Raw genomic sequence first — 121,896 nt, forward strand, 5'->3', positions numbered from 1 at the left:
ACTGTTTTCACACAAACTGGCCTTTGGTGGCCAGAAGCTGAAATTTCTTTGAAGTGCATTTATAGCAAACATTCATTCAGGAAACATTAGATTCAAGAGTGATGAGGGACGTGTGAGGTTAATGCAGCAAGTGAAGTGCAGGCTCTTGTCACACACTCACATTATATCCAGTGGAGAGTGTGTAGAGTGTGTTTACCATTATGCACAATACATTTAAGTAGCCGGCTGGATCATCAGTGAAAGAGTGCATTTAAACCTATAAGTGCTACAAAGAAACTTGCTCATTTCCTGGTACATGACTGTGAATTGTTACAGCAGGAAAAATACTAATAAAAGTGTGACGTATATGAGAATTACAGTGGCAGAGAGGACTGAAAATTACAAGTTTCAATGTGTGATGTTTTAAATTGCTGATATTTCTTAAAGGATTTTATAATTATTTATAATTAATAATAATAATAATATACAGTATTATGATATAATAATAATAATATTTTACATTTTTTCTTTTTAATATGCTTCAGTTTTGTTTTTAAAGTTGTTTATTTTAGGCATTTTATTCTTTTATTTGCAGTAAGGATGGTTGAGTCGTACCAGTGATCACTGCTTTGGACTTTGCCAACATGGGATATGCGCTAATCACTTGACCACTGAGTGCCTCCATGTCTTATCCTTTAAAAAAATTTCACAGATATAATTCTTTTCTGGTAGTTTTCTCATTGTTTTGTTACATTTTCCAGATGTTTTGCATGCATGCAGATGATTCATATTTGATTTTACACATTTCATGGAAAAGTGTTTCTCTACAGATATTTATTTTACTGATGTTTTCCTAATATTTTTCATTTTTTTCCTATGAAAAGTTAAAGTTTATTATCTTAATATATTCACAAGACATATTCACGTTTCCCATGACCAGTATTCTTAGCAACGGAGCAGGTGGAGGTGGGCGGGGCCAGAGCGGACATGATGACTGAGCAGCTCTCAAATGTTTAGCTGCACAGAGGAAAAAACAGCTGACTGAACCTGAGGAACATTATCGTTGTTCAGCTTCATGGAAAAACAGAAAATGTAGAGAAACATCTGATGAACACAGAATAGAGTTTTGTACACTCGCTGTGCTGAGATGGTTATAAAAACATCATATTAAACCTCTTTTAAACAGAAAGGTCGGCTGGTGAAATGTCAGTGTGATGGAGTGAGATGTTTCCTGATACCAAATCCATCTCAGACATGAAAGTATTGACTTACTGTAACCAAATATATCAATATCTGACCTTTAAGCTACTTCACTGATGTAGAAATATGTCATTTAGAGTATTTAAGGTCTGAAGTGACGGCAGTGACATTTTGATTTTAATACTATTTTCACTGACCTTTGCCCTTTTTATTTTATATTTGACATGGAGAGACCAGGAGAGACCCTCCAGCTCTATGTGGTCCATGGCCTTCTGCTCTCAGGCTGTTTCCACAGAGGGAATCAGACTCGTGCATCGTTTCAAACTGTTCTCATCTGTACAGCTGAGGAGCTCTGATCACAGCTGGACTGAGTCTGCAGCAGTAACAGCAGTTTCTCCTTTCAGGTTGATTCGTTTGATGTAAGATGAGGCGTAACTGAGTGTCGGAGAAGAAAAAGGAAACAAAAAAAGTCTGCTGAGAGGAGGATCAGTCTACAAACACACACCTCTGACCTCTGGTTTAAACATGAATAAAGTAAATAAGACAGAACTGAAAACATGGAGCTGCAGGGTGCATCAAAGGAAAAGTCATGAGAGAAGCACGAGTGTGTGGAGGATACATCCTGGCATCCATCCAGTAGTTTTCATGGTGTTTATCCAAAAAGTCAAAAGGTGTGAACGTGTCAGAGCAGAAGGAGAAACCTGCAGGTGAAGAGGTGCATGCTGCCTCTAGTTTGTAAGGTTCATTTGCATCAGTGAGGTCAGTGACCCACAGTGTCCTGCATTAGAGGGAGAGACACTCAGCTTCCTCTTCTGGATTGTTTGTTAGATCTCATGCAGACCAAGAGATGGTTTGAACTGCAGAGTCGTATTGTTGTGACCAGAGTTATTATGGTTAACAAAAACTAAAACTATGCGATAAAAAATAGTTAAGTCAACTAAAATAAGAATAAAAATGCAAAATGAACTCATAACAATACAATTGTTGCATTTTGGGGAACTTTGTGCTCACATGGTAACAGTCTGAAATGGTCCAAAGTTGTAAAATTTAAAAAAAAAATTAAAAATACACTGCACAAACCAACTTTACTTGGAAGGAGGAGGTTGCGTGGAAAAACAAAAAACGGTCTCAACCGGCCTGAAAATTAAAACCTGGCCCCGTATGACCAAACGAACCGATCTTTGGGGTGAAACGCTCCCTGTTTTGGAACAACTGCTCCAAACGAGCCAGGTCTGAATACATCCTAAAACTAAACTGAACTTTGACTTTCAAATTTGACTTCTTGCTGGACTCTCTTCCACTCTGGAGTTGCCCACGGTGAGAGGCGGCGAGCTGCTGTGGGCTTGCTCATACTGTAGCTCCCCAGCTCAGTCGCCATGTGGGCGGCTGTGGCTCAGGCGGTAGAGCGGGTCGTTCACTAACCGGAAGGTCAGCGGTTCGATTCCCGGCTCCCCCTGTCTGCATGTCGAAGTGTCCTTGGGCAAGACACTGAACCCACACCTGCCCTGTGTGAATGTGTGTGAATGATTATCTTCCAAAGCCTGTCTGCGAGCAGTGCTGTATGAATGTGTGTGAAAGGGTGAATGCGACCATTACAGTGTAAAGCGCTTTGAGTGGTCCGAGTGACTAGAAAAGCGCTATATAAGTGCAAGTCCATTTACCATTTACCATGTGTTGGAGTTCTCCCCGCTGAACGAGAGGGTCGCTTCCCTGCACCTTCGGGTCGGGGACAGGTCTCTCAGCGTTGTCTCAGCCTACGGGCCGAACGGCTGTGCAGTTCAGTGGCTGTACGCACTGTGCGTACAATTTTTTTCATATAGGTGGAAAAAAAGCAATTTTGTTTATTTTGAGGGGGTGTGATAAAGATGCTTCTTGTTTGTAACAGGCTAAACGTGCTGAGTTCATTGATTGTTAAACCAATCACTGAAGCCTAACGTATTTTATGTCATGTCATCTGTCACTTTTTGATTTCTGGCGCCTATTTACACTACTGCTATGTGATGGGTAGCTCCAAACACCCTTGTCTGCACCGCGATTATGGACCACTCATAGGCGCCGATTCTGTGGGTGCTCCGGTGCTCGAGCACGCCACCAGATGCGTATTTCTCCGTGCCGGTCGTGTGTGTGTGTAGCCTGTGTGAATGTGTGTGTTAATCTCTCACGCGCTCTGTTAAGATGAATAAACACAAATAGCTGCAGAGCGCGAGCCTGGCACAGAGGTGCGTGCTCTGGCGCATCTGTCACAATCGGTTACGGCGCCGAAAGGAAACTGGCTCCGCTTTGCGGCTATTTCGCGTCCGACGTCTATGTTAAGCACACGTTTTTATTGATATTGTAGCGTCCGACCCGGCGTAACTACAATAACATAACACAAACTTATCTGACAGCTCTCACTTCTTCCTCTTCTCCTCCTCACTCACTCACTCACCTACACACACACACACACACTCACCCACCCCGGCTCCTCAGTTTCTCATCCAACCATATGCTACCTGCCCGTACACATTCACAGTCAGTCAGAAATCACAGAACTTAAACACCATAACAAGAGCATTACTGCGGGGTCCCAACAATATTTTCATTTGTGCAGTTGGCTGATGAGTCCCATTGCTACGTGGCATGATATGCGCACCAGTGTTTCAGTGGTGTAACCCCCCCCCCCCCCATTTGTTGCATTTGCCGTTTCTGTGCGTACTTTGAACTTGAATCCTGGCGGCGCCACTGGTGCAATTAAACGGAAAGACCCAGGACACGCTAGAGGGACTATGTCACTCGGTCGGCCCGCGAACGCCTTGGGATCCTCCTGGAAGAGCTGGAGGAAGAGTCTGGGAAGTCTGGGTGTCTCTGCTCCGACTGCTGCCCCCGAGACCCGGATAAGAGGAAGGAAATGGATGGATGGATGTTCACTAACTGAACATTAGAGAGGATCATCACAAGAACCAGTACCAGAACCAGAACCAGAACCTGAACCTGAACCTGAACCTGAACCTGAACCTGAACCAGAACCTGAACCTGAACCTGAACCTGAACCAGGACCAGGACCAGAACCAGAACCAGAACCAGGACCAGGACCAGGACCAGGACCAGAACCAGAACCTGAACCTGAACCAGGACCAGGACCTGAACCTGAACCAGGACCAGAACCAGAACCTGAACCAGGACCAGAACCAGAACCTGAACCTGAACCAGGATCAGAACCTGAACCTGAACCAGGACCAGGACCAGAACCAGAACCGAGCTGATCTGTCCAACCCGTCTGCAGGGACACAGGTGCCGCCATCGGGTCTGTCCTTTCACCGATGCTTTTTAATATGATCTTGTGTTGGGGTCGGTTATGACCCGAGTCTTAAATCAGCTGTAAAACACACTAAAAACAATTATTATCATCCTATTTGTTTCTCGTCTCTTGGTTACGTTGTTATAGGCTTCCTTATCCATGAACAGTGTTGGGGCTCGTTACTCAAAAAAGTAATATATTACATATTACTCTCAAAAATAGTAATGCCTTACATTACTTTATTACTCCCTAGATAAAGTAACTAGTTATATTATATTACTTGTTACATTTTTTTCCTACCTACATCTGTCCTTGCGCATGCCGGCTGCCTGACCAATCGGTGATGGTAAATGATACCTCGTGCCAAACCCCAACCAATCACTGACCCATTCACGCCCCCCCCCCCCTCCTTCTGTTCTGTGTGATGCCTGAAGTTGCTACTAGCAATGTAACGCAAGTAACGAGCTTGGAAAACTGTAATATGATTACTATTTTCAGAGGAGTAATACCTTACACTACTCATTACTGATAAAAGTAATCTGATTACAGTAATGTGTTACTTTGTAGCGCGTTACACCCAACACTGTCCATGAAATGTTGGTTTTGCACTTATTGTAATGGCTACTTATGATTTCAGTTTTAATTCTCATTATTGCCGAAACCGACCCTAACAACACACATGTCGTAATTTTAACCAGAGCATTTTAGAATTTTTTGAAAAAAATGTTTTGTTTTATTTTGTTTGTCAGTTTCCTGACATAGCCAAAAAGCCTTGATGCAATAAACAAATGTATGGGGTACTTTTATGCATTAAAAACCTAAAAACTAATGGAAATTTTAAAACTATAATGACTTTGGTTGTGACTCTTCGGCCACTGAGCAACCTGTGTTTATGTCATTTTGTGCAGATTTATGATTTCTGTGTCCGTCTTTGCTTCCTGAGGAAAAACACCATTTCTAATAATTTGCGGTCGTGTGTGTGTGTGTGTGTCCGTCCGTGTGTCCAGCAGATGTTTAGTGGAGGCATCACGGCGCTGACACAGATAACGACTGTCTGGAGCTGTTAGAGCTTTGATTGTGGCTGCAGGGGCCAATGTCTCTTTCTCTCTTTCATGCCTTTCTCTCTTTTCATCCATTTATGTTTTGTTCTTTTTCTTCGCTGTAATCTTCTTCTCTGTTTGTATTCAGTCTTTACAGCTTCTGCTTTTTTTGGTCTACATCTAATTTTGGATACTTTCATAACTTTAACTGGCATCGCTGCTGCTGCTGCTGCCAAAGCTTTCACAATACAACACACGTTACTGCCGTAGCAAAGAAAAGAATAAGAACAACCAGGGTCGAGCTGTTTCTGTTTTATCTTTGTTGACATGAGTTCCTGCTTTAAATGACTTTCAGAGCTGCAGGGCATGGCAGCAAGTAAAATGTAATATAAAAAAGATTAATTGCAAGAATTTAGAGACATGTGTATGTTATCATGATATTTGGCAAAACAGAGCACTTTTTAATTCTTTTTAAAGAATTTAAGAACATTATTTAAGAACTTCCTACGAAGATATGGTTTTGACTCTCAGAGATTGGAGGCACTTAAAGGGATAGTTTAACCTTTTGGCAAATTGGCCCATTGCCATAATCCCTATAGTCATTGCAGTAGGTTCGTTACCTTTAATTGTCGGTGCAAGCTATTTTTAGAACGGCGAAGCAGAGCCGCGAGCTGCTCAGAGCTACTCCACGGAGGCTAATGGGATTTCTTTGTTTCCCTCATCAAACTCACAAAACGCTCTGGTGGACAAGTTGTGACCTGCACATTCACCACGCTATGAAATAATAACGGAACGTTATGAGACAAAGTTGTTTCAGAGGTAAATACATGCAAAACCGCTGATGCGCGTTGCCTTCAGGGGCAGTTTTTCAGCAAGCAGTCTCTGCATTTACCTCTAAAACAATTCTGTCTCGTAACGTTCTTTGGAGTTGTTGGATCGTGTATTTGATAACTTTGATGAGGTAAACCAATAAATCCCATGAGCCTCCGTATCTTAGCTCTGAGCAGCTCACCGCTCTGCTCCGCTGTTCTAAAAATAGCTTGCACCGACAATTAAAGGTAATGAACCTACTGCTATGACTATAGGGTTTATGGCAATGGGCCAATTTGCCAAAATGTTGAACTATCCCTTTAAGCAAAAGCAGTTCTCAGGTGAGCAGTAGAAGGAGGAGGAGGTCAAACACAAGGAAAACTAACTGCACTGAAACTTGAAGAAGAACCTAAACATAGAGAACAAGACTCAGATGCATCACATCAGGATGAAGTAACAGTCACACTGGTGGGAAAAACAAGGGGAATGTAAACGGTGTCTTTGGTCAGGGGTCACAGTGACGGCCCTTATTAGACCACGTATCTGGTGTATGACGGATTTTTAATCTGCATCACTAGCTGTGCTCCGGTCGCCTGGCAACCTGATTCTTTATATTTAGATTTATTTATAGGCCTAGGTATATTTATTTAGGAGAGTGAGAAAATGACAATGAAGTCAGCAGCAAGTAACTCTGGAAACATGCAACTTTGTTTTGTGGCTTAGCTGCACCTGTAGCTGTCAGTGTTGTTTACTTTCACTACTAATGTGCAATGTATCATGGGATGTGTTCAACCATGATTCTTGAGAAAAAAATAAAGCAGCTTCTTCAGGACACTTCAGGCTCAGAGTTAATGGCTCCATCCTGACGTCCTACCAGCTCGTTTTTGACTTGTTGCAGAGAACAGAGAAAACAGAGAAGAAGATGTTGTTGGTGCTTTTTATCTGAAGTGTGACACTGATTACTGTTATTACTGTGTTGAATAGAAATATTGATTTCTCTCTGTTGATAAGATTGATGATAAGAACAGTGAGGATAACTTACAGGCTTTTCCTGGAGCTTTTATCACATAAAGGTGAAGATTAATGCAACATAAAATCATGATAATATAAAGAAATTTAAACTGGAATAATTCTACACAAAACCTATTTTAATACCTAAAACACTAAAAACAACCAACAAATCAAGCACATTATTGTATATCATTTTATTCTATATATTATTCATCAGCATCAATTGGTATAATTGTTATTATACTATTTATTATATTAAATGAAAAGATGAGGACTCTTCTCAGGACGACTCCTGCTGTCTGTTGCCCTGCGCTCTGTTTCCAGCTGCTCGGTAACTCGGTCAGTAATGAGCAGATTAAATCTGAGAAGTCATGAGTGGTAAAAAAACTTTCATTCTCCGCCACGAAAGAATGTTTTTGTGTGGAAAACAAGTGCAGCCTCATGACGACTGATGGATATCAAGCAGCAACTTTTCCCCAAAAATGGACACAGCTGGAGTTCTGTATCAATAACATGACGTGACATTATCATCTGGTTAAGTCAAGGTTTTTTTTTTGTTCGTTTTTTTTACATTTCAGAGACATTACTGTGAGAAAACCATCACGCTGGGGTGAAATCATGCTCAGAGCTGAGAGTCAGCCACATGAAGCTGGTTCCTGCTGCTACAGTCTGACAGATACAAGCCTGTTTGATGTCCAGCAGAGTGCAGACCGCACAGGCCGTGGTCGCTCCCTCATTTACAGGCTCATTAACTTTCTAATTGCTCTGAGTGGAGGTTGCTCAAAAATACAATGACAATGTCAAACTATTAAGATAAGATATAAGAAGAACAAATAGAGAACTGGTTCGCTTGCAGTTTTAATATAATACACTCAAAACTAGACCCAGGTTCTCTCACACTGTTTAATACTAATTCAGAACATTTATAGGAAGAAGTAAGGTGTTTAGAGATTTGCTCTACCATACCTTTATATATTATTATATGTATGTGCGCTACTGGATACTTGAATTTCCTTTGGGACCAATAAAGTATCTCTAAGTCTAAGTCTCTACGGGAGCTTTAAGTGAAGGTGGTTTAGTTATTACAAAGGAGTATACGGCCAGCCCCCCCCACCCCCCCCCCCACCCTCGCCCAAAAAAGGCAAAAAAAAAAATTGAAAAATCCGGCACATGAAAAAAAAAGCCACGCAAAAAAAAGGGGGGCAGGCATAAAAATAAATGGCCATGGCTGCCTCTACAGATGTCTTGATTAAGCTGTACAGTACTTCAGAATCGGCCTCAGTAATAAATAAGGATATTCTCTCTCTTTTGGATCATAAACATGGTGTGGTCATAAGGACGTTGAAGAGACTGTGTCAGAAACTTGGTTTGTTCAGGAGGAGAAACCACGCAAACTTGGAGGAGGTGGCCGCATTCGTACAAGATCAAATAGCTGGAACTGGACAGATGCTGGGATATCGATGGTTGCACCTGCGTGCAATCCACACACACACTCCTTGTATCACACAAGATACAATAAGGCAATTAATCAAGTTGATTTACAGTTGCACCACTTAACAAAATCACCAATACTCTCAAGACGTTCACACTCCGGCTGCTCTCATTGAGCCGGCAGTCGCTGTACTAAATTGGTTGTGGTTGGTTGTTGGGTTTTTTTGCCTGACTTTTTAATTTTTTTTAACCTGGCTTTTTTCTCTCTTTTTTTTGCCTGACTTTTTTTTTCTTTTCCTGGCTTTTTTTTCTTTCTTGTGCCGTTTTTTTTTTTTTTTTCGGATTTTTTTTTTTACCTGGCTTTTTTCTCTCTTGTTTTGCCTGACGTTTTTTTCTTTTCTTTTTTTTTTTTTTGCGAGATTCCTTTTTTTTCGGATTTTTTTGGGGGGGGGTTTGCCTGGCCTTTTAAAAAAAAATTTGGCTGGCTTTAATACTCGTAAGTTATCGAGCCAAGAAGCCTTCAGGTGGCGTCTAAAAGTCACATCATGATCTTGACCTCTTCTCTCATGAGTCATAATTTCTCCTGACAGATTGAGTCTAATGTGGACGTGAGCGGCAGCTGCAGCAGCTGGTTCAGCCTCTTCACTTCTCTCTGATATTTCTGTTTGTGTCATGTCTGAGCTGTTTCTTTTTTAAAAATCTATACCTGCAACAGGTCGATAGTCTCCCGTCATGTAAGAGCTTCAGCACAATGAGAGTCTGTCAATAGGCTTTTATTTTTCCTCTTTTTACATTTACACGTATGAACAGGAAGTGAGGTGGTGATGCACTGAGCTCCTGCAAAACACATATTTATATGTCACATATGAGCTCTTGTAGGAACTGAGTCAGTCAAATGCAACAACCACATTCATTGCTCCTCTGCTGTGATTTTCTGCAGAACCTTGTCATCGTCTGTTTGTGGTTTTCTAAAACCAGAACAAATCACTGATGACAGATAACTTCCCGACAGTGTCGTGATTAAAGTTTGATTGGGCGTTAAAACTACTTTTTTTTAAAAACAAAGGAGACAACCGATGATGTCATTCATCCTCGTTTTCTCAGTAAATATCCAACTACACTGGAAAAACCACAGCGATGCTAAAATTCTCACTTCCCCCCCCCAAGGTTAGTAAATATCCTCCAGTGTGTTCACTTTCACTTTCATTAATAATTTCAGTGTTTTATTGTGGTAAATCTTTAATCGTAGATAATCTTTGTTTGCGTTCTGTGTGTGATTTCAGTCTGTGCAGCTACATGTGTGTACAGTATGTTTTCACCAGGCCAGTTAACTGTCAGTGTGAGTCTGTGCCTGCCAATTTAACAAGAGGGAATCATCATTTTAAAGAAAGGACTCAATAATTTGATTCATATTTTCTCTCTCAGTGAAAGAAAAAAGCGACAGAGAGGTGGAGGGATTCTGTCAGAAGATCAGTCAGAGATCAGGACGGAGGAAAAAGAAAAGCAAAATGGACTGAAACACACACAGAAACACAAACTTTCCTCCATGTTACCTGTCTCTTTGTCTCTCTCTCTCTCTCTTTGTGTCTGTCTTGCTCTCTCGACCACAGGAGTGGAAACAAAGTTTGGTCTGTGAGAATTGCTCACTTGATTCCCAAATTAATTTCCAAAAGGTCATTGAGTTTTCCATTGTTCCACCTGAGCGAACTGAACACAGCCTGCTGCGTGAGGCAGAGGTAATTAGCTACATGGGACACACACACACACACACACACACACACACACACACACACACACACACACACATACACCTTGGAAAGTCAGTCAGGGTGTAATTACAACACTATCTTCATTACAGATCAATAAGATGCTCTCCATTTATTACCTGCAGCAGATGCTTCATCCTGAGCTGATCTGTCATACATCACAGTTAAAGGTGCTCTCTGTTTTCAAGTAAGGACTCAAAGGCTCCTGTTCTATCTATCTATCTATCTATCTATCTATCTATCTATCTATCTATCTATCTATCTATCTATCTATCTATCTATCTATCTATCTATCTATCTATCTATCTATCTATCTATCTATCTATCTATCTATCTATCTATCTATCTATCCATCTCTCTCTAACGGAGCTCATTGTAATAATAAGTTTGTAGCCTACAGACTGTTCTTTACACTATACATGTATTCTTATTCAAAAAATGGTTTCTATTAGAGATGCACATGATTAACCGTTAACCAGTAAGACCGAACTTTGACCAATTAATACTATTGGTTATTTTTTTCATAGTTTTTCTCAGTTGCTTTGGTGCTTTTCTCAGATCAGAATGATCTTCTGGCATAAAGTGTGTACTGGAGCTGGAAGCCAGGGAACCACTGCACACATTCACATACCTTGATGAGGTGGGTTTCAATCTGGCCAAAGGTAGAAGGCGTGGAAGAAATCGCATTGGACAGAGACCAACCACTGATGTCCACATCTGCTGACTTTTTTAGACACTCTTTACAGGGACACCACCCCTGAGAATGAGAGGGGTGGAGGCCAAGTGAACAAGTATAATGTTGTGTGGAATAATGTCTGTTTTCGCCACTCAGATCTGGTCAGACAGTGGTTTGCAGCACATGACAGGATGCTGGTCGAATATCTCCCTCCCTACTCCCCATTCCTTAATCCAATAGAGGAGTTTTTCTCTGCCTGGACGTGGAAGGTTTATGACCGGCGTCCAAATGGCCCTGCTAGGAGCCGTGGATACAGCATGTGACAACATCACAGCAGAGTCATGCAGAGGGTGGATTCGCCACTCCAGGAGATACTTTCCTCGCTGCATTACAAGGGATGATATCCGTTGTGATGTAGATGAAAATATGTGGCCAGACAGACAGGAACATCTGGATGTGCCAGGATGATTTACCTATATGTTCAGTTACAATATACAGTATACTGTTATGCTGTTCACATTTGTGCACAGCTTTACCAAAAGGGTGTTTCTTATGTTTGTTCTAAATAAGTGACTGTAGTGTATTTTCTTTTGCACAATGTTGTAGAATTGCAAAGAGCATGGTAAAAATGTGAAACATACGTATTCAGTGTCTTGTACTCAGTTACGCCCCTAATTACAGCAATGTGTCACTTCACTGTAGTTTTCAAATGTAGGCTAGTGTATAGTGCTGTCTTGAGCATTTTCAGGTAGTGTCACCAAGTTCTGACCTTTTTTTTTTTGCATTGGAAAACACTTAGAGAATAAACTGTCATTATGAAAACATGACAAAGCCATTTGACTCTTGTTCATAAATGATGGTGTCAAGACTTCTCATTCTGATGACACTGACAGTTTCATTGACATGAATACTTGCTTTATATCCATTTTGAGCAAGTGACATGCTTTTGCAGGAGGTTATCCACTATGTTTTGCAGTTTTGAGAAATGTTGTGCAAATGTTAATAGTGATGTGAGAAAAGCACCAAAGCGACTGAGAAAAACTGTAATTAGCTCTCGTCAAATCATGGGGGCGTGTCGACACGTGTAGACTTCAACGTGGGCCTTCAGTCATATTTTGCAGCAAAAAATTACACGGGAGTAGCCTACTTACGCACCTACGGTAAGTTATGCAGCGCAGTCTCGTGAAGGAAGGTCAGATAACAAACTTACATGTTTGTCTGCATGTGCGTCACCTGTAAGGACGGTGCTGCTAAAAAGGAAAAATAAAGAAAAGGATGGCGCTGCGCTCTCCAGTTGCCTCACAGTCACCTGCAACTCACCTGTGGTTGAGCCGAGCTGTCAGAGAAGCTCTGCTGTTCCTCTCTCTTCACCCTGGTGTTTGGCCGCACTTAAAGAGTTCAAAATGTGAAGATCTACCCTCCATCTGAGCAGCTGAGCCAGAGCTCAGTGGATGTGGCTGCACAGCAGCTGTGGCAGTGTGTCGCCATGGCCGATAGAGGATCGGGTTGCTGATCAGCACAGAGCATTTTAATCACATCAGTTAGGCCTAATCGGTAAATGAGCGTTGGTTATTATCACTTCAAAAAAAATATTCAGAATGTGCATCCCTAGTTTCTATTCTATTTTTCAGTTGTTTTTCTATTTGTTCTGTGTGTTTATGCAAACTGCTGTAAAACTAATTTCCCATCCTGGAATCAGTTAAGTATATCTTATCTTTTACTATCACTACGTAGCTTATGTAGCATTAATAGTATACTTGATCATTACAAACTGGATCCTGTAATGACGCACTGACTCGGTATCGGAAAAGTGACGAGGTGGTCCCACAGGGCTGGATGTAGCTGGTTAGCATGCTAACGACACACCAGAAGTAAAGCAGCAAGGGTTGGTGTCCACATGCAGCTGCAGACAGATGTTGGTGAGTAAAGGAATTAACACTGATGTTTAATTTACAAGATTCAGTCACTGTCTCTTTCTGATCTCTCCAACATTATTCCGTGTTTCTTTTCCCACAGTGCTGTAAACAACAGTTAACTTCACATTTCTTATTTATTGTGACTCTTTCGTGCTGCATTTAAATGTGTTGTTTGTCTGGTTTGATAAAAGTTTGCATCGCCATTTTAAATCTGTTCTCTTGGGCCCCATGGGTCCATTTGTGCATATCTACAATATGTGTGTGTGTGTGTGTGTCTGGAGCGGCTGGACGGCTGCTCACAAACATAATTAGCTCTTTAATCTGAGTCTCAGAGCAGAAACAGGGGGGATGTGAGGCGGCCGGGCGGCTCCCTGCTGCTGCTCGGTGCTGAGAGAAAACTGTCTCATGTTTCTCGTTAGTTGACTCAGAAGCTGTTTGGACGTTTAGTCGTGTAGTAAATTGAAGCTACGTGAGGGAATGTGTCCGGCAGCTGTGTCATGATTAAAAAGACAAACGCTTCTATCTCTGCTCTGTGTGTGTCTGCTTTTTTTTTAAATATTGGAGTCAGTTGTGAACGGCTGGTTATAAAAATGAAAATACACTATGTGAGGCTGAAATGGAGCAATCAGTGTGTGGAGATGACACCAGCTCATCAGGACACCAGCAAACACTGTTGTAAACACGAGCAAATGGAAAAATCTAATGCAGCGACGTCCGAACAAGTGTCAGCAGAAGAGAGATGGGTTTGTTTACACACGGAGCTTTCACTTGTTGTTAAAGCTTTTTATTTACTTTGCACTGTTGTATTTGAGTTCCTGGAGGGCAGGGCTCAGTCGGTGGAACAGGTTAATTTGGCTGCTGGTAATGATTCCTGGGTTGAAGCCAAGTTTATGTTAGGAAGGTGCAGCCCAAAGACAGTTTGAACTTCTAATTCAGACTCTGAACTTCATGCACAACTTTATTCTTCCCTTTAAATCATCCAGTGTTGATTCAGCATCGGTCAGTAGACGAGGACGCTCTCTGTTTTCTGTTTTCAACGGAGGGATTCATCATGTGTTACGTTCACTAACATCACATCGTTGTTGATTCACAGACAGTCCCACTTTTTTCTTTTTTTTCTTTTACATATGTCCATGATTGTAGCAGCAAATGATGTTGGAAATTAAACTTCTTTTTGTTTCTTCTATTGAGTTAATTGAATTAGGACAATTCACATTAATGAATGTATCAGCAGTAAGCATCAGTGTTAATATGCTGGAATTAGTACAATAGTTAATTACATCATAGTCCTATAAGGCAGGTACCATAAATAACAACTATACAGGACGCTTCATAAGGGACATCACACAGATTCACTGATGGTACCTATTAAATACAACCAACTGCCACCTCCTTCAGTCACTTGAAACATGACTGCAGCTTTCAGCCAGGAGAAGATGTCATCAGGTGGCGTCCAACTGTCATTGGGCGTTTCAACCCTCAACCACAACGCCCTCCAGTTGGCGGGTCGGCAGTGTACATTACAACACGTTAAATAAAAATTACATAGCCTACATTAATCAGATGGAATGTGTAATTCGAGGAAAACTTAAACGTAAGTCTAGCAGCAGGATATTGTTGTTACAAAGAGAAACATGATTTGGCTTCAATTCACTATTAAATTTACTGTTGCTGGTTGAAATGTGTTTATTTGCAGGTGTTATTTTTGTTTTTGCATCGTCTGTTGATGAAAATGTTTTCTTGATCTGCATCGTGTTGGTGCATTTGCATAGAACAAAATGTGTTGCACCTATGGCAAAAAACATTCTGCAAAAAACAACATTTTTCCCCGAATCTCAGCTGTTTTACTTAGTGTTGTGTTGGTTGTGACTGAAGCTGCGGATAGCGACCAGCAGCAGGAGTCGGGATACGTTTGGATGGTTTACTCTGGCACTTTAAACCTCAAACCACCACAATCACACAAAATGCCATGAAATTATTCAAACAAATGGCTGATGTTGTTTTACTCTGCCAGTGGAGCCAGCTGATCATTGACCAACACAATTTATTTTCCATGGCAGGAAGCAGTCGTCTGCATCCGTCAGAGAATACATTCACTCTCTCTCTTCTTCTTTCTTCCCACAATAGCAGCTCAAATCAAAGCTCAATAATGTGGTCATTTTGATTCACCCTCCCTCTCGTTTCTTTTTGAATCCCTCTGTTTTCTCTCCCTCCTCTTTGTCTCTTTGAGGAAAATCGAAGCACTTTCCTTTTCACTTCGCCGGCTCCTTTTCTCTCACTCCGACTTTTGTTTTCATTCCCATTGGAGGCAGAATTATTATGTGATTGAATCCCATTTATCCTGCAGCCTCATTATTTATGATCTCTGTTTGGGAGCAGTCATAGATTCCTGATTTAAAAACCTGGACTCATTTCATTTTCTCAAGAGTAAAAAGTTGTTTATTTGCTCTGAGCCTCATGCTGTCATTCTGCATCTTCAGTTTTAATCTGAGATGCAAAATTAAATAAAACCAGATTCTTCTCCTTCCTCTTCTGTGTCTTTCTGCAGCAGGTTATCTGTTAGACGATCTCCTCTGGAGGTCATGTTGCGTTCAGGTGCACAGGTGTTGGTGAGCATCTTGTTTCTAAAGCTCATATGAATGCTGATGAGCAGCAGAACAGGAGGACAATAATGTAAAGCATCAAATTTCACCACTTTTACTTTACTCTGTGGTTTTAAAGCTGCAGTGTGGAGCCTCTGTCTCCCCCCTGTGGTGCCGACAGGTGTTACACAAATAAAATCCTAAAAAAAATTCCACATTCAGTGACGATAACTCACTGTTTAAGAAGAGTAAATGGAAAGTTTTTAATTTACAGGCTCTTAATTATGTATTTAATGTGCAATTATTATATGTAGTGTAAATGACAAGTTGTAGTATAATTACGATCAGTCATCAGTCTTTCCATAGTCTGACCTTTCAATAAGAACAGGATCAGAGTGTGTGTGTGACATGCATGTGCACATGCAAGTGTTTAGTGAAACACGTGTCGCTTACGTCACGGCTGCGTCACGTGATGCATCCCGCCTGCTATTCACACATGTTGCATGAATGTCAGGGCAAAACTACAGTAAAAGACCTGTTGATGTTATACTGTATTTACATCATAGCAGCTTGATACTTGATACATTGTTTCTCTGTCTTGGCTGAATCTGTAAATAACATACATTGAAAAATATTCTTTTTTCACCAACATAGCAGCTGCAGGTGGAGACAGAAACAATTTAGTCACGATTTTCTGCAAGAATTAAATCAGAAATGAATTAGTAATGAGGAGAAATCCACTCCAGTGACCTGTGAACTCTTCGTAGAGAGACAGAGCTGCAGCAGCTGCACACACGTTTCTCTGCAGCAGCTTAGCCATACATGTAGGGGGTATAAAAAAGCACCAAATGTGTGATGTATCGATAAAAATTGATATTTAGATTCATTTTTATAGTTATGCCATAAGTACTGTAGTTTATCTTTTATTGCAGCATCATCAGCTGCCAAGACTCTGTCAGTTTCATGTGTTTTATTCGGCTGCACAGTTTTTTCGTTCCACAGTATTTTGACTCTTTGACTTAATCACTTCTTCACCTGTGCCTCCTCTCCCTCTCTGCTCTGCTGCCACCTACACCTTCTTGGATCTGATGAAATATAAGAAATAACTTTGAAATAAAAACTAAAACTTCACCTCATTTTATCAGGATAATGCCACCTAACTGTAGCTACAGTTTTACAAGTTTTACAGTTCAGCTGGTAATAAAACTTTCACTAAATTCCCTCTGACTCCTGAGTGGTGCAGACGTACTGTACTGTGTTTTATGATGCATAATGTATATAATACATTTAGTCAGCTCTGTGTAAACTCATTTCACTTCAGTTTGAATGTAACATTTATAGTTAAAGTCACTTCACTCGGGCTCGAAGTAAAAAAAAAAAAAAAAAAAAACCTGTGAGGACCCAAGAGGGTGCGTTCACAGTCGCTCATGCTATTCGGCAATTATGCAGCTGAGAAGAGAGAGAAAAAAAAGTTTGGTGACTCAACTGACAAAATTAGATTCAACTCGAAGGCTTCTTGACTCCACTCGAGTCTGATTAAATGAATGTCTTTAAAAGGAACAAACACTGAGAAAAAGCACTAAAAACCAATTAAACAGTGAGACGGAGCAGAGTTAGCTCAGCTCGCCTCGGCTCGGCTCGGGCACTGGCCTGACCTTTACATTTAAAAAGTCAGATTGAAAGTTCACAGAGAGGACGGCCGGTGTCTCCTGTGCAGACTTCACTTATTTTCTTCTAATTTTCCTCACCAACATTTTTCTTTACCTTTTTCCTCCGTGTAATTTGGCCCAAACCCCCCGACCACGGCGTTTTTCAAAGCTTCTACTGTTTCACCCATTAAACCCCCCCGACATTTCATCTTCCCCGCTCTGCCCACTTAGACAAATATTTTTGTACTTAGGAGCCGTCATTTTCTCTGCAGCACAGAGGGAAGGTAGCAGAGTTTGACAAAGGCCAGAATTTCCCATCTGATTGGGAGCCAGCGAGCGGAGGCTTCTCCTCTCTCCTCTCTCCTCTCTCCGTCTCTCAGCAGCAGCAGGATTCGCTTTCATTGATCTTCCAAAAGATTTTCAGTAAAGTATTTTCTGGGGCTGGATGTTCTTTACAAACACCATCTGTGCTGAGTAGGTGGTGAAACACAGGGAGATGAATCGATGCATTCATGATTCTCCACCATTCCTCCACCATGATCGGGGACGTACGATGACTCAGACGACTGTTGCTACGACGCCGCTCACACTTCCCTGACTTTATAAAGCTCCTGCATCCTCTTCTTATTGTTTTTTTAATTATTTTTTATCCACATTTAACCTTATTCACTTGTAATTTAACTTTATTTTAATGTGCTGAAAGCCAGAGGAATAAAAACCTTCAAACATGTTTTGATTTCTTCCTTTTTAGATTTCTGTGGCTCATTCTTCAAAATAAGTTTATGATTAACTTTCCTGTCTACTCTAAGTTTATGTTTCTACGTTTGCTTGTCTGTTTACTGCTCTGGGCTTTTTACTGTACTTTTGTATTTGTTCTTCATGATTACTGAGGTGAGATTCCCTCACCCTCATGCTGATGAATACTCCAGAGTAGTTTTTTATTCCTCAAAGTGCATCTGGAGACCCGGGAGGCTGGTTCGTAGTCCAACGAAATCCTTATGAGATTAATAGCGCCCAATACAAAAACGTCCATAAAACTACACAAGAAACATTTAATTTTCCTCCAGACTGCTTGTCCGTTCCAATCCAAGTGTCCTGAAGAGTTTACCCGACAACATCATTTTGCCCCAGGCAATACAGGACTGTTTAGGCTGTAAAAATGTCCTAAATTACCTTGTTTTGAGTACACTCTGAACTATATCCCTTCAGGACACTTGGATTGCAGTAGACGAGCAGTGTGGAGGAATATTACATGTTTTTTGTGTAGTTTTGTGGACGTTTTTGTGTCGGGCGCTATTACTCTCATATAAAGTTTTCGCTACGAAAGCTACGAACCGGCCTCCCGGGTCTCCAGATGCACTTTGAGGAATAAAAAACTACTCCGCAGTATTCATCAGCATGAGGGTGAGTCAATAATGAATTTCATTTTTTGGTGAACTATTCCTTTACAGTAATCTGTCTCTTTCTCATTGCAGCAATAAAGGAATAAAAATCCCGTCCCACAAAAGATTCACAGTTGTGTCAAGGTGTTACAAGATGTTGTCTCTTCACAGCAGTGGGACAGACGTTTGTACGTGGACATAAAAACAAGTTTTAAATTTCCAAACTGCTGTGGACGGAGTGGGAAATCATTTACTGAATGGCGGGAACAAAATTCACCTCCAGAGCTTCAGAAGATAAATGTCATGCCACTTTCTTTCTGTCGGAGAGCATGTGGTTGTTCTCGCCTCCTCACCACTGCTCTCCAAAACCTCCAGGACGTGGAAAACCTTCAAGAACCCAACGGACACCGTTCATTAAAATTAAAGTACAAAGTGATGAAAGATGGAGAACAGGCTGGACAAAGTGGTCTGACCACGACAGCAAACACGTTTTGACGGAAACGTTCCCCTCAAAACATATTTTCGCTGGCAGTTCAGATGTGAAGAATTTAAATTATTAAGACATATGGTTGGTATCCGTCATGTAAACGGAGAAGAGGAACAAACATTAAAATGAAAAATAATTAGTCCAACACAACCTCATCTATCTATTCAACCTGCTGTCACGCTCACCGCTCTGATACGGTAACTCTGCCTCTGTGTAGTGTAATGTAGGCAGAAAGATAAACATTTCCCGACAGCATGTTCCTTTTTCTTTTCTTTTTTCTGCTCTGTTAAAACGTTTTAACATATTTTCTCCACTCACACATCATTTATACATCTGGACCGAGCTTTGTGCTTCACACAGAACCAGGTTGCCTCAGAGGAAACAGGACAATAACACAAGTACACAGACGTAAAACAGGGATGTGGAGCATTTTCTTTTCGAGAGATTTTTATCGGAAATGTCCTAATTCATAAAGCCTAAAACGTCAGAGGAGACATAATTTAGACAGAATTTATTCTGCATAAAAAAAACTGTTGAATAAATGCTCTTTCTCTTCCAGCTGTGTGTGCATCCACAGGTGCAGAGCAGGTGGAGTCCAGTGCAGAAGTGTAACACAATCCAGCTGTGAATCACAACCAGTGTTTTCATACAGCTTCACCAGCTGTATGACTAAATGTGACAATGGTGCATCGAAGCTCATTGCATAGTCCCCCATTATTATTATCTGCCTCAAACCTGGGAGGTCAGAAGTCACAATGAGACAGAAGAGGTTTGTTCAAGGCCATAGATGATTTCCTCTGCTTCCTCCCTACATCTTTCACTGAGAAAAAGTTTATTCTTGGTTTCCTGTCACCTGACACACAACCTAATGAGTTTTAAATCCCTTTTAAAAACTAAAAAAAGTAATTTTTAACCCCGTAGGAACCAATTTAATATTTTATTTCATTTACTTTTATTCTGAAATTCTTTTGGTTCTAATACTAATGAGATACAGGATTTTACTTTTGCTTTTGTTTGTCACTGTTTTCTCTTCTGTTTTAATCTGCACAAGCACAATGTTCAATGTCAATAAAGGTGCTATATAAATAAAGTTGATTCATTTTGTATTATTATTATTATTATTATTATTATTAATATAACCTGTTCACCTTGCCTGTGACTGGTCGTCTAACCGACTGCTTGCGTTGCTCTGTTATGATAATGTCAACAGCATGCATGAGTGACATTTGGCACAAGACACTATGAATAGCTCTCGCCTGCAGGACCCATAATGCATTAGTGGTTTGCATTGTGGCAGAGCGGTGAGGGTGGAGGTCTGTGTGTGTGTGTGTGTGTGTGTGTCCCTATACGATGTTTACATTGTGTGGTGACAATGAATCAGCGAGCGCTCGGGGACCTGTGATTGGGATCTGCGACCCGGCCTTATGTTGCTCTTTATTTTGTCCCTGAGGCTCCGTGGTTCCTGTACGTTCACCTCCTCCGTCCTGTTTCCCTTTGAAGAGATGAAACTGCAGTGACACAGTGAATTAATTCAGCTCCTGCTGTTTCTTCACAGAGAGAAAGTCAAAGACTTTGATGTTGCATAAGCGTCATATTATCAGTAGCGGCCGCTTGAGAGGCTGCTGTTTGAATGTATTTGTCTCTTTAACAGGAGCAAGAGAGAAAAGTGTGGTACACTCCTTATTTTGCTTTTTATTAGCAGAAATCAAATATTGCTTTCATAAATATGTATTTACCGAAGTCTAATCGCATACAGCTTTATCTTAGCTTACAGTAGAATGAGATGTCTACAAATACATAGGTGGCGGTGCACACAACCGAAGCTGCCATGTTGCATCGCCATCTTACAAACTTAGTTCGCCTTTCGTGTTTTACCTTTAAATCCCTGTGTGTCGTCGGGGGCAGGGAAGGAGAAGCAAGCAAAGACGACAGTGTTGGTAGGCCCTGGTTCATTCTACAGTGATACATAGCATGGGCGTCGCAGACGCGGGGCACTTCCCGTATCTGTGCCCTCTGTCCCCCGCACTTTTTACAGCCATTACAACCACTCAATTCATTCATTATTGAGTACTTTTTACTTCTATGTAAGTAGCTGATATTGTTCTAAAGAAACTACTAAACCCACTCCTTCTTAATTTATGTACAGAACTTGTGCTCACTATTGTTTTGTACATATTTTTTAATCTAGATTCTTTATTCAATAGAAAGAGCAGGGTGAGGGAAGAGAAAGTGGGCCAGAGGCCAGCAGCCGGGATGGACATGGAGGGTCTTCACAGGTAGGTGAGGAGAAATTATAACTAAAGAAACTAAAAAAACTGGCTGAGGGAAAATACAGATAGCATAAAAAGGATTTTGAGGTCAAATTCTACCACAATTTCACTACTACAGTGGTTATGTGGTTCTTTAGCTGCGAAGGAGAGGTGCAATTAAATGTGAGAGGATGATAAATCACTCAATAGACCTCTGAACAATTTGTCCCCCTCACTTCTAAAATGATGGCTACGCCCCTGATACATATAATTTTTCAGCTTGTACGCACATTTGTTTTCACTTGGTGCCAGAGCATCATCTTTCCAGGACAAATGGCCGGAAAAAGACGTGCGTGACGTTATGTTTACATGACTCCAAATTGTAAAAATGAGTCTCTAAAGTATCGATAAACTTTAACAACAGAGACACACGTACACACAGACTGCTCCAGTTTGACTGTAGCCACTAACAGAGCTAATAGAGCTAACAGCGCTAATGGAGCTAACAGGCACTCGCAGACGTACACATGTCTATGTTCACCAATACCGCCATTTCCACAGACATTTTTTGGTCTTCAGAGGCCACCGTCACTTTGTCTTCCCCTTTTACACACTGGACCTCTAAGAATTAAATAAAAATATGCAAACTCACCTGTGAGACTTTAAAAAATAAACTCTCTTTATTATAGTTGAGTTTAAAGAAAACATCTGGCCGTTCAGCAGCTGTTTGCTTCGCTCTTTTCACATCAACTTGTCACTGAGTTTGTTCACACCTGATGTTAACATCTGTCTCAGCTGATCTGATCACAGCTGTTCAGCTCTGAGTGACCACCTGGTCATGATGCATTCAGGAAACATCGGAGATCTGATCACTCACATGTGTCCACATTCTCTAAGCACTGTGAATGCAGATCAGTCCTGGGGTCACACTGAAGGACCACCCACTCTGCTGACATTTCTGTGTCATAATGAATAAAAAATATTTTACTAATTCAAATGGACAAAACTTTATCTAATTCAAAATACTGACCTCATATTCTTTCTCTCTCTGTTGATTGGTTAAAAACAAGAACACACACCTGTTGATGAAGTGGGGAGTGAGATGTGATTACAAGTGATCAGAGGAGACACATTTTAACTCAGGTGTGAACAGACACACTCAGAGCTGATCACTGTGATTGATCACTGAAGACACCGCTTAACTCTATTTCTGTGTGTGTTCATGTTGTGATACTGAGCAGGCGACGACAACCTCCAACCTGAGCTGGAGACATGACAGTGTGTGTGTATATATTAATTTTCACATGGTACAGAACTGCAGCGTCCTGTCTTCCATTCTGAGCTCGTCTGTCTCTTCCTGTCTCTGCTGATCTGATCTGAAAAGAGCAGAGTGAGTGTGAGTCTTCAACATGATGTTACAGCTGAACGTCAGTGTTGGGTACATGTTCTCCACACAGAAACCAGGCTTCCTGTCTGCTCTTACAACTGAAGTGGTCTTCATTTACGTAATCTGAGCAGGACGCCATGTCTTTGTCCTCCTCATCCACTTCTTCTCTCTTTCTGAGTTTCTAACTCTATGTCTTGAGTTTCTCTAACATTTCACACTGATAGTGAATACAACAGAGGGACAATGTTTTTATTTTGTTTTTGCTGCACCAGAATCAGAGACATGTTGTCTTTGAAATGTCCATCTGTCCATTTGGACACAATATAGCTATCAGTAAAGCTTTGACGGAGCATCTTAAAATCTGGCACAAACATTCATTCAAGGTCTAGATGACTCAAATCTAATCTGATCTAACATCTGGAGATGTTTCTTCTAAAGGTCAAAGGTCAAGGCCACTGTGACCACACATAACATGATTCTTCCCTTGTGAACACAACATCTTGACAACGTCCCTTGAAACTACTAAACCCACTCCTTCTTAATTTATGTACAGAACTTGTGCTCACTATTGTTTTGCACATATTTTTTAATATAGATTCTTTATCAATAGAAAGAGCAGGGTGAGGGAAGAGAAAGTGGGCCAGAGGCCAGCAGCCGGGATGGACATGGAGGGTCTTCACAGGTAGGTGAGGAGAAATTATAACTAAAGAAACTAAAAAAAACTGGCTGAGGGAAAATACAGATAGCATAAAAAGGATTTTGAGGTCAAATTCTAGATGACTCAAATCTAATCTGATCTAACATCTGGAGATGTTTCTTCAAATTTTACAAGAAATATTCCCATTGATTCCACAAATTGTTTAGATTTCAGTGGCTAAAGGTCAAAGGTCAAGGCCACTGTGACCACACATAACATGATTCTTCCCTTGTGAACACAACATCTCGACAAGTCCCTTGAACTGAATAAATCTCAGTAGTCGAGGGTCTTTGTTTTTATTGTTTTTTCTTTGATTAACACAGCAATTATGACAAATTTCCTAACAGATGGTTCATATCTTCTGTGACTCTGAATCAACAGAGATGTAACCTTTAACTAGTCTGAGAGTTGGATCATGAAACAGCCACGAGGAGGAGGAGGAGGAGGAGGAGGTTCTTGTTATCTCTTCATTTGCTCCTGTTAGCCCGGGGATTAGATGAGTTGCTGGAGGCGGGTTGAGTCTGCAGACCCAAGGGGGAGAGGCATCAACTCTCTGGGAGCAAGAAAAACCCTCCACTCTGCTCAGGAAAGAAAATATTTACTGTACTTCTATAAAAAAGAGGAATGTAAGAAGGAATCTAAGAAGACAAATCTAAAGAGTTTCACGGCTGAAGTGGGTCAGAAAGTGATGACGACCCACAGAACAGAGGAATATTTCCTTTAACTTCAACTAATGAGGCTGCAACAGTTTTATTCCAATCATCAAATTGTTACGTCAATCTTTTATCATTTTCAGGACTTTCATTAATTGCTTGTTCCACAAACATGTTAAAGAAGCAGAGTTTGTTATGTAACTTGTTTCTCAGTTGGGGTTTTTCTGCAGCAAATGACTTGAACCAGCGTTTTATGAATCCAATTAGAAATTTCAAGGTTTTTATCTTAGAAACTGAAACTGAATCTCAAAACTAAAACCTGCAACTTAGCATGAGAAAATAACAAAAATTGGTGATCTTCCAATGCATCCGTTTACACATCAAACAACATGGAGTAACATCATTATCAGTATTTCTAAGTTGTGTTTTCAGCCTCCTGTTGGATCTAAGGCAGAACCTCCCTTGTCTTTTAGCTCTGGTTTGGTCTCCACCAACTCCTTAGACAACAATCTGTCTTTGTAGCTGCCAGATGTTCCACTTCCTTAGAGCTGCTAGCGATGGTGCGATTGAACAGATATTAAAGCCGAGAGCGTAAATCTGTGGGTTTATTTCCTTTGATTTGATTTGATTTGATTCATCCTCATTAGAGCCACTTTAACTAATTTAAAGACTTCGAGTTCACAGCTTTTTTCAAGGCTATCACTAAATTGTCTTTAATTAAATTTTACTTGAATTGCATCATTGAAATGAAAGTTCTTTTTGATTTAATGAACAAAGGAAAACCCGAAGACAGAAAAAGTTGTTAAGCCGCATGGGAGAAGTGTGAAGGATGAGGAAGAGTTATGGTGCTGTATGGAAAGAGAAGAAGAGACTTGGTGAATATAAAGAGCAGAAAAATTAGATGAAATTAATTTCAGAGTTGAACCTTCTGCAAAAGATAAGAGCAAAACATTCATTATTTTAACTCTGCTGTGAAAAATGAGCCGTCTTCTCCCTGACTGTAAGAAGGAGCTGAAGATCCTCTGATGAAATATATTGTTTTAATGTTTCCATGCATTGTTCTTGAGAGGAACCTGCAGACACTCGGTGCAGGAGCTGGTTTTTATTTCATTACAAACATCCCATTGTTGAAGTGACATGATGAATATTTGCAGCCTCTGTTTCCTGTGATAATTCATGCAGTAAATTAGTCTGAAAAAGAGGCGGAAACAATACAAAATCAGAAAGAGGGGCCAAAGTTGACTTTAAACTTTAATTAAAGTGATTAATTAAATCTGAAGAAAAAAAATTGCACAGAGAAGCAGATTTGAGTAGAAACACCTGGTGAGAAACACCAGGGAGAAGAGAAAATGAGTTTGGATAAAAAGTTTAGGAGACATTAAACACAAGAACCAGAAGAGGAGTCAGTTCAACATGTTATTAATCTGTTTCACAGGTGCAGAGATCAATATTTCTATTGATTAATTTGACCTGTCTGATGGAGAACTTGACCTGTTGGCCGATGCAGAGACAACAGAGATCACACATCACTGTCATCTGTTAAATGTCTGTTTGAGCCCTGCCCTCAAGATTAGGATTGACCTTTGAACCATCTCTGGCTCAGACTGAATAACACACACACACACACACACACACACACACACACACACACACACACACACACACACACAGAAGTCTCACACCTCCTAAATGTCAACCCTCTCAGGCTGAGAGGATGCCTGGATGTTTGGACGTTCCTGTCTTTACCCCCGCAGGATTATTGAAGTTTGACGAGTCTGACAGGTCTGATGACACCAACACACAAACACACACAAATGCACACACACAGAGCTGCACAAAGTGATACGAGAACAAAGAGCTGTGGAAAGGGAGAGCGAGAGACGAGAGGCAGACTGGCAGGTGCTGCATACACTGAGAGGAGATATGAAAGAAGACAGAGGTAATAAAATGTAAAGACAAGAGACTGACAAAACTCACACAGTGATATATAGAGATACAAGTTTATAACTTATAGAGAAAACATCTATATTTTGATTTTTACATTGTATAGAACAATATATGTTGGCAATATATTTCTTTAGATATTCAATTTATACAGCAAGTTTATTAAAACAGGATAAATAAATAAAAAACATAGCCTAAGTTTCTGACTAATTTTGACCTATGTCTTCATTGATCAACATATATTGACATCCTTTGAGATACTGTAGATATATATTTACATACATGTCTATGATGTAAGCAACATATACATGTTTGTATCGACAAGATATTTGTCAATATATGACAAACATATACACACTCACATGCTTTAATTTTTATGATACACACATCATACGTAGAATTTCTAATTAGTGTGAGTTTGAGTTTGAAGTCAATGGGAGATGTGATTTGTCTTCAGCCTTTAGCAGCAATGCTAACATTAGCTTTGTGACAGTAACACATTCACATTCAACTTTTTTTTTTTTTTTACTCAAACCTCCTCTGTGAAAATCCACAGTAAATGTTCTTGTGGAGAACAGCAGGTGTTGTTGTTGCACCTGAAGGCATCATCAGTCTCCACAGGCAGAATAACTCACAGGTTGGTATTTAAACACACTCTCTCCTCTGATGTCACAGAATTAAAGGTGACACTCTGGGACCAATTTTTATTCGTCTCTGAGCAGTCAAGTCGACACACGATGAACTTCAGAGCACCTGTTACTGTAATTACTGCTCTGCCTTTTCAGGAGAAGTGAACATCATACCGTTCGTTGCCGGGCTCTTTGTGACCATGGCAACAACATCATGACCCTGGGATTGAAGTGCATGGGGTCGTCTGAAGTTATTTAAGATAAAAGCTTCTGATTTCTTATTCTGCAGCTGCTGCAGTGTCTTCAACATGGAGCTTGTGTCTTTTCCGTGGAGAAACATCCTTCAGACAGCAGTAGGCTAATGTGCTGCGAGAACAGACCTGAGGTCAGATTTAAGTCGTGGTGACAGAAAACATCTGTTGTGTTGTTGAGCAGAACTGAATCTCTGCCAGGTTCAGAAACACTGTTCACGGAGCAGCGGACTGTGATGGACAGCAGCGGCAGGTTGAATCCGATGTTGCTGTGTTGATGTTGTTGGGGTATTTGACGCTGCAGCAGCACAGGAGCTGCTCACCAACTCTTCCCTCCTCTCTTCTCATACATCTGCATGGATTTATTCAATTTTCTGGGTCAGACCTGCTGCAGCCTCCGCCTCATTACATCTCCTGCTCTTAATGAACCGAGTCTCGGATCACGTTACGTCAGCGAGTTCCAGTAACTTCTATCATCACCGCGTAACGTAAACGTCCAGCTCCGCGTTTGATCTTACTGGAGGAGGGGGGGAATCAGCCATCAGGGTCAAAGTGTAGAGCCTGCACCACACACACACATAGATACACACACACACACACACACACACACACAGGTTTGTGAACATGCCACCGTTGAAGTTTTTAGTCACAGTTCACTTCCAGCTTCCAGACGTTCGTTCTTTTCTTTCCTCTTACTGGAAGTCACAGGAGCGGCTCTGTTTAAACTCTCTATTGATTTAGTGCAACTCTCAAATATTTTAATAGAGAGCTCAGGTGTAGCAGGTGAGCTGAACTGAACTGAAGTGAACTGAGCCTCAGACTGTTTGTTTGTCTCCTGATTTTATCTCTGACTGGAAGTGTCGCACAATCTGTCCCATCATTCAGAGAACACGTAGATGTGACCTGTAAACTGTCACATACTGTACCCATCTAATAGTACAGAAATGTGTAACCTGGGTGAAGCACTTCAGTTGGAAAGAGCAAACAACTCCTTAACTCCTGTTTAAATAATAGTAACATTTATTTCACACTTCAAAAAATAGATCAAGTACGCCACACAGTAGTTGTGTTTTTAAATAAGAAAAACAGGAGACTGAACTAGGATTTAACAAGTAACCAAATTCAGACGACACAATACTCAAATACACACAACAAAAACTCCTGTAAACAGGCACTGGTTACTTGTACTAATTTAAAAGGAGAAATAAGTTACTAATAGAAGCACAAGCACAAACAAACAACCTTTGAGGCAAGACAAAAGGGTCTGTTTAAAATTAACGTACTATAGAATATCATTTGTGTACGCAGTTAAAGGGATAGTTCACCCAAAATTGAAATTTCACTCATTATCTGCTCACTCATGTCGACTAAGGGCTGGGAGAAGTTTCAGAGTTATCCGTGGCTTCTCTGAGTTACAGGGGGTCTCGGCGTAGCAGTGCATGTCCATATAACGATTGCAAATGGATACCAACTGTCTTCGTAACAAAAAGACACTCCAAAAAACATCCAAATACCTCCATGCTGCTCGTATGTAATGTCCGTCTTGTATTGAAGCCCCAAAATGCGAAATTGTCCCGAAAAAAATTTAAGCAGAAGTAAGCGATCCGATCGTTTTGGCTAACTTCTTGTCAGCGATGGAGTTAGCAGTCCCCGCCATCGTCCCTACGTCACCACATTCACGCGCATCCCTTGGCTGCACACACAGAGAGGACCGCCCCTTCATGCCGTTCTCTCTCCTCATTGGATAAAGGTTGTAGGATACAAGGAAAGTTTTCTCCTCGGCTACAGCAGAGCAGAGTGACTGACAGACCCGTGTTTCAGACCAAACATATAATTGCCGTCGGAAGATATATTAACACAAACATTCCGCTTACTTCTGCTTTAAATAAGTCTATATTTCAAGCTTGTTTGTAGCAGAAGCTCATCTTCCCAGTTCGTCCAAATTTGACGAACCGGGAAGAGGAGCTTCGAGAAGCTTCCGCTAGAAAACAAGATAATAGATAATGAGTGAAATTTCAATTTTGGGTGAACTATCCCTTTAAAAGAGTCCCGGCGCAACGCCAGAAATAACAATAACAACCTACATCTCTGTGCCACAGTCAGTGTAGCAACCCATTTTGTTTTCAGGTGGTGGACACAGGATCTCGCTGCAGCCTCTCTTTCTTCAGGATTCGAGGACGATCTGATTGGATTTTGGTGGCTCAAGGTCAAAAGAGTCAAGATCACAGTGACCTGAAATATCTGTGTTGGTAAAAAAGCTTTTATCAAAAGGATGAAATGAATTGATTTGAGTGGTCAAAGGTCACAGGTCTTTGTTTATTTACATGTCTTTTCTTAAGCTGCAGTGTATTGAGCTCTCAGGGCCACCGTAGATTTGTGTTCATGCACACACACGCACACACACAACTTTAAATGCTGATCGTGAATCAGTTTTCTTCTATTTCATCAGATGAAATATTCTCATTGGACATTTTCTACATTTTTGGAGCTAGTAGAGATCAAATGAGCTGAAGACGTGAGGTTGAGGTTGGACAGGGAGACCTGAAACCGAGAACCTGGTGGATCAGAGGCTGAGGCGGCGTCGCCTCTGAATGGAAATAAAAGAAGGAGGGAACAGCTTGAGTCCATCAGTGAGAACTTCTTGTTCAGCACATGTACCATAGTATATATAAATGTGCAGAGACTCTATAAACCCTTTGGGAGTGTGTGCAGAGAGAGTCATCATGCAACCATCTGTGCATATCAGGATGTGTGCATTATTACCCATAATTCAGTGGACTGTTTGATAACCCTGTGGTGTGTGGACTGAAACAGTTTGAGACAAACCTGCAGCTTTCTGAAGATATGAACAGGAAAACAGTTTCTTCTCAGGGTTTATCTGTTTTAGAACTCGATCTTTAACTTGATTTGTTGTATTATTGAGTAACACAATCTAAACAGTTTGATTACATGTTTCATTTATTTACATGATTTATCTAATTAATCCATGTAATTAATGTATTTTTGTTAATCTTTCTTTGTTTTTTCATGGAACAATATATGTATTTCTACTGCTAACAGAGCCAATGTGTAGTTCTGTGCATGTCCATATGCACTCAATTTTATTTTTTATTTTAATGTTTATTTAACGGGGATAATACATACAACATTGCCACAAAAAATGGGAAAATGTGATGCATATAAGACGTCTAGCTTAAGCTAATTTGCAGTCTTTGTCCCCGGTCAGGCTTTAGAATAGAATAAAATATACTGAATACAATAAATGCAATGATACAAATACAGTGGATAATACGGTGAATAGGTACCATGAATAAATAAACACAGTTGCAGTTGTAAATTTCAATGTGTTTATACTTTTACAGCCATTTATGTTGGAAAACACAAAAGAGCATTAAAATCAATCTCATGTAACATCTTCACCAAAGCTCCAGAGTCTATACACACAACTGTGGTCTAATTTTACTGAATGACTCTTTTCCTAATGTTAGTATTAGACGATAAATGTGCATCATTATGTCGAATTCACCAAACCACTGAAAAAATTACACTCACCAATCAAATGAATTGTCTTTTATTGGTTCTCCTGTTCCCTTTAGTCACATAATGAGACTAAATGAACAAAAAAAAAAAAAAACAGTGAACAGGAAACTTCACTTGACTTTTCCACAGTGTGTTGAGTCAGAGCTGCAGCAGCTAATCTGAAACGATGAAGCTCATTGTTTTGTGCACACACCTCTGTATTTACATCTTTTTATAGGTCTGTGACCGAAGTGAGGAGTAAAATGCAGAAGCCCTTTTTTATTATTATTTTGGGGCAATTTCTCTTATACTGAGGCGACAGGAGAAGTGAGAGGAATACAGATGATCTGCTTCACACTGAAGTTTCACCATCAGTCTTTACATAAAGTTTTGAAAGTCGTGCACCTGAATTTAAACATGAAAAAGTTCCACTGTCACCAAAGTTAAACGAGTGGACTCTCCTCTGTGGATTTAGTCTGGTTTCTGTCGCTGCTCTGAATCTGAGTCGCAACAGCATCAGCAGAGAGTCTGCAGAGTTTTAAAAAGTGATTTTAAAACACATCAGAGACAAAGATGAAGGATTACCGACTGATCTGATGGTTTTTATGTCCTATAATTGAAAAAAAGGTTTTGGAAGGAGCGAAACTCTGACTTCATGTTTTATGATTTACGTCCATATTTAAGGATAAAAGCTCAAGAAAAGGATCAATAGTGACTGATTAGTTATTCTGCAGACTAAACGATTATCTATTTTTCAACAGCAACTTCATTTCATGATAAATAAATCAAAGAAAATGGTGATAAATAACAAAAAAATTAAAGAAAATAAGAATACACATGATTTGCATTGGTCACGTGTCTCCATACATTTACATGTGATGATGCAATAACAAAGATCCATAGTGACGCCTGCAGCTGTGTAACTCAATACACTCTGACAGTGTCTGTAATGTATGTGATGGATGGATGTTCAACAGGTTTGTTAGTGCAGGTTTCACATATGGAGGTTTTATTTATGAGTGTGTGTTTGTGAATATTTATGTGTGTGTGTGTCTGTTTATGGTGCAGCTGCATCAATACCACTCAGAATGATCCAGCTTCAGCGACTCTGTCTCTTCATGAAACCGTATTGTCTTTATTAGTTTTTCTGTCTGAATCCATTCATTTCCTCTGATCGTCTCTTTAATTAGTTTCTCGTCTTTTTCAATTTTAAAGTGATTGCGTTACAGGTGAACTCGTCTGTGTCCCTGATTTCCAATATATTGTTTAACCAGTGAAGTGTTTGTTATAATGACTTGGTCTAATCTACAGTGATGTTATTTTTAGCTGTGACACGTACGCACACGTGGTTTCCCATCAACCCCTGCTCTGCCTCGCTAACATGAGCTGACGGTTGTTTTGAGTGAGGGGGAGGCCGATACGCTGACCTGACGATGTCACTTCCTGTGTTGCTGACGAGGTCACCTCCCCTCTGGGCTGCGATGCCTCACGTCGCGGCGCCGGCGTCCAGGCAGAGACGACAGGACAAGAACACAGTGTGAACACGTCAGGACGAAGGTGTGATTCCTTCATCATCACAGGAAACTGTAGAAACATTTGAGCTTGTTGTTGTTGTTGTTGAATTAGTTAAATTTTATGTTTCTTGTCCATTTTGGTTTCACTTTGTGTTTTATTTTGGTTTTTCTTTCCTGTCGTGTCGTCAGACTGTGTGGGAAAGGAGGTGAAAAACGACGACCAGGAGTGCTAGCAGGCAGCAGCTATTTATTAGCGTGCAGCAGTGGTGTAGTGGTCGTTGGACACGAGGGTGTGGCTTCCCCCCAGTTTTTTTTTTTTTTTTTAAGAGGAACTAAGCAGGATTTTCCTGTTGCTATGTTACATTTTTACCAGTGTTGGGTAGTAACGCGTTATTAGTAACGCCGTTACGTAACGCCGTTACTTTTTTCAATAACGTAACGCGTTGTTTTTTAAAAATCAGTAACTCCGTTCCCGTTACCAAACGCTGCGTTACTCCGTTCCTTTCCGTTCTTTTTGTGAGGTTTTACAGCGGCACACAAAATTCCTATAACATTTCAGCGATCAATAACGTTTCATTGAATTGAAAGAAAGACAGAGCACAGACCTTTTACAGTCTATGGCAGAGACACTAAGCACTAGTTGGTGGCCGCCCTCTAGCGTCCCACACGTAATCAAACACGCTACATGAAGAGGACTGGGCAGGTCAGAGCGATTCTCTGGGCACGGCATGACGGCGAGCTAAGGTAACTTTGCTAACGCAGCATCCAAGACCGAAGCCGTGTCTCAGTTCAGGCTGCAGCCCCTGAACTGGGGCACAGCTCGAGTCACAGCGAGCACACACAAGCAGCCACTCCACCCAAGCAGCAGCGGTATTTGAGTCCGACAGACGGACTCAAATTATGACACCTGAAACGGTAAACACAGCTGATCGCTCTGGGTAAACACAGCTGATCGATCGATAAAAAATTACCGCTGGAGTGAATTTACTTCCGTCACTGAAAACAGTCTTAAACGTAACTCGAGATTTTTTTGCAGTTGGGTCAAGCTGTTGCTGACATCATGCAGCATGATGATGATGGTAAAATTGTACAGATAAAAACACGTGTTTCTTCATCAGCATCAGTAGGCTACAGAACTGAAATGACGGCTAGAGGGGAATTCAATCAACCTTTATTTAATGGGAGCATTGGAAAAAAAAAACCTTTTAAAGTAACGAAAAAGTTACTTTCTCAGTAACGCATTACTTTTTGGTTTAAGTAACTGAGTTACTAACTGAGTTACTTTTTTATGAAGTAACTAGTAACTGTAACTAGTTACTATTTTTAAGTAACTAGCACAACACTGATTTTTACCTTAATTAAAAAGCTCTGGAGTAACCGGCATTCTTTTGTTTATGACTACACAAATATACACGTCGTCGGAACACCGTATATGCTATCCACCACTCCATGTATTGATTTTTCGCCGGTTTCGTTGTAAACAAATTCACATGGCCAGGCGGAGGGGTAGCAAAACAACAGAAAAGCGACCGGACGGGTCACCCAGAGTAACGGGGAAATTTCCACTGGATGCAGATTCGTTTCAATTCTGTTTCTGTTTCATGCATCGTGTGTTATGATTAGGTAAAGGTGGTCTGGTCTCAAAGTTGTATTTTAACACTTTGGCTTGGACTTTCAACACTTTGGAGTGAATGATTGTGACAATGGCATTAGGCTAGATAACAATTAAACATTATAGTTCAATGACACTAAACTCTCGTGTGGCATTGGATTGTATTTCAATGACGTCACATATTTCAATGATGTCACAGATTTGATATTTCAGTGGCGTCCACCCAGTAAAAAAATCCCCACTAGCCTACACCACTGGCGTGCAGGCAGGTGGACATGAACATAAAAACACCCCTCACTGACCTGAGGAGGAAACCCCGTAGCACTCTTCTAGCGCCCTCTAAGGGACATAAGCTGTGTCCCAATTCAGGGGCTGCATCCTTCGGAGGGTGGATTTGAAGGCCGATTACGTCACAGCGCTGCGCGAAGGCTGTCCCAATTCGTCTAAATTCGAAGGGTCCTCCAAATGCAGCCTCCAAATGCGTCCTCCTTTCCCCTGCATTCGGAGGATGCACCGCTAGTATCCTTCGTGGCCTTCGTATCCCAAGATGCTTTGCTGCACCGTTGTTGTTATTAGCAACCTAGCCGTTAGCTATCGAACGTAGCAGCTCCGTGCTGTAGCCACGGTAACCCGGCTCTGCGGCCGGCTCGGAGGCGTGGCTGCCCGCTGAGCTGAGCTCTGCTCTGCTCTGGCTGCACAGGTGAGGAGCGGAGGCAAAGCATCTGTGACAACTTTTAATAAGAAAGCTATGAAAACACATTACTTGTGCTCTTTATTCTCTACTCACCTAACAGCCTTAACAGCCTGAAGCTTAGCCCCCTGGCTGCTGTTCAATGGTTTGTTTATTAGTATATTAATGATAACTGCCCTTGTATTGATTCTACTTCTTTAAAAAAAAAAAAAAAAAAAAAAAAGTGAGGGGCGGAGGAGCAGTAAAGCCGTTGCAAGCGCCATTTTTAAATGTTTAACGTTCGGCCGTTGTTTACGTTAGGCCGTTGTTTACGTTCGGATCAGGAAAGGCTCTGAAGGCTAGACCGTCCCATTTACCGATCGTTGATGCAGCCGACGGAGGAGCCTCCGAAGCCGTTGCCTCCGAAGACTGCGTAGGCTGGGTCCTCCGAAGGCTGCAGCCCCTGAATTGGGACACAGCTATAGTGTGCAACATCTGGAACAGTAGGGCGCTGTCTAACGCGACACAACTTTTAACCTAAGTTTAACATTTGCTGTGCAGAGTTTTCTCTTAAACACCACATTTCCTTTCCTCTTGGTCCAGATTTCTAATTCCTGCTGTGATGTGTTTCACCTGTGTCACATTGTCTCTGCAGGTCGCAGGTTATTCGGCCTTCTTTACTCAAACGAGCTGAATTTTGAAGATGCACTTTTTGTAAAACTGCTTCTCAGGTGAATATTTTCTGAATCTCTGTTTACAGTGTTTGTATGTAAACAGGAAGACTGAGGTTTAGATTGTTACACTGTGCACCAGTTTCTCCTCTGCTTAACTTACTGCACTCAGGCGTCTTGTTTTATTTAATCTGATCTTATTCCTTTATTATCGTTTTAGCCTATTTTTGATTGTGTCTTTCTGTGATACTGTACGGGCTCGTGGAACCGACAGTTTTTTTCAATTTACACAAGAAACAACAGTAAAGAAAACTTGAATTTCGAGTTTTGAATCAAATACACTGTTGACCATTAAGTTGTTTTTTTTTTTTAAAACCTCTTCTCACAAAATGATTGTGACAATGTGATTCATTATTGATAGATAATGTGTATATCTTCTTAAAACTTTATTGATCAATCTCTTTCAAACACATCACTGTGAAAATTAAACCACAATTAAATCTATAATAGGAATAAAAGGCAAAATTGGACATTTCAACTTGGTGGTGATGATTGCAACGTTCAAACCATCACGTTGTGTGTTGCTATCAGCTGGTTTTAGCGGTTTTAGCTAACAGAAGAGCTGCTTCTCCCACTTGTTCCCAACTTAGTAACTCATTTTGGATGTGACGTCATTTCCAGGGGCTGAACTCTGACATCCGAGGTAAACATCAGACATCAGACATCCGACTCTGCAGGAGGCACAGGTAGAGAAGAACGCTGCAATTTACAGACGTCAACAAACTTGACGTGCAAACAGTTGCTACAAGTTTCTCCTCTAGCTCCACACAGCGAAACCCCCCCCCACTCGACTGGCTCCTGACTGCGAAAAACACTCCACATCAGTCTCCTAGTGGTAAATCATAAGTGGGACAAGTGGCTTTTTTTTTCTATCAACGCAGACTCCCACTTGAGCTTGATAATTGCAACAGGGCATTAAACTCAGACAGCAAACACCGATGTCTGCTGCCTGCTGCAATAAAGAGATCAGGTTTATTTATAGTAATGACATTCACCCTGACTATAAAAAGTCTGAAGTGTCTGCCGTTGATTTTTAAAGCACTTTGGCACATAAATATTTTAGAACAATTGTTATTCCACGTTTTTTTTTTGGTTTGTTTTTTTTTCCTGCAGCTCCACTTCTCATGAGTGTGTTCAGACAGAGGGAGCCGAGCGCAGACCCACCTCCGACCTTTGAGGAGACAAAAATTTCAGTCAACATCCAGAGCTGCAGTCTGAGGTGGTTTTGAAGACCCCGGCGGCCGCGATACTTTATTCAATTGCTCTGCTCCAGTTCTTCTCATTATGCAGCACATTTCCTCTGCCCATGCTGCACCTCTCGGCCAAAAACACCAGGCAGAGAAAGACCAGGGGAAGATTGATTTTCAGCTCAGATCAGGTTCCACCTGCACAGGGACGGAGGGAGGGGGTTCGGGTTCTGGACAGTCGATGAGCTGCTTGTGAGGTTTTCTGGCGAGCGGCTGGTGTTTTTTCAGCAGAGTGAGCAGGGAGGTTTCTCTGCTGGTAATTTCATACTTAGCGGGTACAGGCAAAAATATGAGGAAGTGCTTCACATTGAATGGAGAGTGGAATATAACAGACAGAGAGCTTCTTCTGCTGGATGAGTGTGGAGAGGATGTGAGAGCGTGTGTGGAGTCAGAGAGAGAGGAGAGGAGAAGGGGAGGACATGAATCCTGTGTCCTGTGCCGTAGGTGGGAAACTGTGAAATGTTTCCACAAAGTGCTTCATCCATCCATCCATCTCCTCTCCGGCTGTTGATCTAGGAACAGGTCGTCAGCGCAGTGGTCGCAGACTGAGCCGACATCGTTCTCCCCATGTGTCTCCATCATCGAGGTCTTTATGGGTCCAGGTCAGATGAGGGTAAATCCCTCCATCGTGTCCAGGTCTCAAGGAAAACATCCACATGGAGGCATCGGACCATCTCCACTGCCTCCTTTCAGATGTCAGGTCAGGAACAACCAACCTCCTCCCACCTCCTCTCTGTCCTCTTTGACTCCAGAGCATCGGTGCAGGATCCACCAGACTGTCCACAACTCATCCAAACTATCAACTCCCATACAGCACCGGTTCCTTCTCATTCAATGCTCTTTCTTTATTTTTATTACTTTCTACATTGTAGATTCAAACACACATATGGAATTATATATTAAAGGGACTTTTTTAGTACAGTTAAACGAGACAGCAAATGGGGAGGCAGAGAGAGGGGGATGCAGGATTTGAACCAGGGCCGACTGCAGCGAGGACTGTAGCCTGTGTGGCGGTGGTGCAGAGACGAGAGCTGGGGCACCGGGTCGGAGGCTCTGATCTTACAGGGTTGGTTTTCAGCCAAGAGACGCTAGGTGGAAGACAGAGAGCCTCCATTCTCCCTGGAACAAGTTACAAGTCATTGATTTAACCAGCACTAGGACTCTGGAGCTGGTTAATTGAGGTAAAAATGTAGCATAGTTAAAGTGAAAATCCTGCATAGTTCCTCTTTAAACACAAAAGTGTTGATTAAAACAAAAGTGTTCACCTGACCTCAACCAAACTGAGATGGTTAATGAGCTCAGCTCTTCTGGGAACTCCTTCAACACTGTTGGAAAACCATTCCAGATGACGACCCTTTTAATGAAGCTCATGACAGAATCAAAGTGTGCAGAAAGCTCGTCAAATCAAAGCAAAAGGTGGCTACTTAAAAGAAAATCTAATAGATAAAACTCATTCTGCTTTGTTACCACTTTATATGTGTTCCTTCATAGTTTTAATGTCTTAGGTTTGAATTGAATAAGAAGGTGTGTCCAAACTTTTGATTGGGAGTGTAAATGCTGCTTCAACCACAGATTTGCACAAAAATGTATTAGCACAACAGCGCTGACGCCTCATTGGTGATTGATTCGACCATTTGATACCCTGGACCTGGAGCTTTTCTGGGTGGAGTTGTTGCATGTTCTCCCTGTGTCCTGGTCTCTCCAGCTTCAGTCCAAACACATGCACATTATGTTAACTGTCCTGTCGGTGTGAATGTGAGTGTTCGCCAATGTACTGTATGTATGAAGCTGCTCTTTTTAAAAGCTGATGTCTTTCCAGCACATACAACAGGTCTTGTTTTGTTTTAAACTGTGTATTGCTCTGCTGCAAACATTGTGTAAAGAAGCAGCTGCACATCTTCTCCTGTACAATGGGTTGAGTAAATCAGAAACTAAATTTCCTTCATGTCTTTTTTTTTTTTTTTTTTTTTTTAAAGTATATTTTTTTCGGCTTTTTGCCTTTATTTTTGATAGTGATGACAGTAGAGATAGACAGGAAATGGGGAGGCAGAGAGAGGGGGAATGACACGCAGGAAAGGTCTGCCCGACGCGGGATTCGAACCGGGGACGCCTGCGGCGAGGACTGTAGCCTCTACATGGGGCGGCCGCTCTACCCACTGCGCCACGCACCGCCCCTCCTTCATGTCTTTTTGACCGTGGATGTAACAGAGATATTTACTCTCAGCTGCACAGAATTAAAGCAACTATTATTTTCATCACATCAGTGTTTCGTATCAAATCGCAATGTGGACACAACGTGACTGCACCTCCACTGAATCACCTCCTCTCCTCTCACACAGCTTTATATTGGGTTTCAGCTCAGTGTTTAACTGTCCGGCCTTCAACTTTATTGTTCTGGTTCGTCGTCGACACTCTCATAAAAACCCTCTGTCGTCTACCTGCTCAGCAGCAAACAGCAGAACAGGCTCGGTCGCAGAGAAGCAGCTGAACGTTGTGGAGCAGGTAGTAGATATTTCCCTCAGGAGGCGGTGGAGACCAAACAAAGAGATAAAAGAGGAGGAGCACTGAAACATCAGGCATTACAGGGTTCAGTTTCTTCAGTTTTTTTTCTTTATTGCCTGCTATCTCATGATGCACCGAGAGGAAATCCACTCTGACAATAAGAGGACTAAACCTCACTCCAGAACATTTCCTTCACTCTCGGACATGAATCTGAGACTCACAACATCTCATTCTGAAGCTGATTCTGACATTTTCCTGCAGAGAAACACGTCGTCTGTGGTGAAAAGCTAAAAAGCAGGAATTAAGGCAGTAAAGCATGTTTTACCTCTCAGCCTCTACCTGTGATCTCCCCCCTTTTTTGAAAAGCTTCATGTTCTGACAGCTCTGACAATTTCCTTTTCACTTCCCTTCTCAACATTTCATTTCAGCCAAAGGAAGTAAAGGAGCATTCGGTGCATTCTTCAGCATCAGACTGCGGCTTAAAGCTTTAAGAGAGAGAAAATCAGTGTCAGTGACAGATTGTAGATTAACAGTTTGATGGAGGTGTTGGGCAATTTAACACAGACGGGGAAAAATAATTGTTGTGCAAATGAGCCCTGTTTACCCAGCTGGCTTCAATAGTGAAAGTGGATGAACTGAAGGCGCTAATTTGTCTAAATAATTGAAAACATTTGTGAGTGAAACTGTTGTTTTCCTGCTCGGCTGCAAGTCAAAGTTTAAAAGTGTTGTTTTTTTCTTCATGCTTGATGCTGCTGTGATGTCGCCAGATGTGCTGCTCTGCAGGGAGACGTGCACTTTCATCAGGACTTCACGAAGCAGGGTCCATGTTTGGTGCACAGATCCATGAGGAGTGACTCAGTGACCAGACAGATGTGGAGTTACTGGACCACTCAGTTACACTCCACCCAAACACACTGCTGCTATAAAGCTGCCGCTCTTCACCGCTCACCTCAACTGATGCTAAACTTTAGCATTGAATCACAACATCAGGGTCTAAATAAGAAGCTTTAACTGCAACCAGATGGAGGCAGGTCAAGTAAGAAACTGTGTTTTTTCCTCCATGTGCATCGGTTCACTGATGATAAGGAAGAAGAAGTTCATGTAGGACATTTGATTTCAGGTGGAAACACAATGAGCAGCACAAAGCAAGATAATGAATCAAATATTAAGCTTTAGACACAAACTGAAAAACACATAATGGATGTAAAAGAGTATACAAATAAAGACTACTTAAAATAATCGGCATGAAATGTAAGGCAATTAAGAACATAAACCATTTTAAACCAATAAAAAGGATAAAATGGTAAATTAAATCCAATAAACCAAACCACTGGAGAGCACAGCACAGCTGCGGAGGAAGGAAAAGGCTGTTTCGTGATGATCTGGGGGAAAAACTAAACCACTCATCCATCCCTCCTATGTGTGGATCAAAAGTCGTCTCCATTTGTTTCCACCCAAACATTATGTTTCCTGATCAAACCTTTAACAATGTGGCTTCATATTGTTGAACTACTGATTCACTTCTCGACAGTAGCTTCAAACAGTTTAGGGAGAAATGTTGTTCTGCTGAATGAGGCTCAAACACACACACACACACACACACACACACACACACACACACACACACACACACACACATCCATCCCTTTTTCTTTTTTACAATATTCATTCATCAACACTGCTGCACAAACACCACCAACTGAATTTCATCTGAGTCAAAAGCATTTCTGAGATTTATGTCTTATTTATTATTTATTTATTCATTGGATGCTGCGTTCCACCAGTTAAAAAGGAAAACCTTCAAAATAAAAGAGTAAATTCATAAATAACAGTATGGCTGTAGATCTGAAAGTCCATCCTGCCAACGAGGACTCTAATTTAGATTTGAGAAGTTGTTTGTTTTACATCTGAAAAACAATTAAAATCAAGAAATAAATCAAAGCCAGATAGAATCAGAAAAAAACAAACAATGAACAATTCAAAAACACTCAGATGAGTCTTTTATTTTGGTGACACTGCAGTGGTGATTACCTTGCCTGTCAATCTCCATTCACACGGCTGAAAGCGACAGCGTGTACTGCGACAAGTGATGACAGGTGATTATCTCCAACAGCAGCAGCTCAGACCTGACACACATCAGTGCAGCTGTTTCCAGATGTGCTGCGACGGCCCCAGGGTGAAAACTGTGACAGTGTGAGAATGAGCTCAGCTTCACAGACACAGACACAGACCACCATGACACTGTCTGTGATATCACACTGTCTGTTACCAGGTTTCATGTCATCACAGTTTGGTTTCTTTACTAGCAGGTGATGAGAAGAGTTTCCTTTTTGCTAATTGAGCAGAGTTTGATATTAGTGTTCACTACAGGCTGAATTCAAAACAAGACACATCTGACCAACCTTGTAAAGTCTGGAGAAGTTTCCTTACCTGATAGATAGAAAGAAAGAAAAACACAAATTTTATTTAGGTTTGTCTTGTCCTCATAAATTTGCAACTTTACACCTTGTAATTCTGAATTTTAAACTCAGAAATGTACCCTCAGCTGATTTCTAGACCTGTTTTAACAATCATATAATATATTCACAACTTTCACAAAATACTCCATATCTTATAATTATTTCAACACCACACGGCCTCAGTGCTCTCCAGGGAAGCTGGGCTGGGGCTGGTGCGAGGCCCACACACCCAAGGCAATGCTGTATAACTGTATAAATATACCTAATATTGATGTACCTGTCTATCTACCATGAAGCAAAAACGCTGGATTGAATATTATTTAACATTTCTCGCAACTTTTTTCTAAATTCTTGTCTAAATCCTCAGTGAAGAGTTTGAACAAACTATTGGCCATTTAACTGTCAGTGGAGAAACATGCTGCTGTTTAAAGACAGATATTGATTAGACATTTAACTTTAACAACTGAATGAGCAGTAATCACACTCAGCCATGAACCTCTCATTAAGACCTATGATTTAAAGATGGACTGCAGATGAGTGACAGGAAGAGAAAATGGTCCTGACAGTGACGACGGTCGTTTTCAGTCAACCAAACGATGTGACAGATCACAGATGTCATTCAGTGGAGTCTTTTAAAAAAAAACCTCCTTCGCTGTTGAGTCAAAACAAGCCTTGATTTTTCTATTATTCTCCACAATGACAATCAATTGTGTTAATTTCTCCTCATTATCAGGATAATTACAGAGTTAACTCAACACGTGTGTCCATCACAGCAGCAGCAGCAGCAGCAGCAGCAGATGAAGCATCGATGCCTCTGGTGAATGAATGTGAAGCTCTGATAGAGATGGTGTCAGATTTTCCAGCTCTGAATATCTCAGTGATTTTAAATAATAATAATCAGAGCTATCAATTGATGGAAATATTTAATCGAATTGAATTTTTATTTTCTGAAATTGTACTTCAAATATGTTATTTTTGTACTATATTTTTATATTATTGATATTTTTTCAAGTATGTAACGATACAATATATATTTATCTACAATTTCTACATTATACAAGAAGGGTTGTTCAGATTCATTGTCCAGAAGCATCAAAGACCTCACATCATAAAAAATATAATCCAATAATAAAGTGATAGCTAACTGTTAGCAGAGATGTTTAGCTTGAGACTGCAGCTTATTCATTTCTATGAGTAAAAGGTCAATATGACAGAACATGTGTTAAAGAAATGTGGTGTTAAAATGAATGTGCATGTAGCTGTTTTACTGTAAAATCACAGAATGTGCATTAAAAATGAATGAATGAATTACTCTGGTCCGTGATGAATGTTTTTACTTGACTTGACTTACGCTTACTGCAGATGTGTCAGATGTCACCAGTCACCAAAACACATCTGTCAGTTTCATTGCTGCAGCTCAGTTGTAATAACAGAGTAAAAGTTTCAGATCGCTGCAGCATCGCTATACAAATGGGTCCAATGGGGGAAATAAAGAAGAGCAGTTTCCTCCTCCTCCTTTGGTGGTGTCCCTCAGGGCTCCATCCTGGTGCCACTTGCACTCAGCATTTACACGCTCCTCAGGTGGAAACATGATGACGAATAGAATGATGAAGACGTATAGTATCGCCTGTCTGGTGGTCTAACGGCTCAATTCCCACTAATGGCACTATGCTGCTACTGCAAAATAACAAATCATAGTTTTAAATGATGAGACCTGCACATTGGGCGTGGCTTCAAACTGAGTGACACTGCAGAGGAGGAGGAGGTTTTGGTTAGAGATGGTGACGAGGATGTTTAGCTGCCGTTGCTTTAAGATCAATAGGCACAAAAAGCTTTGTAAGAAAGATTTGTCCTTGGTGGATTAATCAAAGGAGAGGATCCTCATATTTCCCATGAGGCACTGCTGCATACGTAAGTAAACAGAACAACAACAGGTCATGCCAGTTGTCTGGATTTCTTTGCTGCCTGTCATGTGAAAACATCATGAGGAGCTGAGGCTTCACGCTGATCACTTGTTTCACAAAATAAACCCTGTTACACAACTCCTCCTCCTCCTCCCTGCTGAGGTTTGTCCTACTCAGAAGAGGAGGAGAGGGGAGGAGGGTGTCTGCACAGGAGGAGCCCTCTCAAATTTGAATATGTAATGGATAACAGAGCTGGAAACAGGTCAACTGTCTGACTCCACATAGTCGGAGGTAAATATTTTGACAGGCAATGTTTATAATTTGGAAGAGGAGGAGGAGGAGGAGGAGGAGGAGGAGGAGGAGGAGGAGGAGGAAGACCTGTTGTCTTATTGGAGCTTCTTATTTTCGGATGCAGACAGAGAAATGAAAATTAAAAATATAGGTACTTTATTTAATTATTCCTGTTGCTTTAAGGATTAAAACATCAGTAGGGTTTAATATTTTGGAGAAACACGCATGTGGAAGAATTTGATCGTCCTCTGACTTTGGCTCCTTCTAGACAATACAGAGACAGAAATGAGGGGAGACAGAGGTTGTTCATCACAGGCGGTGACGGCTCTGTGAGACAGTGAACTGACATTTACTCTTCAACGCTGCAGGAGAAAGAACAAGAAAGTAAAGTAAAGAAAAGACAAGAAGTGACATGAACATAAAACAAGTCCATAAAACTTCATCTTTGCAGGTTTCACTGTCGTAAAATGTTTGACCCGACTGATTGATGCCATCACTTACAGCCTGATCGCACTGGACGCGGAACCGAACCGCAGCACCCTGGAGCGGAGGCAGTTTCAGATAGGCGCACATATTAACCGGTCTGCCTGGTCACACATCTCGCGCTCTGGAGCGCAGTGCGTGCGCCTGCAGCGCTTCAGATCGGTTCTTTTCTATTTTTCACGCGCGCCGCGAGCGCCATCTGTCAAGCTGGATAGACCAGATCGTACCAGACAGGAAGTCGGGCACAGAAAAGGCGAGAGAATCCGGTCAATTTTCAAAATAAAATAAATAAAATGATGATTAATTAAGTTGTTGCTTGTCCGTCTATAGCCTAAATATTTGTCAGTTGCGTCTGCACACGAGACACACACACACATGTTTAAAATGACATGTGTGTGTGAAAAACCGAGTGAAAACGAGTATGGGAGACTGCAGTCGATGTCTGACGGGCGCGGAGAGAGGAGGAAAAGTACGCTCCCAGTGCGACCACCTAAGTGCCCGAGACGCGCGCAGCTTCCGCGTGCAGTGCGACCAATCCACCTTGTCATCATTCTTCTTTCCTCCTCTCTCATCCATCCTTCTCTTTCCTCCTGTCTTCTCTCATACCTTAGTCCAGTTTTTTCATGTTTCCCTCTTTTTCTTCTTCCTCCATTTCTCTTCAGGAGCTTGGCAGAGGGGCTTATGGGTATTTGTCATACACAGTGAGATGTCTGGGTAATCACCTGCAACCACAGTGAAATCTATCACATCCATACACAACTTCATCTGCTCTTTGTTGTGTTTCCACTTTACCTGCAGGCTTCACTTTGCTGTCAAAGTTAATGATGAAACGCTTTACTGTTTCCTTTAGGATCGGTAACTCCCTGTGGCGTTTCTACATTTCCAAACACATGCGCATCAGGTTTATGATAAATAAATCATGTAATGACCAGAATCAGTTAAAACAGGCAGAAAAAGAAGTTAAAGGTCAGAGGTTAAAGGAGAACTATGCAAGTCCGCTCGCTTTTCCGCTGCAGCCATGAGACGCCAGGTGGAAGACAGAGAGCCTCCGTTCTCACTCGTACAAGTCACAAGTCGTTAACGATCACAATTACTCCGTAGCTTTTTGATTAAGGTATAAATGTAGCATAGCCACGGGAGAAATCCTGCTTAGTTCCTCACAAGTCGTTAACGATCACAATTACTCCGTAGCTTTTTGATTAAGGTATAAATGTAGCATAGCCACGGGAGAAATCCTGCTTAGTTCCTCTTTAAGAGTTGAAAAATGAAATGAGCTACAGGTGGACAAAGGAAAAACAGCTGCAGCAGTTCAGACCAAACTAACATGGATGTGAGAGTTTATATAAATGCACAAATCAGTATGCAAATCCCAGATGAAGAGAGGATCATCCAGCCTTTATAAACAGGACGTATGATGAGTGTTGTATAGTACTGAGTGGTCGAAAGCATCATGATGAACAGTCCCATCACCATTATCAACTGAAGACAGGAGGAGGCCGGAGACTCTGGAAGGACTGAGAGGATTAAAACAAAAACAAAAAAATGTTTTTTCCAGGTGCTCCGTGTGAGCGACGTCACGCCACACCCATCACAACATCACCTGGCACACGACACCGTCCATATGGCGAAGCAGTGTCTCACTGTGCTGATGTCACTTGGCTTCAGGAACAAGGTTGTCGCAGAGGGTCACGAGGAAAAAATCACACGTGGCCTCAGATCAGGATGAAAATCAAAAACTTTGATGTGGAGCCAAGAGATGTCGGGAGTGGCTTCAGACCAAAAACAAAACCAGAGAGAGAGAGAGAATGAAAAAAATCATAATATGGATTTTAATTGATGGTCCATACAGATTTTATCATATAGCTCACAAACATATATTTTCATCTGTCTAGAGAATGTATATATATGATAACAACATATCCCATTTATGTAGTGTTGCTTAAAATACAAAATGCAGTTGAAATACAACAGGACTGTCTTAAAGGGATAGTTCAACATTTTGGCAAATTTGCCCATTGCCATAATGCCTATAGTCATAGCAGTAGGTTTGTTACCTTTAATAGTCAGTGCAAGCTATTTTTAGAATGGCGGAGCAGAGCCGTGATCTGCTCAGAGCTACGCTACGGAGGCTCATGGGATTTCTTGGTTTACCTCATCAAACTCATCAAATACATGAGACTGCTTGATGAAAAACGGCCGCCAACGAGGACGCGCATCAGCTGTTTTGCATAAATTTACCTCAAAAACGAACCTAACTCGAACCTACTCCTAAGAATAGGGATTATGGCAATGGGCCACTTTGCCAAAATGTTGAACTATCCCTTTAACTACACCACCACCACTACCACCTGTCCTCTGAAGGTCATGGAGGGAGGGAGGTGACGCCGGCTACACCCAGGACAGACTGTCCGTCCATCACGGGGTGGACGCGTGGAGACAAACAACGGTTCACACTCATATTCACACCTACAGGTTTATTTATAGCCACCAAACGAATCAGCATGTGTTCGGAAAATGTAAAGACTCCACACAGGGATGGTGTCGCCAGGTTCAAACCCAATATCCTCACAAGCTCATGGCTAGAAAGCTGTGTGTGTGTGTGTGTGTCTGTGTGTGAGCGACACGTTTTGTTAGAGCGAGCAAGGCCTGATCATTAATCCTAGATAGAGTCAGATCAATTAAATAAATAGAAAAGTAGTGATTGGTGTCTTTGTCACGTTTGTGCTCCTCCTGTCTTTGTTCTGAAGCTGTGTTGCGTACATGGCGACAGCGATCAGTGTGGTTATGTCAGTGCGCTGCGCTCTCTGAGCCCTGAAGGCCTCACAGCGCCATGGAAAGTGCCCTAGGGGTCGAATCAATCCACCAACCTATCAGTGATAATTATTGATCGGTGCCCAGAGGACTGCAGGATGGTGTGAATGCGACAGGAACACGGGGGCGATGATGCTGCTGCTGTTATCTGTTAATCTACACATCCGTCCGTCCATCAATCTATCCATCGATCGTGCGTCAATCCATGCGTGATGGAATCCGATCGATGAAGACAGATGCTCTTCACATTTCATTTATGTAACTCTCTCAGTAATGTTGTTTTTTTAATTTCCCAGCTCTTCTCTCCTTGCTCCCTCTTACATCAGCGGGTTATTGCCTCCATTTGATGCCGTCAGTCATTTTGAAACGGCGTCGACACCTTTTTGTGACGGTGGAAGTCACAGAGTCGTTTAAACACCGACTGTTTTCCTTCCTCGCAGCTGCTGCTTCAGGTCAACTGATAAAACGCCACCCCGGGTGACAGCGACGGTAATTACACAGCCTACGTGTGTGTTTAAAAAAAGATGCAGAGAACAATTAGAGTGGGATAAACATACAACCTGTTCTCTGTCTTCTATGTGTGTTTATATTAGACACCATGTCCAAATGTGGAGAAGAAGAAGAAGAAGAAGAAGTGAGGAGCGAGAACAACAACATGGAGCTTTGCTGTTGAAAGCCTTTGGTTCACTATCGAGAACCATGCCAAAACAATGTGTGATTTAAAGGGAAAGGTTAACATTTTGGGCAAATTGGCCCATTGCCATAATCGCTATAGTCATAGCAGTAGGTTCGTTACCTTTATTTGTAGGTGCAAGCTATTTTTAGAACGGTGGAGCAGAGCCACGAGCTGCTCACGCTACGGAGGCTCATGGGATTTCTTGGTTTCCCTCATCAAACTCATCAAATACACAATCCAACAACTCCAAAACGCTCTAGTGGACAAGTTGTAACCTGCACATTCACCACGCTATGAGATAATAACGGAATGTTACGAGACAGAGTTGGTTTAGAGGTAAATTCATGCAAAACCGCTGATGCGCGTTCCCGCAGTTTTTCAGTAGCCGTCTCTGCATTTACCTCGAAAACAACTGCAGATACTCTCTGTCTCCTAACTTTCTTGTCTCTCTCCTCTGTCTTATCCAAATAATGGCAAAATAAAGGCAATAATGCAATTACGTAAAGAGAAAAAAACTGAGGTCTGAGGTCTGATGTCTCACATCAGGATCTAGTCTGGTGTTTGACAGCATGGATCAGGTCTTACAATAAAGCTCCTATTTACACTTGTCTTATAACGTGGATAAGACCTAAATGAGATTTAAGACACTTTCATTTAAACTCCAGAATGAGGTGATGATGATGATGATGATGATGACGCACCTGAAGCCGTTTGTTAAAAACACGGCAGAAATATTCACTCAGCTCACACTCACATGTGAATGAGATGTATTTTTCCGGTCCCCTCACACACAACAGGGACCTGGAGGTCGGACCAGTGATGTTGTGTGAAAACCAGTCACAGGTTCAGACCCAAATGCTTTTACACCATCTCAATATTTGTCCTGTTGACATCACAAATGCGTCATGGACACATTTACACTCTTTTTTTTTGTTTCTTTTGGAGTAAATGTATTCTGATGTGGCCAAGATGAAGTGCAAATGATAATGGATCCAGTGTGTGTGTCTGTGTGTGTGTTAGATTCAAGCAGGTGCAGGCCGGTCTCTGTGAGTGTTTGATTTGGGTAAATTCTGGGTTTTTTGGCACAAAATGAAGACGTTACCTCTCAGACAGAGGAGTGAAACTGTAAGAGCTGGAGAGGAGGAATGATTAGTGCAGCTGAGAGCACTCAGAGTGTGTGTGGACGTGTGCAGGTGGGTGAGTGCATGGAGCTGAAGTAAAATTAAAATGAAGACTCCAACCGAGCTCTGAAACCACGTTGTTGATGAAGAATAGAAAAATTCTCATAATCAGATCTGAATGAGACTGCAAGGCCGCAAACTTTACACGAACCTGAACGCATCACGGACAGCTGTGTGATTCATCGTCGGTATTGTCAGCTCTCGGCTTCAGTGACAACATGTAAGTGATCAGTTTTTATGAACTGGTGCTGCCTCTGAAAAACTCACATCAATAATCAAGTGTCTGCTGTTTTTCACTATTAACTTTGTATTTTTGATATTTGTTTATTTATTGAGAAGCAATTAGGCAAAAATAGTTATGTTATAATTTTTGCTTGGCTGCGAAGAAGATTAAATCAGTCCACAGTGATGATGACAACACACACTCAAAATATGAGACTCTGTCATGTCAGAGTTTATTAAGAAAAACAATTAGTCACTGTGTCCATGCAGGTGGAGGAGAAATTGAAACGATGGTCCCTGCCTTATCATAGGTGGAGTTAATTATGAAAAAAGCAGAAATTTATTTTGAGTAAAACAAAAACAAAACACAATTCACTTAAAAAATCTGGATTAAAATCACGATCAAAAAAAACTGTAATCCAGTTCTTTGGTTCTTAATTACTCTGAGACAATTTAGCTCTGTGGTAAACTGCAGGGAACAGTGTTTGTGCTCAGGGGGGAAAATCTATTAAAACACAACCAGATGCTATTTGAAGTTATACATTTAAGACAATTAATAAAGAAACAGAGGCTGTATAATGTTTTGGCTGTTCGCAATTTGTTTGTTTCTTTATTTGTTCCACTCTGATGCTTGCTAAGATAAATGCTCAGCAGCAAAGTATTTTCTTCTGCATTAAATCAAATCAAATCAAATCAGTTTATTTATAAAGCACATTTAAAAACAATCAAAGTTGACCAAAGTGCTGTACAGTTCAGTGAACACAAAATTACAAACAAAGTGCTGCACAAAATAGCCATGGCTGGCACAGCCAGAAGAATTTAGAAAAAAGAAAAAGGACACACACTTGAGACCATCAGGGACATTTAAAGGCCTAGGAAAACATAAAGGTTTTAAGGTTTTTATACTGTGTGTGTGTGTGTGTATGTGTGTGTGTGTGTGTGTGTGTGTGTGTGTGTGTGTGTGTGTGTGTGTGTGTGTGTGTGTGTTACATCCTATTTCTTTATTCTACGAGATAAAATGCAGGTTTTCATATTTTCCACATAAAGACAAAGTGACCTACGACCTTGCTTCATCTGCTTTCAACACTCTGCACGTTGAACATATTCTTCTAAATACATAAAATGCATAAAATGAATTCCTCTCCAGTGTCTTTATTATCATTATTCAGCTGTAAACATGAAGAGTATTCAATCATAAAAGCAATGTAAAACATCTCCGCCGCCACATTAAAGCATTTCTTTCTTCCTTCCTTTTCTTTTAAACAACCTTTAAAAACAACGGCCTTCACACTCACACCGATTCTGCCGTTGCCATAAAAGTGAAAGGATGACATGTGGGTTGTCATGGCGCTGTCTGGATGGATGATAGGAACATTACATTGGGGGTCAAGGAAGGTCTCAGTGTTGTTGGAGACATGAGTGATGTTCTTCCCTGCTCACTCTAACCAGGACCTGTCCAACTTGTCCTGTAGAACCAGAACCAGATCCAGAACCAGAACCAGATCCAGATCCAGAACCAGAACCAGAACCAGAACCAGAACCAGAACCAGAACCAGAACCATGGACCAGCCAGAGGAACCGCTGGTGCCACGATCCAGACCTGAAGCTCTCAGGATGAGATCCTGGTTATTGTACGACTGGAGGTGTTTGTGCAGCCAGGTGGTAAATTTATCCATAGAAAAAATCTCCACTTAGTTGATTAAATGTTCATTTGTGTGTTATTTTCATGTGAAATTGTTTTGTTGCTTAAAATAAAGAAGGCTGAAAGGGTTTAACTTCCTGTTGACTTCACCAGCACAGAGGTTCCATCATGTGAAGATGTAAAGGTGGAAGACGGAACTTGTTATATGCACATTAATGATTTTAATGCTCACTCCATTCATATCAATAAGGGCATATTAAAGTAATTATGTATATGTTAGTGTAAGTATTATATAGCCATAAATTCTGTATTAATTTTCTAAAAGTTTCCAAAACAGTTCCAAAAACTTTTTTGTGGAGGAAAAAAAATGAATGATGAAGACACAAGAGGATGAGACACTTTTAAGTCTCTCATTCAGAATCACACACGTCACATTTTAACCCTCGTACTTTTTAAACGTCTGCAGTTTCCAACACTGATTTTCAATCTGAAGCACAGAGACGTAAAATCTACTGATTATCATTATCCTCCTCCTCACATCACATCACACCGACCTTCTCGGCCTCCAGAACTCCACAGAACCAGAAGCTTCAGCTGTGAAGGTTTAATGAGCCGGACTCAGAACAAAACCTCTTATTAATTAAGACGAAAAGAGAGGAAACCACCCGCTGTAATCTCTCCATACTCGAAACCCGTGATCACTCATCCCTGTGGGAAAAAAAAGGGAGCTGGAGGTGTCGGTCGGCTGTGTGGTCTGATTGCAGAAGCGGGATGTGAAATCTCTAATCACGACAAAGGCAATAGGCCTAGCTGTTAAATTAATCCGATGGATTAATTTTACCCATGGAGAGTCTGATCTTCGATACTGAAGTCAAATTTAATTTAAAAAAAACACAACTTGGAGAAGGAAAAAGTTGTCTCAGGAAACAACATGATGTCTATTAACCTGAAAATCAAGGGGCATTGTGTGTGTATGTGTTGTCACTGCAGAGGACAGTGAGTCTGACAGATGTGAATTTTTCCAATCAACCCCCTGAAGACGCAGATTAAACTCCCAATAACGAAGTCAAGGAGACAGATGAGTCATGAGGTTCTGCTGAGTCAGGTAAAAACAGACACACTACAGGTGTCCCAGATCAACCAATCAACTGCAAGGGCTGATGAGTCAACAAAATGATCTGAATCTGAAAGATAAATGATCTGAACCCACCCCCAAGATAAACTGTCCTTTAGTGTTAGTGTTATGCAGCAGAAACCACAGTGATGTAATGTTTCCCTGAAACAACAACTACAACCTTTTTTGGCTCAACTATTCTTACTCATCCTGAAACATTGTATTTTTATTTTATTTATTTATTATTGTCAAGCTCTGCTATATGTAAGGCAATGCAATTATATATGTATCATGCAATTAAGCACTCCCTGTACTTCAGTGCTGTTTCATGTTTGTATGATGTCATGTTGTAATGTCTCAAATATGATAATAAAGTTTGTTAAAAAAAAAAAAAACTTTTTTTGGTTCACAAATTCCTGGCGACTCATCAATCAAGATGCGCCAGCTCAGATATTTTCATATGCTGCATTTTTGAATTGAACTTGATTTATATTCAAGAAAGTGAAAGTAAAGAATACAGTTGTTTAAGATTGTGTGTGGTGTTTTTAATTGTAATTTTAAAAAGAATAATAATTAGTTGTTTTTTTTAAATGTTTTTATCTGTACTTTTTTTTAGTCCCAGGTGCATCTCTGTGTTGTCTGCTGCTCCACTGTGTTGGAGATGTTTTATTTTATCAATCAGCTCCACCTCCACTGTGTTGTCCTCAAATCTTACTCTGACGTTGGAGCGGTCGGAGGCTGTGTGGTCGTGCTCTGAATGAATCTGTCCCCTGTGGATGCAACAAGACAAACTAGACACACACATCACAGACTGCAGATGATCTGAAGCTGTCGTGCTCCTGCGCACATGAAACAGGATCAAACATCTCTGCTTTGGTCTGTCTGAAGAGTCGTATTGTGGTGTTTATGTCCACAGCACTGTGAGACACAGAGCCTGATGATTTTGTCAATGACTCTTCACTCTTCACTCACTCTTCAGCTCTGATGCTGAAACACTGAACTCCTCCTGGTTTCTCTGCGTCCCTTTCTTCTCCTCCTCCTCCTCCTCCTCAGCTCTGTCTTTGTCTCCACCCTGAGCTCAGTCCGTCTGTCCAGCTTTGATAACATTTCTTTGTCTCTTGGCCTCGGTGAGGGGATTCGAACCTCTGTCACCTTTAGGCCTACACACACACACATACACACACTGAAGCCAAAGCCAGCTACGTGCTGTGATGCCAGGTCCCTGCTGCAGGGAGATAGTCCTCAGTGTTTATAGCTGTCGGCCGCTGATGGATGACGGCGAACATGCAAAGTGGAGCTTGAACCAGAAAAGGTCAAATACCAGGATGCCGTCGTAAACTGAGCTTCAACTGTCATGTATGTGTGTGTGTAGTGTGTGTGTGTGTGTCTGACTCATCTCATGGCCTTTGTTTTCTAGTGTCAGTGAGGATGCGTGTGTGTTCATTGTTGTTGTTTGCACATACAGTGGAGGAGGTTTCCGTTTCAGATTCATTTTCTGTTTCATTTTTTCAGCTGCAATCTAATTCTGCTCGTTCAGCAGGACGTGTAGCTCACCGTCTGTCACATTCAAACCTGTCCCCCTGCAAACAACAGCAGGTGGGAACCAGAGAGGTTGTACATGACACGTCCTGTGTGTTGGAGTCTGGATGTTCAGGTCCAAACTTCTTATCATCTGCAAAATAAATATTGCACCCACACCTTTTCTATATTAAATAATTAAATACTGCAACTGACAATTACATTATATAATAGAGACAAAGAAATAATATAAACTCCAATAATATTGCACCACTTCATATTTAACAGAAATTAATTTGTCAAACTTGTAATTAAAGGAGCTTGAGGCAAGATCAGGGTTAGCAGTGCAGCTGATGATGTGACAGTGACACTGTCACGGCATAACGTTACTATACCAGTGTTTTCCATTAATCAGCCGCCACAGTTTCGTTTGGGTCCGCCGCAGCAGTCTCTCACAGAAAAAAAGAACAGCTTTCACTCTCTCATCTCTGCCAGTCAGCCCCTCTACCTGCTGTCTCTCTCACGACACACACACACGTCGCGCTTGGCTGTTAATAAACAGTAAATGCGCCATGCCCCGCGTACAGTGCTCAATTTACCGCGACACCCGGAGGTTGACCGCCCAGGCATCAGGTCAGCACACCGGCCGCCGCCGCCGCCTCTGTGAGCCGCTGGTGCCGCTCGGCTGCTCTAGTGGCTCTGCACTTCTCCGAACACGTCGGAGAATTTCCTTACAGGCGTTGTTTGGATAAACTGGCCGCGGATGAATCAATCGGCTCATTGTAAAACTATTTATTTATTTATTTATTGAAGTAGCCTAAATATGGTGATTTTTGTACGTACAGAGCCCCAAGGCTGCGCTGCTCACACACACCTGCTTCACTTTTCATTCAAATGAACTAATGCGACTGCCACAGTGCCACTGTTAGATTTCATCAATGAGACCAGCATTTATCTCCTAAAAACAATTCAACCAGCCGGCAGAAAACCTCTAAAAACCTCTTTTTACAGTCTATGCTAAAACCTGTGGGGAAGTTACTGGGCTGGTTTTCTTCCCTGGGAGGAGGACAGCTGTTGCCCGGCCGATGAGCTCAGCTCCCCGGCTGCAGCCTCTGTGACGAGCCGCTGCTGCTGCTGCGTGTGTGGCTCTGCACTCCTCCGAAAAACGTCGGAGCAAACCTACTTACAGACGTTATTTGGATAAACTGACAACAGATTGGGACTCTAAACTGTCACTTTCTCGCATGAAAAAATATTAAAATGTAAGAAAGTGACCTTATTTCTCTACTCGCTGCTCACATAACTGTTCAGGCTGCAAGACATCCGCCGACCGCTAGTCGCAAGCGGTGGAAAGCCGAAGCTGTCGAGGACGCGCATGCAGCGTCATTTGACGTCACATCCGCGGACAGCGGATTATGCAGCACACAGCCTGTTCAAGGCAATGGAGAGATACGCGAGTGGGCTCATTCTTTTTGGTTTTGAACGCTTCATCGCCCATTAGCAGTAAAAAACTTAAAACGCATGTGCATTTCTTGCCTCATGAACCTTTAAAATAATAGAAAGAAGCATTTATTATTGCTCTTATTGTTCATATTTTATTATAATTAAATATCAACCTGTCATCAGCTAAACTGAACCCCCACTGAGCCCTGAGGCTGAGGACTCTGTTTTAATTGTGCAGGAGGTGAACTAATGAACAAAAACAATTCATGACATTAATTTTTGAAAACATTGCTGCACTTTAACCCGTTGAGTCCCGAGGCCTCTGAAGCCTCAGAGAAAACCTGATGTTCACTAAGACCTTTATTTCTCAGCTCTCAACTTAGATGGAAGCATGAAATAAAACTAATTTGAGAGTGAGGCCTTTGACTGGCTTTGCTGTAGATATGATCTTAAAAATCTTTTCTTTAGTGCAGTTATTTTTGGCAGATGAAAACAACACGTCCATATACAAAGACGTCCAGCGGCTGAGAGAAGGATGAGTGACATTTACTGTCCTGAGACTGGTGGGTATAAATACAAAGTTGAATGAATCAGCTTTAACCTTTAGAAAACAGAGACACTTCCTCTCTGTCAGTGGTGAGAGCATCTCCATTTATATAGAGATATCATCACCTACCCTCATTATTAACTAAGACCGAGCTCCATGTTTCTTTTAACAGCTGCAGACACAAAGACAAAGAGCTCTGAAAACATTCGACATGAGGCCCGCAGCAGATCACAGGCGACTCCTCAGACTCTGAAGTCAGAAGTGATCCTCCCTGTTTCCTCTCCAACGTGTGAACCTTAAGCGTTCGACTGATGAGGCTTCACTCTGTGGAATCTGTCTCCGGCGTCTCGCCCTCTTCCTTATTAACCTGCTGCTTTGTGCACATTCAACGTCAAAGGACGACTCATCCTGTCTCCCTGCAGACGGGATAAACCCTCTAATCTTCCAGCTCCTTCTCTCCACCTCTCCTCTTACATTTACGAAGATTTGTGCCATGAAAACACCCCATGCAGATCCAATTTAAAGTAGGAACTCTTCACTTTTTCTTTTTTAGTCTTTTATTTGCAAAAGTGGTGTAAAACATTTAAAGGGATAGTTCAACATTTTGGCAAATTGACCCATTGCCACAATCCCTATAGTCATAGCGGTAGGTTCGTTACCTTTAATTGTCGGTGCAAGCTATTTTTAGAACGACGGAGCAGAGCCGCGAGCTGCTCAGAGCTACACTACGGAGGCTAATGGGATTTCTTGGTTTCCCTCATCAAACTCATCAAATACACAATCCAACAACTCCAAAATGCTCTGGTGGACAAGTTGTGACCTGCACATTCATCACGCTATGAGATAATAACAGAACATTACTACAAAACTGTCCTTGAAGGCAACGCACATCAGCGGTTTTGCATGAATTTACCTCTAAAACAACTCTGTCTCGTAACATTCAGTTATTATCTCATAGCGTGATGAATGTGCAGGTCACAACTTGTCCAACAGAGCGTTTTGGAGTTGTTGGATAGTGTATTTGATGAGTTTGATGAGGGAAACCAAGAAATCCCATTAGCCTCCATAGCGTATTGGTTTTGGAGTTGTTGTTTACTAACCTACTGTTATGACTAGGAATTATGGCAATAGGCCAATTTGCCAAAAATGTTGAAGTATCCCCTTAGAGGATGAATAAAACATGAGACATTTGCAGAAAAAGCAGCACATCAAAGCAAAGTAGAAAACTGTTTCAATTTTAATCAGCCTCATAATTGAAGTCATTTAAGAGTCAAATCTGCTGCTATAGTTTTTTGGTTAATACTTATGTAAAACATAAAATTAAGTGAAAATATCTGAGTCTGTGTCTTAAAAACAAAGTGTTTTCTTGATTATTAAACAGTGAGATGATGATTTTGCATCATAAATACACTAGTGTGGTAGAAGATGGTGCAAGGTGTGCATTTTCAGGCGTGTCTTGCATCTTTAGTTCATGCAGTTTACACTTGACTTATGTTGAAAGTGAGACGGAAATTGGGTCTCACTTACGAACATTATTGATCACTTGTTCAGACTGGAGTCAGTATAATAACACGCATAATCACACAGTTAGGTTTAAGAAAAGAAAAGGTCATGACTTGGGTTAGAGTCCTTCCTTCTCAACATGCTGCTGCTGCTGCTGATGATGACCTTTGCTGTCATTGTCACAACAATATTAACGTAGTTATATCTCCTCAGGTCACATTTGAGAATTAAAAAGAAAAAAAAAATGATTTGACTCTTTAAAAAGCTCCAAATACTAAACTACAGTTTTAAACAAAGACACATCTGTTCCATGTTTTACATAGGAGGACAAATTGTTGTTATTTTTTCTCAGTCATTATTATCAATCTGTGTCTGTTTTAATCATCAGTCTATTTTACAGAGTGGCATCATGTGAGTCCTTTCCTAAAAAATCCCAAACAGGGACAAGCTCTGCTAATTAGCCCCCTGTCTGTGGAGCTGTATACACTGCATCAGTTAAACTCTATAATTAGACGTGACGGTGCCGACATTGTATTGTCCCTGATAAATAAACTCATAAATAAACAATAATGAGACTTCACTCCAAACATAATGAGAATATGTTCATTGGAGTATCAGGAGAGACAACTCTGTCCTCTTCTAAAGGGACGTGTCTCTTTTGTCTGAACACAAACCTGCCACTTGAACCCTCACCAGGTGTGTGGGGAGGACAGTGTAGTATGAACGTCACCTGGCTCCAGACATGAGGGACGCCGGCAGCAGGAGGGAGGGAGGCTGCTTTATTGCCTCACCTTCATCTGTCATCATCCTCTCATCACCTCAGTCAGATGCAATGACCTGGAAATGCTCCAGGGTGCTGCCGAAAATACCACAACCCCTTTTAACTTCACTTTTTGAGTCTTTGCTCCTTTTTTTCTGTATTTATTTATTTATTTATTAGCATTTGTCATGTTACTTTTCACTTTGCTCCATTTCATTCTTACTTTCCTTTGTGCTCTTATACTAACAGCGCTGTCTTTGATCTCTGCTGCTGTTTCATCTCTGCTTTGTGATCCACTCCAGCTTTTCCTGCTCTTTACGTTTTCTGACGTTTTTCTGTGCAAATGTTCATCGAAGCTCTTTTGGCCGGTCGCTCCCTCTGCACCTGGAAACATCACAACATTGTTAGTGCTTTTCGATCAGTTCATTGATTTGCACGCCTAAATAAAAATACAACAGTGTTTCCTTCTAGGAATGAGATGACAGCATCAACATAACAGTATTAAACCAACACTAAGTAACTTTTCAACCTTCATATAATATTTTCATAACTTTTCTGATGATACATTGACTCACAACAGGTTGAATGACACCTCTGTCATGGCCTGAGGGGGTCTGTATCGCTTTCTCTGGCACTAAGCAGCTTTGAGGAGCATGGTAGGAACCCGGCTCTCACTTAAGTTTCACTTTCACGTGTCACGTCGAGGAGGGAGCAGGCAATGCGGCACCTTTCCGTCGGATTGCGTATATGTGTTTACTGTGAAATGATCCGCTGGAAACAGAAACTTAGTTTGGACGTCTTCTGTTAATTTCCATGCACCGGGAGATCAGGATGTTTACGGCGCTACGTGCTGGTGCTCATGGGAAATGGAGTCTCCCTTCAGGCAAAACACTACCACTTTGGGCCACTGGCACCGCCAAACTCAACCAAAAATGAAAGTTCTTTAGTACTGCTTTAATGAAAGATAAGATAAGTCTATGTTCATCCAACAATGGAGGAAATTTACAGTGCTGCAGCAGACAACTGTTAAATAAAATAAATACAAATAAAAAGAACAATATTCCTAAGAAAGATGAGTCACAAATTTCTGCAAAATGTTACGACTGTTGGGTATATGATAACGTCACTCGCTCCAGCCATTTTCTCTCGAATAATATGACTCCTACATTTCCAGGATTTAACAGGGAACAGGGGACAGCCTGCAGTAGTCATCGCCATCCATTGGTCTTCTCTTTAAACCTTTCACTCAGGGGAACTATTACCACTGGTTTCTCAGGGGGTGGGTGACAGCGTGTCTTCTTCCCACATGTGGTATTTCGTGGCATCCACATTTTTTCATTTTTCCCAGTGAACTTGTCCCAGGGGGGTGAGGGTGGGGGACCCAGCTGTTGATAAATGACCCTAATATGTTGTTGAGGTTTTGTAACAGTTTTACATCTGTGTAGATGACATCAAACATGTGGATCAGATGGGGCCAGATAACACTAAACACTAAACAGTTAGCGTGTATTTCATATAACCAATTTTCCCACAACGTTTTCTGTAGAAATACGGGGGGGGGGATTTCAAGAGTGAAACAACAAACTATCACACGTGAATCAGAGAAAAAAAAGAAGAGGACAAAACCAAGAACTCACAATAAACAGGAAAGGAGGGGAACAGCACAGGGAGGAAGACGAGCAAGACGAGGTGGATGAGACAGACAGGAGGGGTGTATATATGTACATTGACACTGGGGAGACAGTGAGACACCGGTGCAACACATTAGGGCGGGGCAGGTGTTGCTGATAGCGGGTGGGAAACACAAGAGGGCAGGAAGGAGACACAAGGGATTTTCAAAATAAAGCAGACAAAACACTCAACCTTTTTGAAGTGAATTTGACTGACAGTGTTGTTTAAGACACAACGTATTTTGTCTTTAGGTAACGTGACTCATTTACAGGGCCGTTGTATAGGGGAGAAAGGTGATGATAATTCTAGGGGCCCAGCGCCCAGTGCGGCCCATAAAAAACCCCAGTAGTCTAATCTTTGTATGACTGATTTATTCTGCGTAAGACCCTGACTAATACTCATATAGCTACACTGTAAAAACTCAACATCTTTCCAAGAATATTTGTCTTATTTCTTGTCCAAATGTCTCATTTCTAGTCAAAACTAATCTCTTTTCCACTTAAAATAAGACTCATCACCTAAAAATTAACTTTAAGTTTGTGCTTGTAATAAGAAAAACTTGCTCCACTATCAGATTTTTTCTACTTATTCCAAGTGAAAATCTGCTTGAAAGAAGTAAAAAGTATCTAAAAACAAGCTACTTTTAATATGATGTGTCTTATTTTAAGTATAATGAGATTTGTTTTGACTAGAAATGACATTTTGACTAGAAATAAGATAAATATTCTTGCTAAGATACTTGAGTTTTTGCAGTGTAATGCTGCATTAGCATCAAAACAAAGAAGGCTAAATAAAAAACGATAATACATATGTAGTCTAAGGCCCCGTCCAGACGAATCCGTTTTTTTCGAATCCGGATAAATACTTTATCGGATTGGCCTCGCGTCCACACGGATCCGGCGTTTTCGGGGGGTGAAAACGGTATTTTTTGAAAACGGGTCCCAGAGTGGGAAAATTTGAAAACGCTGCCCCAGCGTTTTCGTCTGGACGGCCAATACGGATTTTTTCAGAAACGATTATGTCATCATGCCCCCTGCCGCTCTACCTGTAACCTGAGACACACACACACACCGCTGCAGCAGCTGCTGCACACTGACAGTCTATGGACGTAACGTAACAACAACAACAGCCGACTGCCGTCGGGTTGCTGCTGCGGCTGAATCGCGCCTGTTTAATCATCACTGATCGTCATATTTACTCTGACACGACTCCCTGTCAACATTTAATCCCATGTTTGAGTTTGAATACAGCGGGGGACTTCTTCTTTTATTGAATTACAGCGGGGACTTGCCGTCTTCTTCTCTGTCTTAAGTGTTTATGTGTGGCAGCGCTACAGCGACATACACACTCCACCCGCTCCACACACGCCTGGAGCATGTACTACAGCGTTTTGGGTCGTTTTCACTGGATCCATGTGGACGCAGGTATTTCTGAAAACGATGCCGTGTTTACGGAGATTTTTTTCAAAACGATTAAGAAAAAGATCGGATTCGGTGAAGCCGTGTATTCGTCTGGACGGGGCCTAAGAAAAAAAAAGGAAAAGTTAGGGGGAGGGGCCCACTTTAGTATTCTTTAAGGGGGCCCAGAATTCATAGCAACGGCCCTGCTCATTTAGTGCTGCTTACCACAAAAACCGGACAAGATACACTGCCATTTAATAGGATCCAGAGTATGATATTTGGATCATGACTCTTAAAGGGATATTCTGGTGCAAGTTTAACCCCATGGTCTAACGCACCATGAGACCGAGGAGAGCCCCCCTTGGAGAGATCAAAGTTTGCCGACTGCAAACTTCTTTAATTGTAGCAATTTCAGCACAGACAGCCAGATAGAAAAACACTGCTGGTCTATTTCTCCACCAGCCAACCGTGATCGAAAGAGCCACTCATAGCCACATAATGCTCAGTGCAGCACCAAACTTTGTACAAAAAAAAAGATGTCACTGCAGCTGTGGTCTTGACTGGTCTTGAGAAAAAATCTGGAGTCCAGCTTCGAGACTGAGACCAAGACCTTGATAATGCAGTCCACAACACTATGTTGCAGAAATAACAGCAAAGTGTTTGCGCTGTGCACTCAGCACCAGACACCAAAACGCTGCCCACTTACATGAGCACATGGTGTATCGCCTGTACATGTTATGTGTACAACACCAGTCATTTGTCTGATGTGTGCTGCTGTTGCATAACAATGAAATATTGATGGAAAATGATGTTTTGTAGCTCACAGTGAAGCTGTGGTGCTCTAATGCATAACGTGTCACTGAACTCCCACGTCTCTCTCATGTAGCAGATCTGTCCTCCACATCTGTTCCAGCCCAATAAAATCAGCAGAGTTCACTGTTAAATGCCTGGTTTATTGTTGTGTTTCTTTGTTTTTTTCCTGCAGACTGGTGAGTCATGGTGCTGGCAGAGGAGCAGCAATGACATTTATGTCGTGAATCAGGTGGAGAGAGCCAGACAGAAAAATCTAAAGTTGGACTTCTCACTTAATTGAATTGAGTCTCCTATGTGGAGACGGGGATGATGCAGATGTAGAAGGATTTGTTTCAGTTCCTGTTTGTCCTTGGACCTGCACATGTGTGTGTTTTGTGCATATGTATTTATTCTGGATGCCTGTACAGCTTTGCTGGTGTGAATGTGCTGTGTGTGTGTGCTCCTCCTGCCTTGTTTACTTGTGTGTGTACAGGCATCTTGCTGCGTGCACATGACTGTCAGTTTGCTGGCGCTGCAGGAACATGTCATGTGTGTCGAGTAAATCAGAGTAATTCAGCTGCCTGATTCACTTAACACACATCAGTCAGTAGGTTGTGTTGTCATCCATGAGAGGAGGGAAGGGAAGGGAAGGGAAGGGGACGCCGGCAGTGTGTGACAGTTACACAACCTTTGAGACGACTTGTTGGCATCTCTGAAAACAAGACTGGCTGATTCAGATCTGAATAAAAGGTTTTCTGTCTTCATTGTCAAAGGACTACTCCATTGATTAAGAGTACAAGTAGCTCCAAACCATCTAATATAAAGCACATGCATCATGTTTCCATCAATCATGTGACTGTTACAGGTCAGAAATAAACAGCGAAGATGTGAGACTGCTGGTTTCTTGTCCTCTGCCACATTTCATTAACATTGGGTTAATAAAGCATTTTGTAGATATACTGCTAAATGTCAACAACATACACAGGTTTAGAAAATAACATAACTAAGCCAACAATGCCTTTTTGTAGGATAAACATTATGAGAACTCCGATTTGTAGGGGGGGGACACGCACAAAGAGAATAACAATGACTGCATTTCTGGTTCCAAAGCCTACTAAAGTTTAGCAATGAGACTTAATGACAGGGGTGTGTCTGTGTGTTTTTTACATGTAGCCTACAATATTTTCCATTCACATTTTTTCCAATTTGTTGTATTAGGCTAACTCAGTTGAACACTTTGTCTTTCAGCCAACATTTGTGTTTTGTTCTTCCTGAATTACTTTGAACTCATAAACTCCTGGGATGAGGTAAATGGGAGTTTAAGCACATGGGCGCTTTACACACATAGGCTACCTGATGCTGACTGCTAGTCATACATTCTGGCTTGGATGTAGTCCACGTAGCCTACGTCTGTGGTCAACTCACATCATGATGACTGGATGTGTGATGTAGGCTATATCAACGGGAAGAAAACAGAGACATTTTTTAAATAGCAGAAGCATGGGATCATTTCTGGACTACAGTACAAAGGAAACCAAATGACGTTTTCTCAAAAATCTGGACAAATTGTGTCTTGGGAGATTTTTTTCCTCAGGAAGCCAACAATTCTGGGAAAAACAGGATGGGTGGCAACTCTAGTCAGGGCTACATCATGCACATAATCACATAGGCCTAAATACAGTGTTAAAAAAAAATCCATTATTCCAAAAAAAAAAAAAAAAAATGCTGAGAGGACAAAGGAGTAGAAGAAACACTGGTCAGATAATAGGCTAACCAACCATATCCAGCTGCTGAGACACAGCAGAGCACATCTGGAACCTGCTGGCCCTGATGTTGAGATTCCCACATGCAGCAAATGTTCCTGTTGCCGATAAAAGGGAGGGAACGACTGGTTTTCTAAAGCAGCTTTGTAATTTGAGACATTTTGTGAGAGCTTCAGACAGTTCTACACCTGCATTAAAGATCGACACAAACTCTCAGTAGCCTACCTCAGATGACACTTTAGTTTTTCTAAATTCTTGACCATTTGTGCATGATTAGACCCCTGAATGTTGCCTGTGAATGCAGCACAGGCAACTTGTTTAGGGTGTTGTTGGCATTCAGCATTCATATTCACACATCAGTTTTTTATTTTTTACCTGAGATTTCCTGGGTCTTTATAGTATCTATTTTGTCTATAAAACAATATTTCTTATGCTATGAAACAATACTTTTTCACTGTGGTATATTGTTATTGTTTATAAGGCTATTTTAAATTGTCTTCATTCATTTGAGGAGGTGTGTCTCGTATGGCGCTCAGTCCTGTTTTCATTTTCTACCTTCTGTCGCCATCCTGTGGAAAAAGCGCCCAAAAGCAGGTCCCTCCTGATTGGCTCAATTTGCGATGTGCTCGTCTCTGATTGGCCCGTTGAAATTCCGCCTTCCAGAAAAATCTCCCGTGTGGAAACGTTGACAACTCAACCTTTCCTCATTATAAAAATAAGTAAAATCGCTTCAAGTTTACAACATTTTACGGCGTAAATTATTATATTTATACGCGTATTATTTTGCGAAACGCGCTGGAGAGAAATACGTCCCCCTAGTTTAGAAAATGTGGCGATGAACCTCGACGTGTTATGGTTTCCACCCGGAAGACAATAGAGGAGGGACAGGGCTCGATTTATGGAGTTTCGAAGAGGAAATTTGTTGTGAGAGTTTCTCTCCGAAGCAGTTTGGACCCCAAAATGAGGAGCTTCGTGACATTTCTGAGCTCGACAGTCGCCTTCCTGCTGCTCCAGCTCTGCCCGGTGAGTTGTGACATAACGGACGGAAACGCGGAGCATCTGAAGAGGGAGCACTCGCTGATGAAACCGTACCAAGGTGAGGAACTGCAGCTAGCACGTTAGCTAACCTGGGCTCTGCTGTCTGTGCACTCTCCCACCTGTCGCTGCCTTCAGGGAAACAGTCAGCAACATTTTTTAATATCCCAGATTACTAATCTAATTGACTGTTGCGTTATTCGTCAGTCACCTATAAGAACCAGCGTGGTAACAGTCGACCACACGCGTGTTAAAATGTAATGTAATCGCTCAGGGATTTGATCAAAAAAAGTTGGGAACTCGGACATTTAATGAAAACGCAGGTGTTTCAAAACATTTTCTAGATGTCAGTTTTATGACCCACCCAGGAAACTTGTCGGCTAATATATTGCACACATTGTAGCTGCACGATCAATTGACCCTAATCCCAATCCTTAATAATAATAATAACAACAACACATATGCGCTAAAATAAATGTACAACTACTCTAATAAGTAACACATGTAGTCAGATTTAATTAATGTGTCCCAGTGTTCACAAATTCACCTTAAGGGACTTAACAATCTGTTTGATGAAACCACATCCTCTGTCCCAAGAGAGCAAACAAAAGATTGAAACAATGTAGGTATTTCTCCACCATGAAGTAGATCTCACACTTTGGAACAAAATAGAATAATTTAGTGTATTCACAGTGTGAACAAACAGAGTGGCACTATTACAGACTGAAGTGAATCATGTGGGAAGACGGCAAACAGCAAACAGCTGCCACCAACAGGATGGACTGAGTCACAGAGCCTGTTCTCCAACATTAAATAATTGCTCTGTTTATGTGCTGTTCTTGTTATTTATTGAGCAGAAATGTTAGAATCTCTGACAGAAGAGAGGTGGTTTTGATTGCTTTATTTGTGAAATAACATATTTAATTGAACATTATTTTACATTTGGGTTGTTGGTTGGAGAAAACCAGGCATTTGAAAATGTGTTTATTCACCAATGTGTGTCATTTTTTGGAGGAAGCACCATAAATAACAGTAATTGGGGGCAACTTTTAATCATACATTCTGCAGACAAATGTTTTATTAGTATTGTTATTTTGGATCACATGGGATATTTAGCAGGTTTTGGTTTATGTCAATGTAGACTACATATTACGACAATATAACACAATTAAAAGAAGCCTTAAGAGTCTGCTAATAGATTTTAATTGACCAAAGTGATCAGAAAACACTGGATGTTTGTCACCAATTGTGCTAAATGTTTGGTGAAAGAAGCTCTGAACAAAAACCCTCTCTACATGAAGCTGATGTTCCTCCTAAAAGTTGTGGAGGAAGTTGAACAGCGTGTTGAACACAGGTGCCTGGAGCTGTTATAGTAAAGTAGGTTAAGGAGGAGTGCACCGCTCACAGCAGGAACCTCATTAGCATATGAGTCATGTATTAAGGAAATGTGTTATTTGCCTTCAACCCGCCCTCAGGACCTGAAGTGTTTGTTTGAGCCTGTTCAAAAAAATGCAGATGGAAGAAAAACACCAGATTGTTCCCTGTGTTCAGCCTCGCCTTCATATGGGAATCACAAACACAGTGTGACTAAATGATTTGTATGTCAATGTCAACATTAGCCACAGAGGTATGCAAATCAGCTTTGTCACTGAAAGCCATCAATCATTTTGTAGAGATCGTCATAGATCATAGATCTACAGAAAGATTTACATCAGTCAACTAGACCCAGATGTGACACATCTGTTTAAAAAACAAGCAATAAACACCACATAGTTCTCATAAGCTCAGTATAGACGGTGTATAAGAACAATATACAGTAAAGACTGTCCTAAGTAGAACACAAATACAGTGAATACAAATGGCCCACTTTAAAGTTTACACAGTAAACTTAAAGGAAACAACTGAAAATCCTCCGTCCACAACAACAGAGCCTGAAGAGTGAAGTTAAAATTGAAAGTCTTTTCTTTAACATAACTTGGGACTGTGATAATCCCACAAAACGGAAAGAAAATGATTTTAAATCAGTGCATTTTGGATATTTTTACATGGCAAAAGTATTTGCAATATTCACATGTAGATGAATGAATATCCCTGTTGAACATTTTCTATAAGATCAACCTGATGTTTGCTGAGGAGCCTCAGGAAATGTTGAGCAGTTGTCTTGTTTGACATGTTTTACAAGCTTCATATTTGTTCATATACAGCCACAAGAAATATAAAGTGAAGTGACCAAATGTTTACACAAGGAGAGACTGTGTGGAAAACTGAAAGTGGACCGTCTGGCTCAGATCTGGTCAACAGCAAAAAAACAAAAAAAAACAAGGTCAATGAAAAGTCTGATTTCTCTTCTCTCCGTCTTATTCTCTGTTGGTGTGGTGGTGTTTGTGTTGCAGGTGTTGGCAGCAGCTCGAGCAGCCAGTGGGACTTCTGGGGGAGCACGTTGGTGACCGGCTCGTATGTCCGACTCACTCCGGACGAAAGGAGCAAGCAGGGATCCATCTGGAACACTGTGGTGAGGATAGATTACACACACAACCTGACTCAGACTCGTCACCACAGGCCTGACATATTTCAGCTCCGTGTCTCAAGCTCATGTTCTCCATCAGGTTCATAAATATAAAGCCATGCAAGACACACAGTCTTAGCTTTTGATGTTTGTCTTTGTCTGTATAGGTGAGAATATCACCTGTACAATACTATATAAATGCTCATTAAAGCCCCAGTATGTAACTTATTTGGCTTTTTATTAGCAAAAATCAAATATTGCTTTCATAAATACGTATTTCATTGAAGTCGAATCACACCCGCATACAAATGAAAGCTTTCTCATACCTTAGGATGAGTTGTTGCAAGTCGTTACAAATACATAAGTGAGCGACACACCGAACCGCCATGTTGCATCGCCATTTTTTACATTCAGTGGAGCTGTCGACTCGGGGAGAAAGTTTTCGAGGAAGGACGGAGGCACTGATGTTGCATTCAGGTGCAGTCAGGCAGACGGCCGTCGGCAAACCAACCGGATGTCATTTTACTCGATGAGAGAAAGAAATTGTTTTGCCTCGTGCTGGCGGACCACTTGTTTACATAGACGCTTGTTTATCCTGTTACATGCAGCGTCTGTTGTCTGTCTGACGTCTGCCCGATTTCACGTGAATGCAACATCAAGAATACGTTCTGATATGCAACCGCACCGCTAGATGGGGATAATTCCTGCACATTATAGGACATTGAATATACGTAAGTTGATAAAAATAAATGAGCAGATCATATACATACATATAGTACAAATTAAAAATCAGCACACAGACGCTGCCATAGGAAGTAAACAGTCCTCCTGTTTCTGCTCCACAGCCTTGTTACCTGAAGGACTGGGAGATGCACGTGCAGTTTAAAGTTCACGGGTCGGGAAAAAAGAATCTCCACGGCGATGGCATCGCTCTCTGGTACACGAAGGACAGACTGCACCCAGGTACGGTAACGATGGTCTGGCTCCGTCGGCCCCGCGGCTTTTATGGAAGAAACTCTCACTGCAGCACGATCTCCCCTCATCGTATCTGGGTCCTTTGTTTCCACTCTCTCCACCACACTTGTTTTATTTTTCACTTCCTGCAACTGCATCACAAGAAAAGCCTCCTTGTGCTGCACTGGGTCAGATCATGTGCATCATTCGCAGCAGCAAAGCATCTCAGAACGCATGGAACAAAGTCCAGATCAGTCCAGACCATGCATTACATATTTACTGAGAGTTACTGCTTAAGTACTAAATGCCAATTATTGTGAGACTGAAATTTGTCTCTGCTATCACAGCTTTAATTTTGCTACTTGTTGTTTTTGTTGTTATTAATTCACAATATAAACTAATGCAGTTTTCAGATTTTCCTTGTTTATGAGTTTGGAAGTAACACATTTCCTCTTATTTGCTCCGATGTTAAGTGCTGAGAAAGAGATGTCGAATATTTTCAGTCACATCAGGGTCACACAGAAAGGCTGCGTATCTGTTACGAGCAGCTTGTAAAGGTTAAATAATAAATGAAGTACAGCAGACATGCAGGAATCAGGCTTCCCACGCGTCCTGGAAAACCTGGAAAGTAGTTGACCAAAAAGCTTGAGTTGTCCTGGAAAATTATTTATCAGCTACAAAAAAAACATCAGCTCTATTTGACTTTTTCAGACCAAGGTGCCTATCATTTAGTTTATAGCAGGACAGCATGCAGTGACATTAATTATTCAAAGAAATAAAAAGACGGCTGCACCAAATGTAGCGAGAAAGCTGTAGTCCATGACATAAGAGACAGACATCATAAAATAGACTATAAGTGCAGCAGGTTAAAATACACAGTTCAGGGTACATTAATAACAGCAATCATAAAACTAAAAGTTTTTTTTTTTTTTTTTTAAAGACAGTCATGATGACTGATTAAAGACTTTGAGTTGATGAGTGTTTCCAGTATTGTACCGCATGTTGATAAATTAGTTATAATTTCTAAGCATGTACAGTAAGAGATTACTATTTCATAAGTTAGAGCCATAGACAGCTAAACAGGATTTCTGGGGGTGAGAGAGGAATAAACATAGAAACAATCATGTACAAAATAAGGTGGAAAAGAAGGGATGTATTAGTGTATAACATAACAACATGTCTGTCAGACTGTAGCAATGTGAAATGTGCTTTTGTCCCAGTCGTACTGTGAAGCTTGGAAACCTGGACACTCTCATCACGTCCACACCTGTTTGTGTCCGTCACCTCGTCCTCTTGTCTTCTCTTCGCCACCGACCACAGAGAAGTGTCTCAGGTTGTCTGCTCATGTCTCACCTCATCTCTGCCTCCATCCTAGGCCCTGTGTTTGGAAACCAAGATCACTTTGTGGGCCTGGTTCTTTTTTTGGATACCTTCCGCAATGACCTCCATGGGATGGATGTAAGTGTGAAGTGTGTGTGTGCGCGTGTGTCGCACGAGGTGATTGACCGGCTTGTTTTCTTCGCAGGGCCTGTGTTTTCCAACAATGCTCTCTTCCACGGGCTGGCCGTTTTTATAGATACTTACTCTAACGATGACACCACGGACGTGAGTGGAGGCTCAGGTTTTCCCCGTCAGCAGCATGTCGTCATCTCGATTCCTTCACCTTTTAAAAAAAAAAATCGGCATGTTGTCAGATGTTGGAGCATGTTCACCTCAGTGTTTATTTTGCCATGATTTTTGTAACCTTGTTGTGCAGCAAAAAAAAAAAAAAAAGATGTAATCACACAACCCACTGAGCATGACGCTCCTCTGGCAGGCACCGCGCTTCATGTCGTAATGTAAATTTTTGTTTATTTTAAATGAACTTGTGAGAGAAGCTACTTTCACATTGCAGCTGAAGCATGTAAGAAACTTTAATAGACAGTCACAGCATCCTCATGTACACATAGGGTTGCTATATAAACAGTGAAAAGGGATCAGCAAGCACACAGCAGTCGATGGGTGCACGGCTTGAAAAAGCATAAGGCCAGCACTCTCAAAATGTCCTTCTGGTGTTTTAATGAATCAGATGGTGAGGTACAAACGTTTCGGCAATAGTCTTCCTCAGTGTACTTTGAAAACCTGCGCTCATGGTTAAACAACTGAGAACGAACAAACACGTTTCAGCTGAAAACCGTCATCAGTGATCTCAGATATTAGTTTTGTTTGTCTGTTTTGTGGGGAAAGAAGATTGATAATTATATTGTATTGATGCTCCAAGATATCAGCCATGAACACCAGTTTAGAGCTGATCTTAATGTGTGTGGCTGCAGTATGAAGGTAGCTGGACATGACTGGAAACACACTGTGGGCTTCTTATATTTTATTGTTTTATTTACTGTCATCATTTATCCATAATCTCTATCCAAGAATGTACTGGATGTTTGATCTATGATGCGTTTTTTGAGAGTCATCACTGAGTTCTGTCCCGTCCGTCTCCAGCGTTCCTTCCCCTACATTTCGGCCATGGTGAACAACGGCTCGGTGAGCTACGACCACGGCAAAGACGGGCGGTCGTCGGAGCTGGGCGGGTGCTCGGCTGAGATCAGGAACAGAGAGCACGACACCTACCTCGCCATCCGCTACTCGAAAGGACGACTCACTGTGCGTACAGAGCCTCCATCAGCTTTTCTCAGGGATGCTTCACTGCTTCTGTAAATCCAGACATGATTTATTACAGGATAATACAACAAACCCTCTATATCCTGCAGGTGATGGTTGACGTTGACGACAAGAACGAGTGGAAAGAGTGCATCGACATCGGAGGTGTCCGTCTTCCCACTGGATATTTCTTTGGAGCTTCAGCAGCTACAGGAGATCTGTCTGGTAGGTCGGCATGAAAACCAAAAGTCAGTATTTAATGATGACTTTTAAAAGTTAATATTATATCACAGATTTGATGACAATTTAAACTTGTATATTGTTTTCTAGATAACCATGACATCATCTCCATGAAGCTCTACCAGCTGATGGTGGAACACACCCCCGAGGAGGAGAACCTGGACTGGACCAAGATCGAGCCCAGTGTCAGCCTCCTCAAGTCCCCCAAAGGTAAAAGAGCTGAGTCACAGTAAACCTGAGTTAGAATCAGGTTTCTGATAAATCTATGTATAAACAATGTTTCTTCCAAAACACATCGAATTACAACAAAAAAAACAAACAAATTTTCAGTCCAGGTTTCAGGACAGTGTGGGCATTTCAATTTGATGCAAATAAAAACAACGATGTCCTCAAAATAACAAAACCCTCAGGTTGTAGGTTGGTAACACAACCATGCTGCACACTGTAAAGTTAACAGAGGAATATCACAACCATTAACCATAAATTAGTCGAGGACAAACTAGTCTCCAACAACCAGAAAGTAGCTTCACAAAGTTCAACCCAGGACAAATTAAAATAGGAGTTTGTTTGTGCTGAAGACTGACAGATGATCAACAGCCTGAATATCAACAGAGCCACTCAGCAACTCTAAAAATGATGAAACAGGCCCTGAATCATGAGCTGGTGCAGCAGGCGGAGGGAGAGTTAATGATGCATCAAACTGTTAAAGTTGCGTGTGCAGTGCATTGACTCCAACACGCACATTTGTATGGAACAGATATTTTTGTGTTGTTGCCTCTGTCCTGAATTATGGAGGTTTCTTAGTTCATATTAATCTTACTATTAATAATCTTACTCTGTCCAACCATTCACCTCCTGACAACATTAATTAGACTGTGGATCTGGAGCTAAACGAGCTTAAAACTCTGAACTGAACCAGGAAATAAAGATAATATGAAAATATAAAATGTTTATTAAGCTACTTATTCATGTTTCTGTAAAGGAGTACACGCAACATATCTCAATCAATCTAAGGATTTATCTTGAAAATAATTTGAAAACATGTAGTACATTAAATCAATTTAAAAAAAACAACAACTTAAAAGCAGGATAATCAGTTCATACAAATCAGAATTATGAATAGTTTTCCTTTTATCCTGAAGCTTTTTGACTTTGTTTGCTTGTTTCTTGGTGGTAATATATAAAAAGTGTATGTGTGTAAATGAACCTGTTTTGTAGGCGTAATGAACAGTGCTTCAACAGACACACTTTCAGTCTTGAATGCCAAAAAAATAATTGACTATGCATCAAAAATTAACCTAGAACTTATTTACTTTTTGTAAATTTTGTTTTGTTGTCTTTTCTTAAACTGTATCTACCTGCTGTATTTATGTTGAATTATCATTTCTATTGTCCAAATGTTGAGCTGTGTTGGATAAAGACCAAAATCAATCAAAACACATCAAATCAATTCTGTAATTCCATTATTGTCAAGTTTTTATTGATGTTGTGTGTCAGTTTCACCGAGAGATAAAAACAGGAGACAAATCATTTTGAACAATCACCCACACGACAACTCTCGACTTTCTTCTCCCTACCACAGACAACATCGATGATCCGACCGGAAATTTCCGCGGGACGCCGCTCACGGGCTGGAAGGTCTTCCTGCTTCTGCTGTGCGCTCTGCTGGGCATCGTCGTGTGCGCCGTGGTGGGGGCCGTCGTTTTCCAGAAGAGACAAGAGAGGAACAAGAGGTTTTACTGAGGAGGCAGAGAGAGAGAGGAAGACGCCTCGTACGAGAGAGGTGTTTCTGTCGTGGGATGAACTGTTTTCAAAATGACAGATTGAGCACATTCAATGTGAAGTTTTTTTCTAAAGATTGTACAAATGTTTATATCTTTGAAGCACTGCTTTGGGGGGGGTGAATTTTTGGTTAACTTGTGATGTTGGTAAGACGGTGCAGAACTAGTGGCGACCATCATGAGTGAACCTGATAAATGCTGTTTTATTTTTTTGTTTGTTTTCTTTGTTGGTTGTCCGTGTCTTTGTGTTGATTCGTTGCAGGGTTATAATAAGTTTACTGTCACAAACTTTTTGCACTCTTAAGTTTTTCAGATTCTTTAACGTTGTGCTCTCACCTGGTCATGCATCAGCTTTTACTCAGCCTCAGGTGTGATGTCACAAAATGGTGAACTATGTCCGCAAATGGTAATTGAGACTTTCATTTGTCGTCTTCCAGGGTTGTTTATCTGATTATTTACTTTGAGGAGGAAAAGTAAATCCAGGCACTAAACTAAACACAACAGAACAAAAAGAATCTAATATATTTCACAGTGATGATGATCTGTGGCTGATGTTGCGTCCTACTCTGCTAAAATACAAAATAAACTGTCTCGCTTAGAGTGACATTTAGAGAAAAACAGTGTTGCTAATTTTTAAGAATTAGCATTTTAAAATAATTCAGAGTTAATTGAAATTGTGCACAACATGCTCTACATAACATGTACAGTGGAAATTCATGAGGAGTGCAGAAGAGGTATTTTGTCATTAAGCAAAAGTACTGAGAGCTCAGTGATCATAATGTTTTTATCTTGATTCAGATGTGCAAGATAAGTATCGAGCATCAAAGCTCACCAGTCACTACGATGACGTCTGCCTCCTTGAATTGTTTTGTTTGTGTTTTTGTTTTTTTACAGTGGGTGGCGCTCTATTTGTCTGCACAGATATGCTAACTATCTCTGCTTTTATGTGAATTAATAATGTTAAACAGCTTGGTTTCTCATTAGGTTCTTGGTTAAATCATTGGGGTGACACATGTAAATTGTTTTTTTTTAAGATAAAAGTGGTTACCAGCTAATTTTCTGTTATCTGAACTATCAATTGATTGGCTCACTGCACAGAAAATGTGGCACTTTTCTATCTACCACAATGTTGAATCACTGCTGTGTTGTATCAGATATGAGCAGCAAATCATCATTGGCCTGAAAATGTTAAGAGTGTTGCTTTAATCATCATCTCTGTTAGAAACATCAACATTTGGCTTCATGTTATTATGTGTATTTAAAGTCCAGCTGTTGTGGGTGACATCATGTGAAACTCAGAGCTTTGCCACAGCAAAATGAAAGACATTTACTATAACTGCAATTGTCAGAGTCATTAACAGCCATGGCAAGTGGGATTAATGAATGTTAACAGTGTTAATCGTGAGGCTCTGTCAGACCAACAGAAGATGAGCTAGTGAACCTTGAAGTCCATGGATGGATTGTTCAACACTGGCAATCCTTGTCTTTCATTTCTTTCAATGTCATGTTTCTTCATTGGTTTTCTCTCAGCTTTTATTTCAATAATCATAATCTGTTTGATACTCTCTCTACATTGTTAAAGATTTAACAAAAAGAAGAATAAGGTAGAAGTGAAATTAGAGAGTTGATGACATGTTTCTTCTTTAATAACTGCTGAAACTCAGATTGTCTTTTTTAAACCTTTCATCTCGAGTCAGCATTTTTATCATTGCTCCTATGTTCTTGAAGCCTGTCTGTGTTTGCCTCTGCCACATCAGTTAGGTTTGTGATGAGAAAGCCTCTCATCAGAAATAATGTATTAAAATGAAAAAGAAGGAGTTTGGCTTTGAGTTTGTTTGTTTTTTTAAGGAGGGGGTTACTCACCACTATTTAACATGAGAAATATGTCTCAGTGCTTGAAATACTGGATTGTATAACCTTACAACTCATACTATTTAATTTTGACATGAAAATTATGAAGCCACCATAGATGTAATTGTCCCATCCTCACAAACCAAGTACACTGGAGATTACTATGGAGAACTTGCTTCATTATCAAAATCATTGGTACCATGCATACATGATTTCAATACTTATGGGAGTTTGATATTGGCATTTGGGTAGTTAAGATCATTATATTATGAGAAGTTATAGCCTATTTGTCTTCACTTACGGCCAGATCTTCATCTCATTTAATTTAATGAACAGGCTTTCCTAAAGTTTTGAGGGAGTTTATGATTTGATCATCACCTGTTTACTGAAACCGGAAGTGCCATATTTGGAGAAGAGGGAGATTTTTTCTTTTTATCAAAATTTAAATGTTTTAATCAAATGAAAAAAATGGTGACTGTCTGTAGAACTTCGGCTCCAACCTTTTTTTTTTTTTTTTTTACAGTCTATGGCTCCAACGTCAAATGGTCAGCGTTTGGCCCTCTGACGTGTCTCGGACTTCCAGAACAGGTTTTTTGTATTGTTTTGTCATTAAATGTGTCTTGTAATCATATGGGATGGGCCACAGTGCTTCATTCATTCATTCATTCATTCATACAGCGCAGCGACAGGTAGCTATTACTGGGGCTACATTTTCATGATGCTTTGTTGGATGCAATGTAAATAGTCCACTCCACCATTTAGAATATTCTCAATTGGACAGCACGGTGAACTCCATAAAATACTGTAGAGAAGCGAGTGATTACGGACCAAAACGGATTCTCTTCTGAAACAGCAAAGGTTTGTCAAAAGGTCTGCACCAAAAAGTTCGCGCCAAAACATTTTAAAAAGCGCAACGGCAAAGAACAGGCTGCTTTGTCAGTTGAAATCCTCTGGTTGTAACGCAATTAATAATGTAGCGCTCGTGGATGTTCCGGGGATGTTTCCAGCCGACAAGAAGACGCGGTCGTCAATCTATAAAATTATGAATTATTTTACTGTAAAGGTAAGAAACAATGCGGTAAAAAGTGAAGCCAATCATTGGATACAGTTAACCTCATTTGACATTAAGAGACTGAGAGCTAGCTTAGTCTCAAGTGTTTCTACAGGCTTACTAAAGTGTTTTTTTTTTCTTTTTCTTTTGCATTTAGCTACATAGGGTTGCTGCAACAATCAGACAAGATTATGACAATATCGCAGCAACAGTTGGCCTCAACATCAGGAGGAGCAAGAGTTTCCATGTCAACGTGAGTCCATACACTTTCTGTCTCTTATTAGCATGGCTGTTTACTGATATTTGTTGTGCTTGTGAGCTGCTGTGTGTTGCAACTACAGCACTGCATCTGCTGCTTAGGCTCTGTGTTTAAGCTGTTGTGTTCTCGGTCGCTGTGTGGTTGTTTACTGTCTTGTAGACCGTGTGTGATTTGTTAATAAGGCTGTGCACAGAGATGTCTGCAGTCACTGACTGCCTTATGTTGCTGTTGGTCATTATTAGGCTACTGTAGGCTACTGCTGTCCAGTGTTGTGCTGCTGTGGTAAATAGCCTACACATTAATGGTTGTGTTGTGTAGAGTATCTATGTCCACTTTATTCTTTTCTTGGTTATGTGGAACAAACCTCCTCGTTCTGTCTTTCTGTCTTCTCAAGAAATAGTTTGAAGCAGAAAATTTGCACTTGGAATCATTCACTGTGGTTGTGGATTATTGAAAACCTATGTGAGACTAGAGCACAAAAGTTTAAACTTTAACAGACTCGTCTTTTCAGTTTTACAATTTAAATGTTGAATCCTGATTTAAATACCAATATGATTACATTTACTAAACCTCCCTTATATCAGTACTGTTGTTGATTGTTATGCATTAAGCTTGAAGCATGAACTCTGTCTGAGTAGTATACTGTAGAGCCACTGATGAGCATATTGGAAAAGTGAAAACATCTTGACATTAAAGGACAATTCAGGGCAAATTCAACATAGGGCTCTAGTTTACTAATATTTTAGGTCTAAATTAAGGATTCTGAAGATTTTCTTTTTAATTGCTCCTGTTTTGTAGCAATGAATGGAGCGGACAGCATTTCCGCTGTTGAGGCTGTTTACATCCCTCAAAACCGCTTTTTGTTTTCCACAGACAGTCAGATGGCTATTCAAACATACACCAAGGGGTTTTTTACTTTAATCACAAGATGGCAGCAGTGTACAAATAAGGAGGACAGCTATGATTTGATATTTCACTTGCTGATCATTTAATTCCAGCTGTTTATTATTATTCAAGGTTTCAGTTTTTGTGCATTTTTCCTAAAGAATCCTGAACTTTATGAATTGAAATTGAATCAGGAGAATAAGTGATATTGGTACATAGGTGTGAACACAGTGGGAGATGGTTTAACTGTAATTCAAAGTCAAAGTGTCTTTATTTTATTCTATTTTCAAGTAAATCCGGGGTGAAAGTGTGAATTATGCGTCACCTTGCTCACAATTCATCAGCCAACGATATCAGGATCCGTCATCCATCAGTCAAATGTCTGAGAAAAAACGTGAAGCTTTGACAGCAGTTTTTGCAGGAGTAAGTGGTTTCGAGTTGTAGTGAGCAGTTTCATGCGTTTTGAGAGAGTTATTATCTAGTGTGCAGTTGCAAGAGAGTGAGTGAGGGACACTGTGTCCCGCCCCAAACACTGAATATCCCGCCTGCTCGATAACGTGTAAGCTTTTGCAGAAAGGAGGCGGGACAAACAGGACAAAAAGCCATTCCTGAACATCTTTAACATTGCACTTTCAGTGTCATTCATCTCTAGAATGAAAAAAGGCAATGAAAGGGCCTGTTCTGACTTGTTTGATAAATGTTACAATTTTCACTTCATAAAAAGTTATGCATGTTTTTACGTGTAACAGAACTGTGTAAAGGCTATTTACACAAGGTGCTTGAAACCACAAGCAAAGCCACCTGCAGCTGCTAAGATGTACTGTAGGTGGTTACCATCTAACCCAGTGTGAGAGTGTATGTGACCTCAATCTAACATATCAGAGGTTACTAAAAGCAAAGAGCTGCAGGATATCTTAGCAGTCAAACTGTGGTTTAACCACTGGTTTATCAACCTGATAGCCGAGTGGTTAAGGTGGATACCATATGGGCAGGACTGCCTCAGAGAATGATCTGATGCATGCATGTACTGTATCTTATGCATGCAGAGTATGGCACAAGTAATTTGATGTTTTAATCAACTTCAACAATTCTTATACTGTATCTTGGGATAGATGGCATCTATGGATTAAGTTGAACACTCTACATTAAACTATTAGTCTAAAATTAATGTGAAAAGAATCTCAACACCTGGCAGCACATAAATTACACAATATTTGATTAACTATGCCTTGAACAAAGCATTGAAATCATTTAATTTGAATGGTAGATACACGATAGAATAAATTCCTTGGGAATTAAACTGACTGAGAGAGCAGAAGTGGTGTAGAAGCATTAATGTATGGAGACAAATGAGTCTAAAGTTAAGCTGTGGGTCACAGGTTGTGGTCCTGTATGAGGGTGGTGGAGGTGGGGAGTCAGTTTAAGTGGGGAAGGTCACATGCTATAAAAGAGCCAGCAATTGACAGATGCTGCCTTGCCGCTAAGGAGAGCCTGCAATATTGGTAAGTATACTTTTATGACCGGTCTTATGGCTTAGATGAATTCACTGTTACAGTAAATGGCAAAATAACAAATGCATATCATTTGTGTGTCATTTTCTTTGCAGAAAGAACTTTCACAAAAGAATAATAATAATAAAAAAAAAAGCTTACAAGTTTCTACATCCAGCAGGTTTGCATCTATTTCTATAAGTTTTAATATGAATGTGAAAAAACTACTCAGAGCTTTTATTTTGTGGTTGTGTTTTTTTGCTTTTTGTCTTTGCGGTGTTCATTGCTGGGTGCAGATGTGCACACCAGCAATTGGCTGTGTCTGTTAACTCATATCATTTATTCTTGGTCAAATCTGATCACAATGGTGTGCACCACTGGCTGATTGATCAGTGCCGTAGTAACATTCAACATTATGAAAGGAATTTTTACCAGCCAGCTTTGCTTTCCCAAATGTGTGAATCAGTATGCTAAATACAGTATGAACATCACTGCCATCAGTCAGTTATTAGCACTTTTAATGGCCTTAAAGTTTCTGTTTCTGCCTTTTCTTCACCAGGAAATCATGAAAATCCTGTTCACCTGTTTTTCGCTGGTGCTGCTTTCTGCCAGTGTGCAACTGCAGAATGCAAATATCAAGCCTCGATATAAGAAGTTTGTGAAACAGCCTATCGATAGGATGTATAAGATATGTCTGTCAATGCGTGTGATGATGTGATGCAAGCCAGAGACATCTCCAGACTCAAACAACACATGCAAGAAGATACACCTTTGTTTGAACATCAGCACAGTCAAATCCATCTGTAATAGTAAACTCAAAATAATAATTATAATCAAATGTGAACTAGGCTTCCCTGTGCACTATGGTGGAGACATTGAGCATTGTGACAACTGATAATTAAACAGCTGATGTATACTCAAGTTGTCTGTTAAATGTGTGTGTTTGACAATTTTCATTTGTCTCGTGCAGTCATTCATTTATTACAACATTTCTACAACCCATCCAGTCCTGTTAGAGGGAATTGAGAAATAGTCAAATATTTAATATATCCTAGGTGGTAGTTGATGGAATAATACTTTTGATACAAAACCGGTTTCCGTGTGAACTCAGGTCAGACATGAATAGAAACATTACACTTGCCTTCATTTTATACACGAGAACACTGTTAATATAGTATCCATTTGCTATTTTTAAAATGTAATGCACTTTGTCATTCATTTTGTCAGTGTTGCAAATCTGTGAAAGTTTTGTGTAACACAAGAGCCCAAGAAACATGCACAGCTACATGCAGCAGCTACCCTGAAACAAAGGTTGTGGCTGGCAATGTCTGACACCCTGACCAAACAGTACATTCCACAGGATGTTGGAGGTTAGAGGTTAAGAAAAAAGTACCTTGTGGTTGCAAATGGTGATGCATGAAGCTACCCTGCAGTTGCCCAAAAGAAACACTTACAGTCTTAGGAACACATACAAAAAAGAAGTCTAAAATTCTACATGATTTAGCATCAGCAATAAATTCTGACATTTTTTCCCCCAAAACCTGCCATCATCTGAAACTGTTATAGCACCAGGATGAATCTTTTGGATGCCCCTCTTCTCCTACTTCACTGGGGAGAAATGAGACACCTGACCTGCTGCTTGTCCACCACAGCTGTTGAATCCTTAGGTGATTTGCACTCATTCACATGCTTGCAAATAACTAGCTAACCCACATGCAGCAGCAGCAGCAGCAGCTATGTTGACAGATGAAGGCTGTGGCCCACTACAGTAGTTACTGTATGTGTGTGTGTGTGTGTAGGGGAGGCCGGGGTGTGGTTTATGGTTTGTATGGTAGAATCATTGTTGAGTACAAAGGTGCCATCTGGTGATCGTATCCTCAAGAAAGGTTGCATTCAAATACTGGAGGTAGCTTGTACAGGACAAACTGGTTCTCAGTAATGCTTGGATATGTTGTGGCATTTTAGCAATAAGTGTCAGGACAACATTACCCTCACCACACCACCACTGAAGTTGACTTTTTTTGTAGGTTGTTTGGTTGCTTTTTAGACTTTAGCTGTCCAGATTTGATAATCTTGTGTCCTCTGATGTGGTCTTCTGCTGTGGTAGGCTGTCCACATGAACGTTCAAGTGTTGCACATTATGATTTTCAGCTCTCCTCAGTTATAAACAGTATAAGTTACTGTAGCCTTTGTGTCAGCTCCAACCAGCCTGACTATTCTCTGAAATCTCCCACCAATAAGGTGTTTCCATGCTCAGAAATTATGCATGCCTGAAGTTTTTTTTTTGTTGTTGCCTATTGCAGTATGCTGCTGAGTAGACTGTACACCAGCTTGGTAGGACTCAAGCAGGGCACAGTGTTGGTTCAATCAAATCCCGTCCTAACAGGTAAACTCATTCTGTCGAAAACCTGATAATATAAAGTGGACGCTGTGAAGGTAACAGTTGAGCAAACTTTCAAAATCAAATTTAAAATTGACTGCATATAGGAAAAATGTATTGAAAAAAATAACTGAGATCATACTTGCCTCCAGAGACTCCAATGATTTATCACAAAAACACAACCCTTTGCACCTGGAATCATCCACTGTGGATGATTCCAGGTGCAAACGTGATACAGAGAAACATGATAGAGATTTGATGTGTGAGAAATCTTTACAGTTTTATAAATTTATGTTGATCCTGATTTACTTATAGTAATATGATTACTAAAAGGTTACATACATACATTTTATTGCCTCTGTTTTCCCGTGATAACAAGATAATTCCTCCGTTTTCTCATGATAACGAGATATTTTTCCTCCGTTTACCCGAGATAATTAATTTGAGAGATAATGAATTAAATGTGATAGGCCTGAGATTTCCATCACATGTGACATGTCATGCTGACTGACGTCTACTCACCAATGTAGGTAACGTTAAGCCTAGTTCTCTCACTAACAAGCCATCAAGTGAGCTGACAAACAGCTGTTGTAACATTAATTCATTCTTTGCACAAAACACAAAACTAAACACAAACGGAGAACTAGGCTTAACGTTACCTACATTGATGTTCAAGGAGATGTCAGTCAGCATGACATGTCACATGTGATGGAAATCTCAGGCCTATCACATTTTATTCATTATCTCTTAAATTAATTATCATGAGAAAACGGGGGAATTAGCACGTTATCACGGGAAAACGGAGGAAATAAAATGTATGTATGACCCTTTGGGGCTTCCGTAGATTACAACATTTACAAAACCTCCCTTATCAGTACTGTTGTTGATTTTTATTAAGCTGAAATCATGAATGTCTGCTTCTAACCAGAAGATGGCAGCGGTGTACAAACAAGGAGGACTGTTGCAAACAGATTTGATTTGATGCATGCTTTCACTTGCTGACCATTTAATTCCAGCTATATTATTCACTTTTTGTGCTCTTTTATCTTTTTTTTTAATTCATAGTAACAATCTTGTTCAATTGCTGAATCTACCGAACTTTAATTTGAATTAATATGAATTTTGAGAACCACTTCATGCAACATGATTATTTGATATAAATTGATCCAAAAGAATCCTGGACTTTATCAACTGAAATTGAATCAGGAGACCAGGTGTTAAATTGGTACATAGGTAGTGAAGTGAACACAGTGGGAGTACTCTAATTCATTCTTTCCACTCCTCGACAACAGCAAAGCTTGTTGCAAAACAATGTCTCAACATTTTTGCATATTATTTCATTTCGACAGAGATCAATTCAGGGATCATTATGTGTTCCAAAATATAAAGTGGAACTGCTCATTTTAACAGAACACTGAACACTGAATTTTCAGTGTCATTCATCTCTAGAATAAAAAAAAGCCAATGAAAGGGCCTGTTTTGCAGGAGCATATTGTTTCAGAGTTTTTCACTTCACAAAATTTGTGCATGTTTTTTTTTTTACTTGAGTGGGGCTGCTTAAACGCTATTTGCACAAACTGCTTGAAACCACAAGCAAAGACATTTCCAGCTACTCGATGTACTGCTGGTTACCATCTAAGCCAGTGTGAGAGTGTACGTGACTTGACCTCAATCTAATATGTCAGAGGTACAAAAAGCAAAGAGCTGCAGGAGATCTCAGCAGTCTAACTGTGGTTTAACCACTGGTTTATCAAGGGGACCCGATAGCCGAGTGGTTAAGGTGGATACCATACAGGCAGGACTGCTTCAGAGAATGATCTGAGCAGCAAGTCCTGAGTTCAACACTCTGCACTGCAGTCTACACTCTTTGCTGCATTGCCCTTCTCTTTGTCCCTGCATTTCCTGTCTCTCTACACTGTCCTGTCAAATAAGATATGGAGGTATTGGTTGAACTTTTACTGAATTACCTGCATGTGTCAGGAAAGATAAAGATATAATGTAATAATAATAATACATTTAATTTAGAGGCGCCTTTCTTGACACCCAAGGTCACCTTACCGAGTATAAAATCATAAACATCATGTATCTTATGCATGCAAAATGTGGCACAAGTAATTTGGTGTTTTAATCAACTACAACATTTGTTATACTGTATCTTGGGATAAATGGCACTGTACATTAAAGCAGAAGTAAGTGATATATTTGTGTTAATATAAGTCTTAAATAGTTATATCTTCCGACAGCAATCACTTACATAGAGTGTTTGGACTGAAACACGGGTCTGTCAGTCACTCTGCTCTGCTCTGAGCCGAGGAGAAAACATTTATCGTATCCTACAGTTTTTATCCAATGCGGAGAGAGAACGGCATGCAGGGCTGTGTGTGCAGCCAAGGGACGCCGTGAATGTGGCGACGTAGGGACGAGGACTGTGATGGTGCGTTCAAGGAAACTCGTAACTCCTGTTTTTCCGACCTGTGAAGTTGTATCAGTTTGATCTGGTGCGAGTTCACGGGTCGGAAGTTACGAGTGGTCGTTATAGTGACTTTCACCGGTAAAACAGGTCGGAAAAACACGAGTGGGTTGCCTGAAACGCTACAAAGTCGTAAGTTGTGACTTGAAGCTGTAATTTACGATTTCAAAAGCCGGCCTGGAACGCAGCATTAGCGAAAACGACCGGATCGCTTACTTCTGCTTTAAACTATTAGTCTAAAAATTAAGTAAAAAAGAATCTCAACACCTGGCAGCACATAACTTACATAATATTTGATTAACTATGCCTTGAACAAATCATTGAAATTATTTAATTTGAATGGTAGATACACGATAGACAAAGTACCTTGGGAATTAAACTGGCTGAAAGGCAGCATTAATATATGGGGACAAAATGAGTCCATGAGGAGTCTATAATGTTAAGCTGTGGGTCACCGGTTGTCATCAGTGTGGGTGTTGTGGTGTGGTCGTGGTGGTGAGCATGCTATAAAAGACCAAGCAATTTACAGACGATTCACTGCCGTAAGGAGACCCTGCAATATTGGTAAGTATACCTTTATGACCTGTCTTATGGGTTGGATGAATTGTGAATGGCCAAATAACAAATACAGTACATGCCGTGTGTGTGTATTTAGGGTCCGGGCAGCTAAGCTGCCGGGACACTATTGTATTCCTAGGAATTCTTCTTCTTTCTTTCTTTCTTTCTTCTTCCAAGGAAGTCATACTTCCCATGGGCGAAAACTCACCAAACTTTGCACAAAGGTTCAGTCCCATGCCAGATTCACTCAACTCCAAGGACATGTGCCCCCCCCTCCTAGGGGGGGCACAATAAGCGTTTAAATTTAAAAACTTTAAAAATTCATACCAAACCAACGGTAGATGCTACAGTGTTGAAACTTCACCACAATGTCGCCTCAATACTGCTGAAACTTTTGTCCACTTAAACTTATTACAAATTATGAAGTCCATCACTCTGTTTTTTTCAATAACTGTAAAACTTTTAAAATGTATCTCCTCCCACAATTTTTGCTCAATTGACACCAAACTTGCTACAGAGCATCTCCAGACCGTCCTCCACAAAACTTGTTTCTCGGATTTTTGATTAATCAAAAATTGAGCCTACAATGCATGAAAACGTTTGACTGTAAACAGTACTGTAAACATATACCATCAAATTCTTGATAAATACATTTTCAATCTTCCTGAAAAAAAATGACAATATTCTGGAGTCATGGTTGATGAAGTTTAGCAAATATCAGAATTTTAATTCAAAAACTGAATTTTCTAGAATATTTTGAATTCTGCTCTCATGGGAACAACTGCAATCAATGTGAGTGTGGAATTTATAAACATCATATTTTCTCTTATGAAGCAAAACACTTATCATTAAAAACAAATCACCAACATTTCCATGCTGTCAAGATGCAATTTATGTATTATCAGATTTTTGTTTAGATGACTGAATTATTGACATTTTGACCATTTCATCACAACAGCTGCCCGGGCACTGGCTCACCTGAGTGGATAAATGAAGCTACACAGCAGGTCTCACTACCAGCCAATTAGCTCAGTGGGTTAAGAGCTGGTTCTTGGTGTCAGAGATTGTGAGTTCGAGACCCAGCAAGGGTGATGATGACAGATCAAGATGTCACATGTCCTCAAGCTGTTTTGCTGTCTAAATGCAATTTATGTATTAACAGATTTTTGTTTAGATACTTTTTGAAATCTGCCTTGACAACAGCTGCCCGGGCACTGGCTCACCTGAGTGGATAAATGAAGCTACACAGCAGGTCTCACTACCAGCCAATTAGCTCAGCGAGTTAAGAGCTGGTTCTTGGTGTCAGAGGTTGTGAGTTCGAGACCCAGCAAGGGAGATGACGACGATGATGATCCAAATAGCTGGGACTGGAGCATGTGCGAAAGCTCTTAACATCTTAGGCTCATAGTAGATGTTTGACAAATACATATCATTATTTTACCTCAAAAACTGATTTTTCTTTTTACTGTGGTTTCAAATCTGCCTACACGACAGTGGATGGCTTACTCAATTTGTGAAGCCACTGTTGTATGCCACTTGTCAAGTAGCTCAGTGCGATAGACAACAGTCTTTGGTTCCCGAGGTTGTGGGTTCAATCCTCAACTAATGCAAATTGAACATTATAAGGACAACTGTCTTGTCTTCCTATTCTCCTGTTTGTTGCTCAGAATTGCCTAAATTTGCCCAAAAGTAGCCCGGACCCGACCCATCGCTGCGCAGCAGCTATAATTTTTATTTTTTTTGCAGAAAGAACCTATAAGTAAAGAATCAAAAAAGAAGCTTTCAGGTTTCTACATCCAGCAGGTTTGCATCTATTTCTTTATGTTTTCAAATTACTTTGAAACAGCTACTCTGAGCTTTTATTTTGTGGTTGTGACAGCAACTGGCTGTCTTTTAACTGTCATTTAATTTATTCTTGCTCAAAACTGGTCACAGTGGTGTTTGGTACCACTGGTTGATAGTGCCATAGTAGCATTCAACATTATAAAAGGTATTTTTACCAGCCAGCTTTGTTTTCCCAAATGTGTGAATCAGTAAGCAGAATACAGTATGAACATCACTGCCATCAATGAGTTATTAGCACTTTTAATGGCCTTAAATGTTCTGTTTCTTTCCTTTCCTTCACCAGGAAATCATGAGATTCCAGTTTGTCGTTTTGCTGCTGGTGCTGCTTTCTGCCAGTGTGCAACTGCAGAATGCAAATATCGAGTCTCGATATGAGAAGTTCGTGAGACAGCATATCTGTAAGAGTATGTCTGTCAAAGAGTGTGATGATGTGATGCAAGACAGAAACATCTACGGACCCAAAAACATGTGCAAGAAAATAAATACTTTTGTTCGAGCCAATAGAAGCACAGTCAAATCCATCTGTAATGGTAAAGGAAAGCCATTTGGTCACCTAACCAAAAGCCACAAACGTTTTGACCTTGTTGTTTGCGAGCTTGAGAAGCAAAGTACCAAGCCTCACAAATGTCACTACAGGGGCCATAAAAAACTCAAAAAGTTAATCAAAATCAAATGTGAAAAAGGCTTTCCTGTGCACTATGGTGGAGACATTGAGCATTGTGACAACTGATGATTAAACAGCTGATGTATACTCAAGTTGCCTGTTGAATAAACTGTTGTTGACAATTTACACTTGTGTCTTGTGCAGTCATTAATTTTTACAATATTTCTACAACCCATCAAGCCCTGTTAGAGGGAACTGAGAAATAGTCAAATGTTTAATAAGGTGGCAGTTGACAGAATAATACTTTCGATACAAAACCAGATTGTGTAAACTCAAGTCAGACATGAATATAAAAATTGCGCTTGCCTTCATTTTATACATGCGAACACTGTTAATATAGTATTTATTTGTTATTTTTAAAACATTTTCAAAATGTAAATTCACTTTGAAGAGTTCAAGAAACATGCACAACCACATGTAGCAGCTACCCCGAAACAAAGGTTGTGGCTGGCCATTTCTCACTTCCTGATCAAACAAGTAGCCTATATTCCACAGGATGTTGAGGTTAAAGGTTTAAAAAAAAACCTTGTTACAGATAGTGATGCATGTAGCTACCTTGCAGTTTCCCAACGTAAACACTGTATAGAGTCTTAGAAACACATCAAACAAATCCTCCTGGAATACTACAGTACATGTTGCTTTACTATCAGCAGTAAATTCTGGCCTTTTTCCCCCAAACCAGCATCTGAAACTCTCAGCACCAGGATGAGTCTTTTGGATGCCCCTCTTCTCCAACTTCACTGCAGAAATGTGACACCTGACCTGCCGCTTGTACAGCTGTTAGATCTTATTTTGTACATGAGAACACTGTTAATATAGTATTTATTTATTTTAAAAACATTTTCAAAATGTAAAATCACTTTGTCATTTATTTATTCCGTTTATCTGTGAACATTTTGTGTATTACAAGAGTTGAAGAAACATGCACAACTACATGCAGCAGCTACCCTGAAACAAAGGTTGTGGCCATTTCTCACCTCCTATGACCAGTATATTCCACAGGACTTTGGAGGTTAGATGTACAGTACCTTATGGTTACAAAGGTGATGCACGGAGCTGCCTTGCACACAAAGTAAATACTGTATAGTGTCTTAGAAATGCATCATTTTTTTTTTAACATCTAACCTCCAACGTCCTGTGGAATATACTGGTCATAGGCGGTGAGAAATGGCCACAACCTTTGTTTCAGGGTAGCTGCTGCATGTAGTTGTGCATGTTTCTTGGACTCTTGTAATACACAAAACATTCACAGATAAACAGAAGAAATAAATGACAAAGTGATTTTACATTTTCAAAATGTTTTAAAAATGGCAAATAAATACTATATTAACAGTGTTCTCATGTACAAAATAAGATCTGACAGCTGTACAAGCGGCAGGCCTGGTGTCACATTTCTCCCCAGTGAAGTAGGAGAAGAGGGGCATCCAAAAGACTCATCCTGATGCTGAGAGTTTCAGATGCTGGTTTGGGGGAAAAAAAGGTCAGAATTTACTGATGATGCTGATGGTAAAGCATTGGCAACATGTACTGTAGAATTCCAGGAGAATTTGTTTGTTTGAAGGATTTGTTTGAATGTGAATGTGTATGGTACGGGCAGGTAGGGTATTGTGAACGTTTTGTGTATTACAAGAGTCCAAGAAACACGTTGGAGGTTAGATGTTAAAAAAAACAAACAAACATTGGTGTGCATATCATGCCACGTAGCAATGGGACTCATCGCTCATAAAAGCCTACTGCACAACTGAAAATATTGTAGTGACCCCCAGTGGGTGCTCAACCTGGTCAGTGGGTGCTCGTGCACCGAGTGCCCACGGAATCGGCGCCCATGTGCACAACTACATGCAGCAGCTACCCTGAAACAAAGGTCGTGGCCATTTCTCACCTCCTGTGACCAGTATATTCCACAGGACGTTGGAGGTTAGATGTTAAAAAAAAAAGTACCTTATGGTTACAAAGGTGATGCATGAAGCTGCCTTGCACACAAAATAAACACTGTATGAGTCTTAGGAACACATCAAACAAATCATCTTGGAATACTATGGTAATTCACTGCGGAGAAATGTGACACTTGACCTGCTGCTTGTCCACCACAGCTGTCAGATCTTTTATTTCTTTTGTTCTATTTGAATATTAGAACATTCACATGAGGCTACTTGATCTATTGGAATTATTATTTGTTTGTTTATGGAAACATGGCAAATGGAAGCAAATTAAGTGTCTCTCTAAAGGTGACTTGCATTCATTCACATCCTTGCAAACAACCAGCAAACCCACATGCAACAGCAGCTATGTTGACAGATGAAGGCTGTGGGTGGGCCACAAGTTAGCGCTAAGGCTTCTATGTCATAGATCTGGGAGGTATTCTCAAGTGTGTGTGTGTGTGTGTGTGTGTGTGCATGCGTGCTTAGTTTATGGTTTGTACGGTAGAATCATTGTTGAGTACTACGGCACCATCTGGTGGCTGTATCCTCAAGAAAGGTTGCATCAAATACTAGAGGTAGCTTGTACAGGATAAATTGTGGCCATAAATGGTTAATCATTGTTCTCAGTGATACTAATATGTTGTGGCATTTAGCAATGAGTGTCAAGAGGACAACATTACCCTCACCACTACACCATCACCACTGATGGTGGACTCTTTTAGCAGGTTGGTTGGTTTTTAGCCTTCAGCTGTCCAGGTATAATAAGCTTGTGTCCTCTGATGTGGTCTTCTGCTGTGGTAGGCTGTCCGCTTAAGCGTTCGCACACACAGTTGTAAACAGTGGTTATACGTTACCGTAGCTTTGGTGTCAGCTTCAACCAGCCTGACTATTATCTGAACTCATCAGTAAGGTGTTTCCATGTTCAGAAATTATGTATGCCTAAAGTTTTTTTTTTTTGTTGCCGATTGCAGTATGCTAAGTAAATTCTGTCCACCAGCTCTGTAGGACTTAAAGGAATAGTTTACTCAAAATTCAAATTGCACTCATTATCTACTCACCCTCATGTCGACTAAGGGCTGGGAGAAGTTTCAGAGTCCTCCGTGGCTTCTCTGAGTTACGGGGGGTCTCAGCGTAGCAGTGCATGTCCATATAACGGTTGCAAATGGATACCACTTTTCTTCGTAACAAAAAGACACACCAAAAAACATCCAAATACCTCCATGCTGCTCGTATGTAATGTCCCCCGAAATGCGAAATTGTTACGAAAAAAATTTAATGAGTCTATATTTCAAGCTTGTTTGTAGAGGAAGCTCCTCGTCCTCTCCCTGGTCCGTCCAGTTGATGGAGGATGATGTTAATTTATTTTGATTGAAAATATAATATTATCTTTAAGTTTGTTCACTTTTCTTTTTTAAATCGACAGCTGTGCAGATGGGGCCCAATTAGATTTTTTTGCCATGGGGCCCAAAATTCCTGGCGGCGCCCCTGAGCACATGTGCCGGTGTACACAAACAATGATTTATTACACAGTCTGTTTTCTTTCAAATAGGAGTAAAATCTACACAAATAAAACCCTCTAAAATGGTTCAACCGGTGTAAAAATAAAGCCAGCTGGATCAACGTCCTTTAAAAAGTCTCTATATTTCTAAAAGAAAAGTCTTAGTGAGAGACTGCCAGACCGGGCCAATAGCGGCGCATGGGGTTCAGGAGAGAGGACGACTACTGCAGCTTCAGGTGCCCTTAGCTGCTCCTACACGCATCTCGTATTCATATATTTATTTCTTTTTTATTCTGGGTTTTAGTACACTATGTGTTTTTATGTCTTCATGTATTTTTACTCAGTGTTTGTGATCTGTGTTGTTGTCTGTGTTGTCTTGCTGCTGCTCTGTGACATTTTGAATTTCCCCTCGGGGATTAAATAAAGTATTTCTAATTCTAATTCAGCATCCCGGAGCCCACCTAGAAGACACAAACAAACTGCCAGTATGGAGTCCAACCAACCGCAATACCCTAGCATAGGGACGTGCACACCAGAGCGTTACTAAAAGCCTAAAGGGATACTGAAACACCAGGCAGAGCTTTTAGGCCCTGCCATTGCGAGTGTGATGCGTCGTAACGCTCTGGATTCTCCGTCTCCGTCTCGTACTCGGCGTCCTTCACCCTTCATCTTCCTCTCTCTGCCTGAGTTTCCAGTCTCCTCTAGCTGCTGTTTCTCCCTGTTTCACTCTTCCTCCACACATTTATCTGGTTTACTTTTCTGGCTGAGACCCTCTTCCTCCACCGTTGATTGGTCCCATTGCTTCTGTTGGGACAAGGGCAGAACCTCCCAGGTGGTGCATTCACGGGCAGTAGGATATTTCTAAAAACAACTAAAAACACATTCGGTGAATAAAATGAACAATAAGATTAACCATGGATAAAAACATGCAACAATAAAACCCTAAAAGTATATGACAATAAAACCAGTCCTACTGCTGTGTGACACTTTGCCCAACTTAACTGTTTCACAATGTGCTGTGTTGTTGGGCCAAAAAGTCAAAGTTCAGTCTGGATTCTATAAATGTTTCTGCAGATTACAGAAACTTGCCAATGGACATTGCCACTGTTCGTGATACAGGTAAATATGGTTATTACATAGCAAGATGTCTATGTGTAAGGTAAATTTGGTCACCATGCAAAATCTAGTTATTTTTTTTAAATAATTTAATGAAAACTAAGTTCACAATACATCATTCTTAGCATACAGTATCAGTGTTTTTGAATACCTCGGAATTTGTACATGGCTCTTAAAATTCTGGAGAGAATATTTGTATTTACAGTATTTATATCTTTTATTATCCTACAGATACTGAGATTTAAAAGAAAGAGAAGAAATAAGTTTTTGGGATGACTGTAGAATTTACTTGTTTTTGAAAATGGCATGATATCAATGTTATGTTCAATTAAGATTCAACATTTCTATTCAGAATTCAATTTATAATTGAATTATTAACAAATACTGATGACAGATGGATCACAATATGAACAATATTCAGGTGCATTGTATTGTATACTGAAAATGATAAAAAAGTATAGACTTAAGTTCACTGTTGCCATTTTTTCTATGACAGAAGAATTTTCCCCACATTGTCTTCACCAGGGAACCATGAGGATCACATTTGTGTGTTTGCTGCTACTTTCCTCCACTGTTTTGTCTCAGAATGTTGCTGAACGTTACAGAAAGTTTAGAGAGCAACACATCGCTGGGCAGATGAGTGCAAACAGGTGTGATGAGGAGATACGGAGTCGACGCATCTCCAAAACTGACAGCAATGAGTGTAAGGAGGCCAATACCTTCATAAGAGCTAACGCCAACACAGTGAAATCCATCTGTGAGCGTGGAGGAGAGCCATATGGTCAGTTGACTAGAAGCCTCCAACCATTTGACATTGTTGTCTGTACACTGAGAAACCAGCAGGCCAGGCAACCTCGCTGTCAGTACCGTGGTCAAGCTCGCACCAGAAGAATTGCAATCGCATGTCAACAAGGCCTTCCTGTGCACTTTGACAGAGACATTGTGCACTTTGAGAACTGATTAATCAGGAGCTGTGTACTTCATTGTCAAGTCAAATAAAGCTCCTGTCATATCTCAGAGTTGTCTTTTTTTTAATACAGGTATGCAGGTGTGACCGTGTAGGAGTGAACATCAGAAATAGCATAACCTAATAATATACTTATAAATAATAACTTTTCTTCTAATTGAGTGTTAAAGTTACTCCAATTTATGTTTTCACATTAAACGTACATCTATTCTGGGCGCCGTGTAGTGCATTAGGTTGAGCAGATGCCCCATATGCAGTGGTTATTGTCCTTGTTGCAGTCAGCATGGGTTCAAATCTTGCATTGGGTGTTCCTGTTTCTAACACATCAACTTTGAGGAGAAAATGTTCACTAATGTTTGACTAATATATCCCACCTACTAACAGGTGCCATGAAGTGTTATTCAGTGTTATTTACTTGACTTGTCAGTGGATAATGTTGTTTGATCGTTGTATATACCAAGAGTAATTTGGTGGTTAATGTTACAATCTTGCTATCGCATATTTTAAAGCTGTACCGTGTTTCTTTTGTGAACCCTTACATGATCCATATCACCTACGTTATTTGCTGCTAGTCTGTGGCCAGTCTCCCTGCCTCTGTACTTCTTAACTTGTAACAAATCACCCTGTTTTGCAGTATATACAAGCTTTAAACTTTATTTTTGCCTTTATTTTTTAAACTTTTTTTTTACCTCAAATTGTTGCGCAATCCCCCTCATTTTGTTGTGCGGTGATTTCGCAATTAGTTCAGTTTCAGTTTTTGGTAAAGCCTTGATCTCCATGGACTGTAAACATTCCCCTATGATAAACAGGATTTGGATCAATTCGTATGTACCTGCTGCTCTTTCTTATTTGTAAAACTAGCAGCATTTTATCAAACATATTTAATCATTCCTGCAAACAGCAAAGTAAATACGACTTTGACTTTCTTGACTGTTTGAAACTGTTTAGTTTGAGTGAACCTGCCCCTCTCATTCTCACTGAAACAACGAACCATCTGCCAGATGATGGCAGCAGAGTACAGACAATTTGTGTCCATACAAGCGATACAATAAAGTACATATACAAACACAGGCCTACGTACATCTCCAAAAAAAAACAAAAAAACTGTCTCAAATTGATATTCATTCAACATAAGCACATATAGGTATGTATTTTGTCACCGGTAGCTCTTTGGGAATTAAATTCTACAAGACTCATATTGTTTGTTTGACATTGAACCCATCTTATGTGAATAATTTTGTCTTTTTATTATTCATTAAAAAATATGATTCTCTTTGCTCTTGGCCTTTGACAATTAGCATCTTTATGAAGACGATAGCATCTGCATTCTGCACATAAATGCCAAAGCACTACTTGTTGTGATGCCAGTCAGATCTCGCCTACACATTTTCAGGTAGACCTGAGGAGCTGATCGTCTGCACCGTCATTTATTATTGGTCATTTCTTTACAGGGGACATTCTGAGAGGAAGTCTCCGTAGTTCATTTCTTTTAATCACATTTTCTTTACGATGGCAAAACCAAAATGCTCATGCTGAGTGGAAAGACCAGGTTAAAATCATTTTCACATTGGGGGTGCACTTAACAGTCAGTATGACGAGAGACCAGTCACATTGTTCAGACATTGTTCCCTCCCTTTTCATTGTCCCTCCCATTTGATATATTTACATTATGATTAATCATCTTGGGGCACAATCTAAGTTAACTGCTGTCAACTGCTGGATCAACACAAAATGCTGGTCATTCTTTGCGTGGCATTTCTGTTCACAGTTGGACGTAAGTATGAAATTTATACCTTATCATTTATATTATTATAATCATCATTATAATCACCTTTTTTGTGGTAAATATATTTTTTAAGAACTGTTCTGCATTTTATTTTTTTTTCCAGGATGCAGAGATGACCAGAACATCTCAACAAAAACTGTTAATGTTGGAGAAGGTGTGACTCTAACATGTAGCCGTAATCAGAAAGACTCAGGAACCTTATATTGGATCAGAGTTATCGCTGGAAACCTGCCTGAGGTCTTAGGAGCCACTTACACTTTTGATGGTTCCTATGTTAATAAGACTCCTCGAATAACAACAAAACAAGAGCCTGGAACATTTGTTCTTTGTATTACCAAAACAGAGCTGAGTGATACTGCATTTTACTACTGTGAAAAACATGTTGAGCTTCACACAACATTTCTGAATGTTACTTTTCTGAGAGTACAAGGTAAATGGGGCAGTATTATTCACTTTTTTATACACAATGTTCAATTACCAGAAATTTTTCTTGTGCAAATTAGCAGCATCATATTTGATTTATATTAATGAATATGAAGTTATGTACTTGTTCCACAATTTTCTTGGAATGCATTTAAGATTTTATGAAACATTTTGTGAAAATTTGTTTTTCTCCTCATTTCCAAGGACAAGAACAAGATATCACAACTGTTATTCAAGTTCCTCTGTCTGATCCAGTTCATCCAAGCGACTCTATAATTCTGCAGTGTTCAGTCCTCTCTGACCATCACAAAAAAACATGTCTAGGAGATCACAGTGTGTACTGGTTCAGAGCTGGATCAGATGACTCTCACCCCAGTGTCATCTACACTCATGTAAACAGTGGTGATGAATGTGAGAAGAGTCCTGAGGCTTACTCTCCACAGAAATGTGTCTATAAGCTCTCCAAGAACATCAGCTCCTCTGATGTAGGGACTTATTACTGTGCTGTGGCCACATGTGGGGAGATATTGTTCGGAGATGGAACAAAAGTGGAGATTGAAGGTAAATGTATCAGTATTCTCTTCGTGTAGTTATCCAGAGCTATGTCCCCTTATGCAGCTTTAAGGTTGCAAAAATCCTAATTTCGCACAGATTTATGTTTATATTTTGAAAGTAACTGCTTAATTGTAGTGTGGGGTTAGGGTTAGGGTTATACATATTCCATCATCTTAGGGGTTAAGTTTGGTATAAGATTTATTATAATTTTATAATATTATTAATATGTATTATATATCATGGTATTCCTTTATTGTTCATTAAGTCTTGGTGTTTGTTCCTCTTTTAATCTTTCTACAGAAAACACATGGTCATGTGGTAATTCCCCGAGTGCAAATACAGTTTTCCTCCTGTTTTCTGCTGCTTTGGCTCTAAGTTTTATTGTCATAACCATATTGATTTACATAATCAAGAAAAACAAGTACAGTTTTTTCACTGGTAAGATAACCTACCTTTAATCAATTTGTATTTGATTTTCAGTATAGCATCAGATTCTCTGTTCTCTGTAATCCTTACATTGGTTTTGTTGTCCATGATTTTTTTATGTCGTCATTCAGAATCTTCAGCTGACATGCATACAAATGCTGTAAGAACCATGGCTGATCAACAAGGTCACAAGGTAAGTAATTGCAGTCATTGCAGTTTTTTTTAGTTTGTGGCATATTTATGTGCTATCTAATATTTTTCCACATATTTTTACAGACTGATGGTGATTCATTGATTTATTCTGTGCCAAATTTTACAAGGAAAGACGTCCGGAATTTGAGGAGTGGTGCAAAAAAAGTTGAGGAAGAAAGCATTTACTCTGATGTCAGAGTTTTAGGGTAGAAATAGTACCATACACACTGGAGATTTAAATTGATGTTAATTTGATGCTTGTATGACATGCCATTTAGCGAGATTGGAAGCTTTATGTTATGTTGTGTTTTCCTTGAATGACTCACAGAGTCAGATTGGATGTTTTTATCATTTCATTTCTGTAAATTTTGAACAGTTCAAGTCAATGTACACATAGACCAGTGGTTCCCAAACTTTTTTGTCTTGCGTACCCCCTGAGCCGTTTTGCCATACCACAAGTACCCCCTCCCTCACACGTGTTGATTATTCTCCAAAAGTGGTTGTAACTTAACACAACTGATTAAGAAACGAAAATCATTTCATTTTCTCTCTTCAATTTGTACAAAGACATTTTACACATATTCTCCTGCATTTTAGTTGTTTCTGGCTGTTGTGGTGTTTGTTGTGGTCAAATGTGTCTTCACATACCCCTAGAGGTACGCGTACTCCACTTTGGGAACCACTGACATAAACTATCTAGATAGAAATAGTTTTTTTTTCTTTTGCAATCTAAATCAATTTGTAACAGTTTCTTTCGTCTGTGCTATATTTTGTCTATGTCTTACACAAACAGTTTAGATTCAAGCATTCAACGTCACACAAGGGAAGGAAACATTCTTGTACAAATACCAGACAAATGAGATTAAATAATCAAGTCATGTAAACTAACAGTCTCAAGTGTTGTTGGTTGTCTCTATTTTTCTTATTGAAGAAAGAATCAGAATTAAAACATTTTGATCAAGTTTACTGACAATTGGTACAACAATTTTGAGAAAATATTTGAATATCCCATTTGAATATCACAAACACTTAACCACCATTTAAAACTTAATTTCAATCATCTGCCTCTGTGGATTCTGGTGGGGCTGCTACTGGCTATTTTCATCATCTGTTGATCTGTACACTAATCTACAAATCAATCAACTAATTATTGCAGAGACGTTTTTATAGCTTTTTACTTGAGCTTCTCTTGGCATACAACCAGAACAGGATATGACAAGACAATGAAGTTATTATCCATTTAAATATACACAGAAATAAAATAGTCTGTCAGATGTACAGACTATTTTATTTCTGTGTATATTTAAATGGATAATAACGTCATTGTCTTGTCATATCCTGTTCTGGATAATCAATAATCAAAAGTGTAAGTGGCTCCTAACAGCTTGGTCGCACTGGACGCGGAACCGAAGCGCAGCGCCCTGGAGCGGATTGTAGACCAGATTGTACCAGACAGGAAGTCGGGCACAGAAAAGGCGAGAGAATCCGGTCAATTTTCAAAATAAAATCAATAAAATGATGATTAATTAAGTTGTTGCTTGTCCGTTTATAGCCTAAATATCTGTCAGTTGCGTCTGCACACGAGACACACACACACACACACACACACAATAACATGTGTGTGTGGAAAACTGAGTGAATACTACATTATCCTTTAAACAAAAACAATGGGTAGTTTTGTGGAGCCAACAGTCAAAAATCCAAAAGAGACAGCACAGCATTTATCTGGTTAATCTCGCCTGCTAAATAACACTGTCCTTCCAATGCTGGTAGAGAGAAAACAGCCATTCTTGCACAGTTTGGAGAGGACAGTGGCCCAGAAGACTGTAAGTTAATTGATGATGTGATTAGTTTGTTGAACATAACAGGGTTTTCCCTGGGTTTTTTTGAGACCAAGGTGGCAAAGGCCTGGGAGGGGGGCAATTGATGAGCAGCAATTTTCCTGAGAACCTAAATTTCCATCATTTTAACAAGCTGAACATTGCTTATACAGGGCTCTACACCAACATTTGTTGGTTTACTTTAGGAGCACAATGAAAAATGTTTAAGTAGCACATTATTTAACCCTGAAATAATGCTGAAGGTCCAATGTGACCCATTTGTACATTGGAGAACAGTAAAATCACCGACATTTTCCCTTCGACTTTAAGTTGGCTTCTGTTGTGACCCAGAATGGGTCATACATGGAAATATTTCAACTTTTTTTTTTAATCAACAGACACAAGCAGTAACTTGTTCTAGGTATATTATGACCAACACAATATTTGGTGAATTGGTCTTTCCTGCCACTACACTATTATTATGATATTAAAGTGAAATTCCGGCGTAAGTGTAAACCATGGTCAAACACACCGTAACACCGAGTTAGACCCCCCCTCGAGAGATCAATTTGCCCGACCGCTACATTCACGAGATCCACCAACTTCAGCAAATACCGCAATATCGCCACACACGGCGCTCTCCGGATCCACTGTCTGACCGCAACCAAAACGCCACCATTTGCCCAAAATAATGCTCAGAACTGCACCAAATGTCATCAATAGTACACACAGGGTCCCAGCACGTAGTACGAGTTGTCAAACATCTGCTAGCTTTGCCTGTTTTCTTTAGCAAGGAGATGCAACTCAACTCACCTACTTCTCCTCCGGGAGCCGCTTGTTGGTGAGGAAGCCCTGACGAGTCGATCACCGAGTGCACCGGAGTTCCGCAGCTCAATCAACAATTACCTCATGGAAATACAATCAGAGTTTTTTGTTTTTTTATCTTGCATATCACTTTATAACTATTATTATCGAGTGCTGGCCACGATATAGGCGCAAATGAGCATTTTTAAGAGCTGCGGAACTCCGGTGCACTCGGTGATCGACTCGTCAGGGCTTCCTCACCAACGAGCGGCTCCCGGAGGAGAAGTAGGTGAGTTGAGTTGCATCTCCTTGCTAAAGAAAACAGGCAAAGCTAGCAGATGTTTGACAACTCGTACTACGTGCTGGGACCCTGTGTGTACTATTGATGACATTTGGTGCAGTTCTGAGCATTATTTTGGGCAAATGGTGGCGTTTTGGTTGCGGTCAGACAGTGGATCCGGAGAGCGCCGTGTGTGGCGATATTGCGGTATTTGCTGAAGTTGGTGGATCTCGTGAATGTAGCGGTCGGGCAAATTGATCTCTCGAGGGGGGGTCTAACTCGGTGTTACGGTGTGTTTGACCATGGTTTACACTTACGCCGGAATTTCACTTTAACTCTGATATGAACTATATCTTATTATTTTACTACTTAAATCACAGTAGTATACTGATTTGTTGAACTCATCCAGACCACAGTCACACAAGCAGCTCTATGTTGTCCCTGTGTGATGTTCAGGGACAGGTCAGGACAGTCAGTGGACAGACAGAGAGCTTTAAGGTTGAAGTTTATATTAATTAAGGGTGCACTGTGAGACTGTGACCCGACCACATGTCAGCTTTAGGACAGTAAAACTCTGCTGTTCTCAGATCCATTGCCACGACCATTTCCTTTTTTTTTTTTTTATAAATAGCTCCGCGGTATCGACCCGGCTGAAACACGGGAGGACACGGCACTGTATTTATCAAAGCTTGGTCGCGTGTTTAGACACGGGTCAGTTCCGTGTGAAACTGAAGAGACACAACCCAAGACGGGACACCGGAGGGAGAAGCAGGTCGGATGTGCACGAAAAAACAAGCACGTCGCACCGAATGCGCGCCGCTTTGGGCTGTGAGCGCACATGACGTGCGTCTACATTGAAGGTAATGCGCGCAAAAGACGCTACATCTGAATGGCCCGCCTGCACACACGCTTTTTAATCAAGGCGGCCTGCCTTGGTGTTAAACAGGCAGGGACAACCCTGCATAACTAACATATACCAGATCATTAACTAAACAAGCCTAATGTGAAACTATATTAGAGTTATGGTTGGTACTTTCCTTAGTTCTCAGAAAATGAAAGTCACTCTAAAGGGTTCATGTCCTACTTTAAACATGCAACCATTTCCGTATTTATTGTTAAGTAAAAAGTAATAAAAGACATTCTGTTTATCAGTGAACCAGTCAGTCCATTCCTTTTGAGTCTCTCAACAACTATTTGATGGATTAGACGCAGATTTTTTTTTTCTTCCCATTTTGTTCAAGGACTGAAAACGGTCACTAGCAGGGCTGTAGACTGTGTGGTTGTGAAACTCAACTTAAACAGTTATTTAAAAAGGAAAGGAAGCTGAATGACAGATGTGAAACTTACCAAAAGGTTGATCATAATCATAAGCTAATGGACAATAAGGACATTAAGGTATCTGTACAATCATTTGCAATGGCCCTCCCCTATTCGAACAAAACCACATAACCTAAAAAGTCATCATCTTGCATAAGAAGTGTGGCAGGAAATGTGTTTTTGAAACCTAACTCTGCTGAACCAAGTGGACGCATCAGACTGTTACCATTCTTCACACTTTGAGACATCCTTACAAAATCAGTCAACATGAATCTTCTATGGTTTACTCTGCTTCTTCTCCATCAAGGATGTAAGTGTTTATGACCAATCCATTTATTCTATGAATGTTTTACAGTGGTTTGGATTTGGACTAATTTGTTATGTGTAGTAAGGTAATATAGTCATCTTTGCATTACCTGTTAGTATGTGATATTCTCATTTATAAGAGTAAATTCTTTGTTTTCTCATTCTTATGTAATACCAAATTTATATTTTCCTCTGTTTTATAATTCAGATGCATTGATCTTGGTGACACCGGTCCGGCTCGGTGAATCTGTAACCTTTACCTGTGTTTTCCCTGAATTAGAAGATAGCAATATACGAGTCAAGTGGTACAAACAGAGTGTGGGGGATACCCTTTCATTAATGACTTCATTAATGAAAGGTACCTCATACCCTACATTTGAAGAAGGGTATCCTCCCTCACGATTTCATGTTAACCATACCACCACCTCAAGTAATCTGACCATTCTGAGCACAGTCCAAGAAGATGAGGCACTGTATCACTGTGCAGTCACTACCTGGAATAAGGATCTGTGGAATGGCATTTACTTGTCTGTAAAAGGTAATTTTTCTGAGAAGAATTGCAAATATCAAATTTATCAGTCTTACTGTACAATTTCAACATCCATTCTGAACTTTTGACATGTACACCCTCCTAATTTCCTAATCTGCTCAATAAATGACATGCTACAGACAATTTGTAACTGTTTCCACACTCTTGTATTTTACAGAACACACAAAAAGGATATCAGTTGTTCAGTGGCCAAGAGTGTCAGTTCATCCAGGAGACAAAATAAATCTTAACTGTTCAGTCGTGTCTCATTTAGAGAAGAACTCCTGTCCAGGTGATCACAGTGTGCACTGGTTTGGAGTTGGTTCAGATAAATCTTTTCCAAATGTTATTTATGGTGGCGGAAACGGACCTGATGAATGTGACAAGAAACTTGATGCACATTCTTCGTCAAAGAGCTGTGTGTATCGCTTCTCTAAGAATGTCAGCTCCTCTGATGCTGGAACTTACTACTGTGCTGTGGCCTCATGTGGAGAGATTTTATTTGGAAATGGAACAAGAGTGGAGATCCAAGGTAAATGTATCAGTATTCTGTTCAAATAGTTAACCAAATGTATGCCCCATTATGTAGCCTTGAGGTTGCAAAAATATTTATATTTTTTTTCGTATTTCATACGTATTTTATTCATTCCATCCATAGATTTTGTTCACCATTTTCTGAAACTGACTAATTTGCAATTTTTTGCATCTAAGTACATAATCGGGAAATTTGCATGTTTAAATAAACCCATAGACATCATTTCTCAAGTAATTTTTAAGTAAAGTAAAACTCCCCTCTTGGAAATAACATTAACATTTGCTTTCACGAATGATAATAAAACCTTGACTTAACTGGTTTAAACCTTGTTTCAGGTACCAACTGGGAGTCCTTCAGTGTTTTACAGAACGCAAATCTGCTTCTGCTGTGTGCTGTCCTGGCAGTAACTCTGATTGTTGTAGCCTTCCTCATTTGCGCCATCAGCAATAGCAAGTGTGATTATTGCAGTGGTAAAAGAACTTGATTTCCTACCTTACACATTAATAAGCTAATTTAATTGAAGTTGCAACATAATTGTGGCGTTGAAGCTGATTTTTTTTTCTTCAACTAAATATTGTTTTTTTTCTATTGCAGCTGCCGTTTGTCTTAAAGAAAATACTGCAAAAAGAAATTTTAAGGTAACAACATAGCCCAAACAAATTCATTCTAGAGTTTAGTATTGCCATGTCATGTCATTTGTAATCCATTTCCAGGGAGATAAGAACAATTGGATTTACTCAGCTGTCGTCTTTACCACAATGAAACATGGGAGTGATGGAGAAAGAGATGCAACAGAGGGCAAAGAGAGGATGTACGCTGCTATCAAGGCTTTTGGGTTGGAATAGTGAGTTAAATGTTCAACTGTTAAAAATATTTTGTATCATATGTCATAGTTGATGTTATTCTGTTAAAGGTTGCTGATATATGTGGCTGTGATGTATTTATACGGAGTACACTCTATTGTTCAGACTATCCTTACTCATGTGAGGGGGTGGAAAAACACCTACTATTGTATCAACATAATTCAGTTCAGTACAACAATTATTTACAATTTTGTGAAACAGCTAAGCGTATCTGAGTGAAGCTCTACCCTATGCTGGTTCCAGGGTGCCATTCCGAAGGGCTGCCATTCCGAACGTTTACTTTAATGTGTCAGAATGCCGGCCCTTAATTATTTATGGAAAAGGGGTGCCTTTCCGAACCTGAAAAAAGTCCGCCATTAAAAGGTTTAAGGCATTGCGTACATACATCGCAGCGAATGCTTTCCTAGCACAGTGGTTAGAGCGTCCGCCTCCGGCGCAGGAGAACAGGGTTTGACTCCCGGAGGAGCTGCATATTAGAAGAGACTTTCTTGGCCTCTACCTGATCTTTTTACTAAACTTAACCAACTCCTTTCTACATTGCCTAAACCCAACCAAGCACAGAGCAAGGACATTTATTTTTCAGCAAGAGCGCCGTGGCTGCATCAGACTCGCACCTGGGTGAAACTTTGGAGGGGGAGGGGGGGAGCTGTCCCCGCGGCGCGATTGTGTCAAGCCGGGCAGGAAGTCAAACCACGAGAGAATCCGGTCAATTTTCAAAATAAAACACATTCGGAACAGCGGCCCCTTAGAAGGAATTTTCGGACTGGCAGACCGTCGGAATGGCGGTCCTTCGGAATGGGAGTCCCCCCCAATGCTACTGTCACATTAATGCTTGGTTGTCTATTTCTGTGTGGAATTACAAATGCTTTGTTCATTAACAATTTCAACATCCAAAATAACATCTTGGCATTTCAATTTAGATTTTTGCTCCAGCTTTCATTGTGTCCACTGTAACATGTTGTTATATTAAAAGTGGTGTGTTATTGTAAATGTGATGGGGTGAACAATTATCTGTAAAGTTGCCATGTGATTTAAGCTCAAGCTGGAATGCTCTTGTTTTCATTTTTAACAGTAACAGATAAAGTTATGGTATTGGTGATGGAAAAGATGACAGGAAACAGAACTGCACTCAAAATGAAAGAATGAAAAAAAAAACGTGTATATATGCCTCTTGCATTCACACATCTGTCTTTGTTTAGAGACCACAAGGCAGGAAGCCCCTATATTTAGTGTAAATGTAGGTATACCACTGGTGTTGATTCATATCACCTTTTACCACACCAACTCTTCTTTCTGATCTTAAGTTAGACTTTCAATAAATAAATAAAAGATTGCATGCAACAGAACATAATTGCTCATTTACTGTATTTTACAACTGTTCAAACTGGTACATGACAATCATAGAAACACTGACATTCCTCATGTTATAGGTGTAAGGAACAGCATAGCCTGTAGTGGGCACTAAAGGGACTGTGTGATGTCAATGATGGCATGGCAAATAAATGACTAAGGGGATTTTTATTTCTGATTTTATCTATCCACAAGAGGCAAACACCTAATGTATTTCTTAATTTTATTTTTCTTAATTGCACCATGTATCTGTTCTTACACACAATTAACATTTTTCATGTGGGTTTTATACAAACAGCTCTTCCACAGCAATCACAGATATGTGGAAACAGAATTTTTAGCCCAAAGACAACGACACAGGTAAAATCATGTACTGTTTACAGAGAATAAATCATTCTCAATCTCATTCATTTATAAATCTAAAATAAAAATGTGAACCTAAATCACAGCAGTTGTAAAATATATGTAGAACGTAAATACACAAAAAAAGCACTGCAGTACTGTATTATCAGCCATGCAAACAAGTCTACCGAGGACACTTTTGGGTCTTCCATGTGCTCTGAGGTCTAATTCAATGTGCGATTCTCTGCTTTCACTGAAGAGTACACGCACTCCTCTGGTGACTTGTTCTTCTTTCCTCTTCTTTCTCTCCTTTTGGAGAAGTCCAATGCTACATAGTTAATTGCATCAGCACCACCATCCTACAAATGATAATTGTGCATTAATTCCTCATGTCTCCAAGCTTAGGCGATAACCAGTTACCTCACTATTGTTGGTGGCATTGACACCGTAACACTTTTGCTATCCTGAGCACATCCTAACAGAAGTTGGGGGTTTAAAAGAAAACCTATTTTTTGACACATTAGTTAGGTATTGTTGAATCAAAAATTGATAATAAAACTCTTGACAACAATTATGTTTTACTGTAAAGTAAGTATTTCAAGTTAAAATAAAAATGTTGGTATTCAAATATTTTTGAATTACATTTACCAGATCAGTTGATAGATCCACTCCTGTTTCACGTCCAGGAATATGAGAAGCACCCATTGACCCTGTTAATGAAATCAAACCTTTAAACTGTGAGCACACTATTACATTTTCAGCTTCACAGTTACGCATCATTCCTGTAGTAATATAGCTGTACCTCATGCAAAACAGTGTCCTCCACTAATAGATTCATACCAATGGCTATAACAGATATTCAAAGTTCCTTCATCATGGCCAAAAATAATCAGTTACTATCTACAAATGAACAATTTAGTTGTTCACGGGCATAAACACAACAGTAAGGTAAAAATGCGCTACATTGATGTTAAACTAATGCCTTAATTCTAACTTATTAACTGATATGACAAGTAATTCACGTTTTTAGAGTTGGATCCTTAATATATAATCTATGTAAAATCAAATAACTTACCTTTGCAATGTTCACAAGCTCTCCTTCGATTTAAGCAGAAAATAAGAACAGCTATCACAGTCACACAACAGACCAACAGTCCTCCAACGATGATGTTTACAGGGTCTAGTTTGGGTACTGGAATTAGAAGGAAAACACTTAACACATATTTTGTGTTGTCTTTTTTTTTTTTTTTTTTAAGTATATTTTTTGGGCATTTATGCCTTTATGGATAGTACAGTTGAGACAGACAGGAAACAGGGAGGCAGAGAGAGGGGGGATGACATGCAGCAAATGGCGCCCGACGCGGGACTTGAACCGGGGCCGACCGCAGCGAGGACTGTGCCTCTATACATGGGGCGCCCGCTCTAACCACTACGCTACGCGACGCCCCGTATTTTGTGTTGTCTTTACTTACTTTTACTTTTCTCAGAATAAATAAACACATGTTGATGAGATTGCCATGAAGAATACAATTTAAATAGAAAGATTAATTAGTTTAAACATTAAGCATATCATAACACTCCGCCATCCCCGACTTCACGATTTTTTGATTGAAATATATATAATATGAAATATGCAGAGTAGTAACCCTTGAACTATTAATTTTCAATTTGTGTTACAATTTTAAAATGTAAGACCTAAAACCACATCGATGAATAGTTTTATACTAAAAGTGATTTATGATTACTCTTTGTAATGGCACATATTTTTATTTGATTTAGGAGGATTAATGCAGCTGGGACTAATGACAGTACATGACATTAATAGATCAGACAGCTAGATCAAATTCAATCTGACCAGTGTTAAGTATTAAAGATTTGAAGAATTAAAGTCATACTTGTTTCCACTTTAGTTCCTTGACCAAACAGGATCACTCCACATGTGACCACAGCACAGTAGTAAGTCCCATCATCAGAGGAGTTCTGTATAGTTTTGGACAAACTGTAGACACAGCTCCCTTCTTCTTGTCTATCACTCCTGTTGCTGTGAGTGTAAATGATTCCTGGATTAAGTCCTTCTGATCCGGCTCTGAACCAGTGCACATGGTGTTCACCTGGGCACTGGACTCTGGTTTCTTTGTTCTTGTTGAGAAGTGAGCACTGGAGAGTCATTGAGGCTCCTGGCTGAACTGATGCTGTCTCTGGACTTTGTTTCACATAGACAGATTTCTGGTCTTTATGATCTACATGAATCAATAAAAAAGGCATCCAAGGGAATTGGTGATTAAATTATTTGAATGATAGACTTGGTGATGAATATCAGGTACATAGACATGGAAAGAAGCAGATTTTACCATTGACAGCCAGGAACATGCCAGTAGAGTTCTGTTGATATGTTGATCCAGTTAGACAGATGTACGTTGCTTCATCCTCTTTAGTTACATTTCTGATGGTAAGAAAGTATTGAGACTTGCCCGGTGTGAGAATGAAACGCGAATTATTAAATTGTCCACTCAGTGTCAGCTTGAAATAACTTCCCATAGCAACAGTTTGAAGCATATATCCAGGAGTCTGCTTAAACCAGGTAATGAATTGGCTCCTTTCTGAGAATGAACATGTCAAATTAACATTGTGACCAATTTCAGCCACAGTCACTGGGATCTGTTGAGGGACCTCGTCAGTTTGAATCTGCACTGAAGGAAAGAGACGGTAAAAACTTAGTGATGACACAAGATGGAAACAACAAAGAAACTTCTAAAATGTTTGCCTTCAGAGATATATTGACTGTTATATTTTAACTATATTTAACTAGTCAAATTATTTAAAAGTCACACTTACACACTGCGCTGATAAGAATCAAAGCAACCAGCCGTCCCATCATTGTGGTAAAGCACCTGTGTCTTTCTCTACTGAAGTCTTCCTATCTAAATGAAGGTTTTGTCAAGCGATCTTCAGAGTCTACAAAGTGGAAATTGTCCTGATTGGCTGAAAGGCTGAAAATGAACTGTCCCCCAAATGTAACAAAGCCATGATCCATTTTGAAATAACATATCCATACTCATATACTGCCAGACGAATAGAAACTTTTAAAGCAAGTTTCACTGATCAAAGTTAAGAGGCCATTTTTGATCCTCACATTTTAGTGTGATGTTATTGGTACTGTTTTTTAATTGCATGGAAAACACACAGAACAAAATAACTGTGCGTGTGCGTGCGCGTGCATGCGAGGGCAACCAAGGGAAGCAGGGCTTGGGTTAAAAAAGTAAATTGTGTGTGTGTGTGTATAGTAGCATGCAGCAGTCAGGGCTTATGACATGATTGTTAGTTAGTTAGTTAGTCTTCGCTCTATCAAAACACAAAAAAGCCACTGAGTGCAGACCTGAGGCAATTTAAAAATGCCTAAATTACCCAGGATGCCTCAGTCATTCTCATTTGCATAAAGATGCCGCTCTGGTCTATACAGCAGAACTATACAGCACTGCTGGCGCAGCTTCTAGCACCGACTCTTTCACTCGCTATTCTCACAAATGTTTCCACAACTGACCAGCTGATACATGCTCTGCTTCTTCTTCTTGTTTACTGGTGGTGCCATCCAGCTTTAGGCTCAGTCAAGGATTTTGGTGCAGTACCGCCACCTTCTACTCTGGAGTGTACTTGCTTCACCTCGTTAGTAAATGAGAAATAGGAGCACCGCGTGCCTTGAACTGAACGGGACACACACAAACCGGACCGAGACAGTCAAACCGTTCGGTTCAGATGGTTTTCATAAACCATCCCTACTGTATTGTAGATTTCTTAAACAGGTGAACCACACAGTGAGTTTGTGATTTCTGGCTGGGGTAGTCCTCTGCCCTGCTTGCTTATCTGTGAAAGTTACTGCACGCCACTGCTGAGAACAAGAAGTGTCATGAGAGTATAAGAGTAAGGTGTTGTAACTGTTTAAGTGATGAGCTGCAGATGAGAGGGGTGAATTCCTAGACTCTTCTTACTGTGTGGTCTCACAACTGCAGCACAAAATTGCTGGCAGTACACTGTTGTTCATTGACAAAATGTTTTTACAGTTGAAGGCCGCCAGTTTAAGTATTAAAGCCTACAGTTTGCAACAGTTATTCAGTGATATTTGCTGGAATTGTCACTATATTCTGATAGTAGTACATTAAATGGGTAATTTAGGAAAAAAATGTAACTCCTCTGGCTCCACCTACAGCCTGTAAATGTCCCCAGAGCTGTTCCACCAGTTAGGTAGAGGGGGCAGGAGGAGCTGCCTGTCAATGACCAATCACAGCTTGTACACACGCTACAGGCAGGTACCCCCCACTGCTGCTGAAGAGCATCACTATCAGCTTGTAAAACGCAATGGTGGAGCAGCTAAAAGATATAAAACTGCAGGTGCCACCGTTGACAACAACTGCCTACACAGCGAAAACGAGTAAGAAGAAGAGTAGTAGTAGTAGTAGTAGTAGAAGAGTGTTGTTACAATTAGCTAACTTGGTCCGTGTGCTCCACGCTTAGAGAGATGCTAGATGGTTTTGGAGTCTCTGGTTGCTATAGATAGAGTATGTCTTCTTCCTATGTTGCGTGTGTGTGCTCTGGCTACCTCGTGTGTGTGTGTATGTGTGTGTGTGTGTGTGTGTCGGGGGGCGGGGGTATTATCATTTTGGAATTTCCGACTAAGCCCCAGAATTCCGTAGACTTACGAACTGTAGCTTTAACTGTCATTCTACTCCTAATTTTAATTAATCTTACCTTCCACACTTTCTGCAAGACATTAGGGTTGTCTATAGCTGTGTATCTCCCATACTGTCAAACTAGTTTTCTAATGAGACGAACAAACCCTCCTGCAGATAATCAAGCAAATAGAAAAACGTTTGAAGGTGATATTGTTGTGGTATTTTTTAAGAAAAATGACATAAAAGGTTGAAAACAACAAGACCAGTGAACAGAATGTTATGCCCCCTTTAAAGCTTCAGTTGGTAACAATTATTCAGTCATATTTGCTGGAACTGTCACTATATTCTGATGGTCAGACATTAAATGAGTAATTTAGGACAAAATCCAACTCCTCTGGCTCCACCTACAGCCTGTAATCGTATTTGCCAAAATCCACCGCGACCGACGATTCTCCACCAGTCAGGTAGAGGGAGCAGGAGGAGCAGCCAATCGCCGCTCCTACACGTCGTGCGTGGGTGCGTTTATGGCTACTTTGTGTGTGTCTGTGTGTGTGTGGGGCGCTTGGCAGAGGTTCATAAAGGGACCTGACGGAGTATTGTCTTGAAATTTCCGACCAAGTCGCGGAGTTTACTTTCACTTTCGTCAACTTACCAACTGGAGCTTTAAAGATCAAGTATGAACTGTGTTATTATTTCAATAATGATTACATTACATTTTTATGTTATTTTATGTTGGTTTGACTAGTTAAAGTATAGTTATTTTGTGTTCTTATGTTGTTTCATTTCACCATTGCATCATCACTACTGGCAGCCATCTTAATCTCCAAAATTACAGCATGCTCTCTAGCACCACTTAATGGATGAGAGTGGGCACTTACACAGGATCTGAACGAGTGCAAGACGTTAGTGGTGAATGTGGATGGATGTGAACTATATATGACCCCTTATAACACTTTCTGCTGAGCCAGGAGTTTTGGCTTCCGGTGCAGTAACATAGAATGGCCACCAGGCAAGGATTGAGGATGGCAACATCTCCTATGGTTAGGAAGGTGGTACACTTCCGGAGAAGATGAGGGTGAAACCAAGGTCACAGAATAAAATGCACACTCAGCAGAGATAAGGCTTCAAACAGGTGGGATGGGAAAGTACCGAGATCAACACATGCCCAACAGTATTTAAGCCACACATCGATGATATGAAATTAGTCGCTCTGTCGCTCTCTTTGCAGTGCACCTCCGTGTATGAAGTTCTGAACTTTATTTTTCTTATCTTTTGCCTATGTATGCGACTCGGGTTGTTTTTCTTTTGCTTTGTTCTTAAAGCAGAAGTAAGTGATATATTTGTGTTAAAGCAGAAGTAAGTGGTCCGGTCGTTTTCGCTAATGCTGCGTTCCAGGCAGGCTTTTGAAATCGTAAATTACAGCTTCAAGTCGCAACTTACGACTTTGTAGCGTTCCAGGCAACCCACTCGTGTTTTTCCGACCTGTTTTACCGGTGAAAGTCACTATAACGGCCACTCGTAACTAGGGCTGCCACAAACGATTATTTTGATAGTCGACTAGTCACCGATTATTTTTTTCGATTAGTCGACTAATCGGATCATACGTAAATTGAATGTAAAACATACAGATTATCGCACCAGCATGCAGCTGCCCTTACATACCATCATTAGCTTTCAGCTTAAAGTGTTTAAGGTATATGCTAACTAAAAATAAAGACAATTAAGATGATAGTTCATTAAACTTTTAATGAAATATGCAGCTTTAACTGTAGCATAAAGTGCAAACAGCTGAGTAAAATAAGGATAAGGCACTGGCCTAAACAACACCAAAATAAATACTTAAAGGTTTTTTGTCTTTCCTTCATTTGTCTCTGGCATTAAACATAGCTACATTTAAATAAAATGAGGTGGACACCTGAAACTAAGGAATTGTTCACAATAATAAAGTTTTGGTAGGCCTATCAATCAAATATAACTTGTGCTCAGTGTAAATAATAGGAGTCGTTCTGTTAAAAAAAAATCAAATAGTTTATAAGACAATCGTCTTGTCTGAAAAAAATTAAATGTTCCCTACTGTCACAGAAGGAGAAACATAGAAAGACTCCACCAGAAAGTTCTGTGTGAAACTGTCAAATGAAAACAAGTGAAACTGAGGTGCAGCTCAAACTCTGCAAGGTGTGGACTGTGATGAGAAGCTACCGGAAAATATTGACGTAGTTTTACGCCGGGAGAGAAGACTTCCTCGTTAAGATGAGCGCTCATTACGTGACCAGGGCGCTGTGACCAGACGCGGTAACGTTCTAGTTCTCCAACACAGAGTCTCAAAGTCCGCGGTTTTATTTTTAAATGACGAACGGCTGTTTTTCAGTCCGTGATTTAAAACGATGGAGCGGCGGTACCGCTCCTAGTAGCGCTTCTCATTTAAAATGACGAGAGAGAGAGAGGGAGGGAGAGGAGCGGCGGCGGCGGCGGCGGCGGGGGCGGGCGGGGGATTACACCGGTGCCGCTTGATGAGGGACAAGACAGGTAGAGAGAGAAAAGAGAGAGACCACCTGTAAACTCACCTTGAGTGAGTGAGTGCACGTGTGTGTGTGTGGTGGGCGGCTGCTGTGGCGGGTGCGTGTGTGGAAGGTGCCCCAGCAGTTTTGAGAGAAAAACAAAGTTTAAAAAAAAAGAAAAGAAACGACGCATCGACTATTAAATTAGTTGTCGACGATTTTAATAGTCGACGTAGTCGTGACTAGTCGACTAATCGTGGCAGCCCTACTCGTAACTTCCGACCGGTGAACTCATACCAGATCGAACTGGTACGACTTCACGGTCGGAAAAATACGAGTTTCCTTGAACGCACCATAACAGTCCTCGTCCCTACGTCACCACATTCACGGCGTCCCTTGGCTGCACACACAGCCCTGCATGCCGTTCTCTCTCCTCATTGGATAAAAACTGTAGGATACGATAAATGTTTTCTCCTCGACTCAGAGCAGAGCAGAGGGACTGAGAGACCCGTGTTTCGGTCCAAACACTCTATGTAAGTGATTGCTGTCGGAAGATATAACTATTTAAGACTTATATTAACACAAATATATCACTTACTTCTGCTTTTAAAATCCAGCCTATTTTTTAGGCCTTTTCTCGAAAATTGCATATCCATAATAAAATGAGTATATCTCTGCAACCACAAGGTCTATTTGAATACTTTTGGTGTCATAGTAAAGGGAAAAAAATGAGGAATTGCTGAAATGTGTAAATTTCAGTATATCTGTTACTGGTGAAGAGTAAATGAAGATGACACACAGAAAAAAATTAATAAAATTAATATTCGCCTAAAAAAAAAATCATATTTTTGATGAGTGCCCTTTAGAATAATGCTGATGAACCTCAAACTCTCTATAAAATCATTGTACAACATGTGAACATTGTCTCTGCAGTGGTTGATTCTGATTAATTGAAGCAGGACAAAATGATTGAGATTTTACTACAAAATATCCAGGCGAACTTTCCAAAATGTCCATTTTTGGCACAGCTTGGAACCACCTGCTACTATAAACTATTGTTTAATCTTTATTTTCACACAATTTGGATAAACTAACTGAAAATAAATCTACTGGAACCGATTGGAAATAACTAACATGCTGTATTCAGTCTCTCTGCGCACTGCTGCACTCTCAGAGCAGCTTCTGGGTGGGTTTGGCTTTCAGCCTCTATCTCTGCAGCGCAGTGGTCGATTCGAGTGGGGGGCGGCTCATTTTAACCAATAGAGAGAGAGGAATGACGCTAGACCCAGGTCGATGTGATTGGCCGCACTGGCAGCCATGTGCCAGCCATGAACCAGTCAGATCAGCAGATCCACGTGCAGGCCAACGTGGGGTTGTATGCGCGCGCACCAGGCTTCCGTGTAGGGTCCTACATCCATGGTAGGGTCCTAGCGCCGTCGGGTTTCGGCCCGGCTAGTTCAGATGTACACACTAGGCAGAGTTCAACTGGAAATATTGTGGATTTACCCATAACACAACCTTTTCACGGCAAAACAGCAAAGGTAAGAGCAAATGTACGACCATGTTTTGGCCACGCAGTGTCTGTTTTTGCTCGACTTTGCTGGTTGTTGTCTTCTCCCTCTGCCGTGCTGCTGCTAGCTGCTGCTGCTAGCTGCTGTTGCTGGGGGACGCCCCGATGTTCACGTTCAGATGAGCGGTCGCTGATGTGTTTTGCTTTATGTACAGTAGTATACGAGCCAGAAATGTGGCGACTGGGTCCACACAGAGGTGCTTTATGAAGTTTGATGTCTAGTTGTTTGTTTGAGTAGTGTTTGGGCTGTGTTTGGGTCATATAAACATGGTTTTACACGTTGTAGCCCAGCTTCTGCTGTTTAATTTGACGTATAATATGACCATATTCTTTCATAATCAGTGCAGTGGGGGCTTTGTTATTGTTATGCATGTCTTCAAGTCCCCCATATGGGGGACTCTGGATTACAGGAGTGAATTAAAGACAACTCTACTTGAAGATCCATCTTTTCCAGCGTCATGTTTTAAGTTTTTGAGTTTATTTTACTTAAATGGAGATGGAAAAGTAAAGGCCCAAATAGGACGATATACGTTTATGTTATTTTTCTTCTACAATATCAGTCAAAAGTGAGAACTGTTGATTTGTTGTAAAATCTAGCTCTGTCAAATAAGAATGCATGTATACAGTATTTATAATCATAAAGACAGGGGTCAATATGGTGATATGTTATAAAACACAATTTTAATGTAAGATTAAGTCAACATAAACATCCCCTTTCTTTATTTCAACAAAACAGCATTAGCAAACACAGGTTAAGACTGGTAACATGCTTTTCTGAAAATTCTGGTGTCTACAGTGAGTCCTCACAAACCCACCGCCACCCCATTGGCATCAGATCAACTAAACAGCTTTCTTTTCACTAAGATCCAATACAATGTATTGTACAGATTATAGGCTATATTACAATGGCCCCATCCCCTACAAAAACATGTTTTTTCTACATAGCCAGTGAATCAACAGCTTACAATAGCCTACAAATGGTACATTACATACAAAGCACTGCACTACTCAGATAAATGTATTGTCATTGTCTATGAGGGGTGCAACGGATCAATAAAGTCACTGATCGATTCGGATCACGGTTTAAGAGTCAGGCATTGGATCATTTTTGGATCAGTGAAAATGGGGTGCCCCTAAATCACACTACATGCACAACTTTTTTTTTTCATCAACTGATCCGTGGATCAACATTGATCCTTTGCACCACTAAAGTCTACGGAGGAGACCTTGGGGTTCTCCGATCCATGTGCTCTGTCTCTGAAGAGGCTTAGTTCAATGTGCGATAAGTAGTACACACCTTTTTTTACAGTCTATGGTACACACACTCAGAGTACACAGACTTGCTCTTCTTTCCTCTTCTCTCTCTTCCCTTGGAGAAGTCAGATGCCACATAGTTAACTGATTTTACACCACCAGCCTACGAATGATGATTGTGCATTAGTAACTCATATTTAGAGCTGTGAAATCAAGACCAGTAACATCACAATCAAGAATTAATACCGTAACACTTTGCTATCCTGAGCACATGTATGCTAACAAATGTTAGGGGTTTAAATTAAGACCCGTATCATTCTGACAAATTAATTTAGTTGTTACTGTAATGCATTTTGGTGATGAAATATGTTTGAATTAATTTACCAGATGAGTTGATAGATCCACTCCTGTATCACGTCCAGGATTATGAGAAGCACTCCTTGACCCTGTTCATGAAATCAAACTTTTAAACTGTGTGCACACTATTTTACGTTTTCACTTTCCCAGTAACACATCACTCAAACAAAACAGTAACTGAAACATTAGCTGCATTTGTGACATTTGATGCTTGAATTCAAACTTGTTATTCATTGAGGTAAAAAGTAATTAACATTTTCTGTGTTGGATCGAGAATACTGTATATACTGAACATATCCTGTAATAGATATTTAAAGATTATTTCATAATGGCCAGATCTAATGAATTACTATCTACAAATGTAATTGTTCCTGGGCATGAACAAATCACTACGGGAAACATAAGCTACATTTGCTACATTACTGCCTTAATTCACACTTATTTGAATTCTGATGTGACAAGTAATTAACCGTTTTAGAGTTAGATCCTAAACATATACATATTAATATACACATATACATATACATATACATATACGTACACATATTAAAGCAGATATCATCGGCACGGCCGTTTCGGCTAATGCTGTGTTCAAGGCAGGCTTTTGAAACCGTAAGTTACAGCTTCAAGTCACAACTACGACTTGGTAGCGTTCCAGGTAACCCGTAGCTCGTGTTTTTACCGTCCTGTTGTCTGTGAAAGTTCCCTATAACGGCCACTCGTAACTTCCGACCCGTGAACTCGTACCAGATCGAACTGGTATGACTTCACAGGAAGGAAAAACACAAAGTACGAGTTTCCTTGAACGCATCATGAGTTAGCAGCCCCCGCCCTTGTCAGGCATCAATTGGTCTTCGTGCTACGTCACCACATTCACGCGCATCCCTTGGCTGCACACACAGCCCTTCATGCCGTTCTCTCCCCTCATTGGATAACACTTGTATCCCACAAGGAAAATTTTCTCCTCGGGTTACAGCAGAGCAGAGTGACGGAGAGACTCGTGTTTAGGCTGAAATACTTCATGTAAGTGATTGCTGACGGAAAATAGGACTATTTAGGACTTATATTAACAAAAACATTCCACTGATATCTGCTTTAAATCCATGTAGATTTAATGAACTTACCTTTGCAGTCTTCACAACCACTCCTTTGATTTAAGCAGAAAATAAGGACAGCCAAACAACAGGCCAACAGTCCTCCAAGGATGATGTTTACAGGGTCTAGTTTGGGTCCTGGAATTAGAAGGAAAACACTTTACAACTAATTTGTGTTGCCTTTACTTGCATTGACTCCTCTCAGAAAAAGAAAAACACATGCTAATGATTGCCATGAAGAATCCATTTTACAGATAAACTCTGTTTCACTTTCATTCACTTTATCATCATACTCTGCTATCCCTGAGTTCAAGATGCAACCTGAGAAGGTTTTAAATCTTAATGAAAATATGCAGAGTAGTTCATTTTCAGAATAAAGTTCTGCCGGACAAGTTTAAAATATAAAACTTAGATAGATTTATAGTTTTAAAACAAAAGGATTCAGGATTTTCCATGGCAAACATTTTAATTTGATGTAGCAGGATTAGGGCAGCTGGGACTAGTGACAGTTATGACATTCATATATCAGATAACTAGATTGAATGCAATCAGACCAGTGTTAACTTTTAATATGTATTTAAGATTTGAAGAATTAAAACCATACTTGTTTCCACTTTAGTTCCTTGACCAAACAGGATCACTCCACATGTGACCACAGCACAGTAGTAAGTCCCATCATCAGAGGAGTTCTGTATAGTTTTGGACAAACTGTAGACACAGCTCCCTTCTTCTTGTTCATCGCTTCTGTTGCTGTGAGTGTAAATGAATCCTGGATGAAATCCTTCTGATCCGGCTCTGAACCAGTGCACATGGTGTTCACCTGGACACTGGACTCTTGTTTCTTTGTTCTTGTTGAGAAGTGAACACCGGAGAGTCGTGGGGGCTCCCGGCTGAACTGATGCTGTCTCTGGACTTTGTTTCACATAGACAGATTGCTGGTCTTTATGATCTACATGAATCAATAAAAAAGGCATCCAAGGGAATTGGTGATTAAATTATTTGAATGATAGACTTGGTGATGAATATCAGGTACATAGACATGGAAAGAAGCAGATTTTACCATTGACAGCCAGGAATATGCCAGTAGAGTTCTGTTGATATGTTGATCCAGTTAGACAGATGTACGTTGCTTCATCCTCTTTAGTTACATTTCTGATGGTAAGAAAGTATTGAGACTTGCCCGGTGTGAGAATGAAACGCAAATTCATAAATTGTCTACTCAGTGTCAGCTTGAAATAACTTCCCATAGCAACAGTTTGAAGCATATATCCAGGAGTCTGCTTAAACCAGGTAATGAATTGGCTCCTTTCTGAGAATGAACATGTCAAATTAACATTGTGACCAATTTCAGCCACAGTCACTGGAATCTGCTGAGGGACCTCTGAAGTTTGAATCTGCACTGAAGGAAACAGACGGTAAAAACTTAGTGATGACACAAGATGGAAACAACAAAGAAACTTCTAAAATAGATATATATTGACTGTTATAACTATAGTCAAATTATTTAAAAGTCACACTTACACACTGCGCTGAGAAGAATCAAAGCAACCAGCCATCCCATCATTGTGGTAAAGCACCTGTGTCTTTCTCTACTGAAGTCTTCCTATCTAAATGAAGGTTTTGTCAAGCGATCTTCAGAGTCTACAAAGTGGAAATTGTCCTGATTGGCTGAAAGGCTGAAAATGAACTGTCCTCCAGTAGCAAAGTAGCAAAGCCATGATCCATTTAGAAATAATATCCTCATATACTGTCGGACAAATTGCCATTTTAAAGCAAGTTTCTCTGATCAAGTACAGAGATCATCTTTGAGTTTTGCTGTCTTTGAACCTCACTTTTTAGTGTAATGTTAATGGAAATGTTTGTTGTTGTTTGTTGTTGTTTTGTTTTTTAGCAAAGTATCAAACTCAGAGGGATGTTTTTTGTCTTTTATCAAGCTGTTTAATATGCTATCATAAAGCAACACTTGTGAATCTGTCTGTTTTTGTGAACCAAACATTTAAATGAATATTGTAAAGTTCTGTAGATGCTCATAGATGTATCTGTGTTGGTTTGAAGTGAGGTTGATGTGGTCAACAGCAGTCTTACAGACTGGAGGCCATGGATTGGATCCCTCACAGTGGTACAGCTGTGCCTTGGGTGCAGAGGGACTACTTCTACTAAAGTCTTGGTAATGTAACTTCTGACCCCTTCCCAAGGAGAAAGGTTCTTCTTGACAATCCCCTCTGCTGAAAAATCCCTTTTAAACCCCATTTTTAAGGCTATGGATGAGCTACATGTCAGTTGAGTTCAATTGTGGGAAGGGAACTGTGGGGAAACTAGGAAGAGCAAAACTTTTTATGTTTCTTTATCGTTATTTCAGGAAGGCTTGAAAAAAAAACACTTTCATAGGACACAGACCAGGGTATGTTAGTGTCTCTCTACTTTCAAAGAACTTTGTAAAGGCATAAAACCAAAGGACTATGCACTGAATTGATAGATGTGGTGTGTGTGTGGGTGGTGGTGGTGGGGGGACATTTCTCTACCCTTAACTGAACACCAAGGCTGTTTCCTCAGAAGAGACTTGACAATTGGCTTCAACAGGATATGCAGTGGGGTTTGACATGTAAGATAATACGCAGACGCTCCAACCAATGGGCTCAACTAACACCAAAAATGTGTTATTTATTCACAACACAACTTTCTTTTACATTCAAGTGTGCAAGCCAAGCAGTCAAGTCAATTTTCAGCATCATAGAAAACAGGAATCTGCACTTACAAGGTGTGAATCATGTGTTTGTTGTTCTGGATCTACACAGCTTTTTGTGATAGACACTTGAACAGATCTTAAAGTGACATTAATTGATTTGCTGTCATGCCTAAAGTGCTATGAGAAGTAAACACACCACCTTCATGTCTGTGTGCTATATACTGTATGATGTTAAAAGCACAGAGGCAAATAGCGTAGCTGAGCCAATGCCGAGAATAAGGAAACGTCATAGAGAGTTGTAACTGTTTTAGTGGTGAGCTGCAGCTGAGAGGGGAGACTTCCTGGACTCTTATTACCGTGTGGTCTCACAACCTGCAGAAATGCAGCACAAGGCCACTGTAGTTAATTTTGGAAAATGTTTTTAAAGGTCAAGACTGCCATGCTAGCTATTAACTGTATTCATACTCCTAAGTAAAATGAGCCTTACATTCAGCACTCTCACTCTCTGCAAGACATTAGGTTGTGCTGTCAGTGTTAACGCGTTAATTTTGGCGATGAATTTTAAACATTTAACGTGTTAAGAAAAATTAATGCAATTAACGCCGTTTTTGTTTACTTCTGGTGGGGGCCGACCCATAACTTTTGGTGACGTGTGCAGGCAAACCAGGCAAAGCAATGTACCGGCTGTAGCGCTGTTATTCTTCACTTTATTAGGTTTTAATATTTTTTCATGCGAGTAAGTAACCATTTAGATGACCATTATGCGACAACGTTCTCAGAGCAGTGAAGCTCCACCTGTGGAGCAGCGACCGCTGTAGCGGGGCCTCACAGAGGCAGCCAGCATACCACAAATCATTGCATGGTGTTTGCAAAGCCCTGTTGGTTAGTGCCATGCAAGGTTTTGAACACAGCCCGAGCACAACACACTACTACTACACAACACCAAGTTGGATAACAAAATACACATAGATACCAAATATATCTGGAAAAGTCATAAAATGGCCTTAATAGCAGCAATTGGTATAGGTACAGCATTCCTCTTTTCTTAGTTCCCCACTCATTCTTCTGTGTTTATGCAAAATTACAATTTTTGCTGGGTGAACTCTGCCTAAAGAAAATGCTCATGTAAAACCAAAATTTGTTCATTTCAATACCTAAAAAAAGAAAAGAAAAAAATGGAATCATTTGACTAAATCACTGCTGTTGTAAACTATATCTTTAAATGTGTGTGCATACGTACATATGGTACATATACACACAAAAAGTACTACACTACTCGGATAACTGTATTGTTGTCAGCAATGCAAAGAGGTTTACTGGGGCGACCTTGTGGTCCTCTGATGTACTCTGCCTCTGAAGAGGTTTAGTTCAATGTGCGATTCTCTGCTTTCACAGAAGAGTACACACACTCCTCGGGTGACTTGCTCTTCTTTCCTCTTCTCTCTCTCCTTTTGGAGAAGTCCAATGCTACATAGTTCAATGCATCTGCACCACCATCCTACAAATGATAATTGTGCATTAGTAACTCATATTTTCAAGATTGGGGCCTTGAAATTAAGACCAGTTACATCACGATCAAGAGTGAAATGAATAGGTACTTTGCTATCCTGAGCACATTCTAACAAAAGTTGGGGATTTAAATGAAGACCGATTTCCTTCTGACAAATTAATTGTATAGCATTTAAAACGTATAACAACCATGATGTTTATATTGTAATGTACTTTGATATTCAGATATGTTGGAATTATATTTACCACATCAGTTGATAGATCTACTCCTGTGTCACGTCCATGAATATGAGAAGCACCCAGTGACCCTGTTAATGAAAGGAAACCTTTTAAGTGTGTGCACTCTGTTTTGCATTTTCAGCTTCACAGTAACACATCACTCCTGTGATAAAGCAGTTCCTTGAACTAAAACTCTCCAGTGTCCTCCACTAATAAAGTTCATTTCAATGGCTTTCATAGATATTCAAAGATTCTTTCATCATGGCCAAAACTAAACAATTACTATCTACAAATTAATGATTTATTTGTTCCCGGCGCATAAACAAAACAGTACGGGAAACATAAGCTACATTTGCTACATTACTATGCCTGAATTCAAACTTATATGACAAGTAATTGCCATTTCTAGATTTAGATCCTAAACATATATTCCATGTAAATTTAATGAACTTACCTTTGCAGTCTTCACAAGCTCTCCTTTGATTTAAGTAGAAAATAAGAACAGCAATCACAGTCACGCAACAGACCAACAGTCCTCCAAGGATGATGTTAACAGGGTCCAGTTTGGGTACTGGAATTAGAAGGAAAACACTTAAAGGGATATTTCAGCTTTTTTGAAGTGGGGTTGTATGAGAAAGGTCTCTGCTCTCCCCCACTGAGAAACACCGATGCACTGGTCTGCATCGAGACACAGGCAATACACTGAGGGACAATTAATCAGCATATCTTCACAGCCTACAAGAAGTCCCGTCTCAAAATAATACACCAGTTCAAGAGAACAATCTAAAGTAAAAATGTACAATTCAGCTGGTCGGAAAAAAGCTTTTATCTGGAACTAACCAACTCACTCAGTACTCCTTGGTACTCCTCACACAGGCAGGCTTTCTCAGTGGGGGAGAGCAGACACCTTTCTACTGCATATAGGGCAGTTGTAGCTTATACAACTGAACTTGAACTATCCCTTTAATACCTAACCTTTGTTGCCTTTACTTGCATTGGCTCCTCATAGAATAAGTAAACACACATGCTAATGAGATTTCAATGAAAAATACAATTTAAAGAGAAACTCTGTTTTAGGGCTGACCCAAAAAAATCGAAGCTTCAAAGCTTCGTTCGTTGCTATGGTAATCTATCATGAAGTCCGTGATCGATTGTATTTTTTTTTCCTTCCTTTTTCACACCGGTTCTCATCGTCAATTGTTACATTAAAATGAGTAGGCTACTTGGCACCTGCCTGATTTTGGAGATACAGTATGCAGTGTTTTTTGCCATTACTTTAGTTATTTCCGCTACGACCACCCCCCAGGTCAGACGTTACGGACTTCAGTTTCATTCACTTTATCATACCACTCTGAGTGTTAGGGTAAATATGCAGAGTAGTAACCCTTGAGCTATTAATTTTCAGGATACAGTTTTGCGCAACAAGTTTGAATTTTAAAACTTAAAAGTACAGAGATGAATAGTTGAGTTTATACAGTACATGACATTCATATATCAGACAACTAGATTGAATGTGTTAAAAGTTCAGATGTATTTAAGATTTGAAGAATTAAAACCATACTTGTTTCCACTTTAGTTCCTTGACCAAACAGGATCACTCCACATGTGACCACAGCACAGTAGTAAGTCCCAGCGTCAGAGGAGTTCTGTATAGTTTTGGACAAACTGTAGACACAGCTCCTTTCTTCTTGTTCATCGCTTCTGTTGCTGTGAGTGTAAATGATTCCTGGATTAAATCCTTCTGATCCGGCTCTGAACCAGTGCACATGGTGTTCACCTGGACACTGGACTCTGGTTTCTTTGTTCATGTTGAGAAGTGAACACTGGAGAGTCATTGAGGCTCCTGGCTGAACTGATGCTGTCTCTGGACTTTGTTTCACATAGACAGATTTCTGGTCTTTATGATCTACATGAATCAATAAAAAAGACATCCAAGGGAATTGATGGTTAAATTATTTGTACTGTATGACAAACTTGGTGATGAATATCAGGTACATAGACATGGCAAGAAGCAGATTTTACCATTGACAGCCAGGAACATGCCAGTAGAGTTCTGTTGATATGTTGATCCAGTTAGACAGATGTACGTTGCTTCATCCTCTTTAGTTACGTTTCTGATGGTAAGAAAGCACTGAGACTTCCCTGGTGTGACTATGAAACGCAAATTCATGAATTGTTCACTCAGTGTCAGCTTGAAATAAGTTCCTGTTGCAACAGCATATATCCAGGAGTCTGCTTAAACCAGGTAATGAATTGGCTCTTTTCTTCTGAGACCGAACATGTCAAATTAACATTGTCACCAACTTCAGCCACAGTCATGGGGATCTGTTGAGGGACCACTGCAGTTTGAATCTGCACTGAAGGAAAGAGACGGTAAAAATTTAGTGATGACACAAGATAACAACAAAGAAACATCTAGAATGTTTGCCTTTAGAGATATATTGACTTATGTATTTTAACTATATTTAACTAGTAAAATTATTTAAAAGTCACACTTACACACTGCGCTGATAAGAATCAAAGCACCCAGCCATCCCATCATTGTGGTAAAGCACCTGTGTCTTTCTCTACTGAAGTCTTCCTATCTAAATGAAGGTTTTGTCACACGATCTTCAGAGTCTACAAAGTGGAAATCGTCCTGATTGGCTGAAAGGCTGAAAATGAACTTTCCCCTAAATGTAGTAAAGCCATGATCCATTTTGAAATGACATATCCATACTCATATACTGTCTGACGAATTGAAATTTTCAAACAAGTTTCTCTGAGTTAAGAGGCCATTTTTGATCCTCACTTTTTAGTGTAATGTTATTGGTACTGTGGTTTAATTGCATGGACAACACACAGAACAAAATAACTGAAATGAGCCAATGCTGAGAACAAGTGGTGTGCAGCAGTCAGGGCAACCAAGGGAAGCAGGGCTTGAGTTTAAAAAAAAGTAAAGGATAAAAAAGTGAAGAGTGGAAGCAGTCTTTCCTTACATCTCATTTAAAAAGCTGACGATCACATAAGTGATCTGATATTACCCCTTGAAAGTTTCTGCCCTCTGTTGGCCACAGTGAGCTCCTGTCATGGGAAGCTAGCTTGACTACCAGCCCATGCTACTCTTAACTTTTTCATGTTCACGTGATTCGTGAGTGTAACCATGTCCTGTTGACAAAGAGTGAGGCAGTATTTAAGAGGTTTGCATGCGCATTACGGACAGTCCTGGGGCTTCTGACAGGTGACCGCCAATGGCTAGTTACCATAGTTACAGATGAATTTGCTAGGCCAAGCTGCAGTCGGCTCAGCTTTCATTGTTTTGAGAGCAATTAAGATATTGCATGCATTAGGCCTGCACGATATCAGCAAAATGTGTGATGTGCGTATTCACATCACACTGTTAACCCTCTAGGCGCCAGAGTTTATTTAGGA

General features: G+C 40.4%; 8 protein-coding genes and 1 long non-coding RNA gene across 10 annotated transcripts; 6 read left to right on the plus strand and 3 right to left on the minus strand.

Moving 5' to 3' along the window:
* The first annotated feature begins 63,879 nt into the window (after positions 1 to 63,879).
* lman2 (lectin, mannose-binding 2) lies at positions 63,880 to 73,715 on the plus strand. Of its 2 annotated transcripts, none has more exons than XM_085789265.1 (8): positions 63,880 to 64,087; positions 66,420 to 66,538; positions 67,378 to 67,495; positions 68,862 to 68,944; positions 69,968 to 70,129; positions 70,237 to 70,351; positions 70,457 to 70,576; positions 71,949 to 73,715. In XM_085789265.1, the coding sequence occupies exons 1-8, from the start codon at positions 63,952 to 63,954 to the stop codon at positions 72,107 to 72,109; spliced, it is 1,014 nt and encodes a 337-aa protein (XP_085645391.1). In that variant the 5' UTR covers positions 63,880 to 63,951; the 3' UTR covers positions 72,110 to 73,715. The 2 variants fall into 2 exon arrangements, with proteins under 2 accessions (XP_085645391.1, XP_085645390.1); XM_085789264.1 differs by having other exon boundaries at positions 68,862 to 69,091; positions 71,949 to 73,158.
* An 11,475-nt stretch (positions 73,716 to 85,190) lies between these two features.
* Positions 85,191 to 85,809, plus strand: LOC146979413 (ribonuclease-like). Its single transcript, XM_085788704.1, has one exon. It carries the CDS (start codon positions 85,226 to 85,228, stop codon positions 85,664 to 85,666), a length of 441 nt encoding a protein of 146 aa, XP_085644830.1. The 5' UTR covers positions 85,191 to 85,225; the 3' UTR covers positions 85,667 to 85,809.
* A 4,298-nt stretch (positions 85,810 to 90,107) lies between these two features.
* On the plus strand, positions 90,108 to 91,153 carry LOC146979414 (ribonuclease-like 3). Its single transcript, XM_085789266.1, has 2 exons — positions 90,108 to 90,139; positions 90,662 to 91,153. Exon 2 carries the CDS (start codon positions 90,668 to 90,670, stop codon positions 91,094 to 91,096), a length of 429 nt encoding a protein of 142 aa, XP_085645392.1. The 5' UTR covers positions 90,108 to 90,139; positions 90,662 to 90,667; the 3' UTR covers positions 91,097 to 91,153.
* Positions 91,154 to 92,834: 1,681 nt separating this feature from the next.
* Positions 92,835 to 93,902, plus strand: LOC146979415 (uncharacterized). Its single transcript, XM_085788901.1, has 3 exons — positions 92,835 to 92,877; positions 92,993 to 93,319; positions 93,517 to 93,902. Exons 1-3 carry the CDS (start codon positions 92,835 to 92,837, stop codon positions 93,900 to 93,902), a joined length of 756 nt encoding a protein of 251 aa, XP_085645027.1.
* A 5,058-nt stretch (positions 93,903 to 98,960) lies between these two features.
* Positions 98,961 to 100,110, plus strand: LOC146979416 (uncharacterized). Its single transcript, XM_085789283.1, has 3 exons — positions 98,961 to 99,016; positions 99,221 to 99,550; positions 99,720 to 100,110. The coding sequence occupies exons 1-3, from the start codon at positions 98,974 to 98,976 to the stop codon at positions 100,100 to 100,102; spliced, it is 756 nt and encodes a 251-aa protein (XP_085645409.1). The 5' UTR covers positions 98,961 to 98,973; the 3' UTR covers positions 100,103 to 100,110.
* Positions 100,111 to 100,405: 295 nt separating this feature from the next.
* Positions 100,406 to 100,871, plus strand: LOC146979417 (uncharacterized). The gene is made up of 3 exons (XR_015036873.1): positions 100,406 to 100,546; positions 100,671 to 100,714; positions 100,790 to 100,871. It is a non-coding gene; the product is annotated as an uncharacterized LOC146979417 (long non-coding RNA).
* Positions 100,872 to 102,726: 1,855 nt separating this feature from the next.
* On the minus strand, positions 102,727 to 120,842 carry LOC146979418 (uncharacterized). The gene is made up of 5 exons (XM_085789280.1): positions 120,508 to 120,842; positions 120,047 to 120,391; positions 118,940 to 119,056; positions 103,280 to 103,341; positions 102,727 to 102,990 (listed from the first exon to the last, which is right to left on the minus strand). The coding sequence occupies exons 1-5, from the start codon at positions 120,653 to 120,655 to the stop codon at positions 102,856 to 102,858; spliced, it is 807 nt and encodes a 268-aa protein (XP_085645406.1). The 5' UTR covers positions 120,656 to 120,842; the 3' UTR covers positions 102,727 to 102,855.
* Positions 104,492 to 105,315, minus strand: LOC146979419 (uncharacterized). The gene is made up of 2 exons (XM_085788812.1): positions 104,983 to 105,315; positions 104,492 to 104,871 (listed from the first exon to the last, which is right to left on the minus strand). The coding sequence occupies exons 1-2, from the start codon at positions 105,185 to 105,187 to the stop codon at positions 104,492 to 104,494; spliced, it is 585 nt and encodes a 194-aa protein (XP_085644938.1). The 5' UTR covers positions 105,188 to 105,315.
* On the minus strand, positions 106,489 to 115,663 carry LOC146979420 (uncharacterized). The gene is made up of 5 exons (XM_085788813.1): positions 115,593 to 115,663; positions 115,132 to 115,470; positions 114,676 to 115,020; positions 114,102 to 114,209; positions 106,489 to 106,514 (listed from the first exon to the last, which is right to left on the minus strand). Exons 1-5 carry the CDS (start codon positions 115,633 to 115,635, stop codon positions 106,489 to 106,491), a joined length of 861 nt encoding a protein of 286 aa, XP_085644939.1. The 5' UTR covers positions 115,636 to 115,663.
* Positions 120,843 to 121,896: the final 1,054 nt, after the last annotated feature.

Source organism: Trachurus japonicus, chromosome 10, assembly GCF_045865225.1.
Source record: "Trachurus japonicus isolate A0001 chromosome 10, Traja_1.0".
Taxonomy (NCBI): domain Eukaryota; kingdom Metazoa; phylum Chordata; class Actinopteri; order Carangiformes; family Carangidae; genus Trachurus; species Trachurus japonicus.

Bases quoted from the DNA above. Each gene is read 5' to 3' on its own strand.
- lman2 (XM_085789264.1), top strand. From the start codon at position 63,952: ATGAGGAGCTTCGTGACATTTCTGAGCTCGACAGTCGCCTTCCTGCTG. The intron at 70,352-70,456 runs GTAGGTCGGCAT...ATTGTTTTCTAG, and splicing joins AGCTACAGGAGATCTGTCTG to ATAACCATGACATCATCTCC. The intron at 70,577-71,948 runs GTAAAAGAGCTG...TCCCTACCACAG, and splicing joins CCTCCTCAAGTCCCCCAAAG to ACAACATCGATGATCCGACC.
- LOC146979413 (XM_085788704.1), top strand. From the start codon at position 85,226: ATGAGATTCCAGTTTGTCGTTTTGCTGCTGGTGCTGCTTTCTGCCAGT.
- LOC146979414 (XM_085789266.1), top strand. From the start codon at position 90,668: ATGAGGATCACATTTGTGTGTTTGCTGCTACTTTCCTCCACTGTTTTG.
- LOC146979415 (XM_085788901.1), top strand. From the start codon at position 92,835: ATGCTGGTCATTCTTTGCGTGGCATTTCTGTTCACAGTTGGAC. The intron at 92,878-92,992 runs GTAAGTATGAAA...TTTTTTTTCCAG, and splicing joins ATTTCTGTTCACAGTTGGAC to GATGCAGAGATGACCAGAAC. The intron at 93,320-93,516 runs GTAAATGGGGCA...CTCATTTCCAAG, and splicing joins TACTTTTCTGAGAGTACAAG to GACAAGAACAAGATATCACA.
- LOC146979416 (XM_085789283.1), top strand. From the start codon at position 98,974: ATGAATCTTCTATGGTTTACTCTGCTTCTTCTCCATCAAGGAT. The intron at 99,017-99,220 runs GTAAGTGTTTAT...TTTATAATTCAG, and splicing joins GCTTCTTCTCCATCAAGGAT to ATGCATTGATCTTGGTGACA. The intron at 99,551-99,719 runs GTAATTTTTCTG...TGTATTTTACAG, and splicing joins CATTTACTTGTCTGTAAAAG to AACACACAAAAAGGATATCA.
- LOC146979419 (XM_085788812.1), bottom strand. From the start codon at position 105,187: ATGCTTCAAACTGTTGCTATGGGAAGTTATTTCAAGCTGACACTGAGT. The intron at 104,872-104,982 runs GTAAAATCTGCT...TGATTCATGTAG, and splicing joins CATGTTCCTGGCTGTCAATG to ATCATAAAGACCAGAAATCT.
- LOC146979420 (XM_085788813.1), bottom strand. From the start codon at position 115,635: ATGATGGGATGGCTGGTTGCTTTGATTCTTCTCAGCGCAGTGT. The intron at 115,021-115,131 runs GTAAAATCTGCT...TGATTCATGTAG, and splicing joins CATATTCCTGGCTGTCAATG to ATCATAAAGACCAGCAATCT. The intron at 106,515-114,101 runs GTAAGTTCATTA...TGTTCTCAGCAG, and splicing joins TGGTTGTGAAGACTGCAAAG to TGGCGTGCAGTAACTTTCAC.
- LOC146979418 (XM_085789280.1), bottom strand. From the start codon at position 120,655: ATGAATTTGCGTTTCATAGTCACACCAGGGAAGTCTCAGTGCTTTCTT. The intron at 119,057-120,046 runs GTATGGTTTTAA...TTCTAATTCCAG, and splicing joins AGGAACTAAAGTGGAAACAA to TACCCAAACTGGACCCTGTT. The intron at 102,991-103,279 runs GTAAATGTAATT...TATCATTTGTAG, and splicing joins TGGATCTATCAACTGATCTG to GATGGTGGTGCTGATGCAAT.